The sequence below is a fragment of the Gracilinanus agilis genome, chromosome 2, assembly GCF_016433145.1.
Source record: "Gracilinanus agilis isolate LMUSP501 chromosome 2, AgileGrace, whole genome shotgun sequence".
NCBI lineage: Eukaryota > Metazoa > Chordata > Mammalia > Didelphimorphia > Didelphidae > Gracilinanus > Gracilinanus agilis.
In genome coordinates this window covers 596,115,568-596,259,746 of record NC_058131.1, presented here as the reverse complement: position 1 = coordinate 596,259,746, position 144,179 = coordinate 596,115,568, and the positions used below count along the sequence as shown (strand labels likewise).

General features: G+C 37.2%; 1 protein-coding gene across 1 annotated transcript; it reads right to left on the bottom strand.

Moving 5' to 3' along the window:
* Nucleotides 1–26,245: 26,245 nt before the first annotated feature.
* On the bottom strand, nucleotides 26,246–140,304 carry AKAP13 (A-kinase anchoring protein 13). Its single transcript, XM_044665434.1, has 29 exons — nucleotides 140,224–140,304; nucleotides 120,823–120,895; nucleotides 115,403–115,542; nucleotides 106,365–106,735; nucleotides 97,517–97,712; nucleotides 93,139–93,247; nucleotides 83,343–83,385; nucleotides 81,360–81,492; nucleotides 74,379–74,553; nucleotides 59,594–59,661; nucleotides 58,134–58,200; nucleotides 51,126–51,261; nucleotides 49,663–49,773; nucleotides 48,859–49,013; nucleotides 46,741–46,991; nucleotides 43,411–43,536; nucleotides 43,165–43,282; nucleotides 42,620–42,868; nucleotides 39,799–39,875; nucleotides 39,075–39,256; nucleotides 38,860–38,942; nucleotides 37,594–37,788; nucleotides 36,739–36,903; nucleotides 34,407–34,480; nucleotides 33,897–33,941; nucleotides 31,736–31,786; nucleotides 30,457–30,906; nucleotides 27,357–27,690; nucleotides 26,246–26,497 (listed from the first exon to the last, which is right to left on the bottom strand). Exons 1-29 carry the CDS (start codon nucleotides 140,302–140,304, stop codon nucleotides 26,448–26,450), a joined length of 4,308 nt encoding a protein of 1,435 aa, XP_044521369.1. The 3' UTR covers nucleotides 26,246–26,447.
* Nucleotides 140,305–144,179: the final 3,875 nt, after the last annotated feature.

Genomic DNA, 144,179 nt, shown 5'->3' with positions numbered 1-144,179 from the left:
GGGGTACTCCAACCAGTGAAATCATCGTTCCATTAAATTCATAGTATTTTAAGCTAAAAGGGGCATCGAAGTCCATCTAGCCCAATCCCTTTATCTCCTAGATAAGGAAGTTATGTGACTTTCCCAAAGTCACCCAGCCCCATCAGAGATGGGGTTCGATCCTCTGACTCCAGAAGACAGCGGTCTTTCTACCTGTTGCTCCTGAAATAAGTAATCGTTTTAGAATAGCGTTTAGAAAGTCAATGCTTTGTTTTTAGAGAATTGGTCCTTGATATCAACTCAATTTTTCCAAGCATTTATTCATGTCCTTCTAGGAGCCGGGTACTGAGTTAGTCTTGGGGGATGCAAAGTCAAAAAGTAAAAAATATCTGACTTCAAGGAGCTCCCATCATCCTGGGGGATCGGGGAAGCAGCGCTCTTGGGGAGGCCTCTTTTAGGATGGGAGAGGAGAAAGATTTACTCTACAGATCAACCCAGGGACAACCAAGCCAGGGAGGTAAAAGGGAAAATATGTCCAGAATGAGTTAGTTGCCCCCCCCAGGCCACTGTGCTATATATAACTAGCTGGTGACCCAACATTTCCAAAGGCTCCCTCTCACTGCCAAGCAGAGTGTGATAGTTAGGTGGCCCGGCAATATCTCGGACTGTGGAGCAGAGACAGAGCCAAAACTAGGGGCAGAAGGGCTGTTCCTTCAACTGTGATGCAAATTTGGGTGAGATCCACAGGGCTGGTCTGTGAATATGCACTGAGTGGACACACTGCCCATAGGATGGACAGCTAATTGGACAGAGGAGTTTATGGGAACTCAATTATTAGATTAGACTAGATTAAATTCAGACTCAGATGACTTCATTTAATTTTGGGTTCCTGCCTTAGGAGCTATCTGGAATTAGGTGGCAGATAGGAACAATGGCCTGGGAAGGTGATTGGGTTGGCCAGGCAGTGTAGGGGTGGAGATTGCCAACACAAGGAGGTGTTGAGGTTATTAAATTAGAAGTCCTCTTTTCCCCTGTGTAACTCTGAATCTCCTCCACTCTTCATGTATTGTATACTTGGGCAGCCATGAATGGAAGAAAATATAATATGCCTGGTGAAATCACACTATCATTGAGTTTGGAGGTGGGAGGGGAGGGATTTAAACATAGGAAGATGTATGCCCATACATTTTATTTGTCTTAGGGTTTGGTTGGTTTTGTTTTTTTTTAATATCTATAGGATCTTCCCTGGAAAAGAGGAGCCCAAGCATAAGGTATGAATCAGATTCAACTTGAGCTAGAAGTTCTTAAACCATTTTTGTGTCACAGACCCCTTTGGCAGCCTGATGAAGCCCTTCCTCAGAATAATGTTGACTAAAGGTACAAAATAAAAATCATCAGATTACAAAGGAAGTCAATCATATTGAAATAGTTGTCAAAATGTTAAAAAGCGAACTAACAAAATTAAAAAACAAGCTTAACCCACATGGGCTGAAATGTCTCACTAAAACCTGCCAAATAACTGCAAACAATCAAAAGATCATGGAAAGGATAACTAGTTGATTAGTATGGGACTACCTTTCAGATAAGACATATGGGTGGCTTAGATTTATATTATGAAAAACTCCTCACATCTATATAATTAGAAATTCTTGAACCTTTGTACTTCATCTCCCAGCATCCTTTTCCCTGTGCAGCCCCACCTTTGTGCCTTTACATTATGGTTTATATAGTTCTATAACTCCTCCCTCTCTCTTTTTCCCCCATGACTGTAGCCGGGTTAGCTAGGTTTTTTTTTTTACATTAGTTATTATTAATAAACTTTATAAAATATAATACTTTAAAGATATTGTATATTGATTTTGAAGCTTACACATCACATCACTCCTTACATCACATAAGGGGATTCAATTTCCTAGTCACTCAGGACCAAATTCAAACAATGTTTGATTTCCACAATCATTGCCTTCCTTAGAGCCTTCACAGAAAGAGCAAAATTTGACTGAAAGTTATCCTGGGGTGTTTAACATATCGTTAGCATTCTGTTCACATTGTGGTTTTCTCCCCCAGTGATAAAGCCACACAGACCAAAGTGGACATGGGTAAAGTGACATCAGTTCCTGGGAACAACAGGGGAACAACAACCCAAACAAATGGCCCCTTCCTAAGTAACTCATCAAGATAAAAGGCATTCCTGAGAGCCCCTTATACCCTTCCCTCCTTTATTTGTCTTCATCCCTTCTTTAAACTTTACTAGCTATCTGTAACCGCACTATTTTCTTATAATAAAGCTTGTTCCCTCACCATGGAGTTACTCTAAACTATCAGTTCTTTGGAGGAGACCCTAATTTTTTGCTGCACCCACATCACAACAGATTCCAGGGTAAAGATCTTTGCCTTTTAGGGGGTCAGAGTTTGGAGAGTCCTAAAATGGAATACCAAATGAGGCAGAAAAGCAGCTAGATGGAGAGCCAGATCTGGGAGCCAGGAAGCTCTGGGTTCAAGTCCCATCTCTTAACACATACTATACCCTTTCTATGCTGTATCTCATATCCTTATGCTTATCATCTGGGAATGAGGAAACCCAGAGGAAAGAAGATAGCAGATAAACCCAATAGATGGTGCTAGCAGGTGTGTTTCTGGATTGTTTGGAGGGTAAAAAAAACACAAACAAACCCAATAGTGTCAAGAAGTAGGGGCTATCGTGGCTCCTAGATCCTTAGGTCCAGGTCCAGTGTCCTGGAACTGTAGAAATTCCATAATGTTTTGGCCCATCTCTCATTTGGAGATGCAAAAAAAAAAGACTTTTCCTGTACCCTCGGCCAAAGTAGCAGAAGCACAGTGGGGACCAGCAAGCTTTCTGGCCCCTACACTATATAAGGTAACTTGCCCACCCTTTGATGCTTCATCAGCCTCTTTAATGAGGTTTGGCTTTGCTGTTTACCTGCGAGATCTATAGACTTCCATTTGGACCTTGGGGCACAGTGAGATGTCATCGTTTGGCCCCTGGAGACCTACTTTCTCAATTCTTCACTTTCATCAGAGATAGAACTTCTCTGGTTTAATCTGGATAAAGAACAAGAGAGAAGAAAGGATGAAGGACCAATTTGTGGAGAAGCCCTTTTAGAATTAGAGTCCCCTTATAGCTGTCCTGTGTTAGGAAATAGCTAGCATGGCCATGATTAAATCTAGAACGCTAATAAAAATCTCTCTAGAACTACTTGGACAGAAAAATGACAACTTCTAGATGGGGGCACGTAGGTGGCGTAGTGGATAGAATGCTGGGCCTGGAGTCAGGAAGACTCATCTTCCTCCAGTTCAAATCAAACCTCAGATACTTACTAACTACGTGACCCTGAGCAAGTCATTTACTCCTTTTTGCCTGCAAACCACTCAAGAAACTTTTCCAAGAAAACCTTAAATGGGGTCATGAAGTGTTGGATGTGACCGAATAACAAGAAAAGAATTGTCTTTTCCAAATCACTGATTTATTAGAGCTTCCCTTCTTTAGTCTCAAATCTTTGATTTTATGGGTTTGGGAAATTTGGATGGAGTGGAGGTGGAGGGTGAAAATCAGGAGGCAGTGTGGGGCAGAGGAGAGGGTACTGGTTCCAGTGTCAAAGCATTTGGGTTCAAATTCCACTTGATGGCCAACCTCTGTGGCTTTATTTTACCACTTAAACCCTTTAGTTCTTTTAGTTTCTTCTTCTATTAAATGAAGGGATTGGATTAGAGGGTTTAAGAGATCCCTTCCAACTTTAACTCTATAACTCTATAAGCCTCCAGATGTGGTGGTCTCTAATGATAGTCTGAGTTACTTAGGAGCATAGAGAGGTTAATTGAGAGGTTCAGGGGTGTCCCAACTAGTAAGCCCCAGAGGTAGGTTTTATAGGCAGGTTTCTCTGATACCAAGGCCTTCTATCTGCTTGCTAGCCTACCTCTCATAAATGGGATTTATGAAAAATTCACAATATGCCCAGTATTGCATTAGGACAATTTTTATATACAACTCTATCAAACTGATCCCAGCTTTCAAGAATTTTACATTCAAAAGTAGAGGTAATGCATATAAACATTTTAAATGAGAATTAATTATCAGATAAAAAAGTTTTCCAAACCCACAGAAGGTTCCTACCTGATAGAAACACAAGGGCAGGTGTTAGAGGCAATGAGACTCTTCAGGTACAGCCTTTGGCAGCTTTTACAGTTTTTCAAGTTACAGTTTTAACAATTTAAATCCAGCTCCGTTTTTGTTCCTGGAAGTGGAGTTTTAGGAGGAGGAAGGGAAGAGAAAAGTGAGGGGGCTGAGACTCGGAATTCACCTTCTTGCTTACTCTGTCCTTAGCCCTCCTCTGGATGTTATTCTTGGGGGTATCTCCATTTGGTTTCCAGCTTGTCTGTAAGCCAAGCTAACTCAGTCCATTCTTGGCAAGAAGCTCAGGAGTATGACCTCAACTCGGTGGCCTAGTTAAAAAAACAAAAAACAAAAAAAAACACTTCAAACAGCCTTTAGTAAGGAGAATAGTTTCCCTAGGGCCTTGAGGATGTGGCTGCAACAGCTAAACTGGAGACACCCGCACAGCCCAGGAGTTCTGTTAATCCAAAGGCTGGGCCCTCTTTGGAGACAACAGTAATTTAAGTCTTAGCCCTACTGACAGCAAAGCCCAGGCAGGCAGCCTATACATTATCCATCAACCCTGGTGTGTGTGTGTGGGGGGATGGGGATGGGGGGGGGGGGTGGAAGGGCTGCCACTAGCTCTTATTTCCAGAGAATTCTAGCAATGAACTTCAAGCTGTAGGAGGAAGAATAATTGGGAGTTGGCGGAGCATTTGGGCTGGGGGAGTGGTGAGAAAACAGCCTTTTCCCCATTTTTCTTTCCTCCTTCCAAGTTCACCTCAAAGGAGAGTCAGTATAATTTGGTCCAAGGATTGATATGTAAATCTGGCTTTCTGCAATACACTACTTAAACCGGTATCACTTAGTTTCCCGGGACCAGCTTTGGGGTGGAGCCCACACTTATCTCTATCCCCTTTTCCTGGCCATTTATAGCCTTTTGGATTGGGGTGGGGGGTGGGGGAGATGGAGAAGCCATTCCAGGTGGTCTAATGCTAATGTGGGCATAGGAAATATATCCGTGAATAACTGATTGGTTGAAGGTGCTTTTCCACTAAAAATGCTTTTGTGATGGGAACAGGGTATTTTCCTTATGTTGATTTTCATCTCAAGCCTCTCAGTCTTTCACTGGGCTTCCAAGTGATTTTCGCTCATCCTTAGCCTATTGAGGGGTTAGGTAGAGGACACTTGGTTCAGGAAGGGGAGAGAGTTAGTGCTGTTGGCCCTGTTTTGTAGGCTGAAGCCCAGATCAGGGTGGAGGTGTGGCTCTTAAGGCAGCAGCACTGAATAGACTGGGCCCAACTCTTGACCAGGGCAGTGGAGATTTACTGGAAAGATCACTGTATTTGGAGTCAGAAGATGTGGATTCAAATGTGCCCGTGTTATTTGCTTCCCATGCCATGTTGGGTATAGCCTATATTAGCTCTGTGCCTCAGCTTTCTCATCTATAAAATGAGGTGTTTGGACCAAATAATTCCACTAAGTCCTTCCAGTTTGGATCCTATGAAATGGTAAGCTTGATTGAGACTGCTTTGATGGATCTCAATCTGATATGATACCAAATCATTCCTTTGTGTTTTTTAAAATAATAAATTAAATTTTTTCCCAGATTACACATGAATAGAATTTTTAATGTTCATTTACTGACATTTTGCAATTCATGTTCTCTTCCTCCTCAAGAAGGCAGGTAATATGATATAGGTAGTACGTATATTATCATATAATACATCTTTCCATGTTTATTATTTGAAACAAGACACATTGCTTAAACTAGTAAAAAATTCATGAAGGAAATAAAGTAAAGAATGCTATGTTTCAGCCTGCATTTCAACTCTGTCAGTTCTTTTTATAGTGGTGGATATCTTTTTGTCATAAGTCCTTTAGAGTTGCCCTGGATCCTTGCTTAGTTGAAAATGGTGGTCATTCACAGTTGATCATTATGTATTATCATTGTTACTGTGTACAACTTTCTCCTGCTTCTGTTCACTTCACTTTGCATTATTCCATATAAGTCTTTCCAGGCTTTTTTTTGTTTATTTTGTTTTTTTAATGAACATCTCATTTGCCGTTTCTTATGGCACAATATTATTTCATTTTATGCATACCATAACTTGTTCAGTCATTCTCCAACTGATGGATATCACTTCAGTTTCCAGTTCTTTGCCACCACAAAAAGAACAGCTCTAAGTATTTTTATACAGGTAGGATTTTCCCCCTATCTTTAATTTCTCTGGCATACAGAACTAGTAGAGGTATTGCTGGGTCAAAGGGCATGCACAGTTTTGGGGCATGGTTCTAGATTGCCCTCCAGAATAATTGTATCAATTCACAACAAGAGTGTATTAGTCCTAATTTTCCTTCATACCTTCTAACATTTTTCATTTTACTTTTTACTTTTTGATATAGGCCAGTCTGATGGGTGTGAAATGTTATCTCAGTTGTTTTAATTTACATTTTTCTAATCAATAATGATTTGGATCATTTTTTCATATGACTAAAAATAGTTTTAATTTCTCCATCTGAGAATTACCTATTCATATTCTTTGGTCAACTGAGAATTATGTGAAGGAAATCATTGAATGGATTGCCTACAATGGCAGCCAGAAAAATGCAGCAATAGAGTCAGGAGATCATGAGACAGGGGCAGAGTGGATGTCCCCTGCACTGGCCCCCCTGGTAGCCCAGGCAAATAGAAAGCCACAGTTGGCTCCTGAGATGTGATATATGAGAGTTGGTGGGCAGAGAAAAAATTTGACCAAGGCAAGAGGGGATTTTGCTCTCTTCTATGTTTGTTGCTAGCTAGACTTCCCTGTGATATATATATAGGATATATAAAAATATATATATCCTATTTTTCCATCTTTTTTCCCCTACAACTTTTGATTAATAAAATTATTATTTTATGGCTAATTTTACCTCTTGCAGAATGCTTTATATTCTTATGAATTTGATTCAGTACTCCATATATTTGAAAAGTAAAGTTTTTATCAGAGAAATCTGCTGTAAAAAAAATTTTTTTTGCCCAGTGTATTGTTTGCCTTTTAATCTTGGTTGTATTTATTTTGTTCGTGCAGAAACATTTTAATTTAATGTAGTTCAAGTTATCTATTTTCTATCTCAAAATGTTCTTTACATCATGTTTTGACCTAAATTCTTCTCTTATTCATGGATCTGACAAGAAAACTATTTTGTGATCCCTTAATTTGTTTATGGTATCCCCCTTTATTTATTTATGTTGACTTTACCTTTGGTATATGGTGTGAGGTGTTTGTCTACACCCAATATCTGCCATACTGTTTCCTCATTTTACCAGCAGTAGTTTTTGGCAAATAGCACATTTATTTCCCAAAAGCTTGGATCTTTGAGTTTGTTAAACACTAGGTTACTGTGGTCATTTACCATTGTGTGTTAAATGCCTAATCTATTTCATTGGTCTCCCACTCTCTTTCTTAGCCAGTATCAGATTGCTTTGATGGTTGCTGTTTTATAATATAGTTCAAGATATATAGTTCAAGATCTAATATTGCTAAGCCATCTTCCTTCATGCCTTTTTCCATTAATTCCTTTGATATTTTAGGTTTTTTTGTTCTGTATTTTGTTATTATTTTTTCTATGTCAGTGAGATGATCCTTGGTTGATATAGCACCAAATAAGTAAATTAATTTAAGAATTGTCATTTTTATTATATTGGCTCTGCCTATCCATAAGCAATTAATGTTTTTTCCAAAATAAGATTTATTCCTTCTGTCCCCTCAAGCTTGGCTTATTGACTAAGGAATGAACTAAGACCAGGGTAGCTAGGTAGAACAGTGTATAGAGCTCCAGGGCAATTTTTAAAAGTCTTAAAGTATTATATAAATGGTAGCTATTATTATTACTTATTATCCAAGCTAACTTTGGACCATGGTGGAGGATGTAGCTTTTTTCTTTCTAATCTACCTTATTCCTTGAAAACTTTGTAGAGTCAGAAGTGCTGGCTTTGAATTCTGACTGCCATTAACTACCTTGTGACCCCGGACAAATCCTGTCCCTTTTTTATTTCTCAGTTTTCTCATTTTTAAATGGGTGTGGGAAGCTCAACTATGTTACTTCCAAGGTCCTTTCCAGTTCTTAATCTATGAACCAAGAGGATATAAATCTTCTTGTAGTTTTGTTTTTAGGATTTACTTCTAATCCTACTGGGAAATACACAGTTTTAAAATAACAAAAGGAAAGGTGACAAATTTTAGTAGTTAATCCTGGACCTGGGCTTTAATCCATTTCATTTTTCCTCCTTTTATTTGACTTAATTCTTCCTGTATCTTGTCACCTTTGCCTGGTCTGACTAGGTTGCTGTGTATTTTTCCTTTCTTGTAGACAGTGAAAAAAAATTCCACAGGCATTCTAGCTAATTCCTAAATTATAATAGTGAAATGCCCAAATAACTTAGCCTTTAGTTCCAGACATGAGAGCCTTGGCTGACAACAGACACCCACAAGTACTTCCCCTTCCCATCCAAGTTCTCCTCCTCTGGGCTTCAGGCATGCAAAACACTTAAGAGTTACCTAGGGAATAGGTTCACTAGAATCACCCTCCAATATACATTTATAATAGAAAAATATAATAGAGTAACAAAACTTCTTCTATTCGTAAATGCAGATTCTAGGTACTAAATCCCTCATCAAATTTTTCCCAGTCACTTCCAAGATGCTGCACCAATGAATAAAGCATATCAGTGATGGCAAACCTTTTATAGACCGAGTGCCCAAAATGCAACCCTCATTCAGGAGGAAGGAAGCAGTCCCATTGGGCTACTGGGCAGAGAGGCAGATGATGAGAGAAATGTCCTCAGGGGCATGGGGAGATGCAGAGGGGAGGCAGCCCTCTCTGGCACCCATGCCATAGGCTCACCAACATGAGAGTATATTTTCCTTTCTTTTCTCTTTCTTCCTCTTTCTGCAAAAATCTGACTACAAGTGAGAAAACAAATAAGCTGGTAAATCAAATAAGGGAAAGGGAGGACTAAAGGCTCTCTATAATCCAGGAAACCGTTCATCAGCCCTGTGATCAGAGATATCAGTAGGAATTGTTAAGAATCTTTGTGACCCTATTTTGGGCTTTTCTTGGCAGAGGTAAATGGAATGGCTTTGCCATTTCCTTCTCCAGCTCATTTTACAGATAAGGAACTAAGGCAAACAGAGGTAAGTAATTTTCCCAGGTTCCCATAGCTGGCTGGATTTGAACTTATAAAGAAGAGGTTTCCCCCTTCCAAACCCAAGGCTCTACCCACTTCACCACCTGGCAGCCCAGGAATGGTTGTGCCTGCGCCAAAAGGTGAGAAATTAGGAAGGAGGAAACAAAGCAGGGAAGAAAGGTTTACTTTAGCCTAGTGGTTCCCAAAGTGGGCATCACCGCCCCCTGGTGGGTGCTGCAGTGATCCAGAGGAGTGGTGATGGCCACAGGTGCATTTGGAGGTGGTGAATAGTTTAGGTCAATAAATAGTTTCATAATTTCAAAGTTCGATGTTTCTAATTTACACATTTCTTTACTATATTTTAGGAAAAAGGTATAAATATTAATACATATATCTTTTCTATTAATTGCTATTAAAATTTAAAAAAAAATTAATTTCCAGGGGCGCTAAGTAATATTTTTTCTGGAAAGGGGGTGGTAGGCCAAAAAAGTATGGGAACCTCTGATCTAGCCCAAAAGCTATTAGTTTTCTCTTTTAGCTAGTTATTCTGATTTTTTTTTGTTTTTTAAACCCTTAACTTCTATGTATTGGCTCCTTGGTGGAAGAGTGGTAAGGGTGGGCAATGGGGGTCAAGTGACTTGCCCAGGGTCACACAGCTGGGAAGTGTCTGAGGCTGGATTTGAATTTAGGACCTCCCGTCTCTAGGTCTGGCTCTCAATCCACTGAGCTACCCAGCTGCCCCTAGTTATTCTGATTTTTAAAAGACACTCTGCTCTGCTGTTTTACTGTCCTGTAAGGGTATGAGGGCTGTCAACGTCGGCTATAATCCTAGCCATCTCTACTGAACTCCTTCTAGCAAAGCCACTGTTGCTCTCTCCTAGATATGCCTCTACTTGAGGTCATCAATTGGCTGTTTTTGGAGACCAGTTTGAAAGTTAGCTGGTCAAATTCCCACTCCATCAGACCCTAATTGGCAAATTTTTCTGAGGCAGTGGAACATTGTTATTGTTGTTTGTCCTTTAAGAATTTCAGGTTTTATGGGGATGGCTGGGTGGCTCAGTGGATGGAGAACCAGGACTAGAGACAGAAGATCCTGAGTTCAAATCTGGACTTAGATATTTCCTAACTGTGTAACCCTGGGCAAGTCACTTCACACACCCCCCCCCTTGCCTAGCCCTTACTACTCTTCTGCCTTGGAACCAATACACAGTATTGATTCTAAGATGGAAGGTAAGGGTTAAAAAAAAATTTCAGGTTTTCTCAAAAAAAAAAATATATATATATGTATATATGTGTATATATATATATATGTTCATATATGTGTATGTATATATATTTGGCAGTTTTTATCATTTTAAAAATGTTGACCAACAATCCAAATATAGCCCCATTTTTGCTCCTGGAAATGGGGTTGTGAGAGGAAGGGGGAAACACTCACTAAAAAGAGCAAGAAAAGTCATAAAGAGTCATCGAGACAGCTAAGAGGAGAGGGAAATGTCTAAGAGTTCTTTTTTCTACTGCTGTCACCCTTCCCTCCATGGGCACCCCATTCCCTAAAGAAGGTTCTGATCAAGTCAGCAGGGAAGATGCTCATTCCTCAGCCTGCGGGTCCTAAGTCATAGCTGCTTTCAGGCACGTAGCCGGGGTGAGAAGCATCTGTCATGGGAGGGATTATCTTTCGTTATACTCAGGACGTTCTGTCCCACTGGTGATAAAGGGAAAGCCAGGATAGCATCCAGGGGCAGAAGGCTCAGGGAGGTGATCCCAGCACCCTGAAAACCCCTCGGTTTGTCCCAGAGTGAGATTTAGGCATGTTGTCATCCAGGCACGCTCAATTCTTCATGACCCCATTTGGGATTTTTCTTGGCAAAGATCCTAGAGTGCTTTGCCATTTCCCTCTCCAGCTCATTTTACAGATGAAGAAACTGAGGCAAAAAGGGTGAAGTGACTTCCCCGGAGTCACACAGCTAGCAAGTAGAATCTGTGACTAGATCTAAACATAGCTCTTCTGCTTTTCAGGTCTGGTGCTCCAGCCACTTCAACATCCTGGCTGCCCCAATTTGGGCATGATTAGATATCAAACTCAACCCATCAAACCAGCAGTAATCATTTACCAAAGGCTTACTGTGTGCCAGGCATTCTTTAAAGCTCTGGAGATACAAAGAATGGTAGAAACAAAGCAACACATGGTACCTGCCCCCAAGGAGCTTGCATTCTAATTTTTAAAATTTTTTAAAAAACGTTTTTATTGATGTTTTGTTTCTTACTATTCAGTTATTCCCAATATTTCCAATTATTCTTCTCTTCATGTGAGTAAAGAAGCACATTCAAGCAGAGTAGAAAGGAAGACTCGAGTGGCTGGGGGCCTGGGAAGGCATCATTTGGGTCTTGTCAGAAGTTTTAGATGTCAAGTGGTGGAGATGAGGAGGGAAAGCATTCCAAGCAAAGGGGACAACCAGGTCCCTTTGTGGTCGCCAAACTGCTATTTTTAAAAATGATGAAGGCTGATATTATGAGGAAAACTAATATTTTATTTAGGCCCATGTCGATAGAATAAAATCGGCCACGCACCTGTAAAAAATTCAAATTGCCGCCTCAGCCATTTCGTTCCATACCTTCCCTACTCCTCTACATCCCCAGGGAGCGTGATCAGGTAGCAAAGAGGAAGTCAAATGCAACTTCCCAATATTTAAAGCCGGGCTTTACCTTGAAGACGTCATCCAAAACAGGAAACTCGTTGGACCATGGAAAATGTAGTTTCAAAGTCCCCCACATGTCCACAGGAAGTTTGTCATATATCTACATATCTTGAGGCTTAATACTTCTAAATAGAACCCCAGAAATTCTAAACAACACACAGACCAGGCCAGGAGACAGGAGAGGAAGTATTCTGTTCAAGAAATAACAAGGAGCTCTATACATTTACCAACAAGACCACCAGAGCACTGGACCTACACTGACCACTGGACAACACCGGAGGAGTCCCTGGTAGAAGGTGAGGTTACAAGAAGATTGTAAAGGTAGTAAAGGATCCACTGCAGAGCTCCTTCAATGCCAAAAGACTTCAGATTTGATTCTAAAGACAAGAGGGAGTTTGTTAAGAAGAGTCATCAGACTTATTTTAGGGTAGTACCATTGGCAGTTGTGAGGGACGGATGGAAAAGGGGACAGGCAAGGCTGGAAGACCTATCAGAAAGCTATTTGCAATCATCCCAGCAAGAAGTGGCGAAGCCCAAATCAGGGAAGCATCCCTGGAGAAGAGGCAGAGGGGAAGGTTTCAGAGAAGACTGGGAAGGTTCCTGTGAACCAGCACAGAGGGAAGTAAGTAGAGCTAGAACCCTTTTAAACCAAACACAAACAACTTTGAAAGACTTGAGAACTGTAATCGATGCAATGACCCATCACTATTCCAAAGGCCCTCGTGATAAATCACGGGAGAGAGATGGAATGGGAGTACATATTGACAGTGGAATTGAGTATCAACTATGGGAAGGAAAGAACAGGAATCTTGTAACCATGGAAAAATCTTCTAAGTTAATTCATTAAATAAAAATGTCCAAAAATAAAAAAAATGTAATTTAATTTAAAAATTAAAAAAAAAGATAGAGTACATACTGAAACATATTTTTTTTGGGGACATGGCCAATGCAGGAACTAGTTTTGCTTTGATAACATATGTGTTACAAGGATTGTTGTTGTTTTTTCAACGGTGGGGGTAGAGAGAGGAGGTGGTGTTTTGTTTTGTTGAAAAATAAATTATGTTTGTTTAAAAAAAATTAAGTGGAAAAATGTATCTGAGAGATATGAAGTTCGAAGTGACAATCTCACTTGGCTGAACATCCAAGTGCATTTAGTGCTGTATTTACGCTTCATTATCTTTTCCATTCCATTCAATAAGCATTAATTAATGGATAAGTATTTATTAAGCACCTGTGCATCAGGGACAGTGCTGGGGGCTGTCACAAAGGAGAGTGGCTTGCATTCTAATGGAGAAGATGGGTAAATGTTAGTTATAGACTAGGGACTGTGGATAAAAAAGTGAAACAAACCTTGCCTCCCAGGAGTTAATGCTCCACCGGGCAGATGCTTGTAGACAGATGTCAATACAAAGGGTAGAGAGAGTGGTTTTTGTTTGGGGGAGCTAGACCCCAAAGACCAGGCTCTCTAGAAAGATCTTGTGTACAAGGTGACGAATTCCTCTGAAGGACCAAATTCAGGGGTTTATATTTTATTGCAGTGGCAGCAGGGAGCCACAGAAGGTTCCTGAGAATGAGAAGAAAGAACAGGACTGCTACCAATATTGTAGGAATCACAATTTGGCAGCTGCATGGAGAATGATTTGGAGAGGAGGGGAAGACTGTATAAAGAAGGAAATTCATTTTTAATGGATCAAAAATCAATTTAATTTAATTAAAATTGATTTAATTGATTAAAAATAAAAAAAATGAGAAGACTATTGCAATAGTCCAGGTGAAAGGTGATGGGTTCTGGCTCTGTGTGCTAGAGTGGTGGCTGAGAAATGTGGAGGAGGCAGAATCAAGTTGGCTTCCCAATTCCCTGGAAGGAGGAGGAGGCTAGTGAGAGCAAGGAGGAGATGATAGCTCTAATGGGGCCAACTTAGATGATGAGAAGTGGGGAGGGTGTCTGATAGAAAAAGGGAAGTTAGGAGAAGGGATAGGTTTCGGCAGAAAGATCATGATTTGGGGCAGCTAGGTAGAAAAGTGGGTAAAGTGACAGCCTGGAGTCAGAAGGATCTGGGTTGAAATCTGGGCTCAGATACTTCCTAGCTGTGTGACCCTGGACAAGACACTTATGTTATATTCAAATCCTGAGAAATGTTGGATGTCCCCTTGATTGACAGGGGAGGCAGTTGGAGAGATAGGACCCCCTCTTTCTTATAACACTGCCAATTGCTTAGTCCTTTCTGCTCTTCTGTCTAAGAATTGATAGGAAGACTACAGTAAGGGTTTAAAAAAAATAATGAGTTCCATTTTGGGTATGTTGGTTCCCTTTGGGGAAGAATAATCTCATGGTATTTGTAGTCCCTGGTTATCTTTTTTAAGGAAAACTTACTGCCTCTTATTTCACTCTCCACAAGATCTGTGCAAAATGGGAACCAGATATATTTGTGAGCCCCCTACCTGGCAGTACGTTAGCCTTGGCAGAGGGACCTTTTCAGATTATAATTTAGAAAGAGGTCTAAGGGATCTTGTCTCCAGATTTGTTGGTAAGAGGTTGCTCTCTAGCAGGAGAGAAAGGAGGGATTCCAAAGAACTAATAACATCTGGAATCCACAGTCTATGGAAAGATTTTTAAAAGCTTAGTTGGGGAGATAAGCAACTGTCCAGAGGAAAAGTGGGGAATACAAAGAAGGTTTAAAAGGCAGACCTGGAATGCTAAGAACAATCTTAGGCTAAGGAGGCGCCTTCAGGGGGTTCTCCTGAGGAACTCTCCCATTTCTCTCCTAGGACAAGCACAGAAGTCATTCCCTTGGACAGGTCTCACCTGGCGCCTGGAGAAGGGACAGCAGCCCACACTCTAGCCCCTGGCTATTTATAGCTGGATTGAGCAAGGAATGACCATATGAAAGGATGAGGGAGGCCAGCACCCAAGGGTGTCATTTAGTCACAAAGCAGAAGCCTCTGGAGATTGCAGAATGGAACCTGGAGATCAAACTGGGACAGAGGGGAGAGGAGCAAGAGGACTGTAAGAAATAAAATGGATATAAAAGGATAGATTTTAAAATATTATGGTTTTAAAAGATTTATTGGTAGCCATTAGAAAAATGAAGCCACGTGCCACGCTGAGAGTCATTTTAAAAGACTCGTGTCCTGTTACCTCCCTTCCCCATCCTGCTCCGCTCCAAAACCAAAGAGGAAGTGCCAGTCCAACCTCTCACTATTTATCCTTCTATCTACATTATTACACTTCCTGTCCCCATGATTATGCAAAAGAGGAAGCCAGTTGGCTCTTGGGAAATGTAGTTTGAAAGAGCCCTAAATGTCCACAGAAGGTTTAGGTCAGGGACCTCAAAATTAGTTCAAGGACCTCCAAATTTCCAATACCACAGGACTGGCAGGGGGGCAGCTGGGTAGCTCAGTGGAGTGAGAGTCAGGCCTAGAGACAGGAGGTCTTAGGTTCAAATTCAGCCTCAGACACTTCCCAGCTGTGTGATCCTGGGCAAGTCACTTGACCCCCATTGCCCACCCTTACCAATCTTCCACCTAGGAGCCAATACACAGAAGTTAAGGGTTAAAAGAAAAAAAATGATGGAGTTAGAGATCACTTTTAAGATTCCTTCTGGCTCTGGAATGGGATGATTCTAGCGCCACTCCTAGACCCTGGGAAAGAGGAAACTTAGCTGATCAGAATGAGAAACCAGTGTCGGGTGGATAAAAGACACAATGCTAGGTTCTGTTCCTCGCAGGCTTTCCAGCAGATATTCAGGACCCCGGAGAGTCTCAAGAAAACAAGATTTTCTTTCTCCCTGAAAAAGAATTTTGAATAATGCTGTGATAGGAAAACAAAATCCTACCTGGTGAAATGTTTAAAAAAAAAAAGCTGACATACAAAAATGCAAAATATTTTACTCAGATATTAAAACAGATTTGGGTCCTTGATTCAGGAGTTCTCTCCAACGTTGCCAAATGGAACCCCCACACACTTGTCCCTCCTTTGGACCTCTTGTTCAAGACTTCCAGTAAGTTTCTATCACAAGGAATCTGCTGGAAGCCTTTCATTTCTCCAGGGATTTCCCAGTTATCAGCGGAGCACTCTGGCTGTCTACCTGTCAGTTCTCGTCCTTGAAATGTGACCAAACCCATCTTCTCTAAAATAAAAAAGTTTAGGTCTGATAAAAAGGTTGGCCAGAGGCTTATTTAAAAAAAAAAACAAGCAAGCATACACACATAGCAATTCTGGAGTGTTTGTGAACTGTGAACATAGCCATAAGCACTTTGGAACCTTGCAGCCAAGATATGCATTTTTTCAGGGACCTGGAGACGTCCCTTTGGTAAGCCCCATTGATCCACCCCTCTGTTTCTTAGCCAGTACTGGATTGTTCTGATGATTGCTGCTTTGTACTATAATTTGAGATCTAGTACAGCCAGGCCTCCTTCTTCCATATTTTCCCCCCATTAATTCCCTTAATATTCTTGGTCTTTTGCTCTTTCAGATGAACTTTGGTGTTATTTTTTTCTAGTTCTAAGAAATAATTTTCTGGTAGTTTGACCGGTATGGCACTACTGGCAAATTAATTTAGATAAGATTGCCATTTTCACTCTATTGGCTCAGCTTATCTTTAAGGAATGTTTTTTTCTAATTCTTTAGTTTTGATTTTATTTGTGTGAAGAGTTTTGTAATTGTGTTCATATAGTGGCTAGGATTGTTTTGGTAGGTATGTATATTGCTGACTTATTTTGAAGAGAATTTCCTTTTCTATCTCTTGCTGTTGGATTTTGTTGGTGGTAAATAGAAATGCTGATGTGGATTTATTTTGTATTATGCGACTTTCCTGAAGTTGTTAATTATTTTTGTAAATTCTTTGGTTGATTCTCTAGGTATACCGTCATATCATCTGTAAAGAATGATAACTTTGTTTCTTCATTGCCTGTTCTTATTCCTTTAATTTTTATTTTTCTGCTCTTATTACTATAGTGAGAATTTCTAGTACAATATTAAATAATAGTGGTGACAATGGGAATCTTTGCTTTAGACCTTTATCTTATTTGGAAGGGTTTCAATTTATCCCCATACAGATAATATTTGCTGATAGTTTTAAATAGATGCCATTTATCACTCTGATGAAGGTTTCATTTATTCCAATGTTTTCTAATTTTTTTTATGAAAAAATGGGTATTATATTTTATAAAATGCTTTTTCTGCATCTTTTGAAAAAATTGTGTTATTTCTGTTGGTTTTGCTAATGAGATATTCAATTATGCTGATGGCTTCCCAATATTAAACCTGCATTTCTGGTAAAAAAATATATATACCTGATTGTGGCACATGATTTTTGTGGTACAATGTTATAATCTCCTTTCTAGTTTTTTATTTAAAATTTTTGCATTGATATTCATTAGGAAGATTATATATAGTTTTCTTTATATAGTTATATATAGTTTTCTTTCTCCATTTTATCTTTCTAGTTTATATCTCAATAACATGTTTGTATCATAAAAGAGTTAGAAGGATTTCCTTTTCCCCTATTTTTCTAAATAGTTACATAGAATTGGAGTTGGTTGTTTTTTGAATGTTTGGTAGAATTCATTTGTGAATCCATCTGGCGATGGGGCCTCTTTCTTAGGGAGTTCGTTGATGGTTTGTTCAATTTTTTTTGTGTGATATGGTTGTTTAAGAATTCTATTTCCCTTTTTGTTAATCTAGATAGTTTATATTATTGTATGTATTCACCTATTTCGTTTAGATTGTTAGATTTAATGGCATACAGTTGGGCAAAATAACTTCTAATAAATAAATGATTAAATTTCTTCGTCAATGGTTGTGATTTCACCTTTTTCATTTTTAATACTGGACATTTGGTTTTCTTTGTTCCTTTTCAAAATCAAGTTAATGAATGGTTTATCTAATTTATCATTGTTTTTCATAAAACCAACTTGTCTTATTTATCACTTGGATGGTCTTCTGACTTTCAATTTTATCAAGTTCTCTCTTGATTTCCAGGATTTCTAATTTGGTGTTTAGTTAGGGAATTTTAATTTTTTTCTATTTTTTTAATTGTATGTCCAATTCACTGATCTATTCTTTTTCTGATTTATTGAAGCATTAAGAGATATGAATTTCCACCCAAGTACTGCTTTTATTGCACCCAATAAAATTTTTCCTCATTTTCATCTTCTTTAAATTGATTGTTTCTATGATTTGTTCTTTAATACACCATTTGGTACATATATGTTTAATATTGACATCGTTTCATTGTCTATGGTGTCTTTTATCATGATGTAATTTCCTTCCTTTCTCTTTTGATTAAATCAATTTTTGCTTTTGCTTTGTCAGAGATCATGATTGCTATTGATTCTACTATGCCTCTACTCCATTCTTTTATTTTTCACTCTGTGTCTTCCCTCTTTTAAATGTGTTTCTTGTAGATGGCTTATTGTGAGATTCTAGTTTTTAATCTACTCTGCTATCCTTTTCCATTTTATGGGTGAGTACATCCCATTCACATTCAGTTATTACTGTTTCCCTCCATCTTGTTTTCCCCATTTATTCTTTTCTCTGTCTCCTTTTAGCCTTTCCCTATTCACAGATGTTTTAAAACTATATCTACAGTTCACCCTCCTTTTTGGCATCCCTTCTCCCTTATTCTCCCTATCCTTCTGCTTCTCTATAGCTAGCTGAGTGTGGGAGTTATTCCCACTTTGAGCTAGTTCTAGTAAGAGTAAGGTTCAAAAACTTAGCCATTCTCCCTCCCCATTTCTCCTCCACTGTATTTGCCTCTTATATGCCTTTTAATTCTTTCTTTCCTTTTCTTTTCTCGCCATGTGTTCTTCTTTCCTATTGGGAGTGGGGTGGTGGTGGTGGATATCAGCCATTATTATTTAGATCCCTCCCTTCTTTCTATGTATATTCCTTTCCATTGTTCTGATAGTGAGGTAATTCTGAAGTATCTTAGGTACTTTCTGTATCCTACATACTTTTAAGTTCTTTACCTTTCTCAAGTATCATAGATATCTCATTATTTAAATTATCACCTTCCCAGGTATAAATGTATAGAATTCAACCTTACCAAAACCCTTATGTTTTCACTTTATCTTTTTATACTTGAGTGTTGAATTTGCTCATCAAATTTTCTTTTCAACTCTTGATTTTTTTTGGTCAGCAAAGTCTGAAATTCCTCTATTTCATTGAATATCAATTTTTCTTCCTAAAGGATTATGTTCACTTTTGCAAGGTACATAATTCTAGGTTGCAGCCCTAGGTCCTTTCCCAGGCCATCAGGTCCTTTAAAGTAGAAGATGCAAGGTCCTATGTGATCCTAACTATGGCTCCACAATATTTGAATTGTTTTCTTCTGGCTGTTGTAGTACTTTGTCTTGGAAGTTCTGGAATAGTAGTCCCAGGATATCTTTTTTTTTTAAGGGGGTCACTTTCAGGAGGTGGATTCTATAGTTTTTTTTTCCCTATTGTATGAAGATAGCAGGGCAGTTTTTCCTGATTTCTTATATTGAGGTGCTTTTTAAAATTGTGGTTTTCAGGTATTCTTATGATTTTTAGATTCTCTTCTCTTGGATCTATTTTCTAGGTCAGTCTTTTTTTCCAGTGAGATATTTAAGTTTTTCTCCCATTTTTTCATTTTGTCTGTTTCCTGATGTCTTAAGATTTCATTAACTTCTATTTGTCTGACTCTAATTTTTAGGAAATAATTTTCTTCCTTGTATTTTTATATTTCCTTTTCCCTTTGGCCAATCCTACTCTTTAAAGAGTTTTTTTTTTTTTTGACCTACATTTCCATTTGGTCCATTCTATTCCTTAGAAAGTTTTTTCTTCAATATATTTTTATGCCTCCCATTCCTTTTGGCCTATTCTTGCTTTTAGAGTTGATTTCCTCAGTGAATTTTCCCCCCATCTGTTGAGTTTTTTCATCAATTCTTCTATTTTTTTTTTAACTTCTTTTCAAGGTCTTCCAGGGGTTCTTTTGGGGCCTGACATCCTTTTACACTTTCCTTTGAAGCTTCATATTTTTCTTATTTGGCATTGTTGTCTTCTTTTGAGTTCATATTTTGGTCTTCCCTGTCATTAAAGTAACTTTCTAAAGTTAGTGTTTTTTTGTCTTTTACTCATTTTTATAATCTCCCCCCCAATTACCTTATCTGTTGACGTATTCTCTATTCCTGGGGTAGAAGGCACATTGCTCTAAGCTTGCAGAGTGCTCTTCTCTGATACTTGGGGTATGACTGGCCACTTCTGTTTCTCAGGGTTTGTCTGTTAAGATGGCCCTGCTGGCTTGGCGTGGGGAAGTTTGCAGCTACACTGCCCAACTATTTAGCACCCTTTGTAGCCTTTCCTTTGTTTTATGGGGTGGCCAGGTCCCTACTTTGCTGCCTCCCTGCTCCTGCCAACTGGCTTCATCTGGGCTCTGCTGCCTTGTGTCTTTTACCACTATGTGGAAGTGTGGAGTTTCCTGAGGGTCAGCTGGTCCCGCCTCCCATCTGCTTTCTGGTGGCCTACAACAATCAGATTGAATCTTGACTTCTCCTCTCATATCTATCTCCTAGCACAAGAAATTCTTAACCTAGCATTTATGAAATTCAAAAAAATTGATAATGGAAATTATTTCCTTTGTAATCCTAAATATTTTATTTTAGGCAATTAAAAACATCATTCCAAGAAGGGGTCCATAGGTTTCACTATACTGGAAGTGGGGTCCCATGACACAAAAGTGGTTAAGAAACCCTATCCCAAGATTTTGTGGGAATTTGCCATACCTTAGAAAATCATAGGCTTTTGATCTACAATAGACCTCCTCCTCTCCCTTCCCACAACTACTACCCTCCCCCCAAATAAGCAAAAACAAATCACCAGCCACAAAATCGAAAGAAATTTTTTATTTATTTTTGAGGTGGGGATGGGGCACTTTACAAGAGTTTAAAGCTGATAACTAGAAAGAAAGATAAATAAAAGTTTGTTACAAAGCCAGTGTGCTGTGGCCAAAATGCCAAGACACAATGAAAAAAAAAACTTTACAGTTTTGACTGCTTTTTTTACATAATTACAAATTAACATACAGCAGGTGGGTTTTAACCCATCTTTTTTTTTAATAGAATCTAGCAAGGTAAATGCTTATATAAGCATTACAAAAAATAAACTGAAAGCAGAGGTATGAGGTGTATTATTACAGCTACTCTCTTGAACATTCGGTGGCATATGCTAGTGCACTCCATAGCAGTAAAGGAAAACATAGGAAACCACAAGGCTAAGCTTTAACCACAGACAAACTGAACTGGACATATCCCTTTTCTCAGTGCTTTATAACCACCATCATGTGATTTTTAAAAAGGCATCATGGTAAGTAGTGCATCTACCTATTACCACAGAGTATCTTGGTGGGAGGCACTTGTACCTTTTACAAAGATAAGATTAAAATTCGGTCCAAGAGCTAAGAATGGAAGAATTTTAATGCATTTTTTGGGTATAAATTGGTGTAGGCGTGAGCCTCTTTAGACAGCCATAAATGGAATTTACTGGAAAATGCATTTTAGGAGATGGTTTTCAGCATTCACTTTCTATAGAAAGCTTCTGATTTCTCCACAGCTAGGGAGATTCTCAGTCAGTTCAGTTTGCCTGTCCTTAAACCTTAGCTACATTGATGGAGAAAGAAGGAATCATGGCCTGTTCTTTTAGCAAGTGAAATAAGATCAGCACTGCTTTTCTTTCTTTTTATTTTTTTCTAATTTAAAGGCGGCATATTAAATTATTTTTATTTTATAAACCTGACCAGCAGGTGGCAGATTCCAGAGCTCTGGTTAACTAGGAATGTTATGCTACATCAAAAAACAAAAACAAAAACCCTGAAACAAACATCTTATCCTTTTCACATGTGAACATGAATCAGAGCAAATGTGCAGCCTTTGAAATAACTCATCAAGAAATGGTATATTTATCAAATTCTACCACAGCTTTCAAGATGGCCCTGCTAATTAAAGAAACTTCATGCCTCCCTCAGTTACTGTCACCCATTGCCTTCCTTTATGGTAGAACAGTCTAATATGAATAATTATTGCTATGTTTCCATATATTAAGGCCTCTTAAGATTTAGGAGGTCAGACCCTACAGACTGTAAACTGTTTCACACTGGCACACTGTATGGAATTTTGCCTTGGTGAAAATACTTTTTTGGTAGGTGGCTTTCTTGCTACATAGGAATACAGAAAGGTTTCCTGAAGCTTAATAGAGAATAAAAACAATTCTAGAGTCTTTCCTTCCTCCCTACCACTTGGTTCCCTCCCTGCCTTCTTTCCACAATGTGCTCTGTAGTATCACAGCTAAGTCTTGAATTACCACCTTCATCTCCTTGGAAATGCAAAATGTTTGGGGGATTAAGGATAGCTTTTTAATGGGGCTGAAGTGCCCTCTTCTCAATTTAACTGCCTCTCTCTTTCCTCACTTGTTTGACAGTATTTCTGCTCTAACACACATTAAGAATCCTTGGAAGACAAGAATTAGAGGGGCCAAAATCCAAAAGAAGATAGAATAAATACAAAGTATTTCTATAGGTAACATACTACCCTGGACCAAAGAATGTGCTCCCAGAGCATCAGTTTTAACTCGTTTGATGGGGCACTGATTTAATTTTAATAAAAGACAAAAATACTAGGCCTTTATACCTCTATTTAATACTATACTGAACCCCTGAAAAGGATCGTGGATTGGGGAAGGGAGGGAGGACAGTTATCAAAGGGATAACTTGTCAGTGGTATTACCCCAAGACATGAAAGACAAAAGGCATAGAATTTGCTTTTTCCTACCTTTGGATTCAAACAGTGAATGGTTTTCTGAGACTGATTCTGCCCCCACAAGCTCATCAAAGGGGGGAAGAGAGGGGCAAAAGTGTTGGCAAAAGTTGAATTGTCTGCAGCATTTCTGGCTTTGGCAGTTTCTAACCTTAATTTCATAGAAAAGGATGATTATAAAGTTGATTGTCTCATAATCAAGTTACTGACAAGAGATTTTAAAGTGCATATGGCATTAAACTGTGATAAAAATGACCGAGATGATAATTTACTATTTATATGAGGGGAAAACTGATTCCATGAAACCTATTTGATTTTGGAAAACTAGGCAATGTTGTCTATAAGGTCACTACCACCAGTACTCTGACAACCAACCCCTTTCAGTATCTCTGCACTCTCCTGGAAAGGGAAGCAGATCCTCTTTTCCCAGAGGCAAGGAACACTGTAGAATTCAAAAACCAAGTCACCAAGAACACTGACCCTGGGTGACAGCACAGAAGCAGACAGGGTCAGTCCAACTTCCCTCCGTCTCTCAGTAACCAGGATCAGATCTCAAGGTGAATTTCACACCAAGCAAAAAGAAGAGCATAAGCAGCAAGTTAATTCCCTAAGCTCAGAGTGAAACCATCGATTTATTTCAAAGGGGCTAAGAGATGACCAAGGCACAGAAGCAGACACTCTGCATAAGTGGATTTCCCTTGACACAGGATTTTGAATCATACGTGAAGTTGGGTAGTTCTGGATAAAGTGCAGGGAGACTACTTATTTATGTCCTGGTCCTAAACCTATCAAATCAGTAATTTTAAGTTAAAAAAAAAAAGTCCCCATTTTCTAATTACAAGAAATGAACAAATATTACAACTAGGTAGGTACTTTCAAACCAAACTAAATCCAACTGTGCAGCAACATATAATTATTTAAATGCTTTTGTTGAGAACAGTCCATTTCAGAAGAGAAATTCTCATCAGCACTAACACTTTTTTTCATTTTAAACCCAGACTTGGCTAGAGTGTGTGTGTGTGTGTGTGTGTGTGTGTGTGTGTGTGTGTGTGTGTGTGAGAGAGAGAGAGAGAGAGAGAGAGAGAGAGAGAGACAGAGACAGAGAGACACCTTGATACACACCTTAAAACAAAGGAGCTATAGAAATGTCCATTTCATTTTAGTTATTGCACATACTGTAGTTGTATTTACATTGGGGCTGAAAAACTGCCCAGCTAAGAACTGAGTTCTTTCTACTTTTCTGTCCTTCTAAAAGCATGCTATCCTATTTACGGAAGATGAAGATCTCCCATAGGGATGCTGCTAGGTAAACTGCAGTGAGCAGGAAAAAAACAAAACAAAACAGAGCCATGTTTTGTGATAGTGGACTTTGTTGGGGCTCATAATCTCCTCTTCACAAATATTCGGTTACCTAATGGGAACATGGGGAATGAAGTACTTTGCTTTATGACTTTTTTTGGTGAATTCTCATTGAAGAGATCACAGTTGCAATAGATTTGCTATCTGTGGGTCAGAAGGGTAGGAAAGCACAGAAGTCAAAGAGCTAAAAGATAGCACATTTCTTGAATTCTTAACCCAAGAAACAAAGAGAGTCCCTTTTCTTTTCATCTAGAAATGGGAGAAGGGGGAGAAGAGAAGGAATATGAGTCTCCCTCTTCATTTTCACCTATAGACTTACTTGGCCTTAAAGGCAGCTAGCTCCAGGTGAAAGATTTACTCATTTAAGTAGCACACTGAGGAGTGAGAAGTGGTGAGTACTGCCTCACTTTTTTGCAACAGTGAGACAGAGTTTTAACCATTGGGATATTATGTATATCCTTAAAAAAAATAAAATAAATAAAACTAAACTAAAAAAATTTAAACCAGACCTCTTTCAAAAAAACAGAAAGATAAATATCTCCAATCTGCAAGGCCAGCTTGCAATTCATCAACAAGCACCAAATAATAGTTTTGTTTAAAAAGGAAAAGGAGGGAAAAAAGTACTTTCAATGCTCCTGAAGGGAAATGGGTGTCAAGGGCCTCACTTGAACAGAATATTTTGTAGTCCTCCTATTCTGGGGGACCACAGCCTCAAAGGCTACTTTTGCTATTGATTTGGAGGGGAAAAAATAAAGAAGAAAATATAGCCAATGAGCTGTCCTCAGAATAGCTGGTGGAAAGCTTCAAGCAAATGCAAATCAAAACAGTGGGGGGAAAAAAAGCAGCAGGTATGATTACTTGCTTCAAAGCAGTACAGGCACAACAGTTATTTTGTTGTCCTCTAGCTTTTTTTCCTTCTTTTTTGTTCTCGACAATTCAAAATCAGCTGAGGTCTCCTGAAGAATCCTGGGAAACACCAAATTCAGAAACCATATCTATATTTTTTCTTTTTGTCAGTCTCTTCTATTTATCAATGAAATAGCCATACATGGACTCAGAGATGCCACTGTGCCCTGAGTCCCTGAGGCCAGAGCCCTCTTCCAGGCAGTGGATATTCATGGCGTGGGGCTGGGAGATGGGTGCTTGGACCTGAGGACCAAGTACAGGGGTGTCATCTCTGCTGCTAGTATACTTCAACAGAAAACTCAGGCTCAGAGACTAGGGAGTGGCTGCTGATTCTGAATGCTGACAAGACATTTATTACATTTTCTTGGAGAAAAGGGTTGTCCTCCAGGCCAGTTGTGATACTTATTAGGATAGAAAACATGAGGTGCCTCACATGGAAGGTTCTCAGGAATAGTTCCAGAAGATGTCATCCAGATCTGAATAATCAGAGACAAACAAATGTCTTCCTGCTCAGAAAATTAAAGCTGACATAGGATGCATTCCCTTGCTAGGTGAGAACTCTATCTGCCATCTGTACAGACACACGAGTTTTCATTTTTCTAAGCTTCTCTGGAATATAAGGATGGAGGCAAATACTCTCCTTTTGGGATCCCAATGAACCGTCCACATCCAGGTGCTGCACAATATACCCACTTACAGATAGAAGGCTTTCCCCTCCTCTCTTTTCATGCCATCACCAGACCTCCCTCTTACAATGAAGAAATACATGAAAAACAAGGAGGAAGTGTGCAAGGAATGGGGAGAAAGGGCAACCAAAGGGTGAGATATTTAATATCTACATGCTACCTGAGAATCATCAGGTATCTTCCTTTTGGGCTGAGCTAAGCTAACCCAACTGTCACTACACATTATGCACAACTCACAGATTATATGTATATACACATGAAATTCATGCATGTGTACATCCATATATAAGTCACCCTGCAAGGACTGAATGGCACTTTCCAATTTGAGTTGTGTTCCCCAGGTGAAATAAATTTAGAGGCATGGATGTTTTCACACGTTTAACATTCAAAGAAGGGTTCTGGGACCTGGGAGCCCCTGGGCCACTCCCAGGGTTCTGGGGGAGGCCCTGGTCTATGGCCAGGGTTCTGGGGGAGATGGTTCTACCCTGAGCAGAGGGCCCCCTCTCCACCCTCACATCCTTGGCATTCACAAGTAAGTCATGGCTAAAGGCAGACTGGGTTCCTTCCCTGCCCCAATACTCAATTTATTTCCATCAAATCCAGGATCCAGGAGAGCACTGTAATGTGTTTCTAAACAAAGAGAAGGAAAGTTTCCATCACGTAAAGCCCATGTGCTAGCAGTGGAGAAGGCCCAGGTGGTGATGATGGTGGGTCAGATTCCAATAGTTTCTATCTTAATAGAACAAAAAAAAATCTGACCATCAGCAGAAGATCTCTTCGCCCTCAGTTGGGGCTTCAGGTGAATGACCATCTGGGAAAAAAGTGCCAGAGAAAGGAAAATGAATTCAAAGGGAAAAAAATGAGAAAATTTGCCTTTCATTCATCACTACCACATTAAAATCTCTTATTAATACAAATATCTGAATATGTGGTTAATTTTATATACTCAAAAATGAGAAGTAAACACTTGTATGATCATTACCTTCCCGTTTCCCTTTTTTATTTCATAAATGTAATTCCTGGAGAAAGCCTTTCTGGGGGACTTTCTACTAGTCTAATGCAATTTCTGACAAAAGCAATATCCTTTATCATGTACTATTTCTTAATGCAAAGTAGGATTTGTAAACATGTGATAACCAAACACATTAGCAACACACGAAGTATGAAGAATCTAAATGAGCAGTCCCTCTCTTTTAGCCTTCCCCACCTCTCCCCATCAAAGGAGATAAGAATCCCCCCTTTCAGGACCTCTTCTTGTCCCTCCCCAAAGAGCTAACTCTGTGTACCATACATTCTGGAATTTTGTTTCATCTGCTAAATTGCTATATGTGTATGTAAGTTTGTAAGCATACACAAATATAGGTCTTGTCTCTCCAACTAGCCTCAGAAGCTCCCGAGGACAAATGCAGGGCCTTCTGCTTCTGGATCTCCTACAGTGTTTAGGCTCACTTTGGGGCACAGGCTCAGGAGAATTTAAACACCGAGTCTAGATCTCTACCAACCTCTGAGACCAGAGAATGGACTTGGAGGCAAATGCAACCGTATAAAGCAAATTCTGTCACCTCCAAGACAATCTTTTCCTCTAATTCGAACAGGCCTAAAAGGTTACAGAGGGCCTAGCTATTTCCTAGGAAAAAGACTCAAGGAGTTTGGGTTCTTTTCTCACTTACCACCTGGCTGAGAACGGCCTCCTTTGCTCTTCTTCTTCTTCTCCTTCTTTTCCTTTGGCTTTGCTAAACCAAAGAGGCGTGTGGAGGCAGAGGTGGACACCGGGATTTGGCTCTGCCCTTCTGATACTTTACTCGCCTGGCTGGTTGAACTGAGTAAGTGGAAAGGTCCTTTGTCTTTGTGTGTCCGAGAAATGCTGTTCCTTTTGGGGGATATTGAAAGTTCTGAGTCCAAAGATCCTGTCTGGGCTATGGAAGGTGTTGTTAGCTGGGGAGGTTCCTCGGGGTTGGGGAAGAAGGCTGGAATCCGCATCAGTTTGCTATGTTGATAGGAAACCTGCACACGGTAAAAAAAATATTTTTAAATTAACCTAAGATAATCCTAGTTCAGGAATTTAAAGAAAAACAGATAAAGTCTCACACAAAGTTGACTTGAATAGAGTTTGGGACTTGTGTGTTGGGTTCCTGTGTATAAAGAACTCCCCATGAATAGCTGGTGGCACAGAGTCAGGAAGACCCAAGTTCAAACCTGGTCTCAGATACTTGCTATGCAGCAGCAGGGAAATCACTTAATCAGTTTGCCTCAGTTTACTGGTCTATAAAAAGGGAATAATGACAGTCTCTCCCTTCCTCAGGTTGTGGTGAGGATCACCACGCCTTGCACACAGTAAGTCATCTGGAAGTGTTGGGCATCATTATGATTATTCACACTGTTTAACAACTTACACTTGGAGGCAAGTGATTTCCCAGGAGCAAGTTTCAGAATTAGCATTTGAACCCAGGGTTTCCTGACTACATGGACAGTTTTCTACCCATTACATGCCACAATGCTTCTCAGGGGAACACTTCCTCATACAAAAAGGATAAGCATCGTCTCTGGGTCCTGCCTTTGATTTCGCGCATCATAAGGCTAGATAGACCTAAACACAGAGTTGTTTGTAGAATGCCTCTGGAGAGGAGGTCCAAGGCCTGCCCTCACAGATTCTCATCACTGAATTTAGCTCTTTTAATCTGTGTGTCCCACCTCCTCCTGCGGATGAAGGGGCTGATCTAAATGGTCCATTTCACCATCTATGAAGTGGTTTGTATGTAAGCAGCATGATCTTTTTAAAAAAATCACAAGATAGCTAATATAGGCCACATTCATCTGCTCCCAACTGTTTCCTCCATCAATCTCTGTGAAAAGGTTAGAAGCATTCCATTACTGTTATTATTCAGAACAATAAAGTATATTTAAGGTGAGTTGAACAAACAGTCTGGCCCACGAGTTTAGGCAAGGCATTAACTTTTGCCCAGACAAGTAAAATAATTTCATGGTGAAAGGCAGTAGATTATCAATCTAAAAACTGATTTACAAATATGGCTATAGATGAATAAAGAGAAGAGGAAAGATCACACAGCCTGGTTGGCAGCATTAGTCAAGAAGGACTAAATTATGGTCCAGAATTAATTTCATGTCTATGGTTTTCTTAGTATTAAGGGTAACTCCAGGAATAAAAAAAAATGAAAACAGATAAAATATATTTGATTTGTACCTTCTCTGTTGTGATTTGTTCTTTCCTTCATAATACTAATGGATAGAGTTGGGGTAAAAGCAGAGTTGCAAAATATAGCAAAGAAAGCAATGTGGAAGGATTCCATTACCCTCAAACATTTGGAAACCACTGCACTTAGTCACAATAAGTTTTTTTAAAAGAGTTATTTACCGGTTAGTCTTATCTAATGTATTTGGAGGCCAGAACTATTAATCAAACCAAGTGAAAACATGAAATTGGATCAAACAAATCAGTAAACCTGCAAAATGAATGTTTTCTCCTCAATCCCTAAATGGACGATAGAGGGAATATTCTAGGACAATGAGGGACAATCTCAGAAGAACAAACCTTCTTTGGAGACTAACATTTCTAAATAATTAATGTCTTTCTACCAATGCAACAAATAGAAAAGAAGAATGAACTGGTTTGTTAATGGCCACATGCCAATTAGTTGTAAAGCAGGAATAAGAATCAAATGAAATGTGTTTTTCCCTAACTTGCACTCCTCCATCAATATGTGTATTCCTGCTCACTCTTGCTGAGGCCTTTATTCCCAAAACTAACCTTACCTTATTTCTGGTTCACCCGATCACTTCAGCAATTTTCTCTCATTCATACTCATTCTACAATTATAATTTAAGTGTTTTTGTGTATTTTGCTCCTATTGTTTTCTCTTCCCCATTGGGTGATATACTAACCAAAGGATAAAGCACATGTCTTCTTTCCTCTGTAGTCCTTTTACTTAGTAGAGTTCCTAGGACATATGAAATTGGTGCAGAAATACTGTTTGATCTCATTTTTTAAAAACTCACCATACTTAAATGCAAGTTTTATTGATGGCTTTTGTCTTTTATAGTTAATTTCCTTCTTTTATTTTATTTTTTAAAACCCTTACTATCTATCTTGGAGTCAATACTGTGTATTGGTTCTAAGGCAGAAGAGTACTAAGGGCTAGGCAATAGGGGTTAAGCAACTTGACCTGGGTCACCCAGCTAGGAAGTGTCTGAGGCATTGAACCCAGGACCTCCCGTCTCTAGGCCTGGCTCTCTATCGACTGAGCCAGCCAGCTGCCCCCTATAGTTACTTTCCAATAAACTTGAATCCCCAATCTCCTCTCTTGTAATGAAGAAAAACAGTTAAGCAAAACCAATTATCAGTGATTATACAACAGCTTATGCCCATTTCTAGGAAGAGGAGGGAAGTGTTTTATCATCTGGTCTGCAGAAATAATTTTGCTAGCCTCAGTTGGCAGAAATGCTACTGCTACTTTAGACTGAGCTGATGGCTGGTAAGGAAGAATAAAACATAATAGAAACTCTTCTTTACGTGGGGAGTAAAACTTATCTGATTCCCAATCATTTCTAGCAACAACATAAAAGGGTCCATGATGTATGTATTTTTTAAAAATAAGAGAAAACTCTTCATTTTAATTGATCGTGACTTTCAGTGAATTGCAAATGCTTCCTTCAAATCAAGCTTTTGCAGACTGCATATAGCACCTAGCCAGGAAGAGAAAGAGAAGGCTTAGTTCTGGTGTGGTCGTGGCTCCTAAGGGAACTCTGGATTACCTGATTAGCATCATGTTCTGCCTGCTTTTGGGTTAATCGCTCCATCTCCTTCTTCACTTGCTCTTGTTCCTTTTCAAGCTGCTTCTGAGCAGCTCGGAGCCGCTCCAGGTCAGACTGATAAGCTGCTTTCTTCTGCTGGAGCTCTTCTCTATCCTTGTCCAGGTCCTGCTGCCCTCTTTGCACCTTCTCCTCCCACTGGGTCAGCCGTGTTTCCCGCTCCATCAGCTCTTTCTCTCGGGCCTCCCATTCTTTCTCCCTCTTGCGTTTCTCCTCCAGGTGCTGTGCCTGCTGCTTCTGCAGGTTGGCCAGATCCTGTCGCTGCTTTTCTAAGCTCCGCTGCTTTTCTTGCTCAATCAGAGAATTTGGTCTGGATGAGCTCCGGGTTATTGCCCTCTCACTGAGCATCAACTTTTGGTCCTCAATGTAGCTATCCTGCTGTAACACCACACCCTGGAAACAAAAGGGAGAAAAACAAAATTATCCTAATGTGCAATATATCATGTCATGGTATATATTTAGTCTTGAGTTTTTTGCTTCTCACCCACCCCATTACATCGATCCCTTTCAGTGGCTGCTGGTTAAGCCTATATATTGCAAATCCCCAAATTGGTATTGAGTTGTAAATTGTAAATTTTCTATGCCATCATTTTGGGCAATAACCATGTAGATCTATGTACGCCTTGTTGGGACAGCAAATTCACAGGGAGCAAAGAACAGACTTATATGAAATGCTTTGGTTATTTGTCAAATATGTCATATACTGAATTCAAGTTCCAGACATTACTTGGGGGTGGAGTGAATGAATTGATACCTCAGTCTTCTATATATGTTCATACTTAGAGGCATCATGTAATAGTGACTATTTTAGAAGCAGCCCCCAACCCCAACCATATTAATGTCTAAAACTAGATATAAGATACGTATAGGATATGGCTATTAAAAAAATAACATCATGTAATTGCCAGGCTGAAATTACTATCTATCTTTCATCATTAAATATAGGTTTCTATAACACGGACTTTAGAGAAAGTAATCCCAGAGTGCCCATAGCCTCCCAATGTGGCTATATTTTTCATTATAGTTGATTTATTTACTTCTCTTTTTTGCCACTGAAGGCTAACAATGCTTAGTCCTCAGCGCCATTTTCCAGATAATTAAACCTACTTACCTGTTTCAAAGCTGATAAACTGAACAAGTAATAAGCAAGCAATAAACCCAACCCTAAAGCAAAACTGAAAAGCAACTAATGGATGGGATGAACTGTAAATAAGATACCTACCTGCAGAGTGCTAAGAAGTTCATGTAGATGAACAATACTCTGGATGACTTGCTGCAGGGAAAACAAATAGAAAAAACCCAGAAACATTAACTTTGGGAGTTTTCTGGATCTCAGAACTCACCATAGAACTGTGGTTATTTAATGAGAAAACTACGTCTTAAAAATAAAACAATGCTTCTATATTTTGTGAAATCTCATCCTAATAGAGAACTACTTTTCCTAGGAATACACTTTCCATCTTTTATTTGACTTTACATAGATACCTGTGGGTAACTAATTTCTTCTAGCTCAACCCACCTTAAAATAGTTCTTCTACCATGTATATTTTTTTAATGGGATTTTGTTTCAACATAATGAATATATTTGGGAACATTCTGAGTGTAACATGATTCCAAGTTTGCCTTTCCTGAATTTCTTCCTCAAGAAACATCAAGAATGAAGAAAACTGAACCACTTCACATTAAGTCACAAGTTACACTCCTTCTAAAGCCAATTCTAGAAAAGCAAATTCCAGGTCTTTCTCTAGGTAAAGGGCCAAATTTATTGTATACCTGCTGATGTAATAAAAGCTGTGAGTGAAGAAGGGCTAATCAACACCCTTTCACCTTTTTTATGGCCCCATCTTGCTGTCTGCCCAATTTGTCCAGTTCAAGGTACAAGTTAAGCAATAGCTCAGCCACTATGTATTATAGTATTTATGTATTATTTATTAACCATTTAACATGTATAAAATCTACTATTAGATTCTTATCTTTTTTTTTTTTTTAATGTGGCACTCAGGAAGTTTTTGAGTGTTGTTCCTCTACCCTCATTTTCCCCATTGTACTCTGTGGCTTTTAATGTACTATTTTGCAAAGTGAGGTGCTTTTTGGGAATGCTGTGTTATAGTAGAACTACCTATATATAGCTTACTCCTTAACTATATACTATATGTGTCTTATCTCAGTTTTATCAAAGGAGTATAAGAAGTCAGGTAGACAAGAAATTCTGACTCTAGTCCTTTGAGTATGGAGTACACAGGTGACCTATGCACTCCAAGGTTCATTGCTGTTTAAAATAAAATATTTATGAGGGTCACTCATTTGGATCACTGCAGTTTTTGTCTCTTTGTGGACATACAGTAATCACCTACAATATTCCTTACTGAGAAACAACCCATTCTTTTGAAATGTGACTCACAAAAGGAAAAATTATTTAAGTATTCAAGTATAACATACTTGAAGAGCTTGGAACACACAGAATGTTCTTCAAAAGCAAGCATATTCATGTGATTAGTGGTGAGAGCAATGGATCTGTAGGGAGTAGATCTGAATTTGAATTCTAGCTCTATTACTTACTCTTCTATGACTTTGGACAAATTGAATAACCTGTTTTAGCCTTTAGTCCCTTCAGGCCTGAGTACTCATTCTCCAGAGTTTTCTTCTGTGCCTTCTGCCCAGCTCTAAAGCTTATAAAATATATCTAAGTACTATGCTTGATCTCTTGAAGAGTTGAATATTACATAGGAAAAATCAAGTAAGATTTTTAAGAGTAAGGACACATGCAAGGGTTAACCTTGCCCTGTAGTAAAAAGAGAGCTTTGGTCTTAAAGATCAGTGATGAAATAAATAGTATCCAAATAAGAAACCCTACCTGAGAGAAAGTGTGGCTGCTTCATATTTTAAAATATATGATTAATGGGAAAGGAGCACTAAAATAATTCCTCTCTGCATCCCCTTCCCCATAAACACAAACCCTAAATTTGGGCTTTTTGTGGGATATAAAGTTTAATTTAATTCAAATGCTCAGTATCTCAGATTTTCATTTCTAATAGCAGGTTTGTGATCTAGTCTTTGGTCTGAGGAAAACCCATTAAGAACACTTTATATGTCACTTAAAAAGAATTAATATCAAGTAAATGGCCTCTCAAGAACAGAGGTACCATTTTTCACCTAGGCTTCCTACAAAGATGCCAATGGGGTATTGTGGAACTAAGGGGCAAGTAAAGTAGAATAGGAAACAGTAAAATAGAAGGACTATTTATTTACATGCTACAAATTTAAGAGTTATAGTTAGGAATCTGTATATTGATAGTAAATAAAACTAATTTAGAAAAGAGGAAGATTTCAACCTAACAAAGAAAAATGTATCCTGCTTCTAAAAGGGTGTAGAATATCCTTACCTCGCTGTTTCTTTTCAACACAAATACCACGTTAGCATTTCCACCCTATAAAATATAACAAGATATAAAATGGAGAGATTTTTTAAAATGGTCAATATATTTTACAGTTGTATAATGGCCTTTTATTTTCTTTTTCGCAAGAAGAACTACTGTTGTCTCTACATCTGAAAAATACTTTCTACTTAGAAGAAAATCTGGTGCCACATTGAGAATGAATTGAAACTGATCTGTGATGGTGAGAAGTGAGAGGTGCCACAGAAGATTTTAAATGTTCATCTTCATGACAGAGAAGTTCCAAGGGGAAAACAGAGTTTGGCATGCAGAAATAAGAAGTAAGCAATAAGATTATTTAAAAGGTAGGAGTAGAGTAGTCAAAATGTTTATATTCTTAATATATTTTACTTTTCAAAAAGAATTACTATTAAGAGTAAAAATAACCAAGCTTCCAAATCCAATGGTTTTAAAGGGCAAAAGTCATGGAAGAAATATAGTTTTATTACATGGGAGTACCTTTTTTAGACCACTATCTGATTCTGTCCTCCGAAGATCCTGGCCATCATCTCCATCTTCCTTCTCACCACCACCTTAAATAAATAAAGTGAAATGGAATTTGCCAAGTCCAGGTTAGCATATAGAACATATCATAATAGAACTTTTATCAATAACATATAACAGAAACCATTTAATGAAAAGTGGCCAATTTCACATTATTCTTCCCAATGACAATGAACTGGAAGGAGGAATTTATTTAACTGAGGAATACATCAAAATACTAACTCTTTCCCTTTTGCTTTTGCCAGATGGAAGACTTCCTAGAAAATTCCTTTCCTCCTGGAGCCAGGTAGGATCCTGACAAGAGGTACTAGCTATGGTTAGGAGTGCAGAGAGGGCAAGGGAAAAAAAAGTCTTTACAAATCTAGGTCCCTTCATAGATGTAAAGGTAACTCCCAAACATTCATGGCTGAATCTGAGCCTTATTCTCCCCTCAGCTACTATAATTTAGTATTTTAAAATGAGGCATCTCTCTCAAAATTAAGTTTGACACTTTATTTAGAAACATGAGAACCTACAAGCACAAGAAGTTCCTTTCCCCTATGGTGCATATCTCTCAAGGTATCAACTTATGTAGGCATTAGGATAGATTCGAAACAACATGACAGAAATTACTGACATAGGTTGGCAGACTACCTCTTCTTTGACAGGTTTACAGCTTGAGTCAAATACATGACATTGCCTTTACTTTTTGCTCATGAGAACAAAACAAAACAACAAAAAAATGGGAGTCTTTTAGAAGTGAGGTGTACCAAGAATAGCCAGGAGTTGGCAAAATACTTGAATCACATGCATCTTTGCAGTATTCGTAAATCCAACCAATTCCTCTCATTATCTACTTGAGTAAGTACATCTTTCTCCCAAAGCCACAGATGAAGGGACCAGGACTACTGGGGAAAAGTGGAATATACTAGTTGGAAAGAATGTATCTGAGATCAAGATAATAATGTGATCGGTGAAACCTGAAGAGAAACAGGGGTATGGAAAGAGAGAATGTGGGGGGGAAGGAGAGAAAAGAGAGAGAGAAAAGGAAGGAAAGAGGGAGGGAGGGAAGGAAAGAACAAAGGAAAGAAATAGGCTTCATATATTAATCTGTATAAAAATCAGATGACAGAATTTTAATTCATTATTAAGACCAGGATAAAAAAATGTCAGGAGGAGACATAACACAAATGAAAACCCATTTAATCCAAAGGACCCCTATGGGGGGGATAAGTGCATATGCATAGACATACATGTATAGTCTCTGCCCCACTCCACCATATATACATGTACATACATCCACACATATACAGGCAGTCCCTAACTTTATGACCAGGTTGTGTTCCCAAAATTTCATTTGTGATTCAGCTTTTTAGGACTCAGAACACATTTTCCCACAGAACCAATGTTAAAGATCATGGTCAGATTTCTAGGCTAGCCCACAAAATCCTATTTAACCCATAATGTAGCTAAACTATAGCGCCAATATAGTACTAGCCTGAATTCTGGGTCCTGGGAGCAGGGGGCCATGACAGTGCGTTAGGAGGAGAAGTGTTTCCTCCCCCTTTCTTGGGTGCAGGACTGGCCCTAGGCAAAATTTTGAAATAGGCGAAGTTTGTTTTTGGCACCCTCCCATCTCCCTTTCTCTCTCCCTCTCCCAGCTCTTAAATGTTCCTCTCTCCTCAGGTACCCAGGTTTCAAAGTGGAGTTTTCCCACCTGCCCCACTAGGTCTGCCCACAAAGTATACTCTATTGCTCAAAACTTTCTACCTTCCATCTTCCCCAAATTGTAACTCCCTACTCCTTTGGTATAACTAAGTAGATGTCAGAAAGGAAACAGCTGGATCAAACTAATTTATGCTAACATGTGAATGAAAGGTAGAGATTAGCACCCCATTCCCCCACCCTTCTCAGTTGTTGGGTTATCTAAATAAATCTCTAAGTGGCAGAACTTCCAATTCTTATAATAAAGTAAAATGAAAGAACATGAGATATTTTGTGATGGCTGTCTAAAAGCCAGTTGTTAGATCAGCACCTGCAAACTACCCCCATTTAAAACCATTTTCCATCTTTTTTCTGTTAGATCAGCACCTGCGAACTACCCCCATTTAAAACCACTTTTCACCTTTTTTCTATTTCTGAGTTCTGAATAGTTTTTTCCAAGGACCAAGGCTTTTGCTCCCCTGTCCCTAATAATGAGGAATCCCACCATGGCAAGGGGCCTGTGCTGGTTGACAGGAACTCTATGTCAGGGGTGTGACTAGGCAGCAGACTGCCCATAAGGGAACCCAGTGTCTGATGCACTCACCTTTGGAGGCATTCATCTGGTGGCTGTCAAACCCTCCGAAGGTTTCTGCCCTCCGGGGTAAGGAGACAGGTCCCACCGGTCCTCCTTCTGGCTCCAGGGTGCTACTGACGGACTGCCCGAGGGTGCCCCCTAGGCTGCCACTCACCAAGCCCTGGAGCATCTCCACTGAAAAGTGAAAAGGGACACCGTTACCCTTCCTCACCCAGAGGGAGCTCACGAAGATGAGAGGCCTCAAGACATGGGAGCGAACACTCCTGCTGGACACGGTATCTCCCATCTCCATGCCCGAGTGCACTCCCTTTGCCCTTCGGCCTCTAGGAACTCCTCAGTTCCTTCTAGAGTCTGTTCCAATGCTACCCCTTCATCAGGGATTCTTAACTTGGGGTCCAGATAGGTTCATAAAGAGATTTCAGGGTTCATGAACTTAGACGGGAAACAACATTTTCGTTCTCTATCACTTCTACTGGAAACCTAGCATGTCCTTCCACTATGAATTTAGGTAATACACCCAGAAGTACTGACAAAGGGGTCTCGTGACAAAAAGTTAAGCACCCCGGCTCTGCATGTAGCTTGGGAGGCACCCTCCCCCCAAAGCACGGTCTATGTTGCATGTCTATCCATTCATACATATATGCGCATGTATCAGGTACAGACACAGACACACAAATGCACGTTTTAGAAGCTGCTCCCAGAGGACTATCTCACTTTTTCCCTGTTTTTCTAGTGCCTGCTATGGTGTCCGGCACAGGGAGCCCCTAAGAAGTCTCTGTAGAACGATCTCTAGAAATCCCTTAGACCCTCGTGATGGGGCATGTGGGGGCGCGACAGGAGAGGCCGGAGGGGGGCACCACCTACCCTCGCTGATGGCACTCTTCATGATGGGCCCTCCCTTGGGCACCTCCTCGGTGTTGGATCTGAAGAGCACCCTGGAGCTGTGCGTTGGGGAACTGTCCTCTGACAGAGGGGCGCCGCAGTCTGTCATGTCCCGGAAAATCATCTCCTTTTCCTCCAACAGAACTAAGATCTGCTGATCTTTCTGCTGGAGTTGCTCTGCAAGGACACAGGGGTAGATTCTGAGGAAGAGCCAGAGAGCAGGCAGCAGCTTCCTCGAGGCGGCGCTGCCACCCAGTGGCCCTTTAGGAAGAAGTCCCAGACATGTCGGGACGGCCACAGATGCTGCCCGAGCAGCCCCAGCTTTTCTGACAGAAAGGCCAGTCTTTCCCCATGGCCCAGGCTGGCTTCCCTCTCTTGGCTGCCTTTTGTCTATCTCTTACTTTCTGATTAAAACAGAACGGGGTTGGCCCTGGTCTGCGTGGGGACTGCCAACACGACGTGGCGCCCGCCGGCGGCTGTTGGGACTGTAGACGCTAAGTCCTTTGAGATGCGGGCCACCAGGGTGCCACCCCAGAACTGCAAGTCAAAGGCATGATTCTGCCATCAGGACTCTCCTGCGGGGTTTCTGGGGAACCACAAAGTGGGTCCAAGTGCTCCCTGACTCTAACAGCACCAAACCCTCTCCTGGTACTGGTTGGCCAGGGGTCTTTTCTGAATCCACTGTATATTCCTTCCTTTGCTTCCCCTTCTCAGATCCCAGTCAGGTGACCTCTAGTCTGGTGCCCCTCCCCTTCCCTAATAATAATAAAGAAAAACAAGCAATGGAGTGGCCAGTCAGGCAGAGGATGCTGCCCTACCACTGGGATAATTCTTTTTATTTGCTTAACCCCTTACCTTCCATCTTAGAACTGATATTATATATTGGTTCCAAGGCAGAAGAGCAGTAAGGGATAGGCAATGGAGGGTGAAGTGATTTTCAGGATCATACAAACAGAAAGTGTCTGAGGCCACATTTGAACCTGGGACCTCCTCTCTCAAGGCCTGGCTCTCTCAATCCTCTGAGCCACCCAGCTGCCCCCTGCAGGTACAATTCTTCAGAAGCCTTTCTTAATGTTTAGAGAACATGTTGGCTCCATCCTGGTTTCTCCATTTATTACCCACATTTGACTGTTGGCCAGACATTTCAGAGCAGTGAAAGAACAGCTGACAAGTGGAGGCAGCATCCATTCCAATCCCTCCAGCCCTCAGAATCCCCACGGGGCCTTGACCTTTTTCCTATAACTTTACCTTTTAATTCTCTTGCCTTGGCATCCAACATTTTCTTTTCTTCTTCATTTTCACTGGGGATTCCTTCATCTTCATCTCTGTTCCTTTAAAAAAACAACAACCAGGTCAGAGGGACATGGTGTGAGTTACCCTGGTTACTGCCAAGCTGATCATAAAAAAGGCCACAAAGAAGCATTATGAGGAACAGGAATGATACTCTCTGATCTCGAACTTACAGGGCATTGATAGTATCTTGAATGATTTGAATCCAACTGTTCCGTTCCTCCTTAGAGCTGGCATGGACTTCAACCATCTCTGGATCCTTCATTCCCATGCTGATGAGGAATAAACCCTTCTCTTCATGGGCCACTTCTCGTACGATCAACTTCTTTAACGAGATCACTGTTGATTTCTGGTCCTTAGAAAGAGGAGCAAAGAAGGGGTAAGAAAAGGTATTCAAAGTACCACAACTTTTAGGTATAGCTGTGATCTAATTGCTATCCTTAGAGTATTTATTTGGTTTCATTCCCCCCCTCCCCCAAAGCTAGAATCTTCAAGGATCTATTCACAATTAAATTATAGTTTAATCAAACAGAAGAAAATATTGCCGTTGGTGAACATTATAATATATGGTTAGAAAAATTACAGTAACATTTTTATGTCACAAACCCTCCCAGGAAGACACAATGAGTATTCTTTTGACTTTGGTGAGCAGTTCCAAAAATGAATTTGGGTGGAAAGACATGGAATAAAGTCAAAGGTTTGTAAGGGAATAGTTTCAGATACATTTTTCACTAGAAAAATGGGTAAGTATCTAAAGCTAAATAATAGGATCCAAAAAATATCCTGGATTAATTAATTTGAAGGAGTGGGAAAAATACTATGTGAAGTCAATATCTAATGAGGCTGAAATAATACATTAGAAAAAGCACATATGTAAAGAAAACATTTTCAGCTTACCAGTGATGCAAAGACATACTTCTGGTCTTTTTCTTGAAGGAAAACCAGAATGTCAGTGAGTAGAACTGCCTGGACCTCTAAAGCGCAGGTGAAGAGAAGAGGAAAAAGAAAATAGTCACTTAAGAGCAGAGCACAGGAAGATTTATTTAGCAACATAATCCAGGATTATAAATGATGACCTGAGATCACTATAAGACAGTTCTACATCTAAAATCCTCTAGGATACAAATTCAATACCTGCTTCCTAAAGATACATTTAAAAGGTTTCCTTAGTTGGAAAGGCTCCAGTACTAGAGCAAATCTAGAAAGAGATGTTGTAAAGAACATTTTAAAAAGGATCAGGATGGCCCCTCCACACATTTGAAATTAAAAATGAGAGTCTCTATGTTGTTTATAATGTTACTCAAAGATAATTTCTGTCAGGTCTAGATTTTAGCCTCTGGAGAAAAAGTATGGGCAGAGAGAAGGAATGCTGGCAAAAAGGAAATTCAGTGAAATAAAAGCATTCTCTTTCACCCCTTAATGTGCAGTTAATGAGAATAAACAATACTTCCCTCAAAGTTAACACAACTGCAACAAGAATCACCACATCCACTATGTCTCTTGCCTCCACTCCAGCACCTAATAACTTGACCTCTACATGCTGTGAATACAGATGTGACTCTTTATTTTAGGGGAAAAAAAGTGCATCTCAATATCTCTATCTGGGGCTATAATTTTTCTCTGTGTAGGGAAGAGAAATTCCACAAGCACATTTTCAAAAGTTTGTCCAGTGGCAGGGCCAAAACTTTTAGAGATTTGCTATCTAATGTGACCTAGTGGATCAGCCCACAACAGGTCATTACCAATGGTAAACTGATTCTTTTTGGAAAGGAGCTTAGGTCAATAGATACCACTTTCCTCTGAAGACATACTTTATCCAAAGGGCCTGGAATCCTATAATCATTACTCTCCTAAATGTCTGGAATCCCTTTTTCCTTCCCATGAAATTCAAATGAAAGCACTTAAAAAAAGAGGTGTCAGGGCCTCTGCTTCCTAAACACCTAGAGAGATCTAATTTTTTTCAGCCCAGACCACAGTAATTTTCCACACATAACATTAGTTACAACATAAACTGGTCCTTTTCTGGTTTTGTTTTAAATAATCCAGGTGCCAAAAAATCTGAAATAAAGGAGGCCTCAATTCCACTGTGTCCTGAGGTTTATATCATGAGTGTAAATGGAATAGAGAAAAACAAATCCACCCTTTATTCTAGAGAGTGCACAGTACTAACTGTTCTTGGCATAAGTTGGCTTTGGGAGGAGGGACATCACATCAACTCCTCTCTCTCCTCTAGAATTCAGGTCTGAAAACTTGCTGTCATCTTATTCTTGGCCTAAAAATAACTGAAACTAAAGCAACTGGGATCCATTTATTTATTTTTTCTTTTTAGCAAAGAAGAAAAATAACTTGTTTTAAATGAAGGAAAATAAAGGTGTAGTTTGAAATGGCAACTCTAGGAAACTCTACTTCCTAGATGGTTCCAAAGCAGACAAAGTCATACTTTAAAATACTGGAAAGGAGAGAGAAGTAGGAATCATGAAAATTAGGTTCTTGTTTTAATTCTATGCAACTTACTGGGTATCTGGCAAATCCCTTAACCTCTCTATGGATCAGTATGGAAAATTAAAATGAAGACTTAAAGAAGATAGTACCTTTCAGCTCTAAAAAACAACTATTTTCTTAAATTCTAGATGTGTCAGACTGAGATTTTTCCAAGATACTGTCAGCAGTGTCCTAATGGAGCTATGTTGTCAATTACTGTTACAGGGAAGCTAGGGTGGTAATGTGGATAGATTGTCAGGTCTGGAGATACAAAGACCGAAGTTAGAATCTACCCTCAAACACTTACTTATCTATGTGACACTGGGCAAATCATTTAATCCTCTTTGCCTCAGTTTCCTCCTATGTAAAATGAGCTAAATAAGAAAATAGCAAATCACTCCAGTGTCATATGCCAAAAAAAAAAACCCCAAATGAGATTATTTTTAAAAAGTTAGACATGACTGAAATGACTGAACAATGAATGACAACACCACACATGATTAAATTAGTGTAAGGGGCAGAATTTGAACCCCTGCCTTCTTGACTCATTCTATAAAGGGCAACTTTTCTAATACAGGATATAAATAAAACACTTTGGAACCTAGTGCTCTACAGTGTGAGTTATTTTTTAAAATTCTCCCTGAGGATTGCCGGCAAGGAGTTTCAAGGATCATTTTTTTACACTTGAGGTCAACAAGCACTTCAGCCAACTTATTTTATGTATTTTTTATTTTTTTAATGTAATAATTGTGTTTAATGTGTCTTGCCTAAATACATGAGATATACTGACTCTAATTTATGACGGTTCTCTGAGCAAACAGGCCTACATTTTCAAAGACCATATTAAAATCATACATATAAATTATAAACACATCTATGTTATGATTTGGTCTTTGAATATAATTTTACTTAGACACACACAAACACACACAGAAGAAAAAGAAAAAAGCTGTCATGTCAGACATGGTCACTTACTATAGCTGAGCAAGTCAAAGACTTTTGGAGGAGAAAATGGAAATGGCATATGGTTCAGTACCTACAAGTGAACGACATTTGCTATTTTGATTTTGTTTTTAGCCTAACGCATAAATGCCTAAGCATGTCTGCCAGATATGATCCATATGAAGGAAAAGAAGAAAAGACAGCACACAGGCTTCTAAAAGGTGGCTTTGGGACTTCTCTATCCTCTTAGCACAATCTATCTTTGTCAAACACACATGTTTTTGTGATGTCTCACCTTTCAACCTCCCTGCTGAATTTCTCAGGGAAAGACTCCCATCTCGAACAAGCTTTTTTCGTTTCAAATCTTCCTTGGCAAACATCTGTCCACTCTTCATCCTCATAATTGACTTGCTGTCAGTCTTGGTGTAAATTTCATTAAGACGAACTTTCTTTTCATAATTTGCAACTTTGCTGTCCACTGCTCCAATCACATCCTTCACCAGGCTGAGTGAATGGGCTAGATCTTCCTGTTCTAAGTCATTTTCTTAAGAGAAAAAAGGAGGAGATTTGATTTCATTTTCTTAATCTTATCTTCTTAATCCACCAACCACACCTCTGGAACCACAAAGAAGTATATTAACAACTGGTGATCCTTTTTTATTTTTATTTCTACTACCTACCTTTTAAATAGACAAAACCTTTCAAGCACAACTAAGCTTTAAGTTATCTAGAGAATATGGACTTAAGGAAAAGAAAAGACTGAAGAGTGGCTCTCCTGAGAATGCTAAACACCACGAACAATTCACAAGAATAAAAGACAAAGAAGATGGAGAAAGTTACCTTTGGTACACTGTAATATTCTTTGCAACAAAACTGGATATTTGGTAATGCGCTGAGTTACAAGTAAGATGCATTCTGGGATGCCCAACCTCCTAACAACTGCACTGCTCATTTTCTTCTGAAAAAGGAAAGAAAGTTATAGTTAAAATAATGACCAAAAAAAAAAAAACCCAATCCTCTTAGGTATTTTTAATCCAGTGGGATTTTATGCATTTATAACTATATGACAGAAGGGAAAGTACACACCTTTACAAAAGCCTGAAAACGCTTATCTTTAGTGTGAAGGTCTTTGAAGTAGTTCACAGATTGGTTGTGCTGACCACAAAATTTGCCATATGTTTTCTTTAGGCGCTCTGCATTCTCACCTGAAAACTACAAAGAGGAGAGAAAGAAGACGATCCTCAGAGTCAGACACTGTAATACCTAATAGAAGTTTCAGTAACAGATACCAGAATAGAGAGGGACAATGTTCTCACCTCATCCATAAATATCATCATAATTATGTAAAAACCTTCCCATTTGCTTATAGATAAGGCTATCTGAGAAAAGGTTGGTTAGCTCTGCTCAATAGCAAACTATCAAGGGCCATGAAAAGTCAACCTACATTAGCAGTAAACACAAGTTATTTGGGAAAGAATGGCATACTCTGGAGACACTCAGATGAAGCATTTAACCATTTAGTATAGACAAAAGGCAATTAAAGCCAACAGAAGGAATTTCCACTGACAAAAGGTTTATCCTGTCTACACGAAGCCAATAATCCCAATGACTGTCCCCAATGTGTTTCTGAATTTGGACTGAATCAAAAGCTCCATTTGAAGACAGAAGCATCTGCTGAGCCTGTTGTTTGGGGCAGGAGGGGATTGGGAAATGAATGCTTTATGGATGGGAAACCACAGGGAAGTGTCTCCCTCAGCAGAACCTCAGCTAGGACACCTCCATTATCTATCTACTTCACCAAGGCTGTCACAAGGAAAGCATCTTGCAAATCTTATTATTATAAGTTTTTATGTCACTTGTGCCAACCATGTGGCTATCTAAGTTTTCAGAACACTGGAGAGAGGGTATATAACTGATTCTTACAACAAACTCTTCAGAGGAAGAAGGTATGTTTCACAATCTCCATTTTACATAGGAGTAAATAAAGGCAGAAAGAATTTAAGCAATTTACTCACCTCCCCTTAGGAAATCATCTAGGACTGATAGTGAAATCACAAAAATTTATTGTCTATTAGAGGTGACTCTGATGGATGCTAGAAGTCACTGAGATATAAGATATGGTTCCTGTCCTCAGGATGCAGCTAGGTAGCAAAGTAGATAAGAGTACTGGGGCTGGAGTCAGAAAGATCAGAGTTCAAATCTGACCTCAGATACTTACAAGTTATGTGATCCTGGGAAAGTCACTTAATCCCTCCCTGCCTGCATAAAACTGGGAAAGGAAATGGCAAATCACTCCAGTATCCTGCCAAGAAAATCCCATATGGGGTTCATGAAGAGTTGTACATAATTGAATAACTGAACAACAACCTTGTCTTTAAGGAGATTATTAGGGAATAGCAAAGAGAAACTAACATAAATGGACCTTACAGACAATATATTTTGTCCAATGTTACCATTTTATAGATGAGAAAATGGAGACCCAGAGAAGTTACATGACAGCTAAAGTCACAAGATGAATTTAGTGGTAGAGCTTCATGAAGAATTAAATGATAATATAAAGTACATGTAGGGGTGAGAGAAAGGAGTTAAGAGATACTGTAATCTAGTGTGATCAGGGAAGGCTTCATATACTAGAGGCTCTTAAACTTGGCCTTGTGTTTGGAATTAAGAGAGTGAATACTCCATGGAGACAAAATGGGTAAAAGCAGAGATTAAAAAGCATAAGATATGTATGTGGGAAAGATTGACAGACATTTAGCTGAAGGAAAGAGGAGCTACTTGACTATGGGAAGCTTAAGAAAACCGAAGAGTCCAAGATAATTGCAAGACTCCAAAGTCTGCTAGGAATCTAGTAAAAATAACAAAAATAGGGAGTTGAGGGAGGGAATTAGTTTCTTATGGTGATAGAAGGATACAAGCTCTGCCTTCTTAAGAATAATTTTTAAAATTTAAATTGTTTATTTTTGTGTATTTATTTTAATAAAAATCCTTTCCTCCAAGGCAGAAGAGTGGTAAGGGCTAGGCGATAGGATTTAAGTGATTTGCCCTGGATCATACAACTAGGAAGTTCCTGAGGTCAACCTAGGACCTCCATCTCTAGTCCTGATGCTAAATTCACTGAGCTACCTTCATTCCCAAATTCAGCTTTTTTTTTTTTGAGGTTGAAACAATTGCTTATTATCAGTTGGAAATGTTTCACAAAGTTCTACAGAACTGAAGGAGAAAAATTAGAGTACAAAAGGTATAGATGTGAACTTCTTTGCAGAGGTAGTAAGAGCTGAGGTTAGGAGGGTGAGAGCTCATATAAAGAGGGCATGTAAGAAAACAGAAGAGTCAAAGACTGAATTTTGGGGAATATTCCAGTAGTTAAGAGGATGAGAGGGCAGGAAGAAGAGTCAGCAAAGGGACAAAGGAAGAATGGAGTTAAGAAGAAAACCAGGATAGCATTGTGAAATAAAAAACCAAGGAAGTAAAAAGTTTCAAAAAGGAGGGGGCTAAAGGAAGGAATGAAAGATAAAGTCTGGTGATTAAATTTTTAATTTGGTGATTAGTAGTCTGTTAATGGCCTTTAAGAGTGATACTCCAGTGGGTTGACAGGGTTGGAAGTCAGAAAACAAGGGATAAGTAAGAAAAAAAGGCAGTTAGTCATTAGCTCTTTCTTGAAGGGATCTGATTGCAAAAGAGAGAAAGCAACAGAGGGCACTGGGAAGGTTGAATGAAAGCTTTTTTTCCAGTATGGGGAAACCAGTGACTAGATAGCAGGAAAGAGAGTGAGTGGAGAGGCAGAATCTGAAGATAGGAGAGGACAACTCCCTATTCACAGCTGGTATTCAATAAATGTCTCCTGAATGATGGAAGAAATAGCTAAGGAAAGAGGTGATAACAGGATTGAAAGGACAGACAAAGGAGTAAAAGTGAGAACTCTTGATTCCTGGTCAATGTACTAATTTGCCTTTTCCATCATAAAAAGTCTAAATGTAGAAGTACATGTAGAACAATGAACACAGCTGGCTAAGTTCTAGGCATCATGTTAGGTGATGAGCTTTTTTTCCCCAAGTAATACAAAGTATTTGTGGAGAAGTACATATCTAAAGCAACCCAGTAAATGCATCTTGGAGGCAAATAACTTTAAAATATCAAATATTTTTAAGCACATTCCATCTGAAGAATGATGCCTGAATCCACATTACATTTGAAAATATCACCAGCAATTATCATATGCCTTGTGATGAATTTTGTAGACATTTTCTCATTCAATCTTATTCTTGAATAAGTAAAGTTACAGGCAAACAAGATTTATATCCTGGGGCATATTTAATTATCCCACTTTCTACTTTTCTTTATTACTCCACACAATGACTAGGCTACTGGAAGAGTGAGCCTCAAGAAGAATGCGATATCTTTCCTACTACTCACCTGATTCACAAGGACATCTCCTATCCTCTTGATGAGAAAATTTCTTTCACTTTTTTCCACCAGGGATTCCTTCTTCCTTTCCAGAATTCTCTGAAAGAACTGGCTGTGAATACTGAGGAGCTCGTCTAAGCAAGGGAACAGTTTTTCTACCATTTGCTGCTCAAAAAGCAGGTCTGTCATCATTCCTCGGCTATACACATCACTCATGATCTTCAGAGTGCGAATATGATGTAATTCTGTCTGCATCAATTCTAGGCAGGGGAAATCAATCCATTAGTCAATCAATAAACATTTAGTTATCACTTACTCTGACCCAGACATACTATATTAAATGCTAGAAATGTCATTTTGTGGAGGGGAGGGAGGAAATTTTTTTTTTACTACTATTTGAACTCCAATTCAATCTTATCCACTTAAACCATATGGATCAAGCAGTACCAGATCTCAAACTGTATTACAAAGCAGTTATCATTAAAACAGTCTGCTACTGGCTGAGAAATAGAATGGCAGATCAATGGAAAAGATTAGAAATGCAACATACGGGGGTAAATGACCATAGCAATCTAGTATATGAAAAACCCAAAGAGTCTAGCTTTTGCAATAAGAATTCGCTATCTGACAAAAATTGCTAAGAAAACTGGAAAACGATATAGCAGTAAAGAGGTTATATGCCAGTATTTCACTCTCTAAGATAAGATCAAGAGGTTTAGACATAAAAGATTTAGACATAAAGAGTGACACCATAAATTAAAACACATAATAGTTTATCTGGTAGATCTATGGAGAAGGAAAGAATTTTATGACCAAAAAAGAGATAGAGCATTACAAGACATAAAATGAATAATGTTAATTATATTAAATGTAAAAGTTTTTGTTTAAACAAAACCAATACAACCAAATCTAGAAGGGAAAACAAAAAACTGGGGAAAAAATTTTATAACAAATTTCACAGATAAAGATCTAATTTCTCAAATTTACAGAGAACCCAAGTCAGATTTATAAGAATGCAAGCCATTCCCCAACTGACAAATGGTCAAAGGATATGAACAAACAATTTTCTGATGAAGAAATCAAAGCTATCAATGATCATATAAAAAAAATGTTCTAAATCCCTCTTGATCAGAGAAAGGAAAATTAAAACAATCTTGAGGAGGTATCATCTCCTATCTATTAGATTGGCCAATATGAAAGAAAAGGAAAGTGATAAATGTTGAAGGAGATGTAGCAAAATTGGGACATTAATGCATTCATGGTGAAGTTGTGAACTGATCTAACCATTCTAGAGGGCAATTTGGAGCTATGGGATGATCAACTGTGAAAGACTTAGCTACTCTGCAACACAAGATCCAAGAAAATTCTGAAGGACTTATGATGGAGAATGCCATATACCTTCAGAGAAAAAAAATGTTGGAATCTGATGCAGATCAAAGCATACTATTTATTGTGGTTTTATTTTGGGGTTTTGGTTTCATATGAGTATTCTCTTACAACAATGACCAATATGGAAGTAGACTTTTGTATGGTAATACCTGTATAACCCTGATAAAATTGCTTACCATCTTTGGAAAAAGGGGGGGGGGAGGAAGAGAAACAATTTAGATCGTATAATTTGAAAAAATGTATGTTGAAAAGTGTGATTACATATAATTGGGAAAAGAAAGTATCTTTTAAAAAAACATATGCACCCCTCTTTGCACTATGTTCTCTTTTTTGACTGACAGTGGCTTAGATGATAAGCCTGTACTGAACTAAAAGTCATCTGAAATTCTCTCTATCACTGCTTCTGAGTGTTAAACAACCTGAGCCTTCTTGGCTGCTGGTGCAATGTCTCCTGTTGTGGATTGAGTTTCTCTAGGCTCAGTGTTACCTAAAGTAGTTGAAGAACAGAAAGTCTACTTTCAAAGCAGGCATTTCCCCAAATCACTTGCATGAGAACAATAATGCAGTAATGTTTTAACACACAAAGAATATTCCAGAAGTTTCCTAGTCAAGACCCATAACAGATTCAGTGAAAAACAAGATCCAAAGGTCCTCACTGTAATATTTTACGCCTCAAAGTTAGATAAGATCATACAATTCAACCAAATAACAGTTGTATAGCATACTGAAGAGTCTCACCATAAATCACTTCTTGCCGCTTGACTATATCCTTTTTTTGTTGTTTCAAAAACTTGCTATCTACAATCCGACTCCAGGATTCCGCCTCCAGTTGTTTAGAATCCATTTCAAAATCTCCCATGAGTTGTCCTTCATTCATATCAGTACCTATCCCCAAAAAAGTAGAATTTGATGACCAGAATCAATAGGGTAGGAACACTTTAAAAAGCCTACGATGCCTGTTTTACCCTAGTGTTATGGCTTTTTTCTAAAGTCCCTAACACTTTGGGTTTACTTTCTCAACATCAGCATAAAAAGGAGGATAGGGAAGGGGGAAATTTTGGAATAAATTTCCTTGGACTAGAAAAGTGCATTTCTTGGCATACTTATAGTCATGATTTAATAAGAATTTGCTTCAAGGGAGACAAGTTCACATAAATGAACAGTAATTAATCCATAATTTTATTCATCTTATTTTTAACTTTATAAAATTATAAAGAAAAAAGGGAAGTGTCTAGGATACTTCATGCCTAGAAGTTTTTTCTAAATAGTTCAAACTACTGAAAGAAGAAAAACATTTGTATTTTATGGTATCCAAAGGCTTTCTCAATAACTTATGTTTGATAGAACTAGGAATCTTCTGACCACCAATGTAATCTAAGTCTGATATTTTATGGATAAGGTTTCATAGGCCTCCTCAGAGGAAGAAGGCAGATTTCCTTCTCACCAACACTTGCCTTAACTCCATGCTTTTGCAGAGTAGCTAATGGACTACACTATGTCTCTGCAGATGAAGAGATGTAAACCATATCTATCCTCTTACCTTCATCAGTGAGAGATTCTGTGGACTCATTGACCTTGCTGATTTTATTTAAAGAGTCTGTTGAATGGGACAGGAATTTCCAGGTGTTTGCCATGTTCTCATCATTGCCAACTCTGAGGACAAAAGGAAGCAAACAATGTCAAATACTCTTGGAAAAACTATAACTTGCTTTCAAAAAGTGAGTACTTGAAAAATTAACTGCAAAACCATTTCAGTTGGGCCAAACCCCCTCTATGTATAACTGAAAATAACAATTCACAAGTGAAATGTATAGCAACATATATGCTGGCTACAAACAGAATGAAAAAGAATGTGACAAAACAGAAAATATGAGCCTTTCAACTATGTTTCACCCACAACTTTTAAAAGAGGCTCAAGAGTATTTCTCTTCATAGTCATATGAGAGAATTTCTTTCCATGAGCTATATTAGAAATAATCTCTCTTTCTGGAACCACTGTGAATCCCTTTCATCTTTGCTTCCTAATGACTAAATATTCTGAAACACTTGCTGTAAATAGGGTTGCCTTGTATCATTTCTAACTCAAACCAAGAATGGTCATTTGGAAATAGGCTCTACTCTAAAGACATTTAAAAATCTCTGCCCAACAAAACAAAGAAAATCTTAAGATTAGAATTTCAAAAGGAAACTCTTATGATGCTACTCTAAAGCTAAGAATATAAGGACTAGTTGGTTGCTTCTCCCTCACTCCACTTGGAAAAAGCTGACAAAAGACTAAACAGCATGGGTGCATGGATGCTAAGGGAAGTGGAGTCTTCAAGAGATTTTTAATGCTTAAGTCAAGGAGTTGATCCAAGCCTAGTTTAACCAAAATCATTACCCTGGGATGCATGTTTGAGCCCTGAATGTGAATGGCTTATTTTCTTGGTGGGCAGACAGGTAAACATTGCACATCACATCATAACAACCATCATAATCAACCCTGTGCTAATTTACTATGCAGCCAAGTCCTGAAATGTCAGTGGAGGCAAAGCTCTCTCTCTAGAGGAGTGAGTGCAGGACATTGTAAAGGGCCAAGAGAAGTGGAAAATCTAGCCCTAGATGAGTTTTGAGATTTGGTGGTTACTAACTTGGAATCATTTCTTCCCCCTTTCCCCCCACATCCATTTACAAAATTACAATGATCTTTGTTTGGCTACTGCTCTGAAGAAATTGCTAGTTATAAGAGTGAATTTACAGATAAAATATGAAGATTATATTTCACAACAAAATTCCTCATTTTTAATAGGTATAGTTGACCATATTTTTACCTATTCTATCTTTTTTAGAACTAAAATTCCTCAAAGGAAGTAGCTCTATCCTAGTATACTAGTTTATCACTCAGTAAGCATAGCAACTATACACAATTTTGATCACAAAATTCATGGTGAAAACAGAATATGTCCACCAGGCTTTTAGTGATTATATCCAGGTGCCAAATGTTCCATTCATAAATCTGAACTTACCCAGCAATATTCTGTATAGAGACACTTTTGGAAAGTGAAGCACACTGCTGTGACCGCCTGTTAGGGAATAATGGAGCCACAGAGGTCTCATCAGGTACAAGGATTGCAGAACGAGGGCGCTCCTTAGGTTGTGAAGCTGGAAGGAGAATGGAACATTGTATCGGATGTATCATCTAATTGCTATACTGAAATGATCTCAACTTTCTTTTCTTTTTAAAACATTTTAAAATTTTGAGTTCCAAAATTCTCTACCAAAATCTGGCCCCTCTGCCATTCTTTAACAAAACAAGCAATATGATACCCATTATACATGTGAAGTCATGCAAAACACATTTCTGTGCTAGCCATGTTGCAAAACACACACACACACACACAAAATAAAAGGAAAAATATGCTTTAACCCACACTTAAAAGGTTCACCATTTCTCTGGAGACGGATAGCATTTTCTCATCATGAGTCTTTTGAAATTATCATGGATCACTGTATTGATCAGAGGGTTAAATCTTGTCTACCAATGTCTTGAACATAGTGCGAGTGTTTTAAAACATTTGTTGATCTATGACCCATATCAAACATCAAAGGCTATTCAGCTGAATAGAGATCATCAGGTTGTTCCCAAGTCAACAATAAAAGGATTAAAAACTTTTCAAATTTTTCATAAATTCATGTCCTCTTCAAGCTGGAATGAACTTGAGTTTTACCAAGTCCAACCATATCATTTTACAGTTTAATCAATAAGCATCTATTAAACAAAATGTGCAAAGCACATATCTTCTAAGTCATCCAGTCTTGAAAAAGGGGAGTCACCTTTGACTATCTATCTCTACCTTAGCACATACTGCTCCCCACTTCACATTATCTACATTACAGACAAATTAGATCACATATCATCTTCTCCCATTCTTCAATACTCTCTTTTCCATGAATTTGAACATGCTGCCCTCCCCAGTCCCCATTCTCTGAATGCGGTCCACCCTCTCACTGTCACCTGGCATTTCTCCTTTTCCTTCAAGATTCAACTTGGGTTCTAACTCACTGATGAAACCTTCTATCGGCTGGAAATTATTTCTAAATCTCACATTTCTCACACTGCTTTTCTGGACCTCTCTTCTTTACTTAAAATTCTCTTGTGTACCATAGTTATTTACATATGCCTTATCCCACCATTAGACTGTATATTCCTTAAGTATTATGTCTGTATCTTATTTCATCTTTACTTCCACATAGCCTAGTACAGGGATTGGGGAGATAGTAGGTACTTAAGTCAATATTTCTTATAAGGATTCTAATTATAGAAGACCTTAAAAGGCAGAGGGAAGAATTTGGACTTGATATGTTGGTATATAAGGTCACTGAAGATATTTAAGTGAAGGAAATAACATGCCAAAGGAAATTACTCTGGCCTTCAGCAAGATAGATAAAATTCTTTAAAGAGGATTTATGGAAGGACATGGACAAATATCACATAGAATGAGAAAGTGCAGATGGGCAACTTTCTTCTATTCTGCTAAGGGGTGAGCCCACATCGATGAGATCACAAATGCATCAAACTGAGTCTCTATGGATTAGAGAAATAGATGCAATAATGAGGATTTTCAGGATGATATAGCAAAACCCAAGCATTAAATAATGAGGGCCTGTTTTAGAGTGGTGGGAGCATGGATAGAAAGGTCTCAAAAGCAATGAGCCATCATAGAGGAAGATCTAGCATTACCATGAAGATCTGGACGGGGAATTAGCATGAGGGTAAGTCAAAAGTATTTCTGGAGATTATCTGAATTTTCAAGGCCTTTCTGCTAAGTTAGCAAAATTTATCAAGTGACTAGCAAGTGCTGAGATGAGCATGACATATAATGGGCTTTTGCTTTCGACAAGAGTTGTTACTTTTAAAGTTTTGTATAATAGAAAGGTTAGTAGGGTAGTTTGTTTAAAAGAACTATGATGAAGAATTTAAAAAGATGATTACAAAATCATTCCCTAATTTACTTATTTTGTAAATCTGAAGTTTCCATATAGGTTTCCTTACATTATGGTTCATTTCTGGCCTGTACAAGAGCTGATCTCCCGCAGGTCTTTTGTTTTCTTCAAATTTCTAACTCAGAACTTCTGTTGAAATTAACTGGCCTCTAGGGGAGGGGATCAGAGGAGAGGGAAGATTGTTCATCCCCTAGCATTCTATTTCATCATGGCATTATGCATATCTGGGAAAGTGAAAAAATTTGATCAATGTAACATAGTAGGGACATGGATTTAGTCTTGGCCCTATTTAATGAGAGCTCTGTGACCTGAGGGAGGTCACTTTACCTCTATTGACCTCCATTTACTCATCTGTAAAATTAAAAGATTGGAGGAAAGGAAGGAAATAAGTATTTACATACTTGGTGTGAAAGAGAACTCTTTACTCTGTTGTCTATCCTGAGTTAAAACCAACTTAAGTATCTCACTAGAGACTGAAGACAGGATTAACTCTCCTTTGCCTACCTTTTAAATTGGATTAACAAAAGATTGAAAGTGCTAGCACTAAGTAGGGTGTTCAATCTTTTGTTAATTCAATTTTAAAATCTTTAAATTCTTCTGATTACATGTAAAAAGTTTTTAACATTCATTTAAAAAAATTTTTTTTGAGTTCCACATTCTCTTCCTCCCTCTTTGAGAAAGCAAGCAATTTGACATATGTAATACATGTGCAGACATACAAAACATATTTCTATATTAATTATATTGTGAAAGAAAATACTCATCTCCCCACAAAAAAAAATAGTGGGAAAAAAAAAGTTTTCATCCACATTCAAATTCCACTAATTTTCTCTCTAGAGGTAGACAGCATTTTCCAGCATTAATCCTTTGGAATTATCTTGGATCACTGTATTGCTGAGAACAGTTAAGTTATTCACAGTTGATCATTGTATATTATTACTACTATTATATACACTGTTCTCCTGGTTCTGTTCACTTCACTTTGCATGATTTAAAATAAGCCTTCCTAGGTTTTTCTGGAAGCATCCTGTTCATTAATTCTTATAACCCAATAGTATTCCATAAAAATCATATATCACAACTTATTCAGTCATTCTCCAATTGATTTTTGTACACAAGCACTTAAAAAGAATCTTTTGGGGATACAAACCTCGTAGTAGTATGGGTAGGTCAAAGAGTATAAAGAGTTTAATATACCTTTGACCATAATTCCAAATTGCTCTCCAGAACAGTTAGATCAGTTCACAACTCCACCAAGAGCTTTAGTGTTTTGATTTTTCCACAACTATTCCAATATTTGTCATTTTCCTTGCCTGTCATATTAGTCATTTTGATAGGTGTGAAGTGGTAACTTGGAGTTGTTTTATTTTGCATTTCTCTAATCAACAGGGATTAGAACACTTTTTCATATGACAATAGAGAACTTTGATTTCTTTACCTGAAAACTGCCAGTTCAGGTGCTCTGACCATTTCTCAATTGGGGAATGACTTGTATTCTTGAAAATTTGACCGAGTTCTCTATATATTTAGAAAGTAGGCCTTTATCAGGAAAAACTTGCTATAAAATTTTTTCATTTATGAATACTGTTACACCCTCCATCTTATTTGTCTCATTTATTCTTCTCTCTGTCCTTTCACTCTGTCCCTCCTCAAAAATGTTTTGCTTCTGACCACTGACCCCTTAAATCTGCTTTCCCTTCTATCAGCTCCCCACTTCTTTTATTCTTTTCACCTCCTACACTTCTCTGCAAGGTAAAATAGATTTCTTTACTCAACTGAGTGTGCCTGTTATTCCCTCTTTGAACCTATTCCAATGAAAAGTAAGGTTCAAGCTTTGTTCGCCTCTCACCTCCCGCCCAACTTCTCTTCCAGTGTAAAAAAAGCTCTTTCACATCTTTTATGAGATTAATTACCCCATTCTAACCTCTTCCTTCCCTCTTCTCCCAGTGCATCTCTCTTTGTCAACCCTTAATTTTATTTGTTTAGATATCATCCCATCATAGTCAACTCACACCCATGCCTTTTGTCTATGTATACTCCCTCTAAATGTCCTATAATGATAAAGTTCCTAGAAGTTATGAGTAGCACCTTCCCATGTAGGAATGTAAACAATCTGACTTTTTTGAAATCCCTTATGATTTCTCTTTCCTATTTACTTTTTTATACTTCTCTCAAGTCTTGTATTTCAAAGCCAAATTTTTAAATTCAGCTTTGTTCTTTTTCATCAGAAATGCTTGAAAGTCCTCTATGTCATTAAATATCCATTCTCTTCACCACGACCACCACCACCACCAACTCCCTCAAGGATTATACTTGGTGTTTATTTTAAAAAACCCAACAACCCTTTAGTTTTCATCTTAGAATCAATATTATGTACAGGTACTAAGGCATTAAAGGCTAGGTAATGGAAGTTAAGTGACTTGCCCAGGGCTACACAGTTACTAAGTGTCTGAGGCCTAATCTAAAACCAAGACCCTCCTATCTCCTGAGCTAACTCTCTAGAGTCGCCTAGCTTACCTTCTATACTTGTTTTTATTGGGTGAGGAATTTTTCATTGTAAACCTAGCTTTTTTGCTCTCTGTAATATCACATTCCAGGTCCATTGATCCTTTAATGCAAAAGCTGCTAAAGCTTGTGTTATCCTGACTGTGGGTCCTCAATACCTGAATTACTTACTTTTGGCTGATTGCATTATTTTCTTCTTGACCTGGAAGCTCTGGAAATTGGTTATAATATTATTGAGAGTTTTCACTTTGGTGTCTCTTTCAGGAGGTGATGAGTGGATTGTTTCCATTTCTATTTTACCCTCCTGTTCTAGAATATCAGGGCAGATTTTTGTTTTGTTTTGTTTTTGATAAATTTTTGTGATATGACATCTTGGCCCCTTTTCCAACATGGTGTAGTCAAATAATTCTTAAATTCTCTCTCATAGATCTACTTTACAGGTCAGTTGTTTTTTCCAAAGAGAAATTTCACATTTTCTTCAATTTTTTTTTTCATTCTTTTGATTTTTGAGCCTCATAGAGTCATTAGCTTCCACTTGCCCAATTATAATTTTGAAAGAATTCTTCAGTGAGCTTTTGAACTTCCTTTTTCTATTTGGCCAATTCTACTTTTTTAAGAGTTCTGTTCTTCAGTGAATTTTTGTGCCTCTTTTACTCTGGTCTATTTGTTTTGTTTTTTTTTTTAATAAATTTTTTTAAAAATTTTTTCTTTATTTTAAACCCTTAACTTCTGTGTGTTGACTTATAGGTGGAAGAGTGGTAAGGGTAGGCAATGGGGGTCAAGTGACTTGCCCAGGGTCACACAGCTGGGAAGTGGCTGAGGCCAGATTTGAACCTAGGACCTCCCGTCTCTAGGCCTGGCTCTCAATCCACTGAGCTACCCAGCTGCCCCTGGTCTATTTGGTTTTTAAGGTGTTATTTTCTTCAGTATTTTGGGGTGCCTCTATCAACAAGTTGTTGGCTCTTTTTTCATGATTTTCTTGCGTCACATATTTCTTTTCCCAATACTTCCTCTACCTCTGTTATGCGACTTTAAAAATCCATTTTGAGATCTTTCAGGAATTCTTTTTAGGTCTGAGACAATTCATATCTTTTCTTTGAGGTTTTGGATATAATGGCTGTTTGGACTTTGTTGTCTGCTTCTTAATTTCTTTTGACCTTTTCTGTCACCATATTACTTTTCTATGGACAGGTCTTGTTTATTGTTTGCTCATTTTCCCAGTCTATGTTGTGACTTTTAGCTTTCTATTGAATTGTGGTTCTGCTCCTGGGACACTGCTCAAGCTTTAGATTTTTCATGCTGCTGTTTTCAGAGTTAGTTCTGGAGGGTCTATGATTTTTCAGTTCTTCCAAGGTGATATAGTCCAAGGAGAGATGCTCTTCTAGCCTGCGTTTTTGTCTATGAATGACCATAAACATTCTTTTCTACCCTGGAACTGTGACCAGGTTCCTCCTTTCTTACTAGTGCTCCTCCTTGCCCTAAGACTACAACCTGGAAACACATAGGGCAATGCAAGAAAGTCCTGTATCCAGTGCCAGCAAAGGATCCCCTGTAATCTCCTTTTGACCAGGCTGACAGCTCCAGAAGCCACTGCTGCCAATTCTGTCTCTCCCAAGGTCTGCTGCTGGCTTGCTGGGTTACAGCCTTCTGGGGCAGATGATGCTGGGCTGTGCTCTACTCTCACCCTAGTGAGACAGACCTTAACTGCCAACCTTCTAAATTGTCTTTGGCAGGAAAATTATTTCAACTTCTCCTTTTGTTGGTTCTACTGCTCCAGAATTCATTTTGGGGGCATCACTATAAAGTTATTTAGAGGGCATTTGGGAAAGCTCAGATGAGTCCCTGTTTTTACTCTGCCATCATGATTTGATCTGGTTTATTTTTTCCCTTTCCCTAAACAGATTATTTTAAAGTATGACAACTGGAATTCCTTCTCTCAAAGGATAAAACTATTCCTTTCTATAAGAAATCAAGTGTTAACCAATGTATTTTTCTAACTATTCAATCAAAATGAAGATTTTGCTGAATTTCAAAGTTTCTCCTGAATTTTGATATTTGTAACTGAAGACTTTCAAAGTCTCATTAACATTCAAAAGTTTGATGACATTTTGTGACATGCACAAAATGTCTAATGAATTATCTTCTGCTTTGTAATAATTCCTGAAATAGCTTCAATAACATGGATGCTCCATGGGCTTCCTACACTATTTAAACTGGGTCAGAAGTAAAAGTCAATGGCAAAGAGTATTCACTGGTCAGGGAGAGAAACAGTTCTCACAGGGTATACAGAGGCAGCCTAGCTAATTATGACATCATTCTGAAAATCCTGAGCACTGGATTAGCAATGAGTAGCACAAGATTTCAGAGGTAAGATATACCACATAGTATGAATGCAAACAAAAAACACCCCCCCCCCGCCCCATCTTGATTGCTATAATGAATGAATACGATCAATACAAAGTAGTAATTCTGGAACAGTTTATGAAAAAGAAAAGGAAACATGAAGTAGGCTATTTGCTACTTACATTTATTTCTCATAATGACTGTGGGTAGTGAAGAAGTGTCATGTGCCTGAAGATTTCCTTTAGGTTGCTGGAAGAAATAATGGAATTCAATTCATCCAAAAAGGAAAGGAAGAAAACTTTCCACCTAGGTTTTGTTTTAATAGCAAGTTTCAGGATAACTATCAACGAATAGATTAATCCTTAGGAATCATATTTTAAAAAATTTGTACCCAACGTTTTCAACAGTTCAACACCTAATAGAAATCCCTGGGCAAGAAAAAGTGTGTCCAAGTTTCAGTGTGGCTCAGCAGAAAAAGGCCAGCTTTGGAGGTAGAGGTGGAAATCTGACTTTGTGTGGCCTTGGACAAGTTACTTAACCTCTCTAAACCTTAGTTCCCTTATCTGCAAAATGAGGAGACAGGACTAGGTGAATTCTGAGATCCTTCTGATGCTACATTTATGATTCTATGAACCCTTTTTTTGGAGTCTTTCATTTATGTGATCATTTTCCAGGAAAACTTAACAATAACTGCATCACAGGTTGGGCAAGCACTGGTAAAATGTCTTAGCTACGAATCACCACAGTGTTGCTACTGCTGGTGTGGACATGGGTATGTGCAGGTAACTCTAGAGTGCTTCCCTACAAGGAGATAATTATATACGGAATTAGAATACAAATGAAATTGCAAAAAAACATTAACTCATAATTTCCACCAAAATATGCCACCCTGTACCATATAAAATAAGCCTGCGAGAGGCAGTATAACATAACAGATGTTTCAAAAACTGGTGTTGAAACTAGGAGAGTTCAAGTCTGTTATGTGATGCTAGACAAATATCTTCAACCTCTTAGTGATCTAGGCAACTCTCCAAAACTATAAAGTGCAGAAAAGGTAATGACCTGCATTTATAAAGGTAGCTTCTTCACCTAGATTTCTCAAATCTCAGGTCCAATTCCTATGCTTTTTCTTCTCTATTGGCCTTTTGTTATGTATTTATTTATAAGTCATGCATAGTACTAGTATTTTAAGGTGCCACCAGGCAATTAGCAATTTGTATTCAGGAAGAAGAGACTCCATTATAAACAAACAGGATCCTAAAACACTCTCAAAAAACTGAAGCACCTAATTGCTAATAGATCCTTTCTGAGAGGTTAGGAAACCAAGAGTATAGAAACTGAGCAGATAAACTAAAAACAAATCTATTTGAATCCTTCAAACAGAAATGTTAAAAACAAATAAACACATTAAAATTGCAATGGTCCTAAGAACATATTTTTTCTTTTTCAAAAACTAAAATAATTGTCTCTATAAAAAAATTATTAGAAGAACTGATTTACCTTTTGGGGCAATAATTTAAAAACAAATGTCATCTCATCATATCCCCCATTCCCCCTCCCTCTAAGGAAAAAACAAACAATCTTCCTCTATCGACATTTTTTGACCTATTCAAGCACTATCTTTTGGTTAGAAATGTCTTACCTTCATTTTGACCTTTGCACAAGAAGCCAGACTTTCTCTACAGCCTTTGTGGACAAAAGCACCGCAACCTAAAATGAAAACAGAATCCAAGGTCACAAAGAATAAAAGCTCAGGTTCACAGATCACTGCTTTCCATCACAAAGCTGCTTACATATATATGCACACATATATTTTTATGTATATATTCCTAACTGAAATTTTCCACACTTTAGAGTCCTTTGCTTTCAGCACATCCTCAAACTGTAATTACAGACTGTATCCCCTTTGGATACACTGTGTCTTCCAGGAATCAGTCATATGATGTCACAAAGCTATGAGAAACCAGAGCAGATGGAACTCCTGATCAACAAAGATTACAAGTCTGAAACATTGCAGGCAAGAAGTTGAGAAGTGTCCAATTCTAAAAGCCAAATATTCTGTGCTTAACTCAGATGTCTATGGCATCAAATGGAGAGCCCCAAATAAAGAAGATGCAGACAAAGAAGAAAAAAGAATAAAATCTTGTTTAATTTGCATGACTGTGGCAGGGGCCTAACAATCAAACTTTAGGTGTCCTTATGACTTGGCTCATAACAAAGACCCTGAGAGGAGCCCACCAGATATCAAGAAAGTGGGACTCAGAAAAATGAGAGCTTTATTTATTTATTTTATTATTTTTATTTTAAACCCTTAACTTCTGTGTATTGTCTCCTAGTTAGAAGAGTGCTAAGAGCAGGCAATGCGGGTCAAGTGACTTGCCCAGGATCGCACAGCTGGGAAGTGTCTGAGGCCAGATTTGAACCCAGGACCTCCGGTCTCTAGGCCTGGCTCTCAATCCACTGAGCTACCCAGCTGCCCCAAGAGCTTTTTTTAAATTAGTAAACTGCCATTTACAATGGAAACATTTTATTTCTATTTCTCACTTTATTTCTTAAGACTCTTCACACATGAACACTCATCTCTGATCCTTGGAGGAATTATCAGGCATTGCTATTGCTATAATGTCATCAACTGCATGATGACAAAAGGGCAGAAGAGTAGAAAGGCAGAACAGACAAAGATTTCATCCATAAGCATCCTTCACAAAAGAGGAACATATTCAGGAAATCAAGAACAGACATTATTATTAAGCAATAATTTCCAATTTATCCCAGAGGAACAAGTTTATTCACCAATTACGCACAAGATGTTCAATGACCTCAGCAAGCTACTGGGGGCAGGAACACAGGAGATGGAGAAGAGCAAAATATGTTTGCCAAGTTCTAGCCCCACAATCTGACTTCTTATTGTCCCTGATGTTACTTTTGCAATTATATTTGTAACACAGCTAAATGTGTGGTATATTGATATAGGACTAAAGGACAGACTAACTGAATTTACATATGGTTCTTCCATTAACTAACTGTGACTGGTAAATCATACTCTTTGGACTTCAGTTTTATCATTTGAAAATGAAAAGTTTGATTAGATACTCTTGGAGATCCCTTTCACCTTTAAAATTCTATGATTCTAGGGGCATCTGGATAACTCAGTGGAGTGAGAGTCAGGCCTAGAGACGGGAGGTCCTAGGTTCAAACCCGGCCTCAGCCACTTCCCAGCTGTGTGACCCTGGGCAAGTCACTTGACCCCCATTGCCCACCCTTACCACTCTTCCACCTATGAGACAATACACCGAAGTACAAGGGTTTAAAAAAAAAATTCTATGATTCTACCCACAACCTTTTTTTTTTTTTGACTGGGTTTTCACTAAAATAATCAATTCTGTCAGAAAGTAAAATTTTCAAGCAACCTCACTGAACTGGTATGCACAATGCATATTTAAAGTGAGTTTTTAACTTCCTTTTACATTATCTGGATAAACACTGCAATAAATTGCTATTCTTAAAGCAACATGCAGACTACAACACTCTTAGTACAGTCCCAACCAGAATAATATATACTTGGGAAATATTTAACAAAATAAAAAAAGAGTAAAACATAGATATTATATTTAAAAACAAAATTAACATGTGACCCATTGGGACACTGCTATATGGATTAGTGGCCCCCATTATTTTTGTTAACACCACCATTCTTCAGGGAATATGGTAGACTCAGTATCCATTAAGTGCCCAGTCTGATGGGGCTTGGGCTGAGAATGCCTATCCGTCAGTAGCCACACATAATTCATCATAAATCCCTATACTTTTCAATACTACTCCCTATAAAGAGGGTTGGTACAGAAGGGCTGGAGGAAAAGATACTTTTGGAGGGCATCTTGCTTCCTCTCAGTCTTTCAGGGTCTACTCAGATGCAGAATCACTACCTCATAGACCAAAATCTGAGCAAAAATTCTTTTTAAAATTACAGGATCACAGATGAATTACAGATACTATGGGAACTAGATAAAGAGACATAAGAGGTCATCTACTCAAATTTCTTCACTGTATAGATGAAGAACTGAGGCACACATTCTATTCTATTCTATTTCATATTACTATTTCATTGTAACTCATCACATTATTGTATAAGCCTGAAGGCCCTATCAAAACATCTCTCCACCCTCCACCCTAACTCAACAGAAGCAACTGCTATAGAATTACATAAATATCTTTAGTGGAAATCTGCAATTACTATTACTAATGGGTCACAAAGTGTCTCTTTCTTTCTTTTTTTTTTATAACAAATTTCCATGTAAATTTTCTGAAGTTATATGATCCAAATTGTCTCCCTCCCTTCTTCCCTACCCACTCCCAGAGCAATTCAATCTGGGTTATCCATGTATTATCACATAAAACATAGTTCCATATTATTCTTTTTGGTGACTGATCTCATAAAACCCAAACCTCAAAACATATACCCGGAATAAACAAGGGATAAATCATATGGGTTTTTTGTTTTTTTTTTGCATTCTACTCAAACAGTTCTTTCTCTGGAGAGTGGATAGCATTCTTTTTTCATAAGTCCCTCAGAATTGTTCTGTGTCATTGTATTGCTGTTGTTAGAAGCAAAGCTCAACACATTTGATTGTTACACAACATTGCAGTTACTATACAATGTTTTCCTGATTCTGCTTATTTCATTGTGCATCAGTCCATGAAAGTCTTTCAGGTTCTCTCTGAAATCATCCTGTTCATCATTCCTCATAGCACAACAGCATTCCATCACCAACATATAGCACAATTTGTTCCACCATTCCTCAGTTGAGGGACATCAAGGGTCTCTTCTTCATAATAAAGTGGCCATACCAAACCAAAAATAATCCATCAAGGCAAAGGATTAGTGAGGTAACTTGTATTTATAATCTAACAATTTAAAGATCATTTTTGAAAATATCTAATAACCTCCTTAAAAGCAAAGTTGACTGAACTTGAGAGGCAAACATGTAAGGGGAAGGAGAGAAATAACCCACAGATAGAAACAGGACCTGCGTCGAGTGGTTTGAACTCCTATCTTTGCAGACAGAGCTAAGTCAAAAGTCTCCAAACCTTTCTGCCTATGGTCTTCTTTAGTGGTCTAAAAACAAAACCTATCAGATGGGTATGTATACCTTTATCTTTGCTGCCTTCTCCTTCAGAGACCAAAAATACTGATAGGAATCCAAGAGCTCCAGGATGAACTCTGCTTAGTAACATACTCTACTCCAATACAACTCTTTGACCATTTTCTTGGTGAACAATGGAATAGATACAGGCACTCATTCTCTAAGGCCATATTGGTGAACCTATGGCACGTGTGCTGGAAGGGGCTGCTCCCCTCCCCGCCTGAGAACATTTCTCTCATCACTTGCCCCTCTGCCCAGCAGTCAATGAAAGCGCTTCCTCCTTCTCCTGTCTGGAGTACGGGGGTGGCTAACATGCCAAGTGAGGGTTGTGGTTTGGGCACTCAGTCTCTAAAAGGTCCATCATCACTGCCCTAAAGTAAGAACAACCATCTTGTGAATATCTTGTTTGTCCAAATGATTGGGAAAGGAAAAAAATAAGCATTTATACATTGTCTACTCCAGGCTAACCACAGTAATAAGTTCTTTATAAATAATAATTATAATTAATATCTCATTTGATGGCTGGTTGTACATTATTCCTCCTTCCATTCTCCAAACCTCTCTCTTCCTCCTTTTTCTCTCTAATCTTTAAATTCTCTAAACCCTACAGCAAGCTGGGTAGATCAATGCCGTACACATGGCTGAAATGGGGAACTACATGATCCAAAAGTTTTGTGCTATAACATAATTTCTTTCTTCCAACAGAGCTTATGCAATGATGTTGCTTATCTCCCTTTTGTCTTCAATAGCTTGGTTCTTTTCACCCCAGATAAACCTTTTCTAATACTCATTAATCCTCTGTTTTATTCCCTAACTCTGTTATCTCAACTATATTAATTCCTGTTAATTCTATAGAATAATCTCAATCACAGATGGCAACTAAGATTATAAATTATTAGTTTTAAGGGAAATACAACATGAAAAATGAGTGCCATCAATTTCTAAAATTCTTTAAATGTTCTACACAGAAGTCTTGCCTTTCAAAAGCTTTTCAAATCTTTTAAGTAAATCTCCTTTCCCTCAAATTCTAATAGTCAAGTAAATAAGTAATTTATAGATTTTGTTAGTTTCCTATTTTTAAAATTACTGATATGGCCATTTTTGTTGTTTTCTATTATTTCACACTATAAATAATAACTCAACTATATTAGGGGTTATATAGGCTTTTGTGAGCAAGCCTGGGAATGTAACCACTATTTGTATTATTTCTAAAGAATAATAAGTTCCAAGTTTCAAATAACAAACTTATAAATGCACATTTAGAACACAATCAGAGTCTAGTCTAAGGACTGCATGTACTTTCTTTTAAAGCTATTTCCAATGCTCTGCTTCCATCTCTCTGGCAAAGCTGTTTTGTAAGGTGGAAAATTATCACTTTAACAGACAGTTTTAGCAACATTCAAAATCCTAGATTAGGGACATAAAGTATCCTGACAAGTCTGAACTGTGACAGCAAGTGTTTGGGCACAAAAGTAAGAAGGCCATTATGAAGATATTTTAAACAAACTAAAATTTTCTCAAGATGTTGATTTTCAAACAAAACTACGACTCTCCACAAAGCTGTCATTTAAACAAATTCACTGGGCTGTTGCTATACTGTGACCACAAGCTTCATTTAAATAAATGGTGCAAATTGAGTCTGCTCAGACATTTAAGCACCCACTTGAAAAACACTCAACTTGTTACCAAGTTGTTCTGTGCCTAACTCTGATGGGCAGTTTTGATGTTCTTTGTGGGTGATGTAAAAACATCAACCTCACTGACATCAGTCAAGGTCATGTGGCTGAAACTCTATGCTCTATTTTTTTGGGGGAAGATGACAGACGATAATAGAAGAATTAAAGCCAAGTCTAATCCATTTTCAAGTTCACTGCCACAACCACACCAATTTTTCAAAAGAGAGCAAAGGAAAGTTGAGTGGTTATTTCAGATCTCCTAATAGAAGTGAGTGATATGCTTTTTGTCTTCCAAAGGCCTTCTCTGGTACAGTGTCTCAAAAGTGTGGTTTATGGGAACAGAGCTTGTCCAGCTGGTCCCACATTGGACTTCTTTATGCTTCAGAGTAAATAGCCCAGCCCTTCTTTCCTTCTCCTCATTAAGAACTATAAGGTAGAATACACGGTACCTTAGACAACAAAATTTTTAATATTCGTGTCATAAAAAGCTTTAGTGAATTAATTATAAATCATGCATTACCGTTATCATTAAGAAAAATAGCTAAAACCAAAGCTTCAGTTAAGTTTCACAGAAATTATATGGTGGGATAAACACTACAGGACTGTACTGGTCAAGATCTGAAAGAGTTTTCTCATGAGTCACATTTCAGTTGAAACCCTGAGGTGAGAGGTATTTTCCCATCCCTTCAGGAGTCAATTTCTGCCGGTGTCCATTTAGATCACAATTATCTTTAATGGGTGTGGTCAAAAGTTCTTGCCACAATTCTTCCTGTTAGCCGATATGCGCATTAGAGTCTAACCTTTAAATATAACTTTTTGCTTCCCTTACTTCTGGAGAACAAGGATAGTATACAAAAATGGAATTATACAACTTCCCTTTTTTTTCCTGTCATAACCAAGGAAATCCAAATAAGCAAAATGAACCCAATCCAGGATAAATAGTACAAAGACAACAGAAATATATTCTCTAAAAGGCTTCCTGTAATTCATTGTTTTAATATTATGGGAAGTGAGCAAGACTGTCCAGATTGGTTTGATAAAGTAGAGATGCTGAGGTAAGAAAGAAGGTCTTGGTAGTGAGTGCACCAACCACACGCATAATTAATGTGTAAAACACAAGGTAAGAAGGTCCAAGTCATTTCAGAGAAAGTGCCTAGAATAGCAGTTTTCTGAGATATATATGGAAATAAATACTAAAACAGAACCCAAACAGTTCTCCTTTAATAAAATTTATTTTACTATGTGGGTCAGAAATATGAAAAGCTCTTCTTTTAGGTTCTAATTTCCTAAATAACAAGCTTCCTCTCTTTGAAATCAGTTATATATATCTTGTTCTGATGGATAAAGTAATAAATTCTAATGCCAGGAATTTTCTTTCCAAGGAGTTGCTTTCCTTTACCAGGAAAAAAAAAAAGCAAAACCCAACCAAAGCATAAGCTCCTCATATTTTCTAGATTGTAGCCAGTCATTTTTTAATCTAGAGAACCAATAGATCAACAAAGTAAGCAGAAGCTGTTTGCACAGCATATAATAAATCATCTGTAACCAGAGGGCCATTTTACTTCTGCTAAAGCAAGACATGCAGGAACCACCAGGAAGAGTTTAAAAAAAAAAAAAAAAGAATGGAGCCAATCCATTGGTCTGTCGCCCACATCATGTTTTCCAAATGCACAATGCTTCAGAGCAGTGAGAAAAAACAGCTGATGTGACTCAAGGGAAGTTTTCAGCAGTGTAGAATTTTAAAATTGATTTTCCTAGGTCAACAAAACCTAAAGTAAAATTAGTCGTGACCCAAGCAAAGCTTCTTCCTTCAAATCTGCTTTCTAGGTCTTTTGCCAGATTAAAATGTTAGGGCCCTGTTTTTAAAACATGCACTACTATATTTTTCTTTCCTTTGTTCTTCACTGAGAAATTCTCAGGTACTGGATTCTAATTTCTTAGTTGAAAGAATGGTATTTTCTTTTCTATGGCTATGTACCCAAGGGCTGTATCCTGAGGTCCTCTTCTCTTCTTTCTCTATACACACCCTCTCTTTTGCAGTGCTATCATCAGCTCTCTTGTGTTATAATTATTATCTTTAGAAAGGTGACTCATAATTCTACATGTCTAGCCCTCAATTCTTAGATTCAACAGCATGTAATGGTTCCAAGGCAGAAGACAGATCAGGGTCAGGCAATGGAGGTTAAATGAGTTTCCCAGGGCCACAGAGCTCAGAACCCAGGACCTCCTGTCTCTTGGCCTGGGTCTTAATGCTCTGAGGCACCTAGCTGCCCCCTGCAATAGCTTCTTAATTGGACTCCCTGCTTCTAATCTCTTTCCCTCTTTCTATAGAACATGCCAACTTGACATTTCTGAAGTACAGGTAAAAATGTAAAGTCTCTCCTTAAGAATCTTCAGTGACTTCCCATGGCCACTAGAATAAGATACAAACTCTTTGGCTTGACATTTATGGCTCTTCCACAATCTGGTTCCATAACCTTTCTTGTCTGATGTCACAAGATGCCCTCTCATGCATTTTCAAATCAAGACAACCAAGCTACATGCTGTTCCCTGTAGACAGTGTTCCATCTCTCTTGTTTCTTTTTTTTGCACAAGCTATCCTCCTCTCTTCTCCACCACCAACATACATACTCTTCCTCACATTTTAGAATCATTACTTTCCTTCAAGACATGGCTCAACTGCCATTTTCTGTATGAATCCTAGAGTGATGTCTAGGGTTGTGAGTGTTCTCTCCCTCTCTCTCCATTCACCCAAATATGTGTGTATATACATACAGATACATATATATTGTATACGCGCATATATATAAAAACTCCTTATGGCCTGGGACTGTTTCATTTGGGTCTGTCCTTAGCACTGAATACATTGCAAATTCCAGACATTTTATAAATACTTACTGAATTAGTGAATCAAAGTTGGAGGTCATCTATGCTAACTCAGAACTGAATAGGAATTCCCTATATAATATTGGTGACATTTGGTTATCCAGATTTCATTTGGATATCTTCAGCAAAGAAAGATCCTCTTAACGCAATTAATTCTATTTAGGAGAGCACTGATTTTGCTAACACAAGTCTACAGTGGCTTCTTAACATATTTCTTCCATCCTTCCTAGGCAACTAGGCAATACAAGTCTATACAATGTAGAAAAAAAGAAAAAATAACATTCAAATGTTAAGATGTACAATAAATGCCCTGAATTAACTAGGCACATGTGCGACTTGACTATAGTGTAATAGTGAGAGATGATTTTAACTGCAGTATGCTTTATATCTAGAAAAACTAATCAAAGATAAAGCCATCTATTGCTTTTATGTTGAAAGGCTAGTCCAATTCCCATATCTTCACTTTAAAATTTTAATGAAAATTCTTTCATGGCATTACATTCTCTAATTAGCAGCAACTATTAAAGTAACATTTGGTTACAATGAAAAAAAAAAAAGGTGCCTAGGTGATAACACCCCAGTTCCTTCAGCCAACTCTCCCCTGGTGATGACTTGAGGTTGGATGTGATCTAATTAGAGAAGATAATGGAAGGCCCCAAGTCCTGGATGCAGGTCCTCTCTTAATGATGCTTAACAAAAAGATGTGTCCCTTGTGTGGATATAATACACATTCACATAAGCACAGTTTCAACAGTGGAAGGCCCTCATCGATCTAGCAGTCCAAGCCTCATCCAAATAGGATGGTGAAACACCCAACAGGTGATTCTTTCACCAACATCTTCCATCCACATCTGGAGAGCACCAAGTGTTGGTAAGTTTTCCCTTGTATCCAGTCTAGATTATCTTCCTGAAACCAAACAAAATTTCTCTTGAATACTAGTGGTTCTTCAAATAGCTGAAGATAGGTATCATGTGCTCTTCCTCAATCTTCCCTTTTCAGGGTTTAACACCATCAATTCCTTCTACTAATCCTCATATGACATGGCTGGTTATCCTCCTCTGGAAATCTCACCTTATTAATACACTAACCCAAAAGTGGATTGGCCAGGGAAAAGCACAGCAGGACTTTCACTTCTTTATTTCTGTAAGCTATGAGTCGCTTAATATAGTCCAAGGGAGCATTTCATTTTCCTGGTTACTATTTATCATACTATTGACTCATATTAAACTTGAAGTGAATTAAAATTCCCCAACTTTTTTTAAATGAACTGTCTTTTAAAAACTATGTTCCATCTCTTATTTGTGAGGCTAAATTTTTTTTAGACTATACTGATATTGAACTATTAAATTTCTTTTTAGAATCAACTCACCTTTCTATTGGTATGATTCTGGACTGTCATCTAGTGTTAAAATACTTCTCATTTGTGTTATCCATAAAATTAATAAGATACCCTCTTTGTTTTCCTCCAAATCACTGATAAAATGTGATGCAGTCTAGAGGAAAATGTGACGCAGTCTAGAGCTAAGCTCAGATCCCTGGAGCGTTCCAATTTCCTTTCAAGTTGACACTGAATGATTAATAACTACTCTTTGAATACAGCCATTCAAGTAGTTTCAAATTCACACAACTCTACCATTGTTTAGCACACTTCTCTCCGTCTTGTCCAAATGATGACGAGATCAAGGATTTATAACTAGAAGTTACCTCAGAAGTCATGTCTATTCCAAGACCCTCATTTTATGGATGAAGAAACTGAGGTTCTGAGAAGGTTAAGTGACTTGCCTAAGGTCACACAGTGGTAAATTGGTATTCAAACCCAACTTAGCTGAGTCTAAGTTCCAGTGTCACACAAGAGCATGAGAGATTTTATCTAACGTGTAGCTAAGATCCGGGTAAACTATAGGTATGGTAGTACTTGATGTATCAGCTAAGCAACCTCATCTACAAAAGAAATAAATTCAATCTTTCTAAAGCTGTCCTTGAAAAGCCATGCCTACTTTCTGTGATAAATGCCTTTGTTTTTAAGATGTTCATTAGCCATCCATTTAATAATAGATTCTGGTTGTCACTTGGTTCATTTTTATTCAAAGTTTCTGTGATTACAACCATTCCCATGCAAACTAAGTAGAGTCTCAATATGGTCTAACATCAAAATTAAACAAGAAATTATTTTTCATTAAAAAAAAATCCCTATTGCTTTTCTAAGAACTTACATTCACTTAAAAGTAGTTGAAATCTTTGGGAAAAGAAATGCCACATGCATCATAATAGTTTCTCTCAATCAGACAAGAATTCAACGCGTGAATTTGACAATAGGCCCCAGATATTCATAAAATGGGGCTGTGTTAATTCAAAAGAGAAATCATTTTTAAATCCATAAGAACCAGTTTCCCCAGGAGGTAAATGGATAATTGAAGGGAAATTAGTTTCTTGAGAATCTTGGGAAGATTTTGAGCACAAGGAAGGTAATGAGGGAAGGTGAGATGCAGTGAATGACCCATAATTATTCACATTTTACACTTCCTGTCAGGATAAAATAGACTGTTCCATACAAATAAACTCACTGTTGGCTCAGTTCTTCAGAAAGCAAGAGAGAATCAGGCCAATTACTTCTGTACCTTTGGGAATATTACTGTTATTATTTCTTTCTTCTCATGTCTTGACTTCACCCACTCCCCCCCTTTTCCCCCTTACAACAAGCACATTACAAATGGTCATTCAATGTGTAATACCACAAAAAATACTCTTATTATCATCTCTATGGAGTCTTGAGTGACTTTGAGTCAAGTACAAGGACTGTACTCCCATGGATAACTATGCTTTATTTTGTGAACTATAGGTAAGTTAACACAGAGATTCACCAGACCAGTTAAAATGCCACCTTTTGACTTGTCTGATGTCTTTTAGTTTCAATTTCAACATCCTGCCCTCCACTTCCTTTCTCTTCTAAAACAGGGTAAGTGATATGAACTATATTTTTTATCTATATTAAACTGTTTAGCATAAGCTATAAGCCAGAGAACCACTGGCTTGTGTATGCTAAGTTAAAGAGATACAGCTGGTAATAAGACATTATTCATAAAATTGCTTGCTTCCAGAGGAATTATTGAATCTTAGAATTCTCTTAGATCATTTATCATGAAAGTTGCACACATATGCATTTATGACTGGTAGGGTCATATAAAAATAGCCATTAAAAACACTTATTAGAAAAAATACAGCTGATCAATAGCAGTATGCCATTAAAGTTGTCACAAAAGATAGGGCATTGCAAAATCATCTTTTTACGATTAAAGCCTTTAAAATACAATCTGCCCAGTTTTATCCCTGCCATAGGATCATAGGATTCAAAGCTGGAAAGACTTCTTAAGAAACCGAAGGGGCGAAGACTAGTATAGAAGAAAGAGCATGAGCCTTGGTGTCAATAGACCTTGGTTTAAGTTTTGGCTCTGCTACTTTTCTAGCCATTTATCCTTGCTCCATCACAAAATTTCTCTAAGCCCACGTCTATAAAATGGGAACAACAGAATTTCAGAGTTGGAAAGACTTCAAGAACCATCTAAACTTACTTATTCCTGAAAAAGAATTTGCTTTACAACATGCTCAAACAGTGCTCATTCAACTTTTGCTTCAAGATCTCCACACAGAGATAAAAGACTAGTGCCTGAGGCAGATACTATGGGGACAGCTCTAATGGCTACAATAAGTTTTAATTCACATAAAAACCTAAATTTTTCTTTTTATGACCTTCATTCATTGCTCTAATTCTGTCCTCTGGTAACAAGTGGAAGAAACGTGTTTTCATATAACTGAAGGTGCTTATCAGGTCCCTCTGAAGTCAAGTCTTTTTTTACAGGATAAATAGCTCCATTTCCTTAAGCAATCTTTATAAGGCATGAACTCAAGATATTGTAATGGTTACACTACCTGATAGGGTTGCCATAAGGAAAATAAAAGTGAAAATGAATTAGTTTACATGAATGCACATTATTATTAAGATAAGCATTATATTACCTACACCAGTAGCTCCTCAAGAAGGTGCTCTGGCATCCTTGAATGTCATGAAAATCTACATGGGATATTATGGATTCTCCTCTGAGAACTCTGCTACCCCTTGCTATGAAGAGAATATAATAAACCTAGCAAAAAGATCAGAAACAGCTGAAAGGCATTTAATCTAATCCACTCATTTTGCACCAGAGAAAACTGAGGCATCTTTGGGCATAAAGCTTAAGTCATGCTTCCCTTTGGGACTGAAGAGTCTGAAATTTCTATTTGTGTTTTTAATAAGATGAGATGCCAATGAAAAATATAGATTTAGGATGCTTACATTCAAAAAAGTTTGGAAATCTCAGAAAGACATTATAGTATATCCTCTAGACTCTCACTATTTTTTGGGTTTCTATTTAATTAAATTGTCTTTATTCAAAGTATATGGGTTGGGAGCAGCTGGGTAGCTCAGTGGATTGAGAGCCAGGCCTAGAGATGGGAGGTCCTAGGTTCAAATCCGGCCTCAGACACTTCCCAACTGTGTGACCCTGGACAAGTCGCTTGACCCCCGTTGCCTACCCTTACCACTCTTCCACCTAGGAGCCAATATACAGAAGTTAAGGGCTTAAAAAATAATAAATAAATAAAATCAAAGCATATGGGCTGGAAGAGTCCAACAGAAGTTTAACTTTCTGAGAAACAGTGAAATGACCTGAAGCCTGGGAGAGAAAACAAAGGGCTAAATAATAGTGGTCCAAAGAGTTCACCATTCTTATATCTGACTGACCACTTAGCAGAGATTTGCTTAGTATTGTTTCAATATTTTGAGCTAACCTGATCTAGACTAATGCCTAGTATTTTAGCAGGTAGAGCATAATCCTCTTATTTTTCTGCTTAGAAATGACATATACATCCAAAGTAACGCCCATCTGTTTTCTTTTAACTAAATAACTAGGGATTTTATCTGACAAGTGCTTTACATACAAGACTCATTTGATGATAACAACTGTCCAGTGAGGTAGGTAGTACAATTATTTTCCTATAAAATAAGACAAGAGAAGTGACTTGCCCAAGGTCATAATGATGGCATTGGATGAGATGATTCTCAAGGTCTTTTTCAGCTGTAACCCTCTACAAGTCTGTGTCCAGATGAGAACTTTAAGGCATTCACATTTCAAATGTAAATTTCTTTCCAGGATACCACATCAACATTTTAAGAAATCTGAAGTAAGGACTGTGAAATCATAATCAAGCACATTATTTATCTCTATAAATAAAATGTTTCTTCTGAACATGGACTCTTTCTTTCTGAGTCAAAGATTACATTCTTCCAGGGTCCTAACTTGCTATATACCACTTAACTACCGCTTCTTTCAGTCACTTAAATTGTGTCTCACAGTATAAAAGAAGCCAAGAGGGATAAGTGCAAAGGGAAGAGATGGAAGAAAAAACCAAGACTAAGGTTATCTTGAAAGAGGCTTGCCACACATCTTTCCTCCCTGGATGTAAACAAGAAGAGTGGTCATGCTAAGAACAACATCAGCATGTTAACTCTTCTCAGTACTGCTTTCTTGCTAACTCTTGAGCTTCTAGTGCTATCATCATTTGGGAAAAAATGGCCTCTTGCTTTCTATTTTATTCCAATCCTAACTGCTTTTAATCTCAGCTATCAGGGCATATTTAGGCTTGTGTTAATGAATTAGATCCCATTCTATCAAAATCACCAATGGACCACACACCGAAAACCAGTCTCAGATCACTGGGCGAGGTCCACTGTCCCTGAATCATGCTTCTTGGTATCCCTTACAGTTCCCAGCACCAGTAAGTGGCATCTCAACATGCATGCACCTTCAGCTGCTTGAGCCTTCATTTATTAGTGGCTAAATTTAAAGGTATATATGATTTGCTGGTAGCCACTCAAAGCCCACTAGCATAGATGGCTACAATTTTAGTCCTTAGTAAAAATAAAAGTTTCAATTATTTGCCTTCCTACTTTATGTGGCCAAAAATAAAGGCTCATTAAGAGAAATGGCTGAACATAAGTTTCCAAAGATCCAATGTTCCAGAAAACCACCTTGGCATAGATGCTGCAATTCTATTTTCGATCCCATACTATAGCATCTCCCTACCAAAGAATAAATGTCTCCATCCATTGCTTTTCATGGAAAACTAACTTAGTTTTCAAAACCAGTATTAGTACACGATCATATCAAAAGATAGCAAAAGGTAAATACTAGACATTTCTCACTAGAAATCTGAACTCTAAAATAAAACCCAATTATTTTTGTTCCAGCTAGCAAGTGAAGTCTCTTTCTTTCCTCTGGTAATGTGTTTGTCAGAGGTAGTAAAGAAGATATAATATCTTTAAAATCACTCTTAGCAGTCAATATTAGCTTAGAGATAGGTTTTAATACACAACAGGAGGTCAATGAGGTGTATACATGCTAGAGAAGGTAATATCAGAATTAACAAAGTAGAGAACCTGGAAGTTACTATTAACTAGTGGTCAACTGGTAGGAAATGATGTGTAGTTTTGCTTTTAAAGTTACTGAAGAAACAATTAGAATACACAGCTGCATCTAAGAAAATAAAGCACAAAAAATACTGAGACTTCTTTTACATAACTTCTAAACAGATAAGAAACCAAAAGAGGTCACCTCCAATAAACCTTCCTCCCCAGGGGATCTCCCTCTTGAAGGGTTATTTCAGAAAGAGAAGAATGCTGCTTACTTGCGCATGTGTAGGCATCTTTGTTGGTGAAGGCTTTCATACACTGGCTGCAATTGATTGGGCCCACAACAGGGATGGAACCAAATGTATGTCCATTCAATGTCTTCTTGTCCTTCTCCTTCTCTTTGGAATCTTTATCTTTCTCCTTAATCTTGTCTTTGTCCTTCTCCTTCTCCTGCCAAAGTAAAGAACTATTAGTTGTATAGCAAGTGGCCTTTTCTTAGGCCTTAGGATAATACACCATCAGAGGCCTGGAAGGTATTTTGTGGAGGGTTAAAGGGCAACAAGTGGCCCAGTGGATAGAGTGCTGAGACTAGAGTCAGGAAGGCTCATCTTCATGAGTTTAAATCTGTCCTTAGACACTTAGTATCTATATGACCTTGAGCAAGTCACTTAGCGCTATTTGCCTCAATTTTCTCATCTGTAAAATGATGTGAAGAAAAAAATGACAAACTATGCCAAGAAAACCTCAAAACGGGATCATGAAGTTAGACATGACTGAAAAATGACTCAACAACAACAAAAAGAATGTCCAAAGGTGATTATCGCCTACCTAGTGATGTTACACAAACAGCTAGGCTTTTCTTTTTAATTTTTCTTTAAACTGAGGATTGGCTACCTTCCTTTGGGAAATAGGGTCTAAGTAGGGAAGGGAAACTTTCTTGTCCTTAACTTCCAACTGTGGTGGTAGGAAGAAATAGAGGGCAAGGAGAATGAACTTGCCTCTCTAGTCTCAGAAGATTTTGGTGTGTCTATCCTCCAAATTTGCTGCCTTATTACACCTTAGTTAGTCTCCATTCTTGATCCCTTTATTTACAAAGTGAACAAATTCCTTGACAAAGCAGGCACTGCCAGGCCCTGGTTTTAATGTGGCAAATTGAAGATGCATATAGAACTGTTTTAAGGAATCCATAGCTAGCTAATTCACAGTGAACACAGCTACAAGTTGGATGGAACTTGACTTTAGAAGTATCTGAACATTTCACATAGAATGCTATGTAGATTAAACTTGGAAAAGTTAAAACTTGCAGAATCCCTTGAGTTCCACTGAGGTTCAAAATAAAGACACAATTCCTTTCAATATAGAGACATAATAATAATGTAATATGGATCTATTTCACATAAATAACTTCTTAGACACTGATTACAATAGACTAAAAAGAAATCCACTGGAAGCCAGACCCAAATTCTCAAAGAGATATGGCTTTTATTAAAAGTTATATTTAGTATAAACATTTTCATTGTAAGAAAAACCATCATTATGTTTTTGTGAATACTACTAAGTTCAATATTGCTGTCTTTAAAGTTTTAATTGTGGCATATGACTTTTTAAAATTTTTCATTTATGATCTTAGTCCTTCCCCCTTTCCTTTTTTTAATATCATTTTATTGATACAGATAGAGCAAAATGTGAGTCATCACCAGGAAAGTTATTAACAATATTTCTCCTTTGCTTAAATCACAAAACAAATCTATGCCTACAGTATTTTGTTCCGATCTTTACACTTCGAGAATTTTCCTGGAAAAAGTAAGAAGGCAATTAAATGACCCAGAGTTGGTGGGCCTTTTCAAAACTGAAAACTATAAAATTATGCAAGTCTAAAAAGCTCAATACTGGAAAGTATATGAACAAAGATGTTTTCACAAACATCACCAAAATTAGGAGGAAATTTCTAGTGAATATTAGAAATCAGAAATTAATGGAAAATAAAATTTCAACAGGTTATTATAGTAAAACAAAAACTGATGGTATACACCTCTAACCTTCTGAGGTTGATACCATGAAGTCATTCATACTGTCAGAAGGAATAACACTCAGCTAGCTGATCCATGATTTATTTAATATATCACATTTCTAAGATTACAACAAAACTTGAGGGACTTGGATGAATCAGGTAGGCAGATATATGGGAATTAATATGAACCAGTATTATGGAGATCATAAATACTACCTACTATACTTAGGTGGTGGTGTGGGGTATTTTGCTGAAAATGGATATTAAAAACAACATATTTAAACACTAGAAAACTGGAGGAAGACTGTCAAGTTTAGATAAATGTCTTTGCTAATTATTAGGAATTATGGAAATTCAAGGGGCATAGTGATACTAACAAAACTACAAATAAGGATGAATGTGAATTAAAAAAATAAACTTCAGTAACAAAACAGGAAACTGCTGGGGGGGGGGGGCGGCAATTCTTATTATATATATAAACCTAATAAAAATCAACAACTTTTTAAATGGTGCTACTTTATAGAATTTCCCTCATTTCTTTCAATTTTACTTTTTAATGTTTTGCCATATGCAAATGTTGAAACAAAAAAGCAGCCCTATACATCCAGTTCTTGAAGGTTAGAGTGTATTTACAATTAAAAGTTATAAGACATTTACAATAGTAACTAGCTGTTTGCATTCTTGCAACACTACAGTGCTGTTCAAACTGAAAATTAATTTCTATTCTTTACAACACTACCAAAAAAAAAAAAAGGCTAGTTTTCTTCTAAGAATCAGAAAACCTAAGCTCCATTTCTTCTCTTTATGCACTTGTTATTAGGTTTTTTTGTGTTATAAAAAAAGTCAGGCTCTTACCTCCCCATGTTTTGGTCCTATAAATCTCACTGTTATGAGAGGGACTTCATGAAACCGACCCCATTTTACCGACATAATTCTCCCTTAAGAACAGGAAATCTGCCCCCTGAGAAGGAGGAGCTCATGCCTACAAGACGGAGCAGATCAGCTTTAAGCTACCATTAGAAAAAGTATAAGAGGAAGCCAGAGACTGGTTGAGAAAGAGACAGAGGGAGGGCAGATAAGAGTCTGTTTCCTTGAAGACAATCTTAACTATTTGGATGCTGCTTGTAACAACTTTTAAAAATGATATGGGAAATGAAACAAAACTAATTCTCCTGAACATCTCCCACGCTTGGAAAGAACTGAATCTGGTTTTTAAAAACATTACTGTGCTCCTGCTTATTAAAAAAAAACAACCAACTGAAATCAAGTATTTCATTTTATAAAACCAATGATTTCTTTAGGAACCCTCCTGGTGAATCATCTAGCTCTGGGGAAAGGGTAACTTATTTTTTAAACTTTTTATATGATGACTTCCTTTTTCATCTGCCAAACTTCCATATTTTGAAAATTTTTTAAAAAAAGTAAACAATTCAGAGTATTTGAAGAGAGATGGACAAAATTCCACTAAGATGATAGTGGAGGAAAGTAATTTTTCAAAACCACAAATGGTCATAATTATGAATTATACTACTTAAAATTTAAAACTTCTTCCATTTGACTGTGATGTGCAATTCTGTCACAATGTGAACATAAATAAGAGAATGAATAAGTACATTAATGACTACATTAAACATTGGTTTAGTAAGATGCATTGTGTAGTACTGAGCACAGCAGCTAAGAGATCTGGGTTCTAGCCCTAGATTTTATGTTTCTGAACTCAATTTCTTTCTCTGAAGATGAAGAGATTGGACTAAATGATGTCTAAGGCTGCTTCTAGTGCCAACAGACTGATTCTACTGCAGCATTTTTCAAATCCTCATCCATTAGAATGACAAGTTGTTACTATCCTTACCCACATTCATTCCTCTTTAAGAAGGCATATGAGAAGAGATGAGTGACTTGCCCTAAAATTACCTAGTATTTCAATGACAGAGCTGGACTGCAATCCTCTACTCCCAGATATCTTGCTTAATCTCAACTAAAAATCTTTTCAGAATTTTTATCTCTCTATCATCAGTAGAAGAGAAAAATTAACTTGCTGAAAGAGAATCCTGGGTAAATGCAAAGATTTCTACAGGTTTAAAAACCAGAAATAAATGTTATTGGCTTTTCAGTATTGTGAGTCAAGTAAAATTAAGTTTGGAGGAAATTGAATGTAGCACTTTTTCTAAAAGATCGCAGAAAACAGAAGCTGTAATTAGGTCTTCTTCCTGTTATACTTCCTGTTCAGAGTGCTACTTGCCTCTTTGAAATCTCATTCTTTTTACATTTTTTGTCAATTTTTGTTAACTACCAAGAAATATATTAAGGACTAATCAATTTAACATACCAAGTTTGAGTACTATATATGTGGTTACATACTAACATTATTTTTAAATGATGCATAACAGAAATCAAATCAGACTCTTCTAAGCAGAATTCCCAAAGATCTTAAGCAATCTTAATGAATGCTCTTCATGTTGATAACATTTTTTCAAACTACTTTTAATATTCTTACTCATTAAAAAAGTCTAATACATTTTTCTAAAAAACTTATTTTACAAATGATGAAAGAAATCTCAAACAGACCAAAAAAAAAAGGAAGCCTACATGAGGCTATTTAAAAAGTGATTCCAATGAAATGACTTTCCTTATATCTCAGAAAATTAGTGGCAATCTCAGAAATGGGACATTCAGATCTTGATTCTCTATTCCATTTCTTAGATAGGAAGAAGGCATGCTGCTTTTTTATAATGTTAGATATAAAGTCACTACTGCTGGACAAATCTACGTTAATTTAGAGAAATAACTCCTATACCAGTGACCTCTTACCAAGATACATAGCATCCAGATAGCATAGAACTTATTAGAATGGCCTATATCGGCTCATCATATCCTTCCTCCTAACAACTTATTTTTCTTTTTAAAACCCTTAACCTCTGTCTTAACATTACTTCTAAGAAAGAAGAGTAGCAAGAGCTAGGCCACTGGGGCTAAGTGATTTTCCTAGGATGACAAATAGCCAGGAAGTGTCTGAGGTCACATTTGAACCCAGAACCTGCCACCACTATCAGCTTCTGCTCGAAGGCAATGGTGCATTACTTCTGCAAGCAGCACTACCACTGGTAACCTCTGGGCTGGTCAATAAAAACTGTAAAAGATTGCCTTGCAAATTTCTAAATTTACTTGGTCTACAGGGGACATAAAGCCCCCAGATATTCTGAAACGAGGCATTTCCTTTACAACTGCGATTAAGACTTTCCACTGCTTGAGGCAGCCTGGCCTCTCTGATGACCACACTGTGAAGACATACACATCACGAAGAGGAACTTGGGTCAATTGCACAAGAGTGTTGTAATTTCCAGCAAGGCAACAGGCCACCATTTCTTATTTACTCAAATGGTTTCTGCTAGAGATGACACAGACTTCATTCCTCATCTTCCCCATCACCCCAATCGGCTAATCACAATGCTTTTATGGAGAAAAAACAAAGCAAGGAGAGATTTTATCTTAAATCGTGTTAAAGTACGAAGAGAAATGTCTTAGATCAGTTACTGAATTAGCTAGGCAGGTTAGAGGGGAGGCTGTTTCCGTCAAATCCCTGGAACTGTTTGCTCACTTATAAAGGGAGTCATCAGCCTGGGGGATCCCTTAAGTCCTTGTTAGCTCTCGAATCTGCCTTGAATTACTCGCTACAGTTTTACATATTTTAGACTTTTCCTGCCAACTAAGTACACTTCAAGGAGAAGGGCACAGAGATGAGAAGGCACTCAATAGGTAACTGCTAATTAGCTGGAAAGCGACTGATCTCTCTTCATGTCCAGACCCTTTTGAAGAGTATTTTCAAGTTATACATTCAGGTCATTTGACCACTGGGCTACAGAGGCCCCATTCTCAGCTCTATTTCCAATCTTCTTATGAAGACTTGTTCTTTTGCTTCTTTAATTACAAACTAAGGATATTGAAGATAATATTCAATCATTCTGATTATTTAGGTGCTTTGCCCCCGATTTCACCTGGCTTTCTGCTTTTCTAGTCAGTGCAGTAGAGAGAATGCTAGGCCCGGAGTCCGGAAGACAGACGCTAACTAGCTATGTAACCTTGGGCTAGTCACTTGTTTTCCTCAGTTTCCTCTATTAAAATGGAGATACTAGCATCTACCTTCCAAGGTTTTTATGAGGATCAATTGAGATAATAATTGTAAAGTGCCTAGAACATAGTCAGCACTATTTAAATGTTAGCTGTCACCATGTGACAGAGAAGAGGCAAGAGGATGAAAACTTTGATGACTTTTGCTCCTTATGAGATACAGACCATTCTTGAGTACTTTTCCCTAATAACTACTGAAAACAGGGCAGATTTGGCTGCTACATTTCCACAAGTCTACCTGTTGAAAGGTTTGAACCATTAAGCAGAGACTTAATGCACAGCTATTGTTGTACAATATAAATTAGTTCTTGCCTTTTGAATACAGAGTTTCATGTAACTGAGGGGCCCATTTATCTTTGAAGTTACTTCTCTCTGGGCAATTTCAGAGCAATAACTGAGTTGACTTAAGAAATTTTTCAAATATATTTCTATTTTTTTAATGCAAAGATTGTATTTTCCCAATTTCATGTAATGATAATTTTTTAACATATGCTTTCTAAAATTATAAGATACAAATACATTTCTAAACCAGAATTTGGAGAGGGGGACAATTTGTGATGTAAATCAAGAGAAATTTCAATAGTAAGGTACCCTTTCCCTACTGGCTTTTGATGACCCAGGAAAATTCCAAATATTATTTCTAGCTTTCAGTATTTTGAAAACACTAAATTACTGGTATTGGCACTGTTTCCTTTTGGGCCAAGAATAAAAGTAAAATAAGTCACATTAAACAAGCCAGTATTAAAGTTCTTGTGACTTCCTGAAGGATCATGTTTCACAGGTACAAACATTCAATTGAAACATTAAATATGCTGCAATGCTTACAAACTGCATGAAATCTTCAAATGTCACTTTAAACCTGTCTCGTTTATCTTAACCCAATCCTTCTGCTTCAACTCAAGGACAATCCTATCCTGTTATCCACTTCGGAAAAAGAGCTTTCAAGTAACATCTTTGAATTTTTTTCCCCATTTATATTCTCAGGTTATATAATCTGTTTTAATTTGTACATTATAACTGTGATGTTCTGATGCCTGATTTAGATGATCAGGACAGATGCCATCCCTAAAGAAACCTGTGCAGGACACAAGGACAAGTGAGGACTAGATTCACTTACTTTACTCTTCTTACTGCTAGACATTTTATTCTTGATGTAGCTGAAGGTACGACTGACTTTTGTTCCGCTTTTCCCTTCAAAATCTTTCTTGGAGGGGCTTTGTGGGACAAAGTTAAAGGCCTGTTCATTTATACTGAAAGAAAAAAAAAGTCCATTTTAAAAGGCAAACAATTTGTGATACAACCTTTTTTTTTACCTAAATCCCCTCCCCACTCCATTATCCTGTTGTGTCACTTATTTCAACCACGGGTTGAATGGTTCATATTCTTATATTAAAAAAAAAGAAGAAGAAAGAAATAAAATCAGGTAGTTGGGAGGAGTTAGAGATATCTGCTTAAAATACTTAAAAATTAGGATGGAACATATACTACTACAGTGCCCTCTGCTGTTAAGAAATTAATTCCTATTCTCATATGAGTAATGTATATTTTAGTATTGTAAAAAGGAATAACTACTGCATTTATGTGGTACAGGTATTTAAAATTTTTTGTAGTTTTTTTTTATCTGTCCATCATAGGTCCAGATTCAAAAAATAAATTAAAAAAATATACTGTGTTATTAAGTACCCATCCTGGTTTTTCTTTTAGGTGGTAATAATAAATTACTCATTCTAAATATTATCTCTTAAGCAAATAGATTGTTTTTGTTAAATTCTTATAGATTTTCCACAAGTATGATTATGTATAAAATACTGAGAAGTATGGTTTCTCCTATTGGCTGTGCTATAAGAAATTAAATTCAGTAAAATATTAGCTAGACATGAATCCAAAATCTGTGGTGAATGAATTAAGTCTTGATGATAAAGGCTGAACAATTATGAAATAGATTATACAGTAAGCTTCTTGAGGGAAGGAACTGAAATCTGTATCACTGCCTTATTTATAATAGGTGGAAAGGGGACCCAAACAGTGCTATTTACTAAAATTATATATGATTATGCAAAATTTTCCCCCTCATAGTGAAACATCATGAGCCAAATTTGAAGGAACTTAAAAGGCAGTTTTTACATGTAGCCGAAATCTTTATCTTTATCAGCCTCATGTCTTCCAATATATAGACTTTTTTCCATCCCAAAGAAGTTCACCTTAGTTAACCCTTCAGTAAAGAACATGGGGGAACTATTCTACTTTGAAGAAAAAAAAAGAACATGACTATTTCTCCAAAATGTGTCAGGTTGTAGAAAAAAAAATGGTAAAGAAGATCAAATAGAAGCATAAAGATTTTTGTGTAAAAACAGTAAGCCATTATGGAATCTTCTGAAAAGTAGATTTTTGTAAAATAGATTTAGTAATGAAAATATTCTTAATTTTGTTGCACACAAAATTACTAATCTCAGCAATTTAAAATAAGAATTAAAAAGGAAATAGAACAGATATTTTCTGTCTACTGAATAGTATGCAGTAATATGCCATATTTGTAAGCTTGGAAGCATATTTAAAACAGAAATAAACCTTAGAAAGTGGTGGGACCACATGTATTTACTCTATAATTATTTACAATAATTACAGAACAAAATCTTGTCAGATCACTACCTGCATGCATATTTCCATAGAACCTCATAAGAACAAAAAATAAAATTTTGAACACACGTTCATAATACCTCAGTAGGATGAAAATTTTTTGCAACTAAAAAATTTCAAGAAGAAAAGGAAGAAATGTTCAAGAAATTAACTAAATCCTACTACTATTAATTAGCCATTTAACAATTTTTGTTGAGGCAGCTAGATGGACACTTTCTAGCTCTGTGACCCTGGGCAAGCCACTTAATCTCATCTGACCAGCCTTTGCCCTTCCATCAGAGTTGTTACTATCACAGAAAGTAAAGGTTTTTTTAAAAAATATATCATTCATGTGCCTGATTAAACAGACAACGGTTTTGGTTTGCTAGTCCTTCACTGTGTGCCTCAAACTGCAAACTGGCCTAACACCAGTTTCTGCAAAGTGATTTCAGGAAGACAAGTAACAAAAAGAAATATACAATACCTTTCAGTTAAATTAGCACTGGTATTATGGAAGGGTCGTGAATCTGAAAAAAAAAAAACACAAAAAAAACACACAAGGAAGGAGTCAGAATACAAAATTTCCTACAGTTATTAGAACAAAAACAGAGTCAAGGAAGTACACTAGGAAATTACACAATAGAATCAAAGCTGATGATAATGACATGGAGTGACTCCTATATACTGTGACCTGTGACAAATAAATGACATAAAAGAAATACCTAATAAAGGATTGTGATAACTTTATGATATAGAGTCTTCAAAAAACATGAAAACTGTACTTTTTAATTTTCTTTAAAAGGAAATATTTACTTGTCCATTTTTAAAGGATATGCAGTTTCTTAGTCATTTTACTAAAATTTCAACTTAGTTAATTAAAGAAATATTTTAGTAATATTCATTTGCTTCTGCTCTGTTAATCTTCCCTTAATAGCTTAGTCTCTCAGCCTGTCAAATACCTGAGAAATTTAGAAAACATGGTGTAGAAAAAGGATCAGACTATGAGACAGGAACCTGGTGATTTTAGCCTTGTTCTGCTGTTAATGAGACATGTGACTAAGGGAAAAGCACAACCTCTCTGAGCCTCAGTTTTCTCATTCATAAAATGATTTTCCTACCACCTATAAGATGAGTTCACAAATTATTTTTCCCTTCTCTATAAATGAATCAGGCTACAAATCAAAGCAAATCAATGAAGCTTCCTAAACTAAATTGAATAGGAACATAGAAATCAGAGTAGTTCAACTAAATTTAAGAATGATTCCTTTTTATTACATTTTCAGGGATGTCATGACAGAAAGACAATAATCAATGGAAAGTATAATTTCAGTGTTTAAAGTCCAGTTGTATCAATACCTTCTGAATACAACATACTTTTAAATAGAAATATTATGCTCACCTCACTTACTGCAATAACATAGGGAAATACATCTATTAGATTTTGAGTAATATTTTGCCAACTGAATCTTACCTTATTGTGAATTAAATTTAAACTATTTTCAAAGATTACTTGTGGAAAATTCATTACCAAAGTTTTGCTAGTCTTAGTTCTAATACCTAACATGTTCTTTGAACTAGATATAAAAAGGGAAATGTGTGAATGGGATAACCCTGTCTGTATAAAGAACTTTTAATCATCTCTAGACAGCCAAGAGTATCTTGCCTGCCCTTTCCTCCTTGGAGGAGCTTCCTGTTTCAGAGGTGTGAGTGACACTGTGTTATAGGGGGAAGAACAGTGATTGTCTCCTACTCTCCTCATCACTGGATCCTGCTCCTCTCCCGTCATCACTGTCTCCCGTCTAGGCCCCCTAGCATCAGCTATTAAAGGAAGGGGTGGGAGTAGATGAGATAATATCTAAAACTCTTTCCAGTTAGATTATCATGTTACCAGATAAAATGAGCTCCACTGTGGCTTGGTTAATAACTTTATTTGGAGATATAAGAAGCACTTAATATGCTGGTGGACCTTATTTCTATTTCAATAATGACAAGGGTGTATGTCATAAAAGCATCACTACTCTGAGGAAAACTTGGTTTCAAAAGATCTAGAAACTGAATGTTAACTAGATTCTTACAACTCTCCTTGTAGGAGACATTTTTCAGTTGGTGGGGGATTGCCTAAAGTTACATAATTATTAAGTGTGAAACCTAGGATTCCAAACAAGGTCTAGAGAAAGGTAGGACAAAATGATAACAGCAGGTACATGGCATTTTTAACTTTACAAAGAATTTTATATGTATTTTCTTAATTAAGCCTCCCAACAACTTTGTGAGGAAAGTACTATTTTATAGATTACTATTATCATTTTACTATTACTATTTTACATATTAAGAAACTGAAACTTACAGGGAATAGAAGTGATTTGCCCCAAATTACAATTATTAAGTGTGAAAGTTAGGCTTCCAAATGGGGTCTCTAGTGAACCCACATCTAATAATCTTTCTGCTATGATAAGCTACGAGTCTTACTAGAAAAGACTTGGGAAATAGCCATATTACCAGCCCTCTCTGTACATACACTACCACTAAACTCCCTAACTATGAGAAGTACTAAGTCAAAGACCACCAGAGAAAGAGAACCAAACTATCTTATAAGAAAGTTTCATTGATAGAGAAGCTTGACCATTAAGTACTGGGCTGAGAAGTCTGGATGATATTTAAATAATGCAGAAACTTAGGGTAAAGAACAAAGCCTTTTATTAAATTACTTCAAGTTATGAATGAGTTCTCCCAAAGAAAAATAATCTTGGTATATTACAAACACAATTTTTACAAAAGGGTAGATAACCATTTGCATATCTCTTTAACAATCTATAATGAGACTCATATGAGTAAAAAGTAGATTCTTTCCAATTCATAAATCTGCTAACAATCTGAAGCCTTGTAAAATCTATCAAGTAGGTACTGTCAAGTAAAAATCTACCCATTTATAAGCTACAGCTTATTCAGAGGACTAAAAAGAAAAACTAAACTAAAATTTTGAGAGAAAAAAAGAAAATGCAGGAGGAAGATTAAAATGTACACCTTACACATTAAATGTACACATTAAAATGTAGCAATTCAATGGTTTGATCCTAAAATTAAGTTACTTTTCTTGAAATGGTGTCACACAGTGGAAGGAAAAAAGTCTATATTCTCACTATGGAAAAAAGGTAGCAAGAGAAAAGGTGACTATTTCGTTATTTTATATGACCAAACACAAAACTTTGTCAGTTAGTAATTAAGATTAGAAATAAAAACCAAAGGATATTTAGAGGTTACTTAATCCTCCTGTCTTTGGAGGCATCTGTGACTCTAGAGAGGATCTTATTTCCTCGAACTCAGCTTTACATAAAAATGCCATGAAAACAAGGATATAAGAGATGAGCACAAAGACTATAACTGTTTCATTCATCTAATTTTCAACATAAAGCATGAAAACAGGTGGCTTAGGTAAACCTCTCAGATGGCATGCAAAAGAGCACCTACTGTTTGCTAAGTAATATAGCTTCTATAGCATTGACAAAAATGGTCCGACCCTGCAGAACAGTGGCTAAACAGGAAAGTTGCTTACTTACTATGCAACTTCTCCTCTTCATCACTGGAAGAAGAGCCAAGAGAAAAGACAGTTTTAGACTTAAGGAGAAGTGGAGAGATGCTGATGGAGAAGGAAATCCGCCTCACTGGCTGTATCTGCTCCTGTGCCTCTGAGGAGTGGGTTAACAGAAGACATTAGAGCATGCATAAAAACATGCAAGCAAAGAAAGAGGCAGCTAAAATCCACATTCCAAAAATATGCACAAAGTCCAAGGTCTAACTGATTTTAAGGATGGCAGCAGAGGGGCGAGGAGGAGTGGGGTGGGGAGGGAGACAGAGACAGGGAAAGAAGAGTCTGTGTTCTTTTTCTGAGATAATCCAAGATAAACCCTTTCTTAGGTAACAAATTTCTAGAATTTGATGAAGGGATAGACTCACATTTGTCTGAATTTTCAAATAACTGCACAGGGATTCATAACCTATAGGTTCAGGAACTTTAAAAAATTAATAATTATATTTCAAAATAATTGGTTTCTTTTTTTAATCATATATTTCATTCAGTTAAAGTATTATTCTGAGATAGAGTCTATACTCCATAGGCTTCAGTAGACTGTCAAAAGAAGCTCACAATGTTAAAAGATTAGAACCTCCAAATTATGGATTTCATTATGCATGGGGGTATTTCTCCATTCTTTCAACTTAAGATTTTGCCCAACAGGATGTTCTGTTATCTCCTTGGTATTTGTAGAATACCAAGTATGAGGTAGGTATGAGAAGGAAGTAAAGTCTCAAGGCAGAGGGATTTCCAGAACACTTTGGGGCTAGTAAAGTTAGAAAATGTGACTGAAAATGCAAATAACACGTAGGTTAGTTTACATTAGAATTAAAAAAGAAATCTCATTTCTTGGAACACTAAGCTGGTAAGACCAATGAGCTCATTTGTGGCACATGGAGAGGTTAAAAAAATTAAAATAGTAATTTTTCATTTGAAAGAGGTTTACAACATGGCACTCTCTAAATTGGACTTCCCTCTTTCCTCTGGAAACTATAAAATCTATATGCATTTTACATGTTTTCCATTCCTTTTCAATAAAAATATGAAACATTTTGTAGTTGGCACAGCTATATTATATGCACATACATACACATGTATACATACATCCAACTCATATATAAAACTATACTTCTATTTCTACATGTATATAAATAAAAATTTATATTCATGAATGTATGTAAATACATAATACATATAATCACACACATATATAAAATATCACCTTAAAAAGTTTTCAAGAGTGAACAGATTTGTTTTTCATTGCTTCTATACATAGTAATCAATGCCTCTATCATAACCTTGTTGTTGTTTAAAACCTTTACCCTCTGTCTTAGAATCAATAATACTGTGTGTTGGTTCCAAGGAGTGGTAAGGCTGGGCAATGGGTGTTCAGTGACCTGCCCAGGGTCATACAGCTAGGCAGCGTCTGAGGCCACATGTAAACCCAGGAGGACCGCCCATCTCTAAGTCTAGTTCTCAATCCATGGAGCCCCCTATCTGCCCCCATGCCTGTATGTTCTCCTTCTTCATAGAACTAGGTTAAAATGCAGTGATGCGATGACTGCACCCATACACACGCACACACGCATGTGTGTAGAGATATACAAGCAGGCCGATAGCTGGTTAAAAGGGCTGCTCTGGTTTCTGGCCTTATCCAAGGGCCACTCTCCTCCTGGGTGTGGTGGCAGCAGACAGAAGGGCGTCAGCCACACTCCAGGACAGGATGAATGTGCTCAGAAACACCCAGGACGGGGTGAAGCTCAAAGATGACCCAAAGCAGGGCGCTGGGAGAATCCCTGAGGTCAGGAAACAAAGCGGGGAGGTGTGAGACCGTCTTTGCCCTGTGCTAGGCCGTCCCTGAGCGCCGTGACGCACCCCCCCCAACCCTTGGCCTGGGGGAGGGGCTCTTATTCTGTCCATCTGACAGAGAAAGAAACCGGGGTTGGGGCGGATTGGGGGGGGGCAGTGTTAGTCACTGGAAGGATCAGTGACCAGGACGGACAGTGCTCTTTCCCTTCTTACAGGAGTGTCCCGAGGGTCACGGAGTATAGGATCTAGGGCTAAAGAGAACTCAGGGGTCATTTCCTTTTTGCAGATGAGGAAACCGAGGCCCAGGGAGCTTAAGAGACTTCCTCAAGGTCACCCAGGTGGAGTCAGAGGCAGGATTTGAACCCAGGGCTCTCAACAGTGCCAAAGCAATACAGAACACTAGCAGGTAACTACCACTGAGGGATGCACGTGCTGTGCCTGAGAGGAAGCAATCAAGAATTTTATCATCTATCAGGCTTTCAAGAGGTACCGTCTGAAGCAGCCCAGAGAGGGGACACAGAGCGGTGGCGTGGCCTCGGAAGAGAGCCCGGCTACATCCTTCCCCTGACAGGCATGAGTTCTATTCCCTCAGCCAAGTCCCTGAAGTTCTTCATCGTCCCCTAAGCTCTAATCACTGAAGACACCTCAATGCACCAGTTACCTCTTCCTCTTGGGAAATCCCAGAATCCAGCCCCCCCTTAAGTACCCTCCACCTGGGGGCAGGGTGGGTGGGGAGGGGGATAGGGCCTCTAGGCCTGGGCAGCTGCTCCTGGCCAAGCCGGGCATCTCACTGCTTCTCCTCAGGCTAGCCTCCCTCTGGACATCTAGATGCTGCTCCAGACACAGGCTGGAAGAACGCCCACCCTCCCTGTCCATCTACAAGCCTAGCCTTCCAGCCTTCTTAAGTTCTGTCTTCCCAAGCAAACAAACTTTAGACCTTCTTTCTTTGTATTCTCGGGCCAATTGATTAATTTCTCAGAGACTCAGTTTCCTTATCTGAAAAATGGGGATAATGGCCCTGGCAATAGTTCACCACCTAGGGTTGAGAGGAAAGTACTTTTCAAATCTTAAAAGTACTACATAAATATAAGTTCTAATTTTATTACCCTTCATGTGCCCAATATGTTAATGATATTATAAACAATGACAGCTAATATTTATATAGTGCTTTAAGGTTTGCAAAACATTTTACATATACTATCTCATTGGGCATCTGCCCATTCAGGAATTTCTTTGGACGCCAAGAGACAAAAGCACTGTCTGATGCAAGAAAAAGAAATGATGAACAAATTTCCTGAAGTAGTTTTTAAATGGAAGTTCTCCAGGATATTATCCTACACAACTTAGGCAGCTTTAGTTTTAGTATGATTTCCTAGGCAATCTGTCTTTGGAGAAATAAAATGTAATCATCACACTCTCCACAGAACATCAGATTAGAGGTCTGATTACAGGTCATTTTATGCCTTTTATGGCTCTTCAATCATCAAGCTGGTGTTTTTGGTGACAAAGTGTATAGAAACATTTTAGTTACCCCATTTGCACAGTATTTTCTTCTACACCAAGAGCTTTTTGAAACACATCCTGGGCTGAAATAATGTCCCAAGTCTGTGCTTTCCAATCTGGCTGACTCCTTAACAAGACATTCCAGCAAGAGCTCAGCAGATACACTAACATGGAGAAGGGCTCAAGCCTTAATAATTCTCAAAGAGCAGGGCGTGCACCAGCCATTTTCTTCAGAAGGAAGTAGACATGATGAGGATAACAAATCAGAAATCACTGATGCAAGGGTAATTTTAGAAAGAATTCTGTTCCTAAACAATAGTGCATAGAATGAGACATAGTCATTGGGAAAATGCCTCTAGCCAACATTTTCATTTCTTTGTAATAGTTTAATGTGTGGTCAGAGAAAAATGAATCATATAGGCATTGCAGCAATTAAGAAACTTATTTTCAATGGGAGTCACAGCTCAAATTCTTCATATTGAATTTGCTGACGACGATCCATCCATCAAAACACTTGTAGCAATATTAACACTTGCTCTTCTCAAGAATTCAATTTGCCTTTAGACTTTAAAGGCAATTCACAAATTTTAATCATGTCAAAATATCCTAAATATTATCATATACAGAGAGGCACGGAGTGTTTACATGTTTTGAAAATATGAGCTTCATAAGCCAGTGGCAAAACCTCTTTGGTCTTCCATTCCGATACTTAAGGCAACCTGTTCATTATTTTTTGTTGTTCTATTCAAAGTGAGTTCTACTTAAAGCCAGAATTCTAACAATTTCCACAAAGGCTTTTCATTTTTTCAGACTAAAGCTCTAACCACTAAGATCAGTGAGGAAAATAAGATTAACAAGTAATAAAGGGGGCAGCTGGGTAGCTCAGTGGATTGAGAGCCAGACCTAGAGACGGGAGGTCCTAAATTCAAATCTGGCCTCAGACACTTCCCAGCTGTATGACCTTGGGCAAGTCACTTGACCCCCATTGCCCACCTTACCACTCTTCTAACCAAGGAGCCAATACACAGAAGTTAAGGGTTTAAAAACAAAACAAAACAAAACAACAAGTAATAAGCGTGTACCTCTGTGCATTGAAGGGGATTGGGAGTAGGGAGTTAGGAGTTGAGGGATGGAGGAAGAGTATAGGCAGGGATGACCTATCCTTTAATCATAGTTGCCAGGACAGAAATAATGATTAAAAAAAGAAAAAGGCTAGTAAAGATATTTATGAGCTAGTCATTCAGACTGGGTAAAAGTGGGTAGTGTGGGCCCTATGACGCAAAACAACTTTTGATAAAATGATTAAAACCTTACTCAAAGCTAAGCAATTGATGGCAGTCTGCTACTCATTCAATTCCCCCTGGTGAGCTTGAGCAGAAATTTTCCCAGCAACAGGAAGAAAAGCTATATGTTGCCAGGAATTGTGGCACTCTGAGTGAGTCTGTTTTCTGGGAGTTAACTGTGTTATTTATAGTGTTTGGTTAGCAACTGAAGACCTGGCCAAAAAATTGTTTTGCTTTTTTGGAAGAAAAATAATGAAGTGCTTCAGTTATGAAGAGAAGAGTGTCATATAATATAGGATAAAAGATCTTCTCCTTACTGGACGTTTCCCAGTGTTGTTTCTGTTGCTAAGGGGCCCTATCCATTAAGACCACATGCTTGTTAGTCATAGTGACAGCAAAGTGCTAAAAAATCTGACTTACAGGGTTCTTACAATAACGCTCTCTCTGCCTGTTAAGCTCTAGCTTTTCAATTCCAATGAAATTTTTGTGAAAATTATTCATTTATAATATTGGCTACATAAATACCAAAATAAAGACACCAAGAAACAGCCCCTTTAATATAACATCATGTCTATACCTTTAAGTGGACAATTTTCTGGTTTCTTGGACTTAACCACCAGAAACAACAGTCAAAAGGACAAGACTAGGGGCAGCTGGGTAGTTCAGTGGATTGAGAGCTAGGTCTAGAAACAGGAGGTCCTAGTTAAAATCTGGCCTCAGACACTTCCCAGCTGTGTGACCCTGGGCAAGTCATTTGACCCCCATTGCCTACCCTTACCACTCTTCTGCCTTGGAGCCAATACACAGTATTACTCCAAGATAAAAGGTAAGGGTTTAAAAAAAAAAAAAAAAGACAAGACTAATGTCTGAGTTATCGATTTGAAAAGGAACAAAATGCAACCTCATGATAAGTATAAAATGTATTGTGAAAAGAGGAAAAATAGATCTCTAATTGACTCATTTTTTCCAAATTAATTTCCAAGTAGTTTTTTAATAACTGCTACAGGAAAGGCACTGTGCTAAAAATGCTTTAGGGTGCAGAGAAGATGTAAGTCTTGCTCTCAAAAAACTTACCATCTATTAAAGGAGTAAGACAATAATAGAAAGAGCTACAAAGTATCTCAGATAACATAAGAAAATTAATTCTGTCACAGAAAAGTAAAGAAATTTTAATCCTTCACCAGACTTGGTGCTACTAATTTTTTTCCCTTTTAGCTCAATTTGAGGAATTCCTCTTAGAATTTTACATTCTAGATTTAAAATTTTTTTCCTGTGAATTATTTATCTCTGAACTACTAAAAAGTAGGGACCCTGACTGTTTTGCTCTCTCTGAAGGATTATTGGAATATAACAGTTTTACTCCAGATATTATATATGCACAAAAAAGATTTCTCATTGTAAATGGCTTTGAAAAAGAGGCAGGGGATAATGAGTAGACCTATTATTTCACTGGTATGGGGAACTCCTGGATAAATTAATATGGGTACTAATGCGAGTCAGCACTTCTCTTTAATTTAGAATCTGAGGGAGATGTCTAGAGCTCCTAAGAAGTTGAAAGACTTGCCAACCAGGTCACAAAGCCAGTATCTATCAGAAGTGGGGCTTGAAATCTATCTGCTATTCCATGCTTCCTGTTTGTAAAAAAATAGGGTAAAAATTCAATGGAATTCATAAAAACTCAAGTTGTCTTTTAAGTGACCATAATACAATTTCATTGCCACTTAAATCCTGAAACTATATAGATTTATTTTAAATATATATATATATAAATAATTGATATATTCAAGCATATAATAAATTATATAATTTTTTATTATAATCCCCTTCAAACCCAATATGGAGCTATCTTAACTAAAAAACATTATCTTGAGTTTAAACACCAACATTTGTTGAATTAGAATTAGAAGCAAGGGAAATCTAAGGTCTGAGCAGCAACTTGGTAGACCCATATTGCCATATGGGTAGACCCATAGCTACTTGTCTATAAAGTAAGTGCCACATGCAAAGGTCAGCTAAAGAGAAAAACAACAGGGTTTCAGAAAGTGATGACATTGTACCTTTAAAGAAAAAATTAAAAGGAAAATAAAAGTATGGTTAAACAATTGTATACTTACTGTCTAATACAGGATGGCTAATTGTCATTAATGAGATGGATTTTGTCAATGGAGAAGACATGGCTGATGTACAGTAATTAAACCCCTGTTGCTTGGCTCTCTGGCGTGGCTGTGAAATAGAACACAACAAAAGAGTTCATTGAAGTATCAGGTTGTGGAATGAGATTACTCAAAATCACCCTGGTCTGACAACTCTACAAAGTTGGAAAAGGAAAATGTTTGGAAGAAGATAAATCTTAAAAGTGAATTTTTATTTATGCAAAAGGGGGAAAATGATGTACTTAGAAATGTTGACTTTCTTTTCTCTCTTATTTATTTGCCTCTATTAGCCTACAAATTCCATAAAGAATTATTTATTTCTTAGGAAAAATTTTATTGGGGAAATCTTATTTCTCTATCCTCTTTCTTCCCAGTGCCTAACAGTGTCTCATAGCACTAACTTATAGAGTAGAGACTCAATAAAGAATAGTCAAGTGACACATGTGTACCCAATTTTAACTCAAATGTAATAACTATGACATTTTTAAGAGGCTAATACCACATATTTATTTAGAAGCTTTTATAGGCTAAAAAGAATTAACATTTATTAAACACCTATTATGTGTCAAGAAATTATAAATCCTGGGGGCTCCTAAAAATGACAAACAAATAGTCCCTGCCCTCAAGGAATCAAATGGGGTGGTGGTGGTGGGATAAGAAACAAATATCTATGTACAAATGATATATATTGGATAAACTGGAGATAATCTCATAGGGAAGGTATTAAAATTAAGGAGGACCAGAAAAGAAAAGCGTTCTTGTAGAAAGTAGGATTTTATCTGAGTCTTGTAAAATTTTTATAGTCACATGTTCTTAAAATATCACTTATTTGGAATAAAAGCAAAGAATATCTTCATTCATAGAAATTAAAAGTAAGGCATATGAAAATTTAAAATAGCTTTGCCAATATCACAAACTAAGTTGAATCTGGAAATAAAATCTGTATCTCTTTAATTATAACTGAAAACTAGACTGTCCCGTGTGAAATAAAAGTTGATTGATCTAGATTCCCTGGTTGATCTTCCAACTCTTCAGTAGAATCAATGAACATTCGAGTTGGAAATTATTTCTGAAGTTGTCTAGTCCAACTTCTTACAATTAACATAGGATTCTGTTGTTATAACACCTTGACAAATAATCCTTCTGACTTTGCTTATATACTTCCAGTAGTGGAGAACTCAATGCTTTTTAAGATATTCCAGACTATTGTTGAAAGTTTCTAATTAAAGTAATATTCTCATTACACCGAGCCAAAATCTGTCTCCTTTCAAATTCTTCCATTGGAAATCTATTTAATGTGACAGAAATAACAGAAATCCACTCCTTTCATTTTTCCTAAGACTAAAATATCCCTTGTCCTACTCATGTCATGAAACCTAAGACAAACTCTTCCTATAGTTTAAATAATGCTGAGAATAAAGAAGGTAAAATAAAGGTGCTATCAATCCTGAACTTTTCTTAGATGCAACTCAACCACAAGCACAAGGATAGGGTTGTAAGTATCATAATCATCCATTAATAGTTACACAAGAAAAAGTTGTCCCCTTTTACCAACACATTAGTAAAGGCAGTCATATAAGCCAAGATCAGCAATTTAATGTCATTCTAAATTCTTTAACTAGGAGACCAAGTCAGAAAGGATTACACTTTAATGCTAATAGATAGATATTCAGGAATACAGTCCTTACTGAAAAGACAGTCATTCATCAAATTTACGGAAACATCTGTCTTAGAAAAAGGACTGTAATAATAATAGTAATAACAATTAAAAAATTAAAACTCCCTCCTTTCCCAATCAAGCATATTCATACCTTTCCTTTTTCTGCTTCGTATTATCACTAGGTCAAATAAATACAATAAATTGTTTCAAGAAAATATACTCAGAGCATAGCTTTACAAATATAGCTTTAAAAAATTTAAGACCAAGGCATGTAACAGAATAGGCTAAATCTTAAATTTTTTTTTAAGTCTACAGATTGATTTTCATTAGGTACATCCAATTTCTCTAAGCTCTGAACATGACTATATATATTCTTATTCTGAAGGCTGCCTTTATGAAATGTCAATGTCAGACCAAAGAATTATAAAACATCTAATTATGGGGTCTTTAAAAAAGTTAAAGAGAAATGAATCCAAAGTGCTATGTACAAAAATTCAGGCATTAACATTATGATGGCCTATCTGAAACTTTTCTACAAAGTTTCTACAAAGTTTCTACAAAGTTCTATAATACTGAATCTGATGGTATTTTCTCAGTATTTTGAGACTATCGATCCCCTTCTCCTCTCAGGGGTTTTGTGGCACAATCCTCTCCTGGTCCTTTCTCCTAGGTGTCTAATCACTACTTAACAAAGGCTCCTTCCTAAGCCTTCTTCTCTCCCTCTATGTCCTCTTATCAATTCCCATGGGTTTTAATTATCATTTCAATGCAGCTGACATTCCTGAGCTTCAGTCACATATCACCAACTGCCTATTGAACATTTTAAAGTCAACATGTCTAAATTTGAAATGCTCTTTCCCCTCTCTCTCTATTTCCCCTATTTTTGTGGAAGGCACTCCTATCCTTCCAATTTCTCAAGTGTATCACATGGGCATTATCCAGGATTTCTCACTTCCCTTCATTCCACATATCCAATCGGTTGCCAAATCTAAAATCCAGTATGTCCAAAATAGAAATCATTACATTATCCCAACAACACTCGCCTCTCTTTCATTTCCTTATTTCTACTGAAGAACCCATTTTCAATTTCCTTTTTAATGCCAAGGCAACCTTGTCATTATCCTTGCTTGAGCCCTCACTGCCCTTACCTCACAGCCCATACCTGTCAAATCTTGCCATATTTCCCTCCAGAGTATCTCCTGCCTTTGTTCTCACTACTCAGATATTATTACCTTAGTTCAAGTCCTCATCATCTTTTGCTTCAATTAGTGAAATGGACTCCTAATTCTTTTTCCTGCCTCAAATCACTCTCCATTCCAAATCCATCCTTAACACAACTGGCTAAAAGATTTTCCTAAAGTGTAGGTATTTCCAGGTAACCCTCTTACTCAAAATACAAGGTATCCCTATTGAGAAAAAGATGAACAGAAATTCTTCTGGTTGGCTTTTTAAAACCTTCATTAGCTGGCCTTAAACTTCTTTTCTAGACTCATCAGTCATGATTCCCTTTTCCCACACTATTTAAGTCAAACTGCCTTCTTTCCTGTTTCTCTACCTCTGAGCCTTTACACATCTATTCTATCCCTGTGCCTGGGATGACTTCCTTTTCATGGCCACTTTCTAAAATTCCTTACTTTTCTTCAAGACTCGAATTGAGAAGAATTATCTTCTAAGGTCTTGATCCTTGCTAGTGCCCTTCCTATTTATTTTGTATATACATTTATACATATATTTTGTTTCATCTAATTAAAGCTTCTTAAGAGAAGTAATTATTTTGAGGTTTTTTTTGTCACTTGGTACATAGTAAATGATAAATATCTATGACTAAGTTAATCATGTTTTATTGGTAGGAAAAGTGGTATAAGTACTCCCATAATTCTTACATTAAAAACTAAAACTGTAGCTTAGCTATGGAGAAAACTACAAGCTTAAAAGTTCAAAAGCTTAAAAGCTTAAAGCTTCCCAGACAGAAGCAAGTACAAAAGCAATTAGTAAGCATTTATTACATGTCAGGCATGGTACTAAATGTTGGGGATACAAAGTAAAAAAGGGAAAAAAGTAGAGTTCCTACACTCAAACAGCTCAAACGGTAATAGGAGAAATAATACGCAATAAGCTATATGCAAATAAGATACATATAGGATGAATTGGAGGTAATCTCAAAGGGGAAGCTTGCAAAAATTTAACTGAGACTGGAAGGAAGCCAGGGAAATCAAGAGAAGGAGATTAGGATGGAAAGACTGTAGGCCCAGAGGACAGCCAGAGAAAAAAGTAAAACATTAAACAGGAAAACCCAAAGATAGGTCTTGAACAAATGACTAATAATATTAAAGCTGAAGAAATAAGCTATGGAGGTGTGAAGCATTACTACTATATCTGATGTTAAGAGGCTTCCCAGAGCAAGAGGAAACACACTTAAAATCAAAGCCACTTTCCTAATTAAAGAAGGCCTTGACAGGCAACTCTACTATAGGTAAATTAGGTCAGAATTACTATAATTGGTGAGTCTTGATGTACTACCAAGCTAAACTGGTGTACTGGGCACTATTAAGTGGAACAGAAAAAACTCTTCTCAGGCAGCAAGCCTCTTGCCTAGGGTGGTCTCTACTATCAAGTCAGTTTGAGAATAATAAAATATACTTTCCTAAATTATCTTCTCAGAGCTAGAGATGGACTTACCTGACGGTCAAACATGTTGTGCTCTCTCTGGTCTGACTCCAGGTCCTCTTCAGTGAGGGACACCAGAGAGTCACCACGTTCCTCACCACCAAAGGGACTTCGCCTCAGCTCTTTTGAGCTTGTAGAGTTGGCATCCAAGGCTGAGGAGGGCTTGTTGTTGTCCCCAGCTCCTCCAGAAAGGCCTTCTAAACTGAAACTGAATGAGGGTCACAACCGTTAATCTCTGAACCTCAAAAAAGAAGGAGCCTGTTCAGGCAGCCATTGCCAATTACATATCATTCTTCAGATGTTTGTTGTCATGCTAAGCATGTAGCCAGCCTGAAGAGATGGGTACAAAACACTGGATACCTCTCAACTCAAATTTCCTAATCTCTTTTCTAATCCATCCAAAATATTTGAGAAGGGATAGCTGAGGGAAGGAAGTCTAATTCACTAAATTTTTATTCTTCCAATAGAGTTCATCTTTTGGCTCATAAACTTAGCATTGTAAAAGAAGTTCTGTGTGATTAAATGTATATAACTTTTTCTTGGATCTACTGATTCTGCTGCCCTGATAGGTAAATTACCAAAACACAGATAACAATGTTTGTAATCCTCGGTAGCCAAACATGGTATTTTGGCTTTGTAGTATAAATGTGTTATTATTTATAATCTAAAAATTATTTATTTTTCAGATATAAAAACTGATCATTGAGGGATTATAATCTGGGTCAATGAAGGGGATACACTAAATAAATAAGTCACAGGTATGCTGGAAATCAATATAGCTGATCTACAGTATAATTAACAAACACTTAAACATGTAACACATTTTTATGTTTCCTTCCCCAAGCACTGATGGAATTGTTGAGGAATTTTGAAAATCACAGATCTGGCAGCCAACACCAATGCCATAGGCTTCCTGGGAAATGTTAGTTGCGGACAAACATAAACCACCTTGAAAGCAAAAGCTGCTAATCACCTTTGGCAGAAAGGTGTCCCCTGGGGCTTTAATTTTACATTTTACCACTGTCAAAGAAGAAAGATATACTTAGGAGTTTTGATATTTTGAATGGGAATCAGGAGCCAAATATTTTGGTGAGTTTGGTATAATTTTTGTATTTAAAGGTGCCTTATAATTAGCTTGTTCCAAAAATCTTGAGAATAGGAAAAAAATATATGTTTTTCTCCTGAGAACCGCCTAAACAAGAAAAACAGAAATCTATAAAAATTCTTTTTTTTTTTTTTTAAAAACCCTTACCTTCTGTCTTAGAATCAATATTGTGTATTGGTTCTAAGGCAGAAAAGCGGTAAGGGCTAAGCAATGGGAGTTAAGTGACTTGGCCAGGGTCACAGCTAGGAAGTGTTTGAGGTCAGATTTGAACCTAGGACCTCCCATTTCTAGGCCTGGCTCTCAATCCATTGAGCCACCCAGCTGCCCCCCTCTACAAAAATTCTAAAGGAAATTTCTATAAGATAAACCACTGTTGTCTTATTTTGTATACAGTAATGGATAAAAAAATTCTAGATAAAAACTAATTAGATCTAGGTTTGACTCTATCCGGGAGGGATTACAGTACTTCTACCCCGAAATCAATATAATTAAAGTGTGCACATGTACAAGTATGATGTTTATTAGTTTTTAAGTGTTTTAAAATAAACTCTTTATCCTGTTATGGTACATACTACGTAGAACACAAACCAATTAATTTTCTTAATACTAATGTAACCATCACAAAATGGCATTCATTCTCAGTAATATTTTGAGAAATTTAGACTGAAGATAAAAGTGGAGGCATTGAAAAAGAAATCTGGTTCTTCACTGGATGTGAATTTTAAAAACTTAGTAATCTGTGTCAACCAGAAAGTTTAATTCTGAAATTATTTTGACAAATAGTTGGCTACTCATGAAGGAAGGAATAGGTCAGTGAACTAGAGGTAACATTATGTGCAATTAAAAATCCATAAAAGAAATGAATCGATTTGGGAACAAAATAGAACCACATTTCCTTTCCTTTCTTGGCTCTCTCATTTGTAATTTTTCAAACTCCTAAGATTTTGTTGTTAGAACAAAGAGAAGAACAAAAGGAAAAAAGCAGTCCTACCACAGCCACACATACATTTTTTTAGGTAACACCAATTCTAAAGCCACTAAGGACACACAGGTTGCAATCGACTAATGCCCAAGTCCAGAGCCTCAATTACAACTAGGTCAGTGATGCCAAGAAGAAAGGAAAGTACCTCCCAAATGAGTGCAAGTATTCATAGACAAAGCAGGCTTGCTCATATACATTCCAGCTACTGCAAAACTCCAAGCCAAAAGCCAAGACTGCCACACTTTGCAGGGCCCCCTTTGGCTGCTGGACACGTAATGATACCATACCTTCTACAGTTAAAGTCAGCACTCAGGGCAGCAGAGTATTGTACGCCAGAGGGACACCAGCTCATACTAGGGATATCAAAGGCAGAAAAAGAGATGTGGGGAAAGACCAAGGGGGGGAGGGAGACATTACTAATTTGCAAAAGAAAGGGGCCTAGTTAGAGACAGCCTAACATTTAATTTTCAAAAAAGTATTGTAAAGTTACATTATTTTAAAGACTTAGAAATGGGATAGAGAGATTTTGATATTTCATTTCCTTACTGACCTCCCCAAAAGATCATGTTGGCACCAAAATTTAAGCACCTACAAAGGAGTATATCAAACTGAACTATGGGGAAGAGATTTCAGTTCCATGTCCATCACTTTTAGCCAAGAAGTATCCCAATGGCACAAAGGATAAGATAAGCATTTGGTATACTATACTTCACAAAGCAGTCATCCTGTTTTGTATGGGTTTATCAAGCTAGGATTGAATTTGTATTATTTAGTAATATCTGACCATGCCACCACTCATTCTCATCAGACTAACTTGACATAGAAATGTCACCTAATATTTACAAGGCCTTTTTAGAAATTATCACTACCTTTTCTTAAAAGGAAACCTGCATTTGAAATATGTCTTGCTAAAAATCAAGTGTGTGACTATACATATGTTCTATGTAATCTTCCCCTATGAATATTCTTTTTTTCAAAAAAGTAAAAGAAAGAGTTTGGTAGCTTAGTAGGTTTCCATTTCACCTTAAAGAGCAGGGACACTAACATAATGGTCAGAATTCAGAGCAAATATACAAACAAGCATCAATGGCCAACTCAACAAAGAAGTATTCCATGAAATGCCAAGTTAATCTACAGTCTACCAGTCAACCCATTTTTAATGCAAACCTTAATGATTTTTTTTCCACTTTGATGTTTCTAGGAGTAATTCAGGAAGCTATTATTTTGAAAAAACAAACAAACAAAAGAACTACTGCTGTCTGAGCTTTCAAAGGGCCTCTAAATGACATTCCTGTTTGGGAAGGTAGGTGGGGTATGGACAGCTCCTGAGTAATTGCTCTTAATGTTTATTTAAAGAGAGAAGAGGGACATGAATACAATATATTCAGTCCAGATTTCCTGAATCCTTACCAAGGCAGGTGAGAAAGCTGGAATACACAAGGAACTAATATATTAGCTTCTGACCAAAAATGAATAATAATTAATCTTGGGGAGTAATATGGGAGGGCAGAAAGCAGACGGAGGCAGAAGAAGGCAGCAATATTGAAACAAAAGAGGGAATAATCACTTTCCTCAAAACTGTAAAATAATTAAACTGAAATATCACTTTAATCATATTAAATTTGCAATAAAAAATTCTGGAGGCTACCCAAGGTCTTGGTTCTGTCAAAAAAAAAATACCTAGACATAAACTAAGTTAGACATTGACAAAGTTAGTTCAAGGTTGAACCATAGATATACTTTATATAAGTAGAATTTAAAAAAATTTCCCTCCATATAAATAAATAACTCAATCTCTAACAAAGTAAATTTTCATCTTCAAAGCATGTTAATGCATGTATGGCAAGATAGTCAGCCATAAGATAATATAATGCAATGAAGAGAGATTATCAAATGAATCAGGCTTTAAAAAAATAAGTTGCTACAGACTTAATTTTAAAAATATAGTTAAGATAAGGTGGAATATTTAGATGAAACTGATAATTGTGGAAATGATAACAAAATAAAGACCAGCAACAGAAGTGTAAAATAGCAAAAGTATTCCTGGGATTGGTTTATCCTTTTCAGATACATCTCAGTTAATAGCAATACTTGATATATCATGATTTTCATATAACCTTGGCTCTTTTAAAACCTAAAAAGTATATAATGAATATGGTAACATGCCACATGCTACAACCATTATCAACAATGGTTTCATTTGTTTGTCTTCTAATATATATATATATATATATCTCAAAACCTTACTCTCTTTGGTATTTATGTATGATGGCTGAGTTGCCCCACTCTCAAATAGACATAAATTATATTGAGGCAACTGTCTCCTTTGGCATAGCCAAATTCTTAATTCAAACTTAATGAATGCATATTTATGGAGAGCTTCCCTGACTAATGAGCCAGTCAGGATCAAAAGTATTTGAAATTAAAAGGTTTCTTCAAAAAAAAAAATCTCCCAAGCTAAAAGGGCTAAAGAAAAAGATGTGCACTAAATAGCTCTAAGATAAAACTATAAGAGAAGTTTTATAACCCAAACACAACCTAATAGGGAAACTTATATTACACTTGGAAACAAAAACTTGTCCATAAAATCTGGAATTAAAAGAAACATCCATTTGAAAAACATGGGAAAAATTAGTGTCAGTCTCTAAAGATGACTTCAGCTAAGTTTTTAAATATGCCTTTAAAAATGTTGGCCAGTAAGCTTATATACTAAAATCAATTATCACCCCTGTTAGGAAGCTTGATGTTTACCTTGCACTAGTGGGAGATTCCAGGAATTAAAATGCATAAAGGAAATACTGCTGTATCTCCCTTCAATGCTGCTAAAACAAATAAAGACCACTACCACCAACAAAATCCAAACCAAATTAAAATCAAAATGTATCACTATTCTGAAAGCTGGAGGTTGGAAAAACATAAGACCTAACAAGTCTCTTTATTTTGCTTTCTTTCTGCTGGGGACTGGAATTAGGTAAAGAAGGATGAGTGAAGAGAAAAGAAGAAGAAAAATGAACATGAAAAATTACAAGGAAATAAAAACTGATAGAAAGATAGGCCTGGCGACTTTCTGGCAGGGAATTAAATGGAAAATCACTCAAATGGCCTATAGAAACTAATGCACAAGTTTGCCTATTCTCACAGATCGTGTATAAATTTTATTCCAATCTTACTTCAGCCTTTGAATGGTTTTTGGACTCTACAAGAGAATGTAAGGGTTCTAATAAAATTATTTTCCATGTTAATAACAACTCACAGTAAGAAAAACACCTTTCATTGGGAAAAAAAAGACAAAGTTAGAATGAAAAAGATTATCTTTTTACATTCAAAAAGCTATTTCATACTGAATGATGATTAGTAGTTACATATGAAAGATTCTCTTTTCCTATAATACTCAATTTTAAACTGATTTCCTCTAAACATGGATTAAGCAGAATGAGATGCTTGTTAGTATACACTCAAATGCAAAATGATTAGTTAGTTAAGTTAGCAGACTCTGTACCTTCTCCTATGAATGGGAGGCCTCCTTATAACATCCCCAAGAACTCGCATTGAACTGAAAATGAATCATGGACAGAAGTCAGAAATTGAAGTGGGACACAATGAATACAAATGCATGAAACATACACATATAAAACACAAACTAGGAAGGAAAACAATTCCAATACAGAAGTAGTATATGAAACCTCAAAGGAAAAGAATGAGGATTGAGAAGAACATCCAAACTCAACAAGCCTAGCTTCTTTTTAAAAGAATTTTTTCACTCTCTCCTTCTCAGGGTGTACCCCTGGAAGGTAAATACACCCTAATACTCCAAAATATTAAGTAGAGAACAAGGAATGAGGTATATTAAAATCCAACAGTGAATAGTAAGAATGAAAAAATGCATTCTACTCAAAATTCAAAAATTTTTAAAGGACTTAAAAATTCAAGATTATGACATGTGCATATAAATCTGTACCAATCAGGCAACCAAGGTCATCATCTACTGATAAAACTTAATCCCTCTGTGGAAGAGTGTTATTTAACAAACAAATAATTCAATCATTGAGAAGTAGTCTATCTTCTTACAAATTCAGGCATTCAGTTTCTACAAAATCAAGTAATGTAGAAGTCTTAAAAATCCCATATGTTTAGAATTAACCATAACACCTTTATATTGAAATTTTATTACTCTCAGAAATCCTTCTTTAACAGTTTTTCTATTTTTTTAAAAAACATTCAGCAAATGAGTTATAAATTTATCCTCAGTTACTCATAAATCTACTTTTATCTATATATATTTATTGTTTATTGAATAGACGTGATTATATACACATGTATGTGTATAAATATGGTATATATGTAAATAGACAGGTACAGTGAGGTGGCATAGTGGCTAGAGTGCTAGGCCTGAGGTCATGTGCATCTTCCTGAGTTCAAATCTGGCCTCAGACACTTACTAGCTGTGTGGCCCCTGAGCAAGTTATTTAATGCTGTTTGCCTCCATTTCCACATCTGTAAAATGAGCGAGAGAAGGAAATGGCAAACCATTCTGGTATCTTTGACATGAAAACCCCAAACAGGGTCATGAAGAATCACAACAAAATATATATTCACAAACACATAAAAGTTAGGTATAAGAAATTCCTACACAAGAACAAAAAAATAGTACTAATATTTGGGAATCTGAGACTTGTTTGGTTATTGAGGGATGTACCATTGTATAATCCGTTTAAAGAAATACTAAATTGTAAATATTTAGTTCTCTTCAGAACTGAATAGAGTAAAAATATAAAGGTTACCATTAATAATATCTTTACATGGGAAAATAACACATATAATAAAAATTATTTTAAATGATAACATTAAAATCACTTCAAGTCACTGCAAGAGAACTGAAAGGCTGCCACCAGTGAAACACGTGCCCATGCCCATCAACAAAACAAAATTTTCAGTCTTTGAAGGCCAAGACTTGGAGGAGAGAAGGATCACAATAAAGGTTCTGACTAGGATGAGTATGGTCTTGTTGAAGCCCTAGAATAAAGCAACAATGGAGAACCCTAAAGCTTAAGAGATGTTAGGGCATTTTGAGGAAAAATTAAAGGAGATATCACTTCATACAATTTATAAAACATAACAACCCCAAGAGTTGATACTGATACTGGTTAAAATAGCAAATAGTTCAAAAAGGATTCAGATACATATGAATAATAGATTCAGAAAAGTTATTTCAGTAAGTTCAGAGACAATTCATCACTATTAAAATATCAAGGCAAGTAATGCATATGAGACAAAATCCTTAATCTGCTTTGAAGCTATTATCATAGAAAAAACCTATATTCTTTCAAAGAAAAAGCTTTGAGAACCAACAAAAAAAACCCAACAAAAAACCAACACAACTTGATAGGTAATTTCTTATGTTAGAATCATAAAGTCATAGAACTTGGGACTTGAGAAAAGGTTTTCTTTTAAAAAGGTTTTTAACAACACACAGTTCTGGCATAAGCAAATTTCAGAAGGTAAGATATGAGGAATATTTTTTGTAAAATTAATATTGATCTCAATCGAAAATAAACATTATCGAAACATTCAAGATCAACTAAATTTAAAACATTAAAAATGATAGTACCACATGTTAGAGGAGAAAAGAGGGTCATAACCTAAGGATCCTGCTTCCTCCTTTGACTACAGTTGTGTAGTCTGGACAGTCACTTCACCTGTCCAGATGTCAGTGTATCTATAGGAGGGAGATAATAATGGGTTGGACCAGATGACCACTAAAGTCCCTTCCAATCCTAAAATTCTATGTGAAAGCCCTCTTGTACTTCTCTCATATGAAAGCTAAAAGAGATCAAACGAAAATGTTGTGTGGGGAACAATTTGAATAATTAATAAATTTAAGTCATTGATATTATATGACTAGATGAAGCAAGTAAACCAAAAGTTCTTGGTTACAGGGCAATAAGAAGGATCCCGAGTTTAAATAATTCAGTCATTCAGGAAATGAAAATTCCTTTACAGCTGGAACACACACCAAAGGATATAGGAGCAGGCAATCTCAAGCTACCAAAGAAGCAAAGGATCATAGATTTGGAGATGGAATAAGCCTGAAAGACCATCTAGTGAAATCTGTTCATTTTTCAAAAGAAGAAACCCAGCTTTAGCAAGGTAAACTGTCCTGGATCACACAGGCTGTGAGGGGCAGGGGGCATAATTTACTTTAACCACTATAAATACTGTCAGTTGTGACACCCATTTTCACTTTATTGGTACATGGGGACACAGAAAGAAGATAGGGAAGTTCTCCAGAATTTTTAAAAATAAAAATAAAAAATCTTTCTGCAAGGTATTATAGGTGAGTCAAATCTGATCTCTCATAACGTGGTCCATATCTCAATATAGGAGGTGGAACCTAATACACAGAAGTCGCCATTATTAATATCTTAGTGATAAATTCATTATCAATACCTTAATGATAAATACTATCCAGCTAATACTAAATGCACAAACTTGGGGAATAACTGGTATCGACACTGACATATCAGCCTTCACAAAAACTTTATGTAAGAAATATGTTCATAATTTCTATTAGGCACCTTGAAAAGCCTATATTGGGGCTGTATTTGTGGGTTTTTTTTTAATTCCAAGTCTACATAAAAATATATAATCTATTTAAAGTTCTTGGAAGAAATATGTCAAAATGTTTCAAAACACCTTATCAAACAGATGCCAAAGTCAAAAATACCCTAAACCAGTAGGCAATGTGAAGAAAGAATGAGAAAAACACATCTCACCTTCGGTGATTCATCTCAGCATCATTGGCAGCATTTTTCCCTGGTCCCCAGCTGTGTCTCCGGAAAGGGGACAGAGAACGCATAGAATTCCGCAGGACAGATCTGTTTGTGGGCACTTCAGTGATGCTGTCCATTTCCTCTTCTTCCATTTCACCTGAGCCAGCAGGTTCACTCTCACTTTCCCGTCCCTCACCTCCTACCGTATGGCCATAGAACCCATCCACGCTCTGCCGATCCTTGGTCCTATGCAGGGTCTGAATTTGGGGGAGGGAGATGTCACTGCCATGGGAAGAATGTCGATCCAGGGAGGCTGTATCATCTGTGGAAGAACTGGACCCAGTGATATCACAGACTGATTGCTCCTCTTCAGGCTAAAATAGGAAGGAAAAAAATAAAAGGTTAGAAAACACAGCAGGCTAACAAATAACTAAAAGCAAAAACCACTTAAGACCACTCTGGATATGAAGGAGGCAGCATTTGAGCTGGGTCTAGTAAGTTTCTGAGAGTTTGGTTAGGAGCTACACTGTAAGGATAAGAATAACACATCAAAGACGAAGGCTGGAAAAAAATCAAAGCATGTATTTGGGGAAACAATCCATTTTAGTTGAAATGATGACGCATGAAAGAGAGTAATGGCCAGTAAGGCTGGAAGGGTAAGTTGAAACCAAGGCATGGGGGCCCTTGAATGTTTTGTTAATAAATTTTTAGAATTGGTTCTGTGTAAAAAAAAAAAGTCACTGAATGTTTTTGAGAAGAACCTTATTCAAAAGTCTTAAAGTAGGCTGGAGGCACAAGTACTTCATTACACTCTTCCAAATAGTTAACAATTTTTGGCTTAATACACCCTCATCCAATTTCCTATGTGTGTACTTATTTTAAATCTCCTTTACCAAATTATAAGTGGTTGCTTACATGAATAACTGAAATAGTCTTCATAGGCAATAGCAAATGTTAAAAATAAGGGATTACAATTGTTTTTGCTTCTCCTGATCTTATATGAGGAGAGAAAAGCTCTTACAACCATAAAAAATACTTTAGTTCAATATCTTTTGGCATCTTAAAGTCAACTGAAATCAAATAAAGCCCTGCGGAATCTACATAGTACACATGCTCTTAATGTACGCTATAATTTAGTTATAATTTTCTTTTAAAGCTATAACTAGAAACTAAGATAGTCTTTGAATATAGAACATGCAGCAATGTTAATCTCCCAAGCCCCCCTCCCCCAAAGATTCATTTTGTGGTTATGTTCCCAATGGATATTATAAAAAAATACAGAACAGTTTGTGACAGCACCTGTAGTTTATGTTAAAGGAAATAAATGGTCTCTATCCTGGGGGGGCCAGGGTGAGAGGGCGGAGAGTAGGAATAACTTCCCCTTTTCCTCTCTTCCCTATGGTACTTTATTAAGTAAAACCATTAACCAGAACCACCAGGCAAGTTAATGGATCTCTTGAGAAAGTAGCACTGATGTCTCTCACTGGCAGGCCACTTGATGCCAAATAGGAATTATACACTTTGAGGGCTATGATCTGATAGGATGAGCCACCTGAAAGATAGCAGAACCCTTAATTTGATAGGTAGGTGAATTCAAGAAGATAATGAAGATAAATGCTAATATTGTAACCACATAGACAATTATAAATGTGGACAGTGTCTAAAGGATAACAGTTCCTTCTTGCAAGTAAGTGAACCAGGAGAATACTGGCTGGTCTTTGCTGTCCATTTTCAAAACATATTGATAAAAATGACAATCTATCTCTTTAAATAGATAAAAGTATTTATCTATTTATAATAGTATAATAATATAAAATATTTATGATAAAAATAAATAGATAAAGAGATAAAGATATCTCTTTAGTCAATAGTACAAGATGCTTTCTGGGTTCCCTTTCAGCACAAAATCTATGATTCCTAAGGCCCATTAAGATTGTGAAAAAAATGTAATACTAGAAAGAGTCTCATTTAAAAACTGTTATTGTAAACTCCTCACCTTCTGAGAAAAGGCAGTTTCACTAATTCACATGAAGGTTTTTTTCCTCTCAGGAAGTCTAACTGGGACTAAAAAAAGAGGACTTTCCAGATTTCCTCAAACTAAACCTTCTAAAAAGTTTTATGAAATTAATAACCTCTATTTGTTTGAAAAGAGTAATTGATAACTCTTAGAGAAGGAGATAAGATAAATAACTGAATAGGTGGGAAAGTTGCCAGTTTATTCTAAGGGTCACTTTTAGTATGAAATTCTAGGTAGGATATGAAATTTGCATGCTTTTTTCTCTCTTCTCTTAGTCTCAAGCTAGTATCTTTGCCAAGGAAACCTCAAATGACATCAGAGTTGCACACAACTGAAATGGCTAAACAACAATAACAAAATTTTTTATGGTGATCTCCACACTTTCTTTCACTCCACATATCTAATCAGTTGCCAAATCTTGCTGTCTCGACTACCATCATAACATTTCTTTCTGATCCCTTTTCTCCACTCATTCAGCTTCCACCTTAGTTCAGCTCCTATCATCTTCTCAATTACATTATTACCACTCTCTTGGTGGGTTTCCCTGTTTCAGGATTTCCCCTACTCCAGAAGAAGCTGTCAAAGGCACCTAAATGTACATATATGATGTTGTTTAGCCATTTTCCAATTGTGTCTGACTCTCTATCTTTATCCAGCTCATTTTATAACTGAGTGTGCAGAAGGACTAGCAACTCAGGGGTGAGGCTTCCTCAGTCCTTTTCAGGGTTGCTCACCCACCTTTGGTATCCATCTTTCCTCCAGCTCTCACTAGTGGCTCCAAGAAGCTGGAGCTTGCTCAGCAACCACACCCAAGTAAAACCATCTTGGCAGGTGTGAGTTGGTCATCCCCAAGCATGTGAAGACCTTCCCTGGTTGAATGGGCACATGACAACAGTGTGTTCCACTAGCCATGAAGGAAGCTGGAGCAGGCACTGTGGAACCTTTAGCACTTGGTCGGACACCAAAAGATGCCAAGATCATCTCCTAAATCCCAGGCCATCGCCAGTCATCCTGACTTTTGTCTTGTCATGGCCTGAAATCTGGTAGATGTTGTCACTGGACTTCAATAGCTCCAAAAGAGAATGAAACTTATGACTTTGTGCAACTCTGCCTCATTTAAATATAATTCATGCACGATTTAAAATATCATTGCATGGTGTCATTGGTCCTCTTCAAAAATGAAAGACTACTGACAAGAACTCCAGAAAAATCTTACATGCTGCTACTGAAATTATTTTCCTAAAGCACAAATCTGACATATCACTCCCTTACTCAAACAACTCCAGTGGCTTCCTGTTGGACCTAGGAGAAACCTAGCACAAAACCTAGCTTTCAAGCATTACTGGACATTACTCCCTCTTCCACACTCTCAGATCCAGCCAAACTGACTGTCTTTCTCTTCTTTATTCCAAACATGCCATATCTACCATTTCAGTGCATTCCTACTGGCTGTCCTCCAAGCCTAGAATATATAGCTTCTTTACCTCTCTGCTTCACAGAGTCCCTCTTTCCTTTAAGAATGATTTATTATAGGCCTGCAGGGGAGGAAAAGATAATTCTAGTGATAGTTTCTGCTAGGAGGTTCTATTTTCATTTTTATTTACCTATCAAAATTAGGTATGATACTTATAAGTCATCACCAATGAAATTAAAACTTTATACTTTAGGATATCAGCAATCCTTAAAAAAGTAAAAACAAACAAAAAAACTCATAAAGCATAATTAGTGAAATTCTAGTAAGATTTTTGAAATAAAAAATTGCCTAATCATTTATTGTTTTGCCTTAAAGATCATATCACATGAATGATGGCAGGACCAAGAAGGGGAGCTGTTATCTGATTTTGATCAATAAAGAAAGCTAGCTGGTGAAGCAAAAAGAATGGGAACCCTATATCAGATTTTTAGAAAACTGACATTCATAATACTCAGACAAACAATAAGTAGGATTTCATGGTCTGAAATCTGGTAGATGTTGTCAGATCAGAAGGGACTGGTTAAGTCTCAAGCATGAAATTTAAAAGAAACAAGTTCAAAGAGAAGGAAAAGCAATATTGTCTAAAAAGACTGGTGTGGGTATACAGAAGATGGAAAAAAGGACAAGTAACAGAGGATGAATACAAACATAGGCTAGTCCTAAGGGAATTGGGTCAAAAGTACCTAAAACTCAGCATAAGAAGACCCCGTGAAGAAAGTTAAAACAAAACAGCAATAACAAAGAGAAACAGAAACAGACAAGAGGAAAGGCTGGGAGTGGGGGACAGGGGAGAGAGAAAAAGGGAGAGGGAATGAGAAGAAGGAAAGGGAGAAAAGGAGTGAGAGAGAGAGATTCAAGAAAGAAAAGAACTATTGCTATGAGTAGTGGAAATAATGAAAATAGATTGACAGAGAAGGTAAAATTTTATTCAATTCTTATTTTCTCTGTCTATAACAATGATCTCTGGTCTGCAGAGGATGTAAAAAATGGTTAATATGGAGTCAATACAAAAATAGAGAGATAGTAAGAGAGTACTTTGCCCTTGATGAGTTGAAGTAATCAAGCCCAGAAATCCGGAAAGAACTGGTGGGCATAACCGCTGAATTACTACTATCAATGAGCTTTGAAAGGCCAGAAAGAAAGAAATAGTTGCCATAAGAAAGGGAAAAGACAAATATTACAATTTTCAAAAAAGGGAAGGCTGTGGCTTATGTAAACTGTAGGCCTAGGAACCCACATTAATTAGACATTTTAGAATTTTTCCTTGAATCTAAAGCAAATGGGAATGCTATTGATATAGCAACATACTTAGAATTGGAAGGAGCTTTGTGAAATTATTTAGAGTCTAACACCCTCGTCTAGTAGACAAAGACCAAAGATATTAAGGGACTTGCCCAAGGTCACCTAAGTTATAAGGGATGGATCCAAAACCCAATGTTCTTTCTACTCTAAATACAGTGACCCTAGTTTCCCCAAGTTTTAGATGCTGACAAAGTCCCCCAAGCTATCAAAGTGGAGAAGATGGTTAAATGTGAATGAATGACATATGGTCAGGTTAATTTAGAACTGGAAAATGGTTATATCAAAGAGGAGTCACTAGTAATCATATCAACTTTGAAGGAAGATTTTAATAGTGTTTCTAACATTGTTTGAATCAAATATAATGAATGATTTGGAAAAATGAATTGATAAACATGTCTAACAAGCTTGCAGATGACACAAAGGTAGGAGGAATGATTAGCCATAATGCATATAAAATTAGCATACCAAAAAGTCCTGAAAAATTGGAACAGTGGGAAAAATTTAGGATTAAACTTAGGAGGGAGAAATATAGTTTTATACTTGGGTTCAAAAAATCAACTTTATAAGAAGAGAGAAATGAACCCATGTGAGAAGTTCATTTGAAAAAGGATTGGGCATTTTAGAGGACTGTGAACTAAATAGTAATTTGGCTATCAAAAAATTCTCTATCATCTCAGGCTACATTAAGAGAAGCATTGAGTCCCAAAATAAGGATATAACATATACCTAGCCAGGCAACAATAGTAATTATGAGAATAATAACTAACATTTATATAGCACTTATGTGCCAAACACTGTGCTAAGCACTATACAAGTATTATCTCATTTGATCCTTACAACAACCCTGGGAGGTAAGTGCTATTATTATCTTCATTTTTAAAGATGAGAAACTAAGGCAAACAGAATAAGTGACTTGTTCAGGATCATACAGCTAGAAAGTATATGAAGACAGATTGGAACTTGGGATCTTCCTGATTGTAGTCCTGACTATGCCTCACTGAACTGCCCCTAACATAACATGTCCAGACTATGGACAGACTGGGATAACTTCTGGGCATTGCATTGTAGTAAAGGCATTGATAAATGGCAAGCTAAAGGAAGTCAACCAGAATAGTGAAGGGCCTTAGGGATTAGAGTCATTCTGCTTAGCCTTAAAGGGCAGAACCAGAAGTAAAGAAGACTTGAAAGTAGCAAAGAGACAGAATGGCGCTTGAAGGAAAAAAAAAATCCATTTGCTTTTGGTGTGACTACAAAGCAGATTCTATTCATTCTTTTTCTAATACAGTTCAGAGTAGGTAGGCTTGAAGAAATTTTCCACAACCACAATGAAAAGAGTATTGGGTTTGTAGAGAGAGAACCTGGGTCCTAACTCTGTTATAATCCATGTGACTATGGTTAAGTCACTTAATTCTCAAAGCCTCAGTTACATCATCTCTAAAATGAAGGATTTCATACTAGATGACCTTAGAATACTCTTTTCTAGCTTAAAATATTTGATTCAATAAATCTGTTAAAAGTTAAATATCACCTTGCTGATTTAAGTAAAAAAGAAAAAGACATTGAACCTAAAGAATTGCGTTTACAAGTTAATGGGGAATAAATGGTTAATATGGAGGAAAAAAAAAACCCTGACATATATGTTATATTGTAAAACAAAAATAAGCAAAATAAAAAATGACTTCCCTCCCCCCAACCTTTAAGGTCAGAATCACACAAATGTTTGTAGGAAATGACCTAATGTGCCTTTCATGGCTCACAGAAGAGGATGTTGCAATTTGAGACTGTTCTTCAAGTGAGAAAGAAGATGATTGGATCATGGGAATAAGTCCTGCCAGAATCTAAGTGCTCATTGTTTAGATTAATTTAAAATGATTTCATCTCTGAAGAGGAACTTTGAATAAGTAGTTGATGATTTGTGTATTAGTGTAGTGTTTTTACGAATCACTTAGAATAAAACAGGAATTACGAACACTGAACACAAACCAGAAGTCAGAAGCTCAGAACACTTCTATTCCTATATAAACTTTTAAAATAGGAATACTAGATAAAAGACCAAACACAAGAGGGTTTTCTTTATGATTCTTATCCTGTCCAATTTTAGGGTGACCTGGAAAAAAAGTCAAAAGTATGATTTATCTTGTATCTCTTCAGATCAGAAGGTCCCCAAAGTTTTAAATTTTTCCTATATCACTTGATTTTACACATATATAAAAGTTCATTTGTTTTCACATTTTAAAAATTGCATCAGTTTATTTATCCCATAAGCTTGCCAAAAGCAGCAAAGGCAGCTGACATAAAGGTTAATGAAAATCACATATGTAGCTTCATTCAGGCCAAATGTACAGTTCAATAAGTAGACCTCCCTGGTAATTTGCAGAGATCTGGGATTATGCAGGAACAACAAAATAATTTTAAAAATCAGACTGCTATAGTAGAAAGAGTACTGAGCTTAAAAGTCAGAAGACTAGATCACAAGTCTCAACTATATCGTTTATTCACTATGTGATTATATAAGCAAGTCACTTAACATTACTCTTTGAGTCTTAGAATCCTGACTAAAAAATAACACTCATGTTACCTTTTTCACCAGGTTGTTATAAAGAAAACACTAAATAAATGAGGTCAGATATTTTGGTGCAAATTAGAGAGAAGACAAGAATAATTAAAAATTCATTAAACAACAAAGATTAGTTAATATGATTTCAGACGTGTGTACATCACTCAGAAAGGTATGCTCTTTAAGAATGAGAATTCTTTTGGGAATTATCAGAGGCCTTTCAAAGTCCTAGTATTTAGAAACTCAAAGTCAAACTAGAAAAGCACCAAGTCTTTGGATTTTGTTAGTTTTCCTCTCCTTGAAAATCAAGGGATGAAAAATTTTCTGACATAAAGATTTGTTTCATGAGAGGAAAGTCAATCTTTGGGATAAATCATTCCAGAAAATATTAATAGTAATCCTAAAGTTTCCATTTTAAATCTTCTCCAGAACTCACTCGAAATACTGGGCTGAATTAAAGAAATAAGGTAGAGAGTGGAGAGTAGGAAACAAGCTATAAATGTGGGAGAAGCTAAATAAAACCAGAGCAAAGTAGACTGATGAAGAGAATAAATTCCCCAAAGGTCCAAATGAATTTTAGAACAGAACCTATGGGACTTGTTTAAACCTTCCTCACTCTACAGTTATCCTGACACATTGCCTAGAACAAGGAGTAACTTAAACAACCCTTATCAAGTAGTTATATCAGGTACCATAAAAGGGGGAGGGGCACCATTTCTCATACATATTTATACATAGAGCAGCCAATTTTTTTCTCTTTTACACACACACACACAGACCTCAATCTTGGCACAACCCCTCCACCCCCCACTAGAGCTGCTATGCTTAGTATGGGAAAGCCTTTGCTTAATGTTCTCTCTTAATGAAACAAATAGAACTCTTTTTAGCTAGATTCAGGCAAACAAGCAAACCACCCCCTTCATTAGTGAAGCCTCAAATTACATGTAAACACTAGTTCCATGATTCCTGCTAATACTGCACTTGAGCCACTCCAGGCAGCCAGGCAAAGTTTCCCAGTGGTGATTCTGAAGGTTCCCATTAAGCAAACTGGGTGAAGAGGGATGATATCACTAAGGCCAGGAAGGAGCTCTGGGTCCAACCACATTCATCAGAAATGACACTATGACCAATTTATAGTACATGACATCATTTAGTCTAGGCTGTGGTCGCTTCTTGCCCACTGGAAAGAGCTCACTGTCATCTGGCATGATTTAAGCAAAAGAACTTCCACCATTTGCTTAAGATGCAATGTATGTTTTAAAGCCTGAAACAAGAAGCCATGATTTTGTGCACAACAGAAGTGAGCAATGCCATTTGGTAAGCTATCCAAGCTTTAATTTCTTTCCCTTAAGGATAGTTCTTACTTTCAAGTTTGGAATCTAGAGAAAGGGGCAAAAGAAACTGAATTATGGCTGGTAAGACTGAACAATGGTGATCAAAATGCGAGTAATCTTTTTTCCCTGATAAACCCTTACCTTCCACCTTAGAATTAGTATTGGTTTCAAGGCAGAAGAATGGTAAGGGGTAGGCAATGGGAGTTAAGTAGCTTGCCCAGAGTGACACAGCTAGGAAGTGTCTGAGGTCACATTTGAACCCAGGACCTCCTGTCTCTGGATCTGGCCCTCGATCCACTGAGTGACCCAGCTGCCCCCAATAAGCAATCTTAATGAAGGGAAAGAACCCAAATATACCTTTGTAAAGATAATGCTGTCATCCATTTCATCACTGGGAGAAGGGAAGAGGTCAGAATCGCTGCCAGATTCTCTTTTAAGAACACCCTGCGATGAGGCACACTCTCTACCCAGTCCAACTTCTAAGAAGTTTTCGCATTCTGCAAAATAAATATTAAAATACACGTTATTTTAAATGGTAAAAATCAGGCTTTTCTTTCTATTCCAGTAGTCTGCCTGCACATGTTAGACATCCAGAAAAGCTATAAAGGAAACATGGGCAGAACTGAAACTTTCTGTTCTATAATCTTAATTCTAGGTATCTGGACAGGAACTAGAACTGTTTCTGTTAATTCTCCCTATTTCATACCATTAGAGTCACTCTAAGACATTTAAGAGGCTGCAGATGTCTATATATGTCTTTATGCAAAAGAGATAAAGTGTGACTTAGAAGACCTATTCAACTTTTTAAAAAACTATCTAAACATCAGTGCTTTTTCCGTCTCCTTAGAGAATAATCTTGCAATCAAGAATAAGAATGCCATTACTGAAATGTTTAGCAATAAGGTATGAACTAATTCCTGTTATTAATTCACATCTGTATAGTTTAAAAATTACAAAGACAATTATGAACTAGCCCCTTTTTAGGTTTTTAGGATAACTAAAATATTAAAAACAAGGAATAAAGTTGTAAAAAGTCAATTTTAACTTTAAATGTTGATTTGGTTTAAATTTAAATTTTGATTTGTTTGTTGGCAAAATATATAGTGAAATAAATACTTCATTTTCACCTATGGTCCTCAGATGCTTTATGCCAAAGACAGAATAGCTAAAAAATAGAAAAATCTACATTCCCCTTGAATATAGTTGTCAAGTATTGGGACTGGTCAGAGTATTCTGATAAATGGTCTATTAGCTTTTGATTTTTGGTATTCATTAGACTAGCAGAAAAAGGAATGTCAGAAGCATATAAATGGATTTTAGTAAATCATTTCACCATCTCTCCTGATATTGTTATGGATAAGACAGAGAAATGTGAGCTGAATGACAGTAAGGTTTCATGTTTTCAGAGTTAGCTGAATGACTGTGCACAAAGAGTATTAATAAATGGATTGTTGTCAACTTGGAGCTTGTCACAGACTTCTATTGTAGTCTCTGTACTGTTAAACATATGTTGCTATCTTTTTGTTTTTAAATCAGCAGTCTGGAAGAAGACATAGAAAACAAATCCATCTAATTTGTGTGACAAAACAGAGAGGAAGCTAATGGCTGGTTTAAAAAAATTTAGAATAATATTGATAGGTTTGAATGTTGGTGATACACCAACAATGCCAAATTAATAGCTATAGGGTATCTGAATCAAGAGAGACAATAGATTTATGGTGTTCTACATACTAGCCAGACTGCCTTTGGAATACTATATTGATATCTAGTGGTCGATTTTTAAAATAGGGGCAAGAACAAACTACGACCTATACCAGGTGACCAGGTTGGCAGCAGGTTTAGAAACAAACATGCCTTATATGATATATGGAACACAGAGAAATTTCATTTTTAGTGCTCTAGAAGACAGAATTTTCATCAAACCAGAAAGAGCTTTCTACAATGGAATAAGCTGCTTTACCGAGTCTGTTAGTCTCCTAACTATTCTTTTCAAATCACATCTTATCTTTGCTCTCTGTCAAACACCTTGCAGAACTGTCACTTCTCTGCTCAAGAAGCTTCAGTGGCTCCCAATTGCCTAGGAATAACATCTTTAATCAGCCATATTTGGCACTTAAAGCCCTTTAAAATGTGGTTCTAGTTCACTTCCTCACATTGACCTCATATTATTCTATGAATTCTATGCTCCTGACAGATTGGCCTACCTATTACTCCTTGCATAAATATTTGTTATATAAAACATTTCATCTCTTTCCTCTGTATTTTTTATGCAGGCTACCCTTCATTTCTGGAATACTCTCCCATCTCATGCTTCCTGGAAGGTCCCAGAGGGCAAGGGCTTTCTCATTTTGTATTTGTATACCCAGCCCCAAGGCTCTAAAAATGCTTGGAACTTATTGGCAGTTTACAAATTTACTGATTGACAGTTTTGCTCAATCGTTCAATTCTCATCACTGGATGAGTTCAAGAAAAAAAACCTAATCGGTCAAGAGTGTTACTGAAGTGATGCCTACATGGTGTAGGATTTAGGACCAGACACTGACATGAGAGCCCTTTGAATTTCAATTCAACAAACTATTTTTATGAAGCCTCATTGTTCCATGTTCTGTTCTGGGTGAGGTACAAATTTAAGTAAAATATGGTTTCCCCTCATAAAAAAAGATCTCACTCTTCTTACCACTTGAATTTATTTGTTGTGTTCCTTCCAGCAGAAGGTAAGAGAGGGAATAGAAAACTAACTCTGCTAAGTGGCTACATATCAACCCTGGACTGGGCCTAGCATCTGTGCCATACTCTGCCCTTCCCTTCCCCCTCCCCAAACCACCTGCTTGCTATAAGCCTGCTGACATCTGGAAAAAGCTGAGATACTGGGAAGCATGAACACAGAGGCAAAATGGAAGAAAAGAAAATTTAAGCTAAAACTTTAGGGAAAAAAACTGAACACCCAGTTCCCACCCATCTGCAAACATTTCTGCATGTGATACCCCGAAAGGAACAGTTTTGGTGTCTGTTGGCAGAAGGCTGGTTGGAAACATTTATATTCAACAGATCATTCATGCTTCACAAAATCCAGACTGTGTATGGAATCAAGGCGTATTAGAGGGTGTGGTCTTTCCATCCTTTTTCCCATTTGGAAAATCTGAACCTCCAGTCTGCAGTGGGGGAAAAATGAGGAGCCAGGAGGGAGTAAAAAGGCCAAGAAAAGGCTGTAACAGCAACTATGCCTCACTGCTCACAATCCTGCTGGCTGCCTAACAAACCACGTCCAAATTCCAGACTGAAACAGAAACCAGCTCAGTGACGTTCTGATGGAAAATTCATAAGGTAGTTCCAGATTCAAGGCTGGTGGAAGCTCCTCTCCCAGAAAGTAAATCCAAGTAGGTATTGCAGTGGGCCATAAAGCCAAGTATGGGTCAAAAGGGGCACAGTAAGTGGGAAAACACAATAGTAACAAGGCAAACGTGGGAAAGAGGCAAAAGGAAAATCCACCCACACCCTAAATCACATGATAGAAGTTTCCAAAAATGAAAAGTTAACTGATCTTCCCTTTTTTTAAGCAAACACTCTTTCATGACTGATACACAGAATTTGTAAATTGTCTGGTTGTTGTGGTCCAGCACACACCTAGTTATCCCCACTGAGATATATGGCAGCTGAGAAAGCTGTATTTAAAAGACCTGGAGTGGTTTCCTCAGACAGGGACAATCATCCTGCTTTACTCTGGGAAGGTTAGGATGCTCCTGGATATTAGGTTGGGTTCTGGGTGCTGCATGTTAGGAAGGACTGTGACAAAGGTGGATAGTGTCCAAAAGAAGATAGCCAGGAAAGGGAAGGTGCTTTATTTCATTCCATAAGAAGATTTAATAGAGGCTTAAATTATTAAAATGTGACTGGGGAAAGTTTGGTAAAATAAAGTAACATACATAAATGTTAATTTATGGTTTTTCTAAGTCAATAAATATACAGCCAGTAGGAATCATTTCTATTTGAGTTTGACAATACTTCTGCAGAGTCATTTTAAATTGAATATTCACTGGAAAGAAATTATATTTGGGGGAAAGGAAGGTATAAAACAATATACAATAGGTAGCTAAAAGCCATGATTACCCAATCTCCCTGGGTATTTGTCCTTGAAGAAGAAGGCAAACTTTTACCTATAAAACTCAAGCAAAAATACCCTGAAATCATGATGGAAGGGTGCTTAAGGCCAGAACCTTGAATATAAAATCCAGGGAAAAACAAACAAACTATTAACACTTTAAATTTTGGCAAGGTGAAAGACAAATCTGGAAAATAATCAAGATTTGGTCCTATGATGAATGTTCGACTTCCTCAAACATCTGAATTAAACATATTGAGATAATTCACAAAACTTAATTCTGGTGTCATAGCTTATTTTTCTATACACAGTAACTTATGGACTAGTGTGTTTTATACAGTAACTAGTTAACCAACATTTGTCAAAAGAATGAGTAAGAGGAATACGGTTTTTTTCCCTTTATATTGGAGCAGATTTTGATGCTTTTAAACTGGAAGAGGCAACTGCAAGGTGAGTGGCCAGATAGGAAGGGAAGGAGGGTTTCTATACTATCCACCATGTGCCAGACACTGTGCTAAGCGCATAACAATATCTCATTTAATCCTCACAACCTTACAGGTGGGTATTGCTATTATATTCACTTTACAAATGAAGAAACTGAAGCAAACAGAGATTAAGTGAATTGTCCATGGTGGCACAGCCAGTAAGTGTCTGAGGCTAGATTTTTTTAGCTGAGGTCTTCCAGACTCCAGGTCCAGCACCCTATCCCACTATATCACCTACATGCCCCTATGTTATTTTTTAAGTACCTTTGGGATAGTAACATTAGCAAGTTGAGGATGTTTATGAAGTATCTGGAGGTGGAATATTTTAAGTAATCATCTGAATCACATCCTTCAGTATAGGCCTGCTAGTAGAATTTCCTTGGCTAAATAACTAATTTTAAAAAAGGGCCCAGAGATAGAGACGTGGGTAGAGATGCGGTCAGTCATTCTTAAAATATAACACGCACAACAGGAAAATGAAGTTTACAATCAAAAAGAACAAAATTCAGCCCAGAATATGAATTTATCAGTTTGTAATAGGAACACTGCCTCATAATCATTTATTATTTCATCCACATACTGCTCCTAATGAGATAGGAGGGCAACAACTTAGAGAGGGAGGGATATGACCTATGTCACCAAATGAGTCTAGATTGAAAGTTGGCTTTCCTAACCACAAAACATATGCTCAGAACACTAACATCTTGGGTCTCCCATAGAAATTTACTCTGTTGTAAGTCACTAGCCGGTTGCCAATATTTCAAATTATCAAGAAAAGGCTCAATCTCGGACAGTGCTAGCATGGTTCTTAATGACCATATGCACTTACTTTTCTGCATACCTCTCCTTCCCTGCCCCCACCAAAACTGTCCACATCATGTGTTTGTAACAAGGTTGGCTTCAACAGCCTCTTAATGACTCATAAGAGACATGTGTGAAGTTTATTACTGTAGAAATCAAGCTAGAGTAATTACATGTGCTCATTCTCAATTCCTCAAGTTGGTCAGGATGAGTGCAAACAAAATATCCTCAAATTATATAGATCCACTCCTTTTTGTGGTAGGGCTAGTAGAAGGAGAATATGATTCAAAGTAAAATATTTTGTATTTAGAGACAGATTCAGTTATAAAGAGTTATTTATTTTTTTGATCAGCTATTCAAATAAATTCATCAAATGTTGAAGAACTGCTTACCTGTGGTCTGTTTTGGAGCCAACAGTGATGGATCTGGGCATGATTCTATGGTACACCAGTTTTCCCGGTTTATCTGAAAGAACATGACATAAAATTAAGACCCAGACAGTGAAGTAGATAACTAAGCTGCTGCTTAAAATTTAACTCAAACTGCAACCTTTTAACTCAACCTTTTCCTTTAATCATGAGTGAAATGATTTCAAGAAAAAGAACTTCATTTAGGATGAAGGGAGCCTGTTTAAGGAAGGCAAATATGGATACTATGCCTGAGTAAAAACCAAGTCTGTATGAGACTAACATGGAGGAAAAAAGTCAAAGAAGAAATGAACCAAACCACAGGCTACAACAGCCAAACCCCAATTTGATGTCCCAACTCAAGAATTATTGCTAAAACATAAAGCAAATAAAACAAAAACTTCCTAACCACCCACTCACGACAAAAACACCAATATTTCATTATCACGCTGCTCAATCTTTGCTGTACCTAAAGTACTCAAACCCTTAACCTTAATAGAAAAAACCATGGTTACTGAACAATGGAAACAAATCAACACTTTAAATCTGTATGTAATAAAATTTATAAGCTCTAAATCAGATTTTCAGATGAAATAAACTCAATATATTTATTATTTTAGTCATTAGAGCACTTATGAGTTAGAGGGGAAGGGGGAGGACTTCCAGGCTATTCTTAAGTAACTAGTATGCTAATTAAGTATATTGTACTATGTATAATATACTTGTTTGTGGAACAGAATTGCACATGTTAAAAAAGAATAAGACATCCAGAGATTTGGGGGATGGCATTACTACCAACTAAAGACCAAAGAACAATGGGAAAATGCTGATTCATAGCATATAATTAAACTGTTTACAATAGTCTGCCAAAAACTCAAAGAGTACATAAAACTATTAGAAAAAGGTTTGTATTCTAACTCAAGTCATCCCATAAGTAACAAAATGAAAGTATTTACACAGGTTCCACCAATGCCCTTTTTTCTTCCTGGTGGGTTGCAAATTTAATTGGTTCATAATAATATACTAGTGCTGGGGCTATAAACATGAAAATAAGAGGAGAATTAATCAGGCCTTCTAGTGGCAAAATTGATGGCATACAGATACGCATAAAATTCAAGTATGTGAAAGTAACTCCAAACATTCCATTCTTTAGCTCTTACACAATCAAACAGTTCTATAAAATTTGTTTCATGTACACTATAGAGTATTATTTAGTACAGAAGAATTTCTTTGTTGACCCGAAAGTAGAAACAGTCAAATTAAGGGCCAAAACTTATGCTGATTTTTGTGGAATCAGTTCATCTGCCAACAAAGACACATACAAGGACATCATGAATATACACTTGCAGACAATTTGAGAGACAAATTTAAGTACATGGCCAACCTGGGATTATACATCCCAGAGACTGATATCAAAGCAACTACTCTTTCTACCACATCATGAGCCTTCAACTGTTTTGTCCCTACATAGAAACTGCTGACAAAATGCAAGAAGGAATCTATAAAACGAAACCTCTTCTCCATGGCCCTGCCTTTAAGAACTTTTTTAAAAAAAATTTTTGACTTCACCTAGGCAATAAAGTAGATAGAATACTTAGCCTGGAATCAAGAAGACCTGAATTCAAATCCAGCCTCAGACACTTTAACAGCTGTGTGACCCTGGGGAAATTATTTAATCTGTTTAACTCAGTTTCCTCAACAGCAAAAATATCCAGAATTACACCAATTAAATTGAAACATGTCTGGCTATCTGGCTGTCTCTCCTTCTTCTTCTTCTCTCTCTCTCCATATACATGTAAATAATGAAAAATGCTTATATTAAACTTTTTTCTCAGAGATATATTTTAAATGAAGACTGAAAACAAATATTATTTAATTTCATCTTCACAATAATCCAGAAGTAGGTGCTATTATTATTATCTCCATTTACATTTGAGGAAACTGAGGCAAATGACAACTCTTCTGCCCAGGGTCACACATACCTAGTAAGAATATGAGGCCAAATTTGAACTCTTGTCTTCTTTACTATAGGCCCAGCACAAAGACAGACAGGCAGACAGGCAGAGAGACAGACAAACACATACACACCCTACCTATTTGCCTGAAAGTTTTGCAAAGTGGATAATCCTTTGAAAAGTCATTCTCTAAGTGATTTTAATTTTAAGTTCTTGAATAGAAAGTTTCTTAACTAAGCATGTTTATCTACCAATAAAGTTAGCATCATTAATATGGCAGCTAGAATATTAAAATAAACTTATTCTCAGTAATATTAACCAAAAAAGGGAGCTTAAAAACCAGCAGTAAAACTTAAAACATAATTTCAGGGTTTTTTTCCCCTTTGTTTAAGGTACTGAACTTATCTTCTAGGAAAGGAGGCTACTTTTAAGAAAGGCAATTTCTCTAGACACAGTCTAGGAATCAGAATTATGCCAACATACAACAAATGGCTAAAATTTATTCACTGTACATTTATCCATCCATCCAAACATATATTAAATGCCTTAAGTACATTACAAAAAAAGTTAGAAAAAATACAAGAGTAAGAAGCACATGGAATTGTTCTAAAGGAATATATAATCTAGTAGGAAATGGGATTTGCATTACAGGAAAACATTTGGGAACATCTGCTGTCATGCAAATTACAGGATTCAAAACAATACATAATTTATAATATGAGTTCCTAAAGTAAAGTCTTCAGTCATTTGTGCCACACACCAAAAAAGGAGAGATTTTGTTCCCCTGAGGGCGGGGGGGGGGGAGGGGGAGTGCAGAAGCCTTCATTTACTAATGGAATCACTCTGGATCCTTTGTATCCATACAAAATAATCAAGTATTCATATTTGGAAATCTGTTCTATATCTATCTCCACTAAAGTCACAATTATGTTTTTTAGAATAACAAGAAGAAGAAGAAGAAAGAAGAAGAAAGAAGAAAGAAGAAAGAAGAAGGAGGAGGAGGAGGAGGAGGAGGAGGAGTTTTAAGACTGTGGTTCTGGGGAAATCCAGAGTTTCAAATTAGTCCTTATTTGTATAGCTAAATCAGTAGTATTATGTGCATATAAGCTTCATTTGAAAAAGAAAATATCTTTATATTTCTAGTACATAATTCCATTTGGCACAATCACAGTAAGAGCAGGTAGCTGGGGATACTCTACCTTGAACCTTTTCAGAGGCTGTATTCTGAATAAGATGGGAACAGCTCAAAACTGCTGATATGAAGGTCAGATGAAACCAATCTACAAATGGAGGGGCTGAGTAAAAACGGTTTCCCCTCCCTAAACTGAAATATTAAAGAGGTTTTCTTGCTAACTTAGCAGCCTTCAACTTGAATAAAAAGCAATAACAGCCGCCATTTATAGGGTATATGTTATCCCATTTGATCCTCACAGCAATCTTGTGGGGAGAGGTAGGTGCTATGCACGGTAAGTGATTTGCCAGGGTCTCAGAGCTAATAAGTATATGAGGTAGAATTTAAACTCATGTCTCTAATTTCATGTCCCACACTGTCCAGTGTGAGGATATAAAAATGGAGAGATCTGGACACCAAATCTTTTGAGGCACAACTCTAGATTTTTCATGTTAGAACACTAATGAGGAAAGAAGAACTATGTCAACTATAAAGTTCTTCATACTTAGCATTTTATTACTTTACTGCACCAAAATTACTATAGTGTATGTTTATTTTTAAAGTTAAGCAGAAATCATGTTTTGACATTTTTTTCTTCTCAGAATTCTGATAAGATAGAGACCCAGCCAATGGATACTCCAGTGCCAAAGATGTGGGTGAGAGCCTTGCTCGTTGCCAGTGAAGAAAGCCGAGTGACCCAAAACTATAATTTTACCAACTCAGTCATCTGAGGGGATGCGTGACCTGCATCTGGAACAGCAGAGTTCCAATCAAGCCCAATTCCTTATTTTGTGGATAAAAAAGGGAGACCCTGAGAAGTTGATAGACATGCCCTAGATCACCCAGGTAAAGATGTCAAACCTCTAACTTGAAATCTAGTATTCTCTTCATTAGCATGCAAGCCTGGAATGAAAGAACCATTTAAGGTTTGTACCCCAAGCAATTCTGCTCTTCCCATGCACCAGAGGCATGAAGAAAATTCATGGAAGCATGAGCTCATAAGCCCAAACATCTGGTTGGGAAGAGATCTGTATTTGAGGGACTGGAGGAGTCTCTGGGGTGGGAGCCAAAATACACCTCTCTCAAGGCTACTTTTGTAGCACCATCTATGGCATGAATGTGGAAAAAGTAGCAACCACTCTCCTCCAACAAATGCAGATCCTTTTTGTGTTTTCCTATCAACCCCAGCAGTTTCTAGAACAGTGTTGGGGGGAGAGGAGGGGCAGACAAACTGCTGAGAGAAGAAGCCCCACCAAATGGGCCACCATTCTAGAACCCAGTGATGAGCCAGGCTCTTACAAGACTCCACTTTCTATATCCCAAACGAACTAGCTCAACGACTTTAAATTTAAAACACTGGAGAAACCTAACTGCACGGCAAAACAAAGGGAAAAATGAACAGGACAATCCAGGAGAGCAAGGGCTGCTCAGTGGCATTCTAGACCACATGGGAATAATTGGTGGCAACCGGCTCTCATTTCCCTCTTGTCAAATGTAAAGAACTCCTCTTTGGTGGATCCTTCCCTTCATTTCCATGGCCCAGAGGGATGTGTGGGGAGAACCAGAAAAAAACATAGGGTCCACTGATTTCTACCTTTAAAACAATCTTCTCTTCTCTGAGAATGGCTAAACATCACCATTCAGGAGTCCATGCTGGCTGATACCCCTAATTGTAACTGTCCCCTACAACCCTGCCTCTTCCAATACTCCTATATATATGAATATTGTATCCTCCAGTAGAATTTTATAAACTTAAGTGTTGGAACTGCTCCCCCCAACTGAACCCCCCCTTAATCCCTAGTAACTAGTGAGTGGAACATGAGTGGGTGGAAAAGGGTGGATTACTGTAAATCCTAAGAAGGTAAACATTTGAATCCATGCATTCAGATGAGGCTGTAGAAAATAGGAGTTTCTAAAAGAAGTCTATTCTTAAAAGAAGGTTGGTATCTGCCCGAGCCAATAGGGCATCAGTTTCCATCATTCTAGACATTTTCCTTGGGGACTTTCCCTTGGGGGTAGGTATGACTATATCTGAAACATAATATTGCTTCCTTAAATCTCATTCCCAGGTTTTCTAGTTGTTGTTTTTTTAATGGAAACAGAAATCCTAAAATAAAGAATCTCCCTAAAAACATTTAATTTCTACTTCTGGGGAGAAAAGTGAATAATAAAAGGGCTGTGGGCATCTTTTGTGAAGTCTGAGAAGGTAGCCACTATTTAAAAGGTTTGAAGAATGGTTTACTTGCCTTGGAAATAAAATCAAAGTTACAATCAATAATTGCCCTTTCTGCTTCCCAGAAATTATTTCTAAATCAAAGTCTTCAGTGTATCTGAGATTGCATAGATTTAGGGCCTCCTCTTATCAGGGCAGATCACAACCCACACAAAAAGCTATACTTCATAGATAATTTATTTCAATTCTACAAAAACTAATTCATTCCCCACTAGAGAAAAGGCATTGTGTTACGGTGCTATGGATATGAAGGTTTAAAAAAAATGACAAGTCCCTCCTCATTCTCTCTCCCCCTGCCCAGAAAATCATAAACATAAACTACAGAAACTAGAAAGACTCTTGGGTCTAACACTACCATTTTGCATATAGAACCAGGGACATTCAGTAACTTTCCCAAAATCACACAACTACAACTGACAGGAGATATATTCATTCCATTATATCACTTTAAGTAATGTTACTTATATTTTGGTTCTTAAAAAAATCCCCTCAGCATTTCAAGAGGCACTATATTTGAAAGGGTTATGTGATCTGGTACAAAAACCATAGCCTGGATTTTTGTTGTTACCAATTTATTAATTATAGTGCGGTTCTTAGGCAGTCTAAGGTAGTGGGGGGAAAAAAAGGCAGCAAAAACAAAAACACATAGCCAAAAATAACTTAGTTCAGCAAATACTTGTGATCATTTTTCTTTATAATTGTTAAAAAATAAATACTTCTGTTTATTTGTTGAATGTTTCATTGTTTATTTATCTATGTGAATTCTGATAGTATCCTGCACATGAGGACACACAGCTGTGTGTCCCATAGTACTTTAGCATGAAGACAAGCTTTATGTTTAGACTTTTAAAAAATTGTGGAGGCTAGTCTCTCACACCCACAAGTGTACCTTCTCTCAAAAGTTTTGTAGAGTCCTTTATTTATTCACACACAAAGACAGCTCTTCATGTAAAAAAAAAATAAGCTGGAAAGACTTAGGTGGGAGAAGTAGCAATACAGTAGATGCAAGATGAGTCTAGTTAACTATTAGTTTACTTTCTTGATAAAGATCTATGATATGAATGGAAAAGGAGGTGTGTTAGTCATGTGGTGACAGTGAGGAATAGCAGAGGGTATCCTGAACATGGAATTTTTTTAAACCTTACTTTCCATCTTGGAATCAATACTGTGTATTGGTTCCAAGGCAGAAGAGCAGTATGGGCTAGATAACAGGGGATGTGACTTGCCCAGGACACAACTAGGAACATCTGGGATCAGATTTTAACCTAGGACCTCCAGTCACTAAGGCCAACTCTCAATGTACTGAGCCCTCTAGGTGCCCCTCTTTACTAGGAAAGATTAAAGGAAACAAAGAAATGCCTCCAGCATCATAAGAAGACCCCTTCTGCATGGAAAAAGACCGCTTAGAATAAGTACATATGGAATAAATGAATCTGTACTGGGATCCATAGGATCACTAAATTATAACTAGAATGGCCCTTGGAACTAATCTCCTCTGGCCTTTCGTTTTTATGAATTATCAGAGAGCAATTCAGTCATGATATAGGTAATAAAGAGGAAAACTAGAATTCAAACCCAGATCCTCTGACATCACATCTAGAATTCTTCTTCACTAACCCAAGGTGTCCTCTCCACTCACCAAGTGAATGGCTCCTCGACTTCCTCCCCACCCCTCACAAGTGTGTACAGATGGCTGTGTTTTTGCTCCAATTTCACTTTTAGGCCTCCTGGAAACAAGGAAGATGCTCTGTAGATAAGTGTGTTATTCTGCCTCCTGCACACCTCTCTGTCTGACACTCAAGATACCTCTCAGTCACCATCCTCTGTACCCCTAACCCCAGAGCCAGGGTTCCCTCCCTCTGCCCTTGCTTACTTTCCTCCCTTCCTCTTGGTGACCTCGCCAAGATCAAGATGACTATCTTCATAAGATGCCTCTCAGATCCATTAAAGTCCAGTCTCTCTCCTAAAGTTCGGTCCTACATTATAAGCGGATCTCTTCAGTCAGACACACTGCATAAATCTCTCAAACATTATCCCTTCTAACTCATCCCTTCTCCAGGTTTCTGCTTCCATTTACATTTAAATTTAGCACTATCATTCTAGCCACCCAGGTTCCCCACCTCAAAGTAATTCTGGACTTCCCTCTTCCCCTCCATTTCCAGTTTCCACTCAATCACCAAGTCTGATTGATTCTACTTCTCAACATATATCTCACCTATCCCTTTCTCTGCACTCTCATAGTCACCATTCAGATTCAAGGCTTCACCATCTCTTGCCCAGAATACTGCAATAACCTCCTCATTAGATTCCTGGTTTCCAATCTCCCTTCTCTATTTCATTCTCCCTTCAACTGCCGAAGTCATCCTAAAGAATTATTCTATGTCACACTTCTGCTCAAAAATCTTCAATTGTCATTTATTAGGTTCAGGATAAAATACAAATTACCTAACTTGGCATAAGGTCCCCTGTACAATCTGGTTACAGCCTACCTTTCTTGGCTTATTTAAAACTTACTTCAGGCACTCTGCATTCTAGCTTGGGTATTCCTGGAATTTAATCCTACTTCCCTACCTTTGTACAGGCTAGAGAAGGTTCTGTCCCCTCACCTCAGCCAGCTATAGGTCTGAGCTTCTTTCCAAGCTTGGTTGATGTGCTGTTGATTATGGGAAACAATTCTTTCTATACTGAGTCATTCAGGATCTCTCCCTCATCACAGTACAGGGTATGTACATGTATACTCTCAAAAGAATGGGAGTTTCTTCCCTGGGGCCAGAACAGAGCAGCAGTGAAAGGGCCTTGATCTGTATGGACAACTCTGAGAAAGGGGAAATAGTCTTCACCAATGAAGGAATCCTTAAAAGCTGCCTGAAGCACAAGAAGTGAAGCAACTGGCCAAGGGCCTTAGAGCCAGCATGTGTCAGAGGCAAGACACATTTCTTAGCATTTTAGGCAAGGTCTCTATCTACTATCCAACACTATTTCTAACACACAGGAGGTCCCTGTTGAATTGGGCCAGGGTTATGTATGTCCCCAATGAGCCAAGCTTTAACACTATTTTAGCAGAGTATGACCTGAGACTACTCCACTACTACATCAGCTCTAAGACAAATTTCCCAATTCTTATTTTCCCCCTCTCTAAAATGAAGATCTCAATCTGGAGTTTCTGATCTTGTTTTTTAATATTCTGATAACTACCTCAATAGAACGGGTTTCCTTTGCAATCCTACATATTTATTCTCTGCTTTTAAAAATATTCTGAGGACTCCATAGGTATTCACCAGACTGCCAAAGAGGTCCAGGACACAAAAAAGGTTAAAAACTCCTGTTCCTGAATCCATGGCTTTGTAAGAGAGAGCTAAACAATAATAAAAGCAGCAACAATTGAAATATGCATATTAGGCTTGTAAATAATTTTAAATACCTTATTTAATTGAACCTCACAACAATCCTCTGGAGTAAATGCTACAAGTAGTACTATCTTTATTTTACAGATGAAGAAAGAGATTCTGCAAAAGAAATCAAGGGACCTACCTGCCCAAAGACACTTTGCTAAAAAGTGTCTAGGCAGGGTTTGAACCTAAGCCTTATTGACACCAACTCTAGAAATCCTAAACACTCTACCAAGTTGCCTCTAAAGATGCAATTACTCATCTTCGTTATGAAGATCTCTAATACCATAGGAAACATCAAAGTGATTATCTCACAAATTTCTTTTTCATTTGAATTTTCTGGCATTTGCTTCAGAACTAATGTTTCAAATAGAGAGAAAAGATGTATGGAAAATAGAAAAATTCATATTTTAAGTGGAAGACTCCTTGGCCTTTTCCAGTGTAACCCACTGAATAATTCTGCACATACTTTTGGTGCATGACACAAAACTAAATGCTTTATTCACTTAATCTTGTTCTTTCTCCCTCATATTCCCTTTTAACACTGCAAAACAGAAACTTGTAAATTATAATTTAGGCAAGGTCTGAAAAATGCCTTTCAGAGTCGCAAAGAAAAGTCTAGTAGAATACGGGGTCAATGTGGACTCTTGACAAATTGGATCTTGCCATACAAAAGGCAATCTACTGGAAACACAAAGCTGATAAGAAAAAAAAAATAAGCATTAATCAGTACATCAAGTTACTATCAAATTTAAAAAAGTTTTAGTATGTATCAAAGCAAATTTTATTCCCACTTTTTGCAGACCTATGTTTTCAAGCATGAAAATATTAATTTAAACTACGGACCTCCAAATGATTGATGTTCCCTGAATGATGGTACTAGATTCTGCATTCATCCTTATCTACCTACTCAAATTACTACCACCCTCCTCAGGGACCTCATCACCTCTTACTGGTTCTATTGCAGTAGATTCCTAATTTGTAGTTTTGCATCCAGTCTTTTCTACCTCCATGCCAAGTGCCAAACTGATATTTAAAATTTTTAAGTATGATTATATCATTCTCCTTATTCAAGAAACTTCAATACCTCCTTATTCAAGAAACTTCAATACCTCCCTATTGCCTCTAGGAAAAAAAACAAAGTGCTCTGAGAATTAAACCCCCTCACAATCTCATTCCAAGAGCCTCTCTCCTTCCAGACTGATTACACACTACTCCCCCTCTTGTACTAAACTGCTCTGATCAAACTGTGTATTTGTGGTTTCTTATATACCAAGGTGTATTTGTGGTTTCTTATATACAACACTCCCATTTCCTGCCATTAGACTGTTGCTGTTGCACAGATATAATCCCTTGTGTCTCAAGTGCTTTCTCTTTCTGTCTTTGTTCTGTTGGTACCCCTATATTCCTTAGGGTCCTTTCCTTTGAGAGGCTGTCTCTGATTCTCTCAGTAGTTAAGAGGCACCTAGAGGGCTCTGTAGATAGAATGCTGGGCCTAAAATCAGGGAGACCTAAGCTCAAATCCTGCCTCAGGCACTTACTAGCTGTGTGGTCCTGAGTAAGTCATTTTACTCTGTTTGCCTCAGTTTCCTTATCTTTAAAATGGGAGTAGTAAGAGCATTTTTTTACCTCCTAGGGTTGTTGTGAAGATTCAATGAGATAATAATTGTAAATTGTTTAAGAGACTGTCTGACACATAGTAAGAGCTACATAAATGTTAGCTATTTTTATTTGTATTATTGTTATCAATGACCTATTCCACAAAATCATGGTAGATGCCTTTTGTCTATACCCTTCATTTACTTACTTACAAATGTGCTATATCCACTCAGAAAGAAAGCTCCTCGAAGGCTGACCCATAACACGAATCTAACAAATGCTCACCTGCTTAATTTCACTAAGGACCTGGCAAATCATAAAAGAACACATGATGATAAATGAGGCCAATAATTTCCCTTATATTAAGCATGGTTTTTTTTTAAAGAACTTAATAAGATCATAAAACTTTAGTTAAGCAAAATTTAATTTCTCCTTATATCAATAATCCTCAGGAGGCAAGAAGAAAAGCAGAAGACTCTTGGGTACATGACTACTTTCTGCCAAGCAGCAACAATACTAAAGAGAGTTGGAGGTGGGTAAACAGTTGTCAGCTATGGTGGCTCTTTTGGAGCAAAAGGAGCCAGAGTTAGAACCAGTGCCAGGCCTTGCAAACTGTGGCCAAACCTCCAACCAGAGAATGGATTCTGTGTATACTCTGGATGGAAAGAATGTCAAATCGTGCATCAGCATTTTCAGCCACATCCTGTATGTATGGATGGCAAAATTAAGGGCATCATATTTAAATGTGAAGAATAACCAGACATTGTTCGTGCTGATAAGTAAACTAAGCTGTTTAAGAGATGCAAATTGCACACACTAAACACACCATTCCTCCTCTGCCCTATTTCAGAATTGCTGATGTGGTAGATAAATTTGCACCAACCTCCGGTTTTCTCAGCAACATCCTATCTCTGGTATTTACTTTAAACAACTCAGATTCTCCTCATTCAGGTCTGTATTTCCATATAAGTTGTATATTTAACTTTTACAAATGCTTCTCCACATATATTATTTTATTTCAGTCACCAAGACAGTTTAAAGGCCAAGAAGCCCATTGACAGGCTTGCCTGTATTAACTGAACAGTAAACAGACCTGGAGTCAGGAAGATCTGAGGTTAAATCCTGATTCTCACAATCAATAGGTGCATGTTCCTAGAGCAAGCCACTGACCTTCCCTGTTTTTTATCTGTAAAATGTGGATGCTGGAATAGGTGCCCTAGATGGTCCCTTCTGGCTCTAAATCTAGGATCTAAATGGTGATCTACTCCTTGAATTTATCAACAGAAGTTGCAAAATGACAATTTTACACTTCTCTCTTCTCCTACCTTTTCCTACCATGAGATTGTAGATAGGCTTAAGGAGAGATTCTTGAGCTTTGTGGATGGAATAAAAGGTTGAGCTATCCCTATCTTTGTTAATAACTAAACAACTGAGAATAAAGATTCTGATCACAAGAACCATTAGTTTGACTGATAATATACCTAAAACATAAGTCTGACTATGTCACTCCTTAAGTTCTCCCTCATCATTCATTGTGAAAATTATCTCTCCTTTGCCTTCTAATTTTTTTTATAACTCTTTATATTTGGATCAATTATCCATTTGGAGTTTACTGAAAAATATGAGAAGAGGTGTTGGTCTAAACCTGATTTCTGCCAGATTGTTCAATGTTCAATTTTCCCATGAACTTTTGTCAAATAGAGAGTCCTTATTCCAAAATCAGTGTCTTTAGATTTATAGAATACTGTTCTGTGACTCACATATTCTGGGTCTAATTTACCTAATCTGTCCAAACTAATCAATTTTTCTAGTTTTTAAGCAGTACTATATTGTTTTGATTACTAGTGTTTCTATTATAATTTGAGTTCTGGTACTATTTGATACCCTTCATTCCTCATTTTCATTATTTCCCTTGAGATATTTGACATTATAGTCTTCTGGATAATTTATTTTGTCTAGATCTATACAAAGTCCTTTAGCAGCCAGATTGGCATGATGCACTATCTGAAAATTAATTTAAGCAAAATTTCCATTTATATTATATTGGAATGGCCCAATTATATACCATTAGTATTTGTCTAAAACCTTTATTTAATTTTTTTTTTTAAAACCCTTACCTTCTGTCTTGGAGTCAATGGCAGAAGAGTGGTAAGGGTTAGGCAATGGGGGTCAAGTGACTTGCCCAGGGTCACACAGCTAGAAAGTGTCTGAGGCCAGATTTGAACCTAGGACCAGCTCTCAATCCACTGAGTTACCCAGCTGCCCCCTAAAACCTTTAGTGGATCCCTAATACCTAAAAGTCAAATGTTTTTCATCTTTTTGTTGTTGTTTCATGGATTCCTTTAGTAGTCTGGTGAAGTCTATGTATTCATTTTCAGAATGATGTTTTAAAATGCCTGAAAAAATACATATAATTACAAAGGAAAATAATTATGCTGAAATAGTTGCCAAAATAGTGAAGAATAAAAAGTTTATCGGTTCTCAGTTAAGAATTATTGCTATGGGAATAAGATACAAATTTCTCAGTCTGGCATTTAAGACTTTCTGCTTTCTAGCTCTTGCATCCCTTTCCAATATTTATTTCATCCTATTACACCCACTGCCCACACACATACATATTCATATTCTCTCTCTCTCTCTCTCTCTCTCTCTCTCTCTCTCTCTCTCTCACACACACACACACACACACACACACTAGACCAATACAAAACAAGTGTAAAGCCTTACACTTGGGTTCAAAAAATCAATTTAACAAATACAAGACAGAGTAAGTTTGACTAGATGACAGTTCATCATTGTATAAGCATTTTAAAGGAGCTCAGTAAGAGTCAGCTATGTAATTAATATGGCAACTCAAAAAACTAATGTGGATTCAGGCCCCATTACAAGAATAATAATATGTAATCCAGGCAGCTCCAAGTCCCACTGAGTCCTGCCCTGGTCTGACCATATTGAGAGCACTATGTCCATGTTGTAGTCACCACACTTTAAAAAATACACTGATAAAACTAGAAAGCATCTAGAAGAAGATGACAAAGAGGGGAAGGGAGAGAAGCAGACCTCTAGGGCCTACTATGAACCAGGCACTGTGCCTAAGTACTTCTTAAGAGAGATGCAATTAGAATCTCCTCATTTTAGAGTGGAGAAAGCATGACAGGATAAGGGAGTTGCTCAGGGTAACTTGGCTAGCAGGTATCTGAGGCTAGTGAGGGCCTCCTGTGCTCCTGACTCCAGGCCCAGCCAACAGCTATTCCATGGTGAGGGGCTAGGGAACATTCTATGTGTGTATCAGCTGAAGGAACTGAGGATGTTTCTTAGCAGGTAAGATAACTTGACAGCCATCTTCAACTATGTGAAGGGTTATCAAGAGGAAGCAGGATTAGCAAACCTCCTCCCCTGCTTCATCCTAAAGGAAAGTCTTCAAGCAAAGAGTGGATAACCACATGTCAGGGAAGTTATAGAAGGGATTCCTGTTATTGTGTGTGTTGGATTAGACTTCTGAGATTCCTTTCAACTCCAAAGAATCTCATCCCATCTCTAAAAGGGGAGTAATAACACTTGTACCACCTACTTCACAGTCTTAATGTGAACTAAATGTCTTATAAATCTATAGGGCCAATATAAACATGCATTGTTGTTGTTGTTGTTATAAAAGGCTAAAGATAAAAAATAAGGAACTGAGGTTCTCTCAGTTCCAAATCTCCATGATTAGGCCAGATTTATAGGTACATATTTCAAATTCAACTATAAAACTTCAGGCACCTTAACAACTATCTATTGCTAACTAATATTCATTTTCCTATTGTTTTATAAATAGAATTGTTTGCATGTATGTGGAGAAGGAATTGCATTTCATTTCTGGTACTCAGACAATTTTAGCTACTGTTTATATCTGAACATTCTAACAACAATGTTCATGGTTACACCCATTTTTTCCAACTGCAGGCCATACTTCCTTTTTGATTGCCTGGGGTGATCCAGACAAGAATTGTGGAGATGAATAAAAGAAGAGTAAAAGAGCTTTTCATCCTGATAAGAGTACCAATACTTGAGGACAAAGACTTTTAAATGAATATGCTCTAAACAACCAATAAGTAGTAGTATGCTTTGGTGCCTTGTTTCCTTAACAGACATGGAGTTTTCAAGCAGTGAAAAAAATACAACTTTGAGTGAAATTACTCTTTTTTAGTAGGGAGGGCAAGGCAGCTTGGCACAGTAATAAGCTATTGGGACTTAGAGCCAGGAAGACCTGACTCTTAATCCCGCCTCAGACATTAGCTGTATGGTCCTAATCAAGTCATTTAATCTCTCTGAGCCTCAAGTTTTAAGATCTGTAAAATTGGTACACACACACACACACACACACACACACACACACACACACTCCATCGCATAAAATAACAGTGACAAATGAGATGTTATAATGTAAAACATTTTTAAAATATTAAAATGGCATATAAATATCAGCTATAAACAAACATGTTCATTCTTGGGAAAACAGCATTAGAATCATCAATATAAAGTATTCCTGAAGAAGTTCACCTAGTAATAAGTGTGGCCTATTCAAACTCTGACACAGGATGGGTGGATTCATTTCTTTTGTAAATTTATTTTATCCAACCTAAACCAAGCAGCTTCAATCTTACAAATAATCCAAATTATTCTCTACAATACATACAATACATAAACATATCATCATCAATATGGAAAAAAGGCCATTTCAACTAAATGATCATTTCTAGGTGATCCATTCCTAAATGTTACCTAATCATTCAAGCAAGCAAGGTCATTGAAGCAAAGGTGCCTACAGTATAAAAATAATGGGTCTTTTTCTTCCAGCTTTTTTGAAAAAGAAGGGGAAAGTGATTACCTACTGGCAACAAACTTTTAAACCAAGGGTAGTTCTATCAGGAACCAACCTTTGCTTATCCAATGACAAATGAGAAAGGGAATTACCACTGAAAACCATCTTTCAAAGTTAGTTCTAGAAGGGGTTGAAAGAAAGAATAGAAAGGAGAATGGTGGTAAAGCTAGCTCACCTGTCCGATAAAATTTGTCTTTGTTTATATCCCTGGTCCATGTGGTTCAGGTTGCTAATCCCTGATTTAAGCCACTGAGAGTAGCTGATCCTCAACCTACCCTGAGTTGTTTCTAACATCCACCTTCTTTGCTCATACTATCAATTGCTAAGGCTATGTCATGCCATTAATTCAGGTCACTACAAATTCATATTAGCTAGACTCAAATGGGCTCCTGCGGCTGCATGACAACACTTTTAGTGCTTGAAAGATTCTATTCAATTCTCCTTACTGTGAAAATTAAATCTTTTATCCTCAAGACCTTAATGCCCCTCCCATTTGCAGTAGTTCTCTCTTTCTACTTTATGGAGGGGTAGGGGGAGCCCGAAACAAAATAGAGGCTATATCCTCTGAGTCTGCAAGTTTATTGTCTGTCTCTTATCTACTTAAATGGATGTTCTCTCAGGCTCTAAAACCAGTTTTTATAGCTTTTCTTTCTTGGATATCTCATCAGATTCTAAAAGTTTACATAATCCTATAAAGATGACTCTCAAATCTATGTATCTAACCAATATCTCTACTAAACTACATTCACACATAACCTACTGTTTGCCAGATTCTTTCTCTTGGATATTCAGCAGACATCTCAAACTCCAAATGGTCAAAATGGAGCTCATTTTATTTCCTCCTATTATCTGATACTCCAAAAATCATCTTTATTTCTAGAGACTCAATTGCCATCCCAGTCACTCAAGTACATTACTTTCAAATCATCTGTGCCTTTTCCCCATTTCCTGTATCTAATCAGATGCCAAGTGTGGTTGAATCTATGTTTACAACATATCTTTTTAATTTTTTTCAATTACATGTAAAAACAATATTTAATACCTATTTGTTTAGCTTTTCAATTCAGATTCTCTACCTCTCCCTACCATCCCACCCCATTCTGAGGCAGTAAATAGTCTTTATATAGGTTATACCAGTGCTGTGGTGCAATAAATACTTCCATATTCTTCATGTTTTACTGTCACAAGGTAGCTAACATCCTTCTCTCCATCCCCCACAAGCACTACACTTCTCTCTTGCCTAGAATAAAGGTCTCTTAATGACCTTTCTGATTTCAAGTTCTTTCTCTAATCTATCATTAAATAGCTACCAAATTGATATTCCTAAAACAAAGATTTCATCATATCACTTCTCTTCTCAAACACTCCAGTTGTTTGTCACTGCTTATAGGAAAATATCTGCTCTCTGCCTTTCTACTTTTCTTTCATATTATTCCCTTTTATGAACTGCAAAAGAAACTGGACTACTAGCAGTCATTCTTCCAACCTGATATTCCACTCCTCCCCTAATTCATTCGCACCATTTCTGATGATTTGAATGAAGTTCAATTCTCATCTCCACTTCTTAGAATTGTCATCTTCCTTCAAAACTCTGCTTAGATGCTATGTTCTCCCTTAAAGAATTTGATGATCTCCTCCCTGCCCCTGTCCTCCCTCCTAAATTTTCTTTTACTGTACTACTTTGTATATGTGTTGTGGTTCTATTTACCAAGTAGATTATAAGCTGTTTACATGCAGGAAAAGTTTCATTTTGGCAAAAGTAAGGCCATAGAAGAATGACAGGAATACATATTTTAGGATCAGGGAAGAAGGCTGAATGTACCAGAAAATGGCATAGTTTAGGGTATCCTGGTGAAGATTCTGAAGCATAGGTTTAGGAAGATTGTGATACTGATTCCTTTATGGTATTATAGAAATGGAATGGACAGAAGCTTGAATAGGGGTATGGTGTCACCAAAATGACAGTTTGAGAACAAAATAAATATTATGACTAAATCCCATTCAACTTTTCTTTTCTTATCCAGCACTTACTAGAATATATACCAGTCACAAGCTAGCTGAAATTTTATGTTTTGTCAAATAATGCTTGTAAATCTGTATTTATCATGTTAAAAATATTTTAGAATGAAGTTCTAAATAACACAAAAATATCATTACAAGGGAGACATTTAACAAAATAAAGTATGAACTAGAAGTGGGAGCAAGACCCTTTCCTTAAAGATTAAGGCATTCTGCACATATGTTTGTACAATCGCTGCCTTAAAAAAAAGATTAAATACAAGATACTGAAATTATGGAGGTTATGAAGGATTACTGGGGGAGGGACGTGAAAGAAAGAGTAAAGGGACAAAGATCTAGATTAGACTTCATCAGCCTCCTACCAAAGACAAAAGAATTTATAGAATACTAAAGAAATGATGTTGAAAGTTTTGCCACCAAAATTACTGCATGAGATACTCAAAGGCAAATGATAGAAGGAAAGGTATCATCAAGAGCTCTGTCTATGAAAACAATAGCTTTAGACCTAATCCATTCTAAGGACATTTGAAAACTATATGTAGCTGAGGAAATATATACATGCCAGAACTCAAAGCCTGATCAGTTACAATTAGTAACATTGCTTTGGAGAAGGGAAGTACCCTTTACCGAATACATTCTTAGCTTTTATGTGAACAATTTCAAGCCAAGGCATGGATCATAAATTCTTCTCTTGAGATTCTTTTGTGCCTGGCCAGAATGAGTTGGCACTATATTTTTTAACATTATTTCACATGCAATGTTCCTTGCTGTATGTCTAGACTAAGGCACTTTGGCTTCACATCAGAAAAGAAAATAATTGAGGAAAGTAACTAAAGTACTAAAAATGAGGTTCCATCAAAAACATTACTCAGGCAGATGCAAAAGTATCAGCTAAGGTTTCAGAGAGGAAATCACATTTCACAGAAACTAAAATGAATAAGGCTCTGGGAATGAGTAAAATTGGCAAGACAGACTGATCTCAACAGGTCTGGTAAGTCAAAAAATAATTTGGCAAAGTTTACGGGAAAATAAATTATGTTACTGCACCCTATATCATAATTATTCTCCTATCCCCATACATTCCATCCGTGTTCTCAAATGAATTGAATGTTTTACTAACACGTGATGTCCTACGCTTAGGGTTTTACCTCAATTCTTCCTTCATTTTTGTTTCCCTCAAAAAACAAAAACAAACAAACAAACAAAAAAAAAAAAAAAAAAAAAAAAAAAAACCAAAGCAGAGCAATTAGATTGAGCCACAAATTGAATAGTCTTAACATCTTCCTATCCAGATATTTCATAAACATTTTTGCTTTCTCTGTCCCTTAATGCAGATACATTCTGTAAGTTAAGGTATCAAAGTTACTTCTAGGTTTTGTGAAGTTATTTGGCTAGTTTCCAATGTCTTTTTTGCTGTTTTGCCAGGAGACTGTTTAACTTCCAGAGTTCTTTTGGTGGAGCAGCATTCCCAGGCTGCCATCTTACCAGTTAGTGGAGTCCTTACTAATTTTAGATTCATGGATACCTCCCTAAGCAATTAGCCATCCTGAAGCTCATCCCTACCCAAACTCTGAAACACCAAGCACAACACACACACACACACACACACACACACACACACACACACACACACAGAACAAACAAACAAAGCTATGGAGGAGTCTGAAGCTTGACCTGAAAATCTGCCAATCCAAGCAGAAAGGCTGCTTGTACCACCGAAAGAAAGAAAAAGAAAGAAAGACCCAAAGATAGTCTTTTTTTTTTTCCCGATAAAGACAATATTCCTTTCTTCAGACAGCAGAGAACTGCTTTAGGAACAAAACAAAAAGTGTATGGTGGATAGAAACACACTTTAAATACCATATTGAAAATTAAAATCTTTCGGAGGTGGGGGTGGGAAATTTGTTCTGAAGTATATGAATCTCTTCTATTCAAGAAATGACTTTAAATCAGTTTTTAAAATACATCTAAGTACTTATCGCTTATTTATCAAATTACTATAATTTCTGAACAGATAATCCATCCTAATCATCTCTCTGAACTTGGCCTTGAAAATTCATCACCAACTACTGAGTAGCCTAGATTTTCTAATGAAAGAAAGTAAAAAGGAAAAGGACCATTCCCTGTGAAAGCTTTGAGCATCACATATACCTTACCTTCAACAGTACCACATCCACTGTCCTGTCCACCTTGGAGATGTCACATAAGCTGTAGCGCCTCTTATGTCGTTCATACATTTTTTCCAAATGAAGGAAAGAAAAGGCAAAATGCAAGCAATAAACCCCACCATTAATTCCAGGGAAACAGGCACCACCCTGTTTGGTTCCAGATTTCTCCCAAAAATGATGGGGGAAATCTTTACCCCAAAGTAGACCTCAGCTCAGCAGGAAAAAAATTAAAAGGCAAAACAATACTCCAAGCCTCCAAAAACAAAAACAAAAACAAAAGCCTTACAGAGCAAACAAAATAAATAAAAGGGAAAAAATTAAATAGCCCTGGATGGCTGTTAACTTTTTGCCTGCAACAAATCTTTCAAGGTAGGTCTGTTTTTACTTCATTGGAAACATATAAACATCCTGTAAGGATATATGATGAGAAAAATCTTGATTGAGAAAGAAGTACCCACAGTTTCCATTACAGCTGATCAATCTGTTTAAAAAATAAAAGCTAAAAAAACTACACATAATGTCCAATTGTAAGAAAGAAAGGGAAAAAGCTTAACCCTTGCCAGTAAGATTAAAGGAAAAAAAAAACCCTCAATTGTCAAATACAAAATGAAAAAAAAAAGTTTTGAAATTATTTTTTCATCAAATCCAGTTGTGGTATTCCAAAATGTAGGTCATTCACTTTTGAAATAAAGTAAAAAAAGAACCAGGAGACTCTTCTTCTAGTAAAGATTCTTTTCAGAGTCTGTCTCTCGCTTGCTCACCAGGCTACAGGGATTGGTTTTGATTTAAGTTTAAAATTTCTAATGACAGCACAGTCTAGAAGGAAAAAGGGGAAAAAAAGACCACTCCTCCTCCTCTTGCTCTCCTCCCACTCCCTTATCCAGAGGACGTCACTACTTGCCCTTTTCAGCTCTGCACTGGCAGTGCTGGAGGTTTGAGAACTTAATTGCAGTTGTGGGAACATGATTCATCTTTAGACAGAGAAGAGAAAAACAAGGTTTCCTTCTCCAAGTGGCTTCCTCCTCCTCAGGCAATATCCTTTGCATACAGCTCTGTCTGAAATCGCAAGATTTGGGATGAGACTGCTTTGAAATAGAATTATGAGGGGGAATCCACATTTCATATGCTTAAAAACTATTATGCAGTACTCATCCAACCCACTAAGCAAAGAAAAACATATCTCCAAGTAGTGCAAGAGTCATCCACCCTAGGATTGAAAATGTATGATTTAATATGGGAAAAATGTCAGCCAGATATTTTAGTGTGGGGGTCTAATAAATGCATAACAAGACAAACTGCTACCTGATTAAGTTTTCAAAGCAACACAGATAGGTTTTGTGAGGAATTAAATGTCTCTAAAGAGCAGAAGCTGAGAAAGAGTGAGATTGGGATGTATGTACTGATTATGTATGGTTAATAAGAGGGATCTTGCAGCTAGACAAGTTTTCCACTCCAATCAATGCTTTCATTCACACAAGCTCAGCCCTGATGCTCTCTGCCACATGGTTTTCCTGTTTCCACACAATTCCAGACTCCACTAGCCCCCACCCAATCCAACCTTCTCAAGGGATAGAATGATTCCAGAATCTCCTTCTCTCACAACTTAAAATGGATCTGGGAATGGAATCAAAGAGTGTGGGGGAGGATGACTGAGGAGAGTACAAAGCTCAGGGAAAAGGGAGAAAAACATAACTTTTTTTCCCATTTAGCTAGAAGGACTACAAGTATCTTCTTCCTATAGCCAAGAGTCCTAACATAAATTCAAGATTTCAGAAATAAGGCTGATTTTAGACTTATGAAAGAAAACAAGAAACATAATTTAGTGTCTAAATTTCTGGTATTACAAACACATGATCTTCTTTATCTTCATTCATTATTCATTTATATACTATCAAAATAAATATAGTTCACTACTTAAGGCTCAGTTAAATTGATGGCTTCCCAAAAGGACAGAAATATGGGTGAAGCTATGAGAAAATTAAACTCTTAATTCCAAATAGTGGGAACAAGGAGAGTAAATTATGAATGGGACAGGATAAGGTAACGTGGTATGGCAGAAAGAGAACTGGACTTGGAATCAGATGACCTGGGAACAAATTCCAACCTCTGCCACTCACTACCAGTATGAGCTTGGAGCTACTTCCCACATTGGGACCTCCATTTCCTCATCTATAAAAAGAGAGGGTTGGATGAGATGTCCTTGAAGGTCCCTTCCAGTCCTACATTTATGATCTTCTATCCTATGGACCTCAGTATATAAAAGGGGAGATCTATCAGTGGAAAAAGTTCCCCCTTAAAAAGAATTAGAAGAAGTCCGCTGTCTTGAATAAAATCACAGATTATCATTTCAAGCTCTCCCATTCCTTCTCCTACAAGTCATGCAAAGCTGACTCCTCCCTCTTCTTCAATGCTCCTCCCCTTGTCTTTAATTAGAATCAAATGTTTCCTTCTTCCTATGTTCCCAGGCTTGTGTCCTGGGATCAGGAGATGCTATAATCACCAACAATTTCTTCCCACTCCCAATTCTCCAACCACTGACTTTACTGTCCGCAATTTAACCAAATGTATAATATAATTCAACAAGTATTTATTCAATACTTACTCTAATGCTACATTACACATTATGGGGGATACATCACTTTTTAAAAAAATTATATGATCCCTGCCCTCAAGAAACTTAAAAATTAATTGGAAGTCATTGTCTTGAATTTTTTTTAATGTGGTTCGAAAACTGTTAGCTTTATATATCTAATGGTTTGCTGGCTCTACAATAGGATAGAAAATTTACTTTTCTATATTCTTTAAAAATGCATGTGTAGGGGGCAGCTGGGTAGCTCAGTGGATTGAGAGTCAGGCCTAGAGACGGGAGGTCCTAGGTTCAAATCTGGCCTCAGACACTTCTCAGCTGTGTGACCCTGGGCAAGTCACTTGACCCCCATTGCCTACCCTTACCACTCTTCTGCCTTAGAGCCAGTACACAGTATTGACTCCAAGACGGAAGGTAAGGGTTAAAAAAAAATAAAAAAATAATAAAAAATGCATGTGTACACAACATGGAGGAACAGACAAGTAGAAGTCAGGCTGCATATACTGGCTTCTGTGGTTATAATGTAACAATGGCTCACATTTATATTGTTTCAAGGTTTATAGAGTCCTTTACATGTATTCTCCTGTTTGAGCATCACAACATGCACATAATGTAGGTAATACAAATATTATTCCTATTTCATAGATCTTTCATAGATCTTTTCATAGATTAATCTCAGAAAAGTTAAATGATTGCCAAAGATGATCTAACTATATAATGGCAGAGCTACTAGCTATGGGATGAGAGGTACTAATCATGACTCAAAACCAGGCAGATCATATAAGTCCAGGTCTTTTTTAAAAATTGCATCCTACTGCTAGCCTGGTAGGAAAATCTGCTTTGATTTCTTCTCTGAATTTGATTCCAAAGGATACTATTTAACAGTTCTCTCTGTTTTGCTGCTGATGAATCTTACTGAAAACATCTGGAACTGTTAAGTAGTTATTTGGTTAAGATTTTGAAACATCCGAACCAATCATCCAAAACCAAAGCTAAGAGCAAAAAATGTAAGAATTGTTTTGTTTTTATTGGGGTGGGGGAAGATATTGTCCTCTTTTAATCTCAATCATCAACAATGTATTTATTTTGTATAATCTCTCTCCTTTCTGGCCTCTCTTCATCTCCATTCCTGGGTATAACTATTTGACTGAAATAGTCCATCAATGTTCTCAGTTTCAAATGACGGCACCAAATAATTAAAGATGGGAAATTAGTTGTGAAAATACTTAAGCACGTTTCATTTCCTATAGAATGAGATACAGAAAATACAGTACCAGCTTTAAATGGCTTGGGTAAAAACATTACAAACCAAATTTTTACCTGATTTACTCATTTTAAAGTTATAATTAATACCTTA

Excerpts from the sequence above, each read along its gene's own strand:
- AKAP13 (XM_044665434.1), bottom strand. The coding sequence starts at position 140,304 with ATGTATGAACGACATAAGAGGCGCTACAGCTTATGTGACATCTCCAAG. Across the intron at positions 43,283-43,410 it reads GTTTTCAGGCTTTTGTAAAG|AAGAAAATGAGCAGTGCAGT; the intron begins GTGTGTACTTTC and ends TTCCTTTTTCAG. Across the intron at positions 37,789-38,859 it reads CAAGGCAAGAGAATTAAAAG|AGCAACTCCAGCAGAAAGAT; the intron begins GTAAAGTTATAG and ends GTGTCCTTGCAG.